At 39.9% G+C, this 144,179-nt stretch overlaps 3 protein-coding genes across 4 annotated transcripts in view; 1 reads left to right on the forward strand and 2 right to left on the reverse strand.

Moving 5' to 3' along the window:
• Positions 1-12,386: 12,386 nt before the first annotated feature.
• PDZD8 (PDZ domain containing 8) lies at positions 12,387-77,898 on the forward strand. The gene is made up of 5 exons (XM_054832169.1): positions 12,387-13,421; positions 31,725-31,847; positions 37,365-37,467; positions 70,768-70,930; positions 73,297-77,898. The coding sequence occupies exons 1-5, from the start codon at positions 12,529-12,531 to the stop codon at positions 75,495-75,497; spliced, it is 3,483 nt and encodes a 1,160-aa protein (XP_054688144.1). The 5' UTR covers positions 12,387-12,528; the 3' UTR covers positions 75,498-77,898.
• A 1,851-nt stretch (positions 77,899-79,749) lies between these two features.
• SLC18A2 (solute carrier family 18 member A2) lies at positions 79,750-110,552 on the reverse strand. Of its 2 annotated transcripts, none has more exons than XM_054832739.1 (16): positions 110,500-110,552; positions 110,077-110,226; positions 107,949-108,300; positions 100,251-100,309; positions 98,230-98,313; positions 95,335-95,427; positions 94,832-94,921; positions 94,680-94,723; positions 94,544-94,604; positions 89,432-89,527; positions 85,948-86,026; positions 85,650-85,701; positions 85,138-85,201; positions 83,925-84,044; positions 83,230-83,363; positions 79,750-81,330 (listed from the first exon to the last, which is right to left on the reverse strand). In XM_054832739.1, exons 2-16 carry the CDS (start codon positions 110,195-110,197, stop codon positions 81,223-81,225), a joined length of 1,557 nt encoding a protein of 518 aa, XP_054688714.1. In that variant the 5' UTR covers positions 110,198-110,226; positions 110,500-110,552; the 3' UTR covers positions 79,750-81,222. The 2 variants fall into 2 exon arrangements, with proteins under 2 accessions (XP_054688714.1, XP_054688713.1); XM_054832738.1 differs by lacking the exon at positions 110,500-110,552 and adding an exon at positions 110,369-110,453.
• Positions 110,553-142,307: 31,755 nt separating this feature from the next.
• KCNK18 (potassium two pore domain channel subfamily K member 18) overlaps positions 142,308-144,179 on the reverse strand; it is a 5,416-nt gene continuing 3,544 nt past the window's right edge. Inside the window, exon 3 of the mRNA XM_054831877.1 lies at positions 142,308-143,119. Within this exon, the coding sequence (XP_054687852.1) occupies positions 142,308-143,119 (812 nt within the window). The remainder of the gene's footprint in view (positions 143,120-144,179) is intronic.

A 144,179-nucleotide genomic window follows, 5' to 3' on the forward strand; every position in this document is an offset into this window, starting at 1 on the left:
CAAGCCACAGGGAAAGAAAACGTAGTGTGAACAACCGCAGCACCCTCACTTGCCCTGTGGTCCTTCGATAGAGCGTAATGCAGTTTCCTGCAGCCGTGGCCTCCAGCGAGAGCTATGTGTGGGTGAAGGTTAAGGACACTTACTTCAGCTGCCCCAGATGTGTCTTCAAGACCAAGTTATCTAAACAGCTTGTAATTTAGGAAGTACATTTATCCTGATCTAACAGGTGCGACTTTAAGGTTGAAGAGCTAAGCTCCATCTTCTCATAGGATTCAGGTGACAACACACCTTCCGGGGATGTGAAGGTCTGTGGTGAGAGCTAGGGCAGGAGTCCTGGCACAGCTGTCCAACAGGGCTGTCCTTCCCTCCATGTTTGGTATCCACGTTGTTACAATACTCTCCTCGAATGTTGAAATGGGGCAGATTCAAAGCAAAAACATCCTGGAAGCTGGGTAAGTTGAGCCCAGACGCAGAGGAACACAGGAGCAAAACGCTGAGCCAGAACTATGAGTAGGGAGGGAAAACATGGCTCTGCTGCTAAATTCTGACCGAAACCTATTTCTGTAGATAGCACTTGTGTAAGAAAAAACAAAACAAAACACAAAATGCAAACCAACCACAGACCGTGATATTACTGCTAACACTACTAAAAGTTAAAAGTGGGGGAAGTAGAAGGGAAAAGTTAATGGTGTGTGGTAGAGCAGCAATAACTTGTTTTTAAATCTTCATTGCATCTGTGACCTCCTCCTTCACCTAAATTTGAACCTGTGCTTGCTCTCAATGGCACCTATCTTTTGTCAAGTGAACAGTCTCCCTGGTAAATGCATCTTTCCAAGAAAAGATGCTAAAAAGAAAGTTCTGTGGGAAGAGTCACGCTGATGAGAGTAACTGTAGGAAGCAAAGAACTTGGCCTTGTGGAAAAGCAGTATCTTCACTGTTCTGAAAGGGTTTCATAAATAACTTGGCATATACTTTGAAAATGTCCTTGATGGTGCCCTTTTAACCAACAAGAAAGCAGGCGAGCTCATGTTACAGCATCAGATATGCTGAGCAACTGGTACGGAGGAAGTATTAATGCCCACAAATCTCCTGTGTAAAATCAAACAGAGACAATTACCTTGGTTATGAACCATGATGGTGTAACAGGCTTCAGCTAGCAGCCTGTCCAGCTGCTCTTTGGCACCGATCCTGAACAGACCTTGCAGGTGGTCCTAAATCTTCAGATACTTTCCTCCTCCCTCAGCCGCTTGGCTAGTAGCCCTGCTGATTGCATCACGCATTCACAGAGCTGCTGGCAGCTGCCCTTTTCCTAGAGACATGGCCAGCTCCGCCAAATTGCCGCTGACGGGCACTCTCCCAGGCTTTCCCAGCAAAACAGCGGAGGGTGTAAGTTAAGGGGGGATATAGTCCTGAAGAAGGAGAACTTCCTAGACCATCGCCATTCAGAACAGAGCTGTAACTAGCTGAAGAAATCTGTGCTCCCTTCCCAACAGAAAGGACAGAGAGGAACCCCCAAATATACGAGCTCCCCTCACCCCAGGCAATTCTGTTGCCCGCGTGTCTCTCTTAAAGACCTCAGGCCTCCCTTGAAGAGCTTTAGCACTGGGTAGAGCTCGCTCCTTTTACTGATCCATGGACACCCTGTCCTTGACAAGGCCTGTTGTCAAACCCCCGCTCATTTCTTTCCTGCCATCCTTCTTACCATGTAATTCGTACATGTTTACCTGCGATTCTCTTCCCCTGCCTTTGACATCCTTAGTGCCTAAGCTGCTCCAGAGATCGAGCAGAGGCGTGTGTATATTAATAGAGCAGATAACAGATGAGTACACTCTCATGCTCCCCGGCTCGTGCTCCCTCCAAAGCAGATCATTTCGGCACAGTACAAACAGTATTGCCAGACTATGTTTTAAGCATTTAAGCTAATGAAAAAAAAAATATTAGCATCTCAGAAGTCTATTAACAAACTTACGAGGACTGTTTTTCTGTTACCCAGTATGTGTATTTATATATTATTAATGAAATCCAACAGTTTTGCTGTATATGCCTCTATTACTCCTATATCACTCCTGCGTATGGTGGTGTTTAAATTATTCCTATTATTGGCCCTTGCTAGTCGTCTCTTAAGAAGTTAACAACGAAAAAGAGCTCTCTGCTCCTTCCAGAAATGAAGCCCCACTACCATGCCACGCACAGGGCTGAGCTTAGCTCGCTCCCTGCCTGTTTTACCTGCCTGAAGTCTGCATTCCCCCCTGCAAACTGCTTTGCCTTCTATAGGGGTGAGAAACCAGGGGAAAGCTGCAGGATTACCCCGAGATAACAAAGAAAAATGCTGGGTATGAGGTGGTCTGGGAACCCACGCCAGCCTGAGTTGGGTCTTTACACTGGAATCAGCAGGGGATGAAGCTCTGGGGAAACAGGTCTGAAGGAGGGTATGCAAGAAAAACCCACATGCTGCTTCATTTCTCAGAAAAATATTATTGTCCTTCCTGCTCCTCCTCCAGAAGCAGCCATTTCTGATCCCTGAGATAAACCCAACTGTTTTCTGTCATTCTTCCTCTCTTAACCAAGTGCTGCTCCCGCAGCGGCTCCTCCGGTGCAGCACCCGTGGCAGCGTTCACGGGGGCTCGGGGAGCTGCCTTCCAGCTTCCTCTTCCTCCTCCTCCTCACCACCTTACCTGCTAACTCTGCCTCCCCCAGCCCCGCTCCCGGGCGTGATGGGACTCCCCAGCCTCTCACTTTCTACCCTTTTTCCATTGCTTGTGTGCTGCCAGTGTGGGGGATCTTTGGCCACAATCTGCTCAGGTTTTCCTTGTTAGATCCTTTCTACTCCTGTCCCCCTTCCTCCTCCTCCCAAGAGGAGAGGGAGCTCTTACAGGTTCATTTTCCAGACCAGCTGCATGTTGATAAATAATTATGCAATATTTAGTGGATATTTACTGACTGCAAAGGAAAGCAAGCCTGCTGTGATCTGTGGAAAAACAAGGCAGGGATCACCTTTTCAAGCCTCGACAAAGGAGTTTTGTTGGATGACTAGCTCACGGCAGCATCTGCAGTGGAAACAGTTAATAGTTGTATTTAAAAAAACATGAACGTGAGACTAAGGTAGAACATTTAAAAATAACTGTTCTTAATGTTGCTACGGAGACCTTTATTATAGCCATTGTACGTGATGTGCATTGATTATTTTCCACGTAGGTAACATTTCTCTCTCGGACTCGTAGAAGCTGACAGTACTCCCACTTGTACGAGATGGTACATAGGAACATACAGGTTGTGAAACTGAACAACAGTTGAGAGGAGGTTTACTCGGTTTTTCAACCTAAAAATTTGTGGATGTGCAGTTTTAGCACTCCATTAACAGTTTTTCACCCTTGCAGATACCCCTTGTTTAATACATTCTGCTTTTTCTATACCAGAAGCGCTTAGGATCATTGTAATTGGGGTGATAAACACAGCAATCCTATTATAAAAATAAGGGCTATCATTCATATGGCTGGCAGAGCATGCATCTGGAGCTCCCCCAGTTAAATCTGAGTAGGTTCAGCAGATGGCATTCAAACAAAAACTGTATTGACTGCATTAAAGATTTTTATTTGTCTTTAAGCCTAGTTGATTAAGCCACAGTACCGAAGGCAGAAAATGTATTGCTGGTGCTCATGTAGTTACATGAGCTGCTTTTTTTAAATGCTTTTGAGAAAACATTGCTGATCAAAAGCAGTTAAGTCAAACTCTTGGCAAAAAACCTCCAAGTTTTCATTACCATATTCTAAGCTTTACTCATTCCAATAAAAATAACAGTATTTGGAAACGCAGCCCTCTCAGAACTTCAGTTTCACTTTTTATATGACAGTTTTCATCTTCCTGGCTTTTTTTTTTTTTTTTCCTAATATTGACTCGGATTAAATAACCTTGTACAGATGACAAATTTTAGCAGAAATTATTCAGGAAGTCAAGCTTCTTTAGAGCTTATTTCAGAGAAGTTTTAAATTTCATATTGAAAATATTTACTTCAGTTTTTCCATTTGTTAGATGGAGAGCTCAATAAGTAAATTCAAATAGAAGTGTAAAGGCTGCATTTCAGGCAGCTGTGGTTTTAGAGACACGCTTCTAAAATTATTGGAATAACTGAAAAGTTGTAGGCTGGTAGTGGGAGGAATTCCTAATTTGCTGCGATACTGAGGACAACAGACAAATTTCTCACCTCTTTTAGCCTGCAGACTAGAATTTCACCTTCTCAGTCAATCCAGTATCCTCAGCATTGCCGAGTGCCCGCGAAAAAAGAATGGAAATTGAACAGAACTAAACTGTATGAATATCCATGAGTTTTGCCTTCTGGCTTAATGAAGCTACAAGAGTACAGTTTGTCCGAAAATGGGGAAATTATTCTTCAGGGAATTTGATTTTTTTTTCCTTGTCATTAGTTTGGAAGTGAACATGAAGAACACTGATTTAAATCACATTTCTGCCAGAGGTTTTTATCTATTTTTACTGATAAACCAAATATTAGAACAACCTCCCACCCCTAATATTTTTTGTAATTATTTTGCTTAATTATTTTTGATACTTTCCTTGTGTAGGCAGTTCACTTAGCCCATTCCCCTGCAGTGCCTTATGCTCAAACTAGGTGGAAAGCGTGAAAAAGTTATGGCCCAGACTCAGTGTCGAAGGATAAGGCCAGATCTTTTTGTTACTACAGAGATTTTTCTAACTTGCATAATGTTTGCGAAACTACGAGTTGCTTCTGTCCTTTCAAATGTCACGTTTTGAGTGTGAAACATGAGGTCGTGTTTCTGGGTAAATTTAAATTTGGCTGGTGTCTGCCTGGCTCTGAACAGACTCCGAACAGAAGCAGCGCAGACAGCGTAGTGTGAAACCAGACTATTAAATAAACTCTAACGGGAGAAAGACAGGAATTGTAACATTATGCTTTCTCAGCTGAAATGCGTCACTAATGGTATTTACAGAGATTTCAGTAATATAGCTATTTGTCTTACAGAGGTGAACAGAGTAACTTATGCTATTACAAATATGTAGCCCAGATCGGTATGTATATGTATTACGTATGCATGTATATGTGTATGTATTACAATATGTAGTCCAGATATGCGTGCAATGATTATTATTTGTCATTAAACATAGTCTTTGGGCCATCTTCTGTCAAAAAGCTACTTGAGTTTGTGCAAAAATATGTTGCGAAGCACATAAAACTACATGGGTAAAGATTAGCCATGGGAGTCCGCATGCGTCTTTTAATTCTCTGAATATAGAAGCATCAATACAGGCATGGGAAGACTGTTGTGAAAACCTGTTAGTAGGAAGGTACAGAAATGGAAATATGTAAATAAGCGTTTCTGTTTACCTTTCCTGAGCTTGTGCCAACACAAAAAGATCATGCAACAAAAAGCCAATCCACTTTTCCATGCTCAGATGGCCTTGAGTTCATACAAGGAAGGGAGCTGAAATGGCCGTCTTCCAGCTTTGCGGTGGGAACGAAGGAAACTGTTTCTTTACTTAGTGTTTGTCAGACTCACCTCTAAAATAGGAACCTTTTTCCCCCCCCCAGATTTATTTACATCAAAATGCCCGGTCCAACTTTGACTGCCTGGAACAAGTTATTTTCATTTCAGTTTAAACCGCTAGGTCGGGACGAGGGAGGGCTGACCAAACGAGGGAAAACGAAAGGATCTCTTCAGGCATTTGTGAAAGGTTCAGCTCTGCAAACACGTTTACACATGTTTAGATGGACAGCTTTTATGTACAGCCCTATGTGGATGCCTGTAAGCACTGAGAAGCCCGAGGAGTCCCGGAGTGGCAGCACACAGGCACGCCTGCCCGCTGCGCTTCCACAGAGCACATCTTCTCCTTAGGGTAAGTAGATGAGCCGACCAGTAAAGTCCTTTTTTCCCTTTTTAGTGGCTTGATACCATATATGAAACTTAGAGACAGAGAGGCAAAAGTGAATAACAGAGAAATCCCAGAATCTCCCAAGAAACCTCATAGATCTGGGCTAAAATTTCTGAGATGCTCCCTCGGGCTTGGAGAACTGCAGCAGCTCCCCTCAAATGCCCTCCTGTCCCCTTATTTAGTTTTTCTTCCCAGCTGAGCCAGCGTCAGGATACACAGGAGCTGCGAGCAGCTACAGAAACCCAAGACGTGCCACGGCATGTCACTGATCCCAGGACTATAGCTGGTGAAATTGGATTACCGAGTATTTGCACAAGTAAGCACTCTCCCGAGAGCAGGAGACGGATCCCGGGCTCGGATTGTTGACTCCCACTCCCCCAGCACAGCCCTTTCAGCCCCCGCTTCATGGCCATCAAGGCTAATAGTCTCAGCTCCGCACCGAAACGGCTGCAGCACGGACACGTGTTCAGCTCTGACCTTACCGCAGGGGTGGTAACTCCAGCAGAAGGGAGGAAGCTTCTCGCCGTGGCCTGATTTGGCCGAGCTTATCTGGAGGCTAACGAGACAGAGCAGACGCTCTGTGACCGGCTGCCGCCGGGACCCCAGGCACAAACCCCAGCCCGGTAACCAACCACCCGCGGAGCGATGCAGGGAATTACACTTTTAATGAAGGGCAAGTGAGGCACAAAGCCTCACAGGGACCCTCATCTCAAAAATTATGTTCATCCCTGAAGTGTGTATTAACTCTTTAGCCATTGAATCCTCCTACAAACTCAAAATTGCTTTTTAATGCAGTTCCTTGAAGCCTCTCCATCAGCCAGAGGCTGCTTCGGATTAATCCAGGAAGTGAGCCAAGTATTAAAAAAAAAAAAAAAAAAAAGTGAGGTTGTGGAACACCTAGAACATATTGATCATAGTGTAATTATACTTGAAATGTATTAGGGGAAGTAGCTAAAAGAATCTCCACTCTGAAAAAGATGATTTGGGAGTGTGCAAGAGGGCCTGGGGGAGGCTGCCTGCAATTCTTACGAGGGGTGGTGCATCTGCTTGAGGGTATGTAAGGAAAAGGTTCTTGAGCGAACACTAAATGACAAATGTGACAATAACTATCTCAAACATACCACTTTCTAAAGCTGAAGCAAGCTAGCATTTACATGAATACCAGAAGTCAGTGAAGCAGATGCAGTAAGAAGCAAAATACATGTGACAAACCCCAGTTGCGTCTTGCGATTTAAAGAACAGTTCCTGGACTTAAGAAGTAACTGCAGGCAGGGAATAAAGGAAATCTTCAGCTTGCCTTGGATACCAGCAATGTAAAAAGCCTGAATTTGTTATATTTACATTTAAAATGGCGCTTTTTTTTTTTTTAATCTTGGAAAAGTTATCTCAGTGCTACAGTTCCTACGCAGAGGATCTTATTTCACGATATAATAAAAGCCAGGGTCTGGGTGAGATAGTACCAGAATCCCTAATTAAAAGACAGGATACTTTAAGCCTGAACATGAGCCTCTGGAAGTAAGTCTCCAAAGCACCTTTACATCCAAAATGTTAAGCTCTTGATTAAACAAGCAGAACATACTTTTGAAGATAATTAAAGATGAGCTTCAGTCGAAATAGTGGATTTGTATTTGGGCCAAACTAAACCTTGGATTCAAACCCTCACTCTCTTTTTGTTTTGACATGTTCTGATCCAAACCGTTTGGGCTCTAAGCAACTATTATTAACCAACTCAAGTGCTTTACTCGTTGCATGTAAGATTGCAAAACTGTTTCATAACCAACCAGAACATCCCTCGTGTGAGACAGTTCATAGTAGATCGGTAAATTGAGACACAAAAGTTTAAAGCCTCTTTTTTGCAGAAGTGAATGTCAATTTGGGGCATCCGTATCTTTGGGTAGCCAACAGGGATTTTTTTTTTTTCCTCCTGCTGCACACAGTATTCACAATTCCAAAGTAAACTCTGTAGTTTCTCATTAGCTCTGAAAATTGAGGTTTAGGCATCTCAGGTAGGATCCAACCAAAAAGCAACATTTAATATGCATCCCAGTTTTGAAAATGTGGGTCTAGCTTCCTTTTCTGAATTCATACAGCGAGTCATTTCTAGGATAGGAATAAAACCTCCTAAAATTCTCAGTTGCCATCATTAAAAATAACTAAAAATTGCAGGGGGGCGGATTTTTCAATGGGATAAATGGATACATTCAACTCAATGGATCCAACAATTGATTCTTGCTGACAGTTCTCTATAGCACTAATACAGTCTAAATATGATTGAGTCACCCAAACTGTTTTTTCCTCTACTTCTGAGTGGAGGAACTTAACTCATGACAGTGAAATGTACTTGAGGGATTTGAAAATGAGTACTGAGCCACAAGAGATGGAAGGAATGGGCTCAGAGGGGTCACGACAGAGGAGTTCCTCCAGGGAAGTTGAACAGAAGTCTTCCAGGGACCAGCTGGAGGTGGGGTGAGCCCCTTCCGCCAGCACTGGGAGCAGACTCATACTGCAACCTGCCCCTTCAAAGGCAGAATTAAAAATAAATTTAAAAAAAAAAAAAAAGGAATTTAGATGGCAACAAAGGAAATCTCACATGATTAAAGGCTCAGAGGTTCACTCCAATAAAATGTAGGATCACCTGATAAGTAGACGACATTGCGCTTGGCAGAGTTCAGAACTAGAACTGGAAGCAGTCCTGATCACTGCATTTCCTTTTTTTTTTTTTTTAACATATCTTCAGAATTGAACTGGACCAGCTGTTGTCTGTGCAGTGTATCTATCCTGTCTGAAATTGTAGATGCCCAAGGACAGTCAAAAGAAAAAGACACCCCCCCAGCAGTCGGTCACCAGTGTAACTTCCAGCAATCTTTGTATTCAATAGCCTTCAATGGATGGGGTTTTTTCCTCATGAATTTACCTAATCACTTTCTAAATCCTGTTTCATGCAGCACCATGAGAATGATAATCTAATTTTGGTCTCTAAGAGATGTAACACAAAAACAATAGGAGGCCCAGGAAAGAATGAAATCATTTTGCCAAAAGATATTACAAAAGCAGGCAACGATTCCTGTCCAGTGATGAGGAAAATTACTAAAACCACTCATTACAAAACAACCCAGCACTTCCTGCTTTGAAAAATAATCTATTTAGACTACTTTGCAGTTTTGAAAAAAAAAAACCAAAAACCAACCCACCTGTATTTGCTTTTCTAAGCTTGTGATATGGATGTTTCTGTCCTCCATGCCGTGTGAACTCTAAAGTGTGCCACTTTGACTAGTCCTAGTGTCTGGGGTTACCTAAAAATGCTCCTAAACCCCAAAAGATCCTTGGACCAGTCATGAACAAGATGAATCAAGACAAATATTCCCAGGGTGTCACTACTCTTTGCTTACAACAGGAGAATTGGCTCAAACACATGTCCCTTCTGTGAATTTATGCTACTTGCTCTCTATTAAATTACCAGGCTCTACATATTTTGCAATCTTCGTACACTCTCAGTGTTGCAATCTCCCGCAAAATGCTGAAAGTTGGTTTTGAGGTTCTACACTTACAGGTTTGTTGCAATCATGTCCTAAATTGATTTGCAGAAGAAAAGAATATTTTCTTTGTTTAAATATAGGTGAAATATCCGTTCTAATAAGCTCTTCCCTAGTCCTTTAAAAAAAAAATCAAATATACATATAGGGTATTTTTTTTTGCATGTCTTGCATCCTATTTCATAATTTCCAGCTGCTCAAAGTGCAAATAGTTGAGTATATTCTACAGAGTTTGACAAAGCTCTGTGTAACCAGGGTGGAAACTGGTGAGACTGCATACACCTTTCTACTTACCCAGACTTCCAGAAAACGCAAACAGCAACTTCCAAACTGAAGCCAAAGTAAAATATGCTCTTAAGGGTCCTTTTTAGATGGTATTAAGATGAATCTTTTTTTTCTCCACTACCTGATAGATTTAAATTTTCTTTTCTTATTTCAAACCTGTTTCATGTTATATAACATTTTTGCACATTCTTTTTGTGTTCATGTTAATGTATTTGCTGCTATTTCCCTTCATTCTTTCATTCTCATTGAAAATGCTAAAACATGCCCAATTCATGCCTCGTAATGTGTCTTTAAGATAACACAGCCCCTGCTGAAAATGTTCCTCAGAGAAAAGCGATTACTGAGCTGAACATTTCAGAGGCTCTTAAGCAGCCATCAGGTGCACAAAATGTACCAAATTTCCTATTTTGCTTGTTTAACAGAAGAAAATACTCAAGACATCTGCAACATTGCTTTTTTTTCCCTTTTTCTCCTGCTGTTCCTCCTGACCCAAAACCAAGGCTGCTATTACCTTTCTGAACATATTACTCCTTATCTGAAAAGCCATTTAGTTGCAAATCCAAACCTTTCCATTCTTGCCGCACATGCCTGTATTAGCCATGGTAAAGGCTTGTAACAGAGCAGCTCAAATGTTGGACTAATGACCTCTCTGGTATTTCTATGGAAATGCTCTGTTAAACACCCAGGCATTTCAACTTTCAGTCACAAGACCTATAAAAAATTCATACTCTGAATCTCTAGTTTCAAACCACAGCACTGCATCATTAAGAGCTTTTCAATCCTCCCACCCCACACACTTTATGAAGGGGGAGGGGGAAGAGGGCTTTTATTTTCCTGGCATGGAAATTTCATATTTTCTTCTCTTGTTTGCATTTCTGTAGTTCCAGAGGTTGAAAAAAAAAACCAAAAACCAACCAACAACGAGAGCCTGAGTTTTCTTTTATTCTATTAAAATATAATATTATCTAAGAACCTTTTAGCTAGTTAAGTAAAAATGAAAACAGGTGTAAAAAAGAATCTTTATCATTTAAGTAATTTTTGTCTGAATTGTGGCTGTCTTTCAGAAATTATAAAACTGCTACTTCAAGATTGAAAGAAAAGACTACCCTTGACACAGGGAAGCACCTGGAAAACCAACATGCAGCTGTCATAGTACATTCTCCAGCAGTACGTACAGCTTTGATCTGGCCTTTAAATCAGTGTGCTGGATTGGAGTAACAGTTTTTTTGGAAGTACGTTCACATTTTCCAGTAAAAATATGGTTATTTTATATGATGCTTTTGTAAACCAAATTTGAATATAATGGGTCTTCTGAGTTAGTCTCTCAAAATATTCAAAGCAACTTTCTGAAGAGTCTCCACACATGTTCTTCCCACTCCCTGTAGCCCTGCCTCATGTCATGTTTCTTCTTTCTATCCTTGTTCATTGCTTTTAAAGCAATTTTTATAAGTGTCCATTCTTCCCGGTCCTGTTTGATCGGCTGCCACTCGCCCTGCCTCCTGCACAGATTACAGCAGTTGTCTCCCCTGAAAGGGTTGTGCCTGCTCTGGGAGGCGAGATGCCCTCCTCTCCTTACCTCTCTGACTTCAACGAAGCCGCTGTCTGTCCTACAAAGAAACCGCTGACCTTGACTGTCGCACAATACAACAGCGATTTCATGTACATCACAGGCTGAAATATCATGATGTTGTGCAAAGTTCTCAGCTTTCTTTTCTTCATATTCCTTTCCTTTGTAGGTTTGGTTGTCTTTTTTACTTCATTTATTCAATGACAGCTTTAAGCAGTAGTAAATAGCTGAAGAGGATGGAAACTGATTTACACGTTATCACCAGTAACAGCAGAGCTTGATAAAATGTCACCTATGTAATATTTTTAGTATTTGCTGAAAGCACCTCTCATGAGCAGAAAACAGAGAAGTCACCGAAACACTCCCACAAAAACAGATTTCGTCTCTTTGCCCCCCTCCAGAGCAATTTTACTAAATCAGCATCCACCCACCGGTTCTGGAAGAGCCTAAATGTCCTTCCTCTCTCATCACTCCCCGTACGCTCCTTGGGCAACGCACTGCCCAACCAAACCGGTCACCTTCCCCCAGGCGGGACGTTTTCCCTCTCCGTCCCCCCGCTCAGCCGTGATGCCCTAACCACCGCTGCGGGTGACGGCGTCCCGGACACCCCGCGACTGTCACGTAACGGCACTCAGGTTCTAGCTCCCCACCCCAGCCTTCTTCTGGCCAAGTACCGAAACGAACCCGGCCGCAGTCACGGCCCTCTCGCTCACAGGCGGCGGCGGGGCAGGGTCGGCCGCCACAGAGCCCCCTCCCCGAGCGGCCGTGCCGGGGGACGGGCTTTGGAGGCCGCACCCGCTCCGGAGGTTCGCACGCGTGTCTGTGCGCTCCCGTGTGCCCCGGGAGCGGGCCGCTGAGGAAAGCCGCGGGTGTCCCCGCCGGCCCGCCCTCACTTCCCTCATCCCGCCGGACTGTCCGCAGCGCGGGTGGCGAAGCTCCCCACGCGCATGCACCCGCCGCGCTGTGACGCCACACGGCGCGGCGCCATGACGTACCCGGCGAAACCTTCCCGGTTCCACCAATGGCGCCGCGCGGAAGGGAGGGCCGCGCCGCCGTTGGCCGGCCACGCCCTCGCCCCGCCCCCTGCCCGCCGCCGCGGAGCGGGCGGTGGGGGGACCCGGATGAGGCAGCCTCGGGCGGCCGCGGCCGTTAAACGCCGGCCTGCGGGCGCAGCCCCCGCCATGGCGGCGGAGCGGTGAGGGCAGCGCGCTCGGGGCGCGGCAGCGGGGCGCGGCGAGGATGCTGCTGGTGTATGTGATCCTGCTCTCGGCGCTGGCCGGCTGCTTCCTCACGCTCCTGCTCCAGCTCCTGCTCCTCTACAGGAAGAATCCGGAGCCCCCCGGGGCGGCCGGAGCTTCCGACGGCCTCGTCTACGCCCGCGTCGCGGCCGACCACAGCCTCAGGGACTACCTCCAGGGCTCGGAGCCAGCCGGCAGCCAGGCGTCTCCGGAGCCTGCCCCCGGTCCGGTCCCGGCCTCAGCGCCGGCCGCCACCGCCCCGGGCCCGGAGCCCAGCGCCAAGCAGCCGCCGCCGCAGCAGCAGCCAGAGCCCCCTCCGGCCCCCTCCTCCCCTGAGGAGACGTGCCACTTCCTCAATGCTATCTTCCTCTTCCTCTTCAGGGAGCTCAGGGACACGGCCCTGGTCAGGAACTGGGTCACCAAGAAGATCAAGGTGGAGTTTGAGGAGCTGCTCCAGGCCAAGATGACGGGGAAGGTGCTGGAGGGGCTGAGCCTCAGGGACGTCTCTCTCGGCAACGTCCTGCCCGTCTTCAAAGCTGTCAAGCTCATTCGGCCGGTGGTCTGCGGTGAAGAGGGCTGCCCTGAGGAGCTGGGCTTTGAGGTAGACCTGGAGTACAATGGTGGCTTCCACTTAGCCATTGATGCTGACCTGGTCTTTGGCAAGTCGGCCTACCTCTTTGTCAAAATCTCCCGGGTGATGGGGAAGCTGAAGCTGGTCTTCACGCGCCTGCCCTTCACGCACTGGTCCTTCTCTTTTATGGATGACCCTGTGATACTCTTTGAAGTGAAGTCTCAGTTTGAGGGGAGGCCCATGCCTCAGCTCACTTCCATCATTGTCAACCAATTCAAGAAAGTCATTAAACGCAAGCACACATTACCCAATTATAAAATCAGGTAAGATGTCCTGCATCCTCGATGTTACTTTGGGTGGCGTGTGTTAGAGTTGCTGTTTTGCCCTTAATAGGTAAAAATAACTTTCTGTTGGTACTTCTGCAGTAGAGGTACTTGTATGTTGCTTGTCTGATATCAATAGTTTTCCATGAAGATAAGCGTTCTTTTCCATTTATAAGAGGTGAAGAAGCCATTGCACAGTGAGATTGTGACATGCTCCGAACCAGGTGTAACTAAATGGCAGAATTAGTTGGTATCAAAAATTTTGGGATCTGATCAGGTGTCCAATGACAGGACCATGATATCCCCTTTCAGAAAAGGTAGAAGGATGGCTCTGTGGACAGTGTGGTGGTTTGGGCTGTCCTTCTCCCAAGCTTCTGCCACTGGTGAGCCACCTGGGCAAGACTTGTGGCTTATGCTTACCTATACAGACAAGGTGGTTGTTACTTAATGTGAGAAAGGATAAAGTTCACTCTCTAGGGAATATTTTTGAGATCCCATGATAGATCGTGTCCTCTTCCTTTCTGGTTTGCTGAATTTCTTCAATAACTTTAGGAAGAATCTAAAAGTTGATAAGAGAAGTATTGCCACTATTGTGGTAAGCAAAACTTTGGAGAACTTCTTGGGGGTTTTTGTCTTGTTTTGTAAGATAATGTTTTCTTTTATAAATGCATGCACTGCAGTACAGACTGCATTATATAGTGAATATAATGAAATGTTCAGTGATATTTCTGTAGCAGAAGTCGCAAGTGGCATCTTTACTTTGATTCCACCCACATTTCTGATTAAAAGATATTGAATGTCTTACCACTGTTCGGGTTCCATGTTCCCTTTTTGTCATGTGTCTTACCACTCTTAGGATACCATGTTTCCTTTTTCTTTTGTTTATTATTTGTAGCTTGTATTATGTGTTAAGTAAGGATTTTTGTTTTGTTTACCACATTCTTCTGCAATAAGCCTTTTCTCTGAAATTCGTCAGAGATGAGTAAGTGGAAATGCCTATTTGAATTTTGAAGTGTAATTAGCTTTGCAGTGATGTAGTTTTTAAAGCCTTTTCAGCTGTTTCTTCTGCAGTTGAATTTATAAGAGTTCTTATGAAAGTGGATGTGTAAAATATCCAAGATTTGGAAAGTTGTGACAGGGCAATAAGTAGTTTCTCTGGGCAAGGTGGTGGTCCTTTCAGATTCTGAGGTACTGAATTGCTCTCCAGAAGAGAGCAATCGCTGGGCAGCAGGGAGGCTGTCAAGAACAAGTTTGCTTTCATTCTGTTACTGTGTTGGAAAGAGACTGAAGCTGTTAACTGTGGAGAAGAGCCTGAAGCAAAGGCTGGGATAACACACTCATGGTGCAGAGTGAGCGCTCTTGACATACCTAGAAAGAGGAAGGAGAGCAAATGGTCTTTACACTCTCTAAATAAGTTTTTAGAGTGCCTGTGAAACCAGTGATGATGTGCTCCTCCCCTTCAGCAGAGGCAGACATCTTCATTTTTCCTCTGGGAGATGCACCTGGGCAGTAGTGTGCACTCATCATTTAGTTCCCTTTAAGTTATAAGGAGTTGGGAATTTGTGAATGCTCGAGAGGGAAATACAGTATCATAGCTGGTTTTCACACTAGATAGTAGCATGGTAGCACATGGTGGCAAATGTTCAGTTAAACAGTGTCCAACCCTGTATATGGTGCTTTTGACCTTTAAATTTTATGCCATGTTCTGAACAGGTCATTCTGACCCACTGTGTTGTGAAGGAGGAAGGGAGGACACTAGCCTTAATGCGCATTAATGAAATTGTCTTAAGGAAGGAAGATTGGGTCATTGGTGTCCTAACTGTCTAGAACTTTGACTTTAAAGCTTCAAGTGGGAGCACAGACCCCTGCATGGCAACGTTTAGCTGTCCACAGTTGCCCAAGGTTTTGGAGAACGCAGACTGAAAACATGTATTCTTTGCCAGCATGTCTCAGATGAGTTTTGCTCTCTAGGTATCTACCTGCATACACTTGGTAACGGCCAAGTAGTAACAATACACTCTTATGTGGTGGCATAGTTGAAATTTGAGACATTATGGTTTAGATGGTATGGATAACTGATTTGGAAAATCAAGCCCCCTGCTGATAAGATGCAAGATTTGGTATTTTTAATTGAATTTGTAAGAATACATTGGTTTGGAATTATGGTATGTTAATGCATTCCTTAGCAAAGAATGTATAGGAAGAAGTCAGGAAAGTTTCACAACTGCTTAATAATCTGTTTCTTCACTTTAAATTTCTCATCTACAGGGAATGTGCTTATCCTCTCCCCATTTTTTTCCTATGGCCTATATGCCTTTTGTTTAATACGAGTCACTATTTACTTCCATGTGTAGTTCAAAACCTTTTTGATGTCTTCCTACTCTTGCTCAAGTAACTTTGTAAATAAATTTTGAATAGCAGTAATTACAACCTTGTAAACAAAAGCACTTGAAGTGCCAGGAGTTCTCCCTTCTGCTGTTTAAAGGGGCACTTTGTTACCCTGCTAGCTTCCATATTGAAGTCCACAAAGTTGTTTTATCTTTTTTTGAGATGTAAGTAGTATTAAAAATTAAAATATGCCATTTTCTTTGTCTTTTGTATTATGCAACTTCTAGAGATTGTTCCTTGGTAGTGAATGGCATAAGAGAACTTGCCAATAGTTGATTTTCAACATCCTGTAACTAAGCTTGTGCTAAGGAAATCCCCCCTCCTCTGTTATTTCTGCATTAAAAGCATTGTGTCTTCATGCATGTACTGCCTGTTGCTACAGCCAAATGACTACACACATACTTTTGTATTCTTTCCAGTTATGTACAAAATTTTATGCAGCAAAGCAGTGATTAGTAAGATTAGCTTCTTTTGTATCATCCATTGCTAGGAGTGGTTTTGTGCGATGTGCATAACTCTAGCTTGAAAGTGGAAGAAGGCATCTTGCATTCCTGATGCACTCTTAAGTGTCTATGGGGGGAGGCAATGTAGACTAGTAAGTGCATTTTAAAGTTTGCCTAGCATTTTATGGACAATTTTCTCCATAAAAGCAATTGTCTACTAATTGAAAAAAGGGGAATGCACTTTATGTCTAAACAAATAAGTAGTAATTTATGTTTTATTCTAATAGTGTGTAATCACTTTTCTTCGGCTCTTTAAGAAATGTGGTTGTGTCTGGCAAAACACCCTATTTTGAAGCTGCCCTGCCATTGAATGCAATTGTTATAGAGCAGAATTTGGTTAAATCTCTGGAAGCAAGGCTGCTGGTAAAATTCAGTGAATGGTATCTTTTCTTTTTTTTTGTCATTGTTGATAAAGGATTTGTGCAATTCAAGTGGTAGTAGCAAGAGTCACTACTATTTTATAGTTAATCTTAATGTATTTGTTGTTGCTTTGTAATAGAACTACAAACAGATTTTCTGAAAACATTGTGGTCTGTCAGAGAAGTTTCTTGTTCAGATGTGGGAAAGATCTAAAAATGACAATTTTTTTTTTTTTTTTCTTCTCCCATATACGAGTTCCGGTGTGCTCTTGAAAGTAGGTAACTGTGAGTCGAGATTTTCTTTCTTTTTTTATAACTAGTCCTAATCTCAGTAAGTTAATGAAGAATTGTAGATATCATTTATTTGGCTCTACATACTCCATAACTCTATTTTGACTTAACTGTTTAAATTATACTTTTTTTTTAGTTCTAAGTCAAGTTGGCCAGTGGGTAGAGTTTGAGCATGGAAAGCTTTGACTTCCTCGTTGGTTGTGATGTCAAGTATTGGTGTTCTGCAGGGCAGCTGCTGACCCACCAGCTGTGTCTTGCTGTCCCGAAATCTCTAATGCTAACACTTGGGAACGGCAGTCAGTCAGTCTTGCCCATCAGCATAGCTTGACTTGACACTATTTTTCATGTAGCTTTCTTTTACTAGAGCAGGGTGGTAGATACTAATTATCAGCACTAAAGCGGAGTTTATCTAGAAGCCTCAATCGACCTTTGGTTTTTCATTGTATACACTCAAACAGTTCTTTAGAAGTAGTACTATAGATATTGCTCATGTTGGTTTTAACTTTCTGTATCATGTCTTTCTAATAGTAGGATAAAGTTGTTAACACTAAGCTGTAGTTACTAGTATTGCCATGGTGTGTTTAGTATGAGACATGTAGTAAGGATTATTCCAGGTGTCTGTCTTCTTGCTTGTGCTGTTGCAGTGGTCACGGATTCATCTATGTTAGTTCTCTAATGAGCTGTACCTTGCTTATTAACCTATTATTAAGCTGCTTATTGGTGGCAACCTTGATATTCCCCCCCATCATGTCAGGTACATAGGTACGCTAATTGTGCTGTATATTCTAGCCTATTCTTAACGGTCAGCTGTAGTTTGTTGTTTTGAACAGGTCCTGATCTCACTTTGTGTAGGTTTTGGAGACCTTTGGTTTTTGGGCTCTTTCTAGATGATAAAAATACACTTTGCCATAATGAAGATACAAAGTTCTTTGTGTGTATGTAAAGGGTGAGGAGGAAGTACTTGCTGTCTAGTCTCCCTACAGAATTTAATTTCCTGGTATTTCTTAATCAATGATGTAAAAAAATCTGACAGCTGCTGGTTTTTTTCTAAATTTAAGGTCATGCAAAAGTTCATCCATTTAGATTCTAAGCAGATTAGGTATTGCCTAAGTAGTGAGTCAGTTCTGTATATTTTAAGAACACTTGGTTTCTCTGTTACATTAAAAAAGATAATACTTTGTATTGATACTAGCCTGTTTGAGAAACTATACTTTGCTTTATTTTAATGCATGCTACCGCAGAGTGGAATAATTTTCTTTTCTTTAGAAGTAGTCTCACAAAGGATTACTTCTAACACTTCTATATCAGGGATTTACATGACCTCCTGAGGTACCTTCCAACATGAATTATCCTTGGAACTAATCATTTGAAATACAGTTAGTAATGTTAAATAGTTTTATGCTTTATTTAGAAGCTGGGGCTATATTGAATTTCACTGGGAAGAACCATTAGACAAGCCTATTTTAATTTACCATTATAGAATGCAATTTGAGAGTTACATAGCAGTTTCTTATTTTTGGCAAAACTTAAGCTAAGAAGTAATGTACCTACCTATTGATTTGAAGTGTGTTTTATAATAGAAATGACTTCATAATGTGGTAGTAAAGGTATTGGGAAAAGTGTAACATTAAAAAAAGCATATATTATTCATATGATGAGCTTATACTCAGAAATACCAAAAATAATCATAGAGATTGGGATTGTGAGCATGTCTTCAGAAATCAGCAGCCAGTAGAGATACCTACTTTCTCTGCAGCTTCTGCAAAGGGAGAGGATATGAAGATTCTTTTCCTGAGTGGATTTCTACTGTTGTGATAAGAATCTCTCTCAGTGGTTACATCTGTAAGGCACTCCTGTTTAAAGTTCTCATTCCTGCTGCTGCTGAAAGGAAAGAGGGGGCTTTTTTCTTTTTCTTAATGCCATGCTTATTCTAGGTGCAAAAATCTTCTAGTATACAGAAGTATTAAAAAACCCAAACAAGATCTGAGTCCTTTCTGCTCTGCAAAAATTGGTGGTAGAGCAGCACTGTGATACTTGAGGGTTTTCAGACTGTTACAGAGATATAATGCTCTGAATGATACCAGTACAAAGACTTGTTCTGTTAATGGCAAAGTGTGATGATTGGAATCAGTAGATGTGTCTGTAGACAGTAGTTTCATGCTTGGAAGACTATCTTTGTAGTGCACGGACAAGTAGTTTTTCTTATTCATACAGTTAGATAAAGAGATCTGTAGGCAACCTGACACACAGTAAACAAAACCAAACCTTGGAACATTAAATATTTTAATTTCTTCAAGTTTGCAACATGTGTACAAGGAAGCATTTTGTAGTGCAGAGCTTTTTATTGTCTTTATTTTGGGAGTGGTCTATCTCAGATATATGTTGTCAGGTGGGTCACTAAATAAATGTTTCTTCAGATTAAAAGTATGTGGTACAAAATATGTGTGTAAATCTCCTTATGTAGATATTCACAACCTATTGGTTCTAGGAGTTTTGAAACCTTTTAGTCATCTTCCCCAGCTCCAGCACTTCACGGGCTTTCTCACTAGAAAGATCTAATTCTGAAAGAATGCCAGTTTGACACTTGTTCATTATAAAGTCAGATTTAATGAGTGACCAGCTACATATTGGACATTTCCCGGTATACAGGTGGCATTCTTTTCAGGTTAGACTGAGCCTTTTCCTATGATTAGTCAACAAATGTTACGTCTTCTTTTCTTACCTGCAAGGGTGAGGAACTAGTACGGCACTGACTTGAGATGGATTAGTGAAGAAACTGGGAGACCAGAGGGATAGTTGGGGACCAAAACAAAAAAGAAAAAAATCTCAGTTGGAGGGAGAGATGGATGAAGACATAATCACCAAAACTTGTTCTTTTACTGTTTGTGTTTGCTGCAGATAGCAGTCCAGTAAGCATTAAGGTTAATTGGTCTGACAGGAAAATAAAACCTCCTTCAACTTCTCTTACTTAAAACAGTGCAATAATAATGAAAAGAAACACCGTGGTGTTCCAGTGATGGTGAAGCTTAGTCTCAGGCTGCTAATTTCACCATTGGAGCTAGTCCTTTTATGTTACTGGGTTTCTATGGGAAACTGCTTACTCTGCGTTCCTGCAGAGATTGCCTCAAGTCACCCGATATGCTCCTGTGTTTACAGTTCATGTTCACACTTGTTTGATTACAAAACTGTTTCAACATTTGGTTATTCTTGATATTATTGTTCTTTAGAGAATAGTAAAAGACTTTAAATTTTAAACTTCTAGGATTAATAAGCTTTATTGTCTAAAATGAGTATGGAGAGAATGTTACATACGCATGTGGTTTGTTCATTCAGTAGATAATTTGTGCCACCCCAGTCTTCTAAAATCCATTAATTGTGGAACTGCAAAAACCTTTGCATGATGATCTCAAACTGTGCTTTTGTCCAGAAGAAAGCAATGATCCAATATTATAAATGTTAGCTGGAAACAATTAGCTTTTCAAGCACGTTCCATTCTGCATGATACATGAATATCAATATTTTATATAATTAAGAAAAAACACTCTACTGAAAGTGTTTATTTTTGATGTTTGAGTGTTGAAGAGGGCTTGTTCATAACGGTGGATAAATTCTCATTTTGTAAATGAGTGTGGAAGGGGATTTTGGAGTCATTATTTCATAAACATTTCCCAGGTTAACTGTGACTTAATAAGCTGAACACAGAATTTATAAATTATTTGAGTAGTTTCTGCTGCAGTCACTGAGTTTCTGGTTAAACTAAAGAATTGACTGCTGGAATGGTGTTCATCTTGACTGAGACATGAGTAAGATCCACACAAGTTTTGGAAGCTTTTCCTGTTATTTACCTTCATTGTTTAATAAATTGCAGTTGTTTCACAAGCCAGTCAAATCAAGGCTAGAATTCAGACCTTCAAGATGTTCAGTGATCCTAACCAGTGCATTTGGTAAATTAGTGTATGCAGTGCAATGGATATGGTTGCTCCTAAATTGCTCTACCCAGCAAGCTGGGTATATACTGTGTTTGGTTTGGTGGCTCAGATTTCTTCATCACACCTGCCCAAAGCCATTTGGGTGCTTCTGCCTCCCTAAGCACCTTTCCTTCTGAAAAGACTCTTATTCTTGTGGAGCCCTGCTGGGGTTAATAAGCCCTCTCAGGACTTGGGACTGCACCTGTGTTTACTGCAGGACCCAGCTGGAGCCCGGCAGCATTTTAGACCCGTCTGTGGCCATATATAGCTATGAAAATTGCCAAGGAGATGCTAGGTGTAGCAGGGAAGAAAAGAAAAAGAGGAGAAAGCCTTATTTTTTGTGAGATGAGAGAAAGGCAGAAATTGTTTTCGGCTCTGGGTTAGGCTGTGGAGAGCTACTGCCCCCCGCACCTATTAGCAGTTGTAATTAATTTTAGCCTTAACTACATGGGAACACCTTAATTTTATGATTTCTTAATTCCCCTGTTCAGCTTGCAGCTACGCTATAGTTTAGCAGAACAATCTGTGAGGAGCAGTGCACCCAGCCCTCTCCATTAAAGCTGTTTTGTGTAATGGAAAATACAGGGATTCTACAGTCTTTGCATTTTTGAAAAAAAAAAAATCTGTCTGCAATAAAGAGTGAATTACAGAGATCAGCTGATGATAGAGTTAATCAGACTGGTTACACATACTCAAAGACAGTAATTAATTGCCAGATATGACCAGCATAAAATTAAATTAGCATAATCATTTGGGAGTACTTTTTTTAGCAATTTTGTGTTGCTTTAATTGTAAAACTTACAGGGACAATTTGAGATGTAAATTTACAAAATTATTTCTTAATTTCTGTCCAATATTTTGAAATTATCTGTGGATATCTAATGGAAATCATTACTTTTATACTTTGTTCCTGACTTTCTTAACTTAGTTTTAATGCTAAGCTTCAGTATATTTTCCTGTATCAGTTTTAATGGTGACATAGTTATGAAAAATGCCCATTCAGAAGGAAATATGTACAAATATTACAATCTGCTTTTGTAATGGTATTAAGTGCAAGTGGTGTTTGCCAGTGTCACTGAAATGAAGATACTAATACTTACAAAAACTAATACCACATATCTAAAATGCTTTAAATGATGCTAAAACCTTTGAAAAATATCCTGTCAAATGTACTTTTTTATATAGTATTTTAAATGTAAGCCATTGTGTAGTAAGAACTAAAATGGACTTTTACATGAATGTCACTTGTGTAGTAAATGACTTTAGCTCAGGCAAACAGGAATAATAGTTTAAATAGGAAGAATAGTCTTGCAGTGACATGGCAGAAGGCTTCATGGTGGAGTTTGAATCACTGCTGTGTATGATCTGGCTTGGTGAATAATTCCTAAGTAATTAAATAGTGGAAATGATGCAGTGTAACTCTGAAAATGTCAACATTTTTTTTCTTTAAGAATAACTCTGCATACTCACTAACGAAACTTAATGCAATATTGTAGAACAAACAAATTCTAATGTTGCCAAACAAAGAGCCCAGTGGATTACAAGGGGACGTGAGGTGGGAATAGCAATGTTAGTCAGTGGTATTGTTTTAAAACAATACTACAAAAACTCAGAATTTTTTTCTTTTATTTTCTTTTTCCTGTTCCTCTGAAAGAAGGACAAATTAGAAAAAATATTTAAATTCATTATGGGGATGGTGGGAGAAGACTGTGGTAACTTGAGCAGCTGCTTCTTTCAAATGTAATCCTAAATCCCAACTGTAACTTGCCATCAGTGATGCAGGATGTGCAAAGTGCAGGAATCCTTCCTGTTAATCTCACAAGCCCCTCCTGTATTTGATTTGCAATAGTGGTGTCACAGGTCACATCCAGACTGAGCTTCTGTGTTATTTGATCCTGTTTGTTTACAGTACAGTCCCATTAATAAAATGCTGTGACTCACAAATGGTGACACCTTTGCTTAGGGGACAGTTGGCAACTATGTGCCGTGGTGTGTCCCCCAGTCCCACTGTTGCAGTCTGAAGAGCTGAATGTCTATAAAACAAGTCCTTAATTACTGCTGTAATTACAACTTTAAGGTGAACTGTCAGTCATCTCAGGTTTGAAAGTGGTACTACTAGTATCAGCTAGACTGTCTCCAGCACTTCGGAAGACTTTAAGGGTATGCATTGGACCATCTTCTGTCTTGTCAGAAGTGACCAGATAAATGTAGATTGAGTAGAAGCTTCTGTAGTTCAAGCATTTTTAAAACAAACTGGAGGAGTGGGGATAAACCTTGAAAAGCTATCATGTCTAGAATTCAGAACAAAGTTTTTTTTACTCTTGCTTTACAGCTGTCAGAGACTGTTCTCAGCAGTGAGACAGTAATTTTCTGTCCAAGTGGTCTAAGAGGATGTCATTAGTTTTCCTATGGACATAGGCTAGTGTTTAGTGCAGAGGATTAAAGCTCTTGAGCTTAATGAATGAGTCATGTACAGAGCTTAGACTTCTATTAGAACCTCAACATTGTTTTCCTCTGACCAGTATTGCAGAGAGATGATGTTTGTAGAAAGACTTGAGACCTCCTTATGGGAAAATATATTGCTGAAGTGAGAAAAAGCTAGCATTTCGCTAGCATCAGTTACTGGAACCAGTCTCTAATCCAGCTGGCTAAAGAGGTAGAGTTTTGGAGTGGCTTGGGTTTATTTGTTTGGGTTATTTGGTGGTGTGGGGTTTTTTCCTCCTGCTGCTGTTCTCCTTGAATACCTAAAAGCTGAACCACACCTGCCTCTCTTCCAGCTCTATGTGAACATATTCTGCATCTCTTGTCCCATTTCGAGCAGAGCCACAACAATTCAGGCTTTCTGGTTAGACAGAGAAATTTAGTCTTTGTCCTGTCTGAGACTAAGAGATCAAAATCCTGCTATATTTCACTCTTAATTTGAACCAACAGTTGGCTTCAGCTAGGTCACATACAATGTTAAAAAAAAAAACCCACATGAAAACTCCGAGATGAAACAGGCATTGACTGCATTGAGTTAACTAAGCAATTTCAGTATTTATGGAATTAGAATTTGGGAAACTAGTATTCTTGAAATGCAAAAAAACCCCCCAAACCTCTGCATGGTCAAATTGATCTTTTTTGTGCTGATAAGAAAGTAGTTTTGATAAGCCTGAATCAAGACTTCTTTTATACCTGTGGCTATTTCTATACAGACAGGAATGTCAAATCTTTAAGACTCTTCTTGCCGTATTTGCAATGACTTCTGTGATATAATCAGGAAAAAAAATAATCTACTATCTTTTTGGAAGGAGCTACTTGCCTGTTTACATATGTTCTTTTATTTTTTCTTGTAGAATGGATCTTAAAGTTTTAAAAGTGTCTTGAGTGTCTGATTGAAGAGATATCTCAGAGGTACTGATCTCACTGTAGGAAAGATGACTGTAGCTTATGAATCTGGAAATGTGTGAAACACCTTTGAAGGGGAAAAATTAAATCCTTGCTGCTTTTTTTTTTTTCTTTGAGATCTTGATTTTAAAAAGTGACTGTTCATATATTGAGAACTTATGTGTATGAGCCTCCCACATGCCTGTGGCAGAATATCCTGTAACACAGTGGGTGGAGTGCTAGAACTGATTTGCAGTTTTCCATAAAATTTGCTAGAAAATAAACCTACTCTCTTATTGCAATATTTTTTCAGGTTGTTTGTAAGCCAAATTTTTCATGGGTGTGGATAAAGCTGAAATTAGTAGATTTCTGTACTGAATAAGAGCATAGTTTGAATTAGTAAAGTCCTGCGAATATGAATCCTGACACAGTTCTGCAGCTTGGTTCCTTCTGAAATCAGTGGAAGCTGGAGAATTGCTTTTGCAAAATCTACAGTGGTTGTACTTTTAATGTACTTTTAAAACAACCCAAAAAACTTACTAATTCTTTTTAAAATAAGGCTGAGTCCCATTTTTGTATCTTCCATGTAAAGAATAATATAAGCTGTTTGTATTATAATATCTAACCTGAACAAGTTTAAATTTTTAGCTTGTTAAGTACTTTTAAAATCTTATTAATGTGATCATGCCTTTTTAGGAGTGGGTAGTAATATTTCAGAATTTTTGTAGTGCTGAACTTCATCTTAAATTACACACAATGTAAGAATACAGGACTTTTTTATGACTTAAAATATCTGGTGTCAATCACTCTTTTTGAAATTTATACACTTTATAAGTGCATGACTTGTATTTCTGTGAATCAGATAAAAAAGGAAATCTAAAAATGACTGAGTTCTGTTCTGTAGCTAGTTGAACTTTTGAGTACTCTCAAAATGGAAAAAAAATTAAGCAGTTATTCAAAAATATTTTAGATACTAGAATCTTCAAATACAGGAGCATTTACAAAAGTAAATTGGTGCTTTACTAAACAGAGTCTGACTTTTAGATTTTGATTTTTTACTTAGAGTGGTAAACAAAACTCTAAGACTTGCAATGTATACAAAATAGCCTTATGCTAAAGAAACTTGCATTTTTAGCTGGTGGGTTCTTCTGAGATTTAAAGTTTTTTTTGCCTTGTTTATTAAGATTTAAATGTTCAGTTAATGTAATTCAATTAAAAAGTTCACAAACCTGACAATGTTTAATCTTTATGGCAATAGAGTGGTGCTGGAATTCATATAATACAGGTGATCATTGTGGTCTTAAACAGATGTCCAGTAATTTTTAGGCATCAAACTTCCTTTATAAAACCAGAGAATAATTTAAAAATTTTCCCAGAACTTATTTGAGAAAAGTGTTCTCACTTCTTAGCAAAAGCTCTACAAAATCCTAGCCTCATCTTGCATTTACAACTGAAGCTGTAACTCTTTCTGCTTCTCCAAGTAGGAAATGAAGTACTGAAAGCTTTTGAAGTTTGTTCCTGTCTGTGTTTAGCTCTTAACAATTATTTTTTTTTTAACTGTGATTCTGGATATTCTTAACAGATGCAATGAACAGAAACACATAAGTGCATGGCTATCTTTGGCCAGATAAACTTGAGATATATATATATATATATTTTTTTTTTTTTCCCCCCAGTTCTTAATAGATTTCCTCATGTGACTAAAAATATTATAGTCAAGTAGGTACTGGTAAGGAACAGTTAGTTTAGATAATAGGTTAATTAAACTAAAGTATAAAAGCCATCTTTAACAGAGTTAAAATTCCAAAGGACCACAAAGCAGTCATCACAAAATAGTGAATATAAATTAATGGGAATATAGGTCAGACATTTCTAAAACTAAACCACTGAATTAGTTTTGTTCCAAGTAGATGAGGTTTTTTTTTTCCCCCACAGAACTGACAACTGGAAGGAAGAATAACGTTATTCAGGGGCAGAAACACCCAAAATGGAGGGAACAAACTTAATTTGTTTGGGTTTTGGTTATGTTTTGTTGTTTTTCTTTTTTGTTTTGTTTTTTATTTTGTTTTGTTTTGTTTCAGATGCAATTTTGATCTAGACTGTGTGAGTGGGGTGGTGGTAAGATCAGAGCAAATGAGCCACTGAAGTGACTGTGAAATATGGCATGAATGGAGTATCGAGTCCTTCGTGTGAAGGAGATATACTGACTGCCTGCAGTGTCTGGAAGTATTTTTGCTGTGCTTTGTATTTGGAAGAGCTCAGTATCATGCTATTTTAGAGTATAAGTCTAATCCTGTATATTAATTGAGTAACTTTATCTTAATTATCTTTCAGCATAACTATCTGACGTAATTCCTTATGTGAAATGACTTTTTGCTGTTTGTGTCTTGCAGTATTTGTTGAGAAACGCTTTTGCTGTTCGATGGCTTCTTTTAAATATTATTTTAATAGAATTTGTTTTCACTTGCTAAAACTTCACATGAAGTTTCATGGATATTCCTATTCATATTATTAAGTTAAACTGCTGGGGTTTTAACACTTTCTTAATAGTGTGCTATTTGGATTTTAGACTTCTGGACAAATAAGATGATAGATTTGTGGAGGGAGACTGATAATTTAAAAACAAATTGAAAACACATAAGCATCTAATATAAGGCCCTTCTAAAGCAGGGGTGTAAGGTGTCTTGTTTTTCTTGTATAGCTATGATGTGCGTATTTTACTCTGGAGAAGGTGAAAAGTTTACAAAAGCTTAACAAATGCAGGTTAAAGACAGTAAAATCTCTCCCCCACAAAATCTACCTTAATTCTGATAGTTGTTCAATTCCAAACCTGTGATATGATACTGAAAAGGAGGCTTTTGGATAGGTCGATTGAGTTGGTGTAATGTCATAAATCCTCGACCTGCAAAGAATGAGCATGAATTTTGCCTTTTGACCTTACTGAATAAGGAGATGGCAGCATTGTACCCCACTTGAAAGGAATGTGATATAGATGCAATGAAAATCTGCCTCAGAGAATGTGGTAACAGCTCAGCAGTGTTTAGAAAGTTACTATATTTTTTGTAAATACCTTTTGGTAACACTTTCTCAACTGTTGTACTGTCAGGAACATCTCCTGGATTTCCTCACGTCACTGTCATGGCTTAAATCCTTTTTCTCAGGCTGCAGCAGTGAATGGACCGATTGCAAACCATTTGTTAGGGCTTGTTCTCCACTGATGAGGTCCACTAGCTCTTTCTGGTTACTGGTTACAGTTAAGAAAAGGAGCTGAGAATACTGGATGAGTGTTTGAAGATCTAGACAGCAAAATAGAAACCACATTTTTTTTCTTGTTCAGAGTTTGCAGAGTGAGAGCCTTGAATTCACAAGAGCAACCTACCAGAACGAATCAGATCCTGGGATGGCTGCTGTGATGAGGGCAGAGACCAGCTGAGATTAACTGAGGCATTTAGTTTGCTGTCAAGGTTTCTTTATAGACTTTTTGAATTGAGGCTTACTGGTAGGCTACATAATCTTTTTTTTTTTTTCTTCATCAGTGTGGTTTAACTTCCCAAAGGCATTTATTGGTGGGCTTTTGATCTTTAAAGATGGACTAAACATTAGAGGGTAGCAAAATACACCCTTAAAACTATTACAGAAGTTACAGCAAGGTTATTTACACAATGTATTTAGTAAAGTAAGTTCTACATTATAATAACGAACACAGAATGATAGGAAACTTCTCTCCTTTTACATAGGGAAGTTTGGGACAGGAAGATGCTGAATCACCAAAGGTACCGTAGTCCGCAGGGCTTGGGAATAGAGGTCGTATCTCTTGTCTCGTTCACGGAATTGTGTTATTGGCACTGTTAGCTAAAAGCCTGCTCTTGGTGCTTCAATACGATGAAGTACAGCTCTGCTTTCATATTAGAAGTGTGTTTGTTGTCCTTACTGTAAATGCTTTATGAAACAAACTTCACGATTACATTTTGTCTAGCAACATGATTGTTTTCAAGCAGAAAAATTAGACATTGCAGAGGTGGGAATCTGGCTTCTCTGCAGAGAGGAGAGCATCCGTTGCTGTGCTGTGCTCCTGCTAGACTGAACAAGCCTGCAGCAGTGATGGCTCTGTAAGAACGCACTCCTCAGAGTGGCCTTCGTTATTGGTGACTGTGGTTTTGAAAGGTGGAGTAGCTTGTAGGCTTTCCCTGCCATGGGGAAAAAGATGGGAGAACCTGTGATGCCTGACAGTTATGTGAGTAGATTGCAGGTTGCCTACATGTTGCTTTACAACGCAAAGGAATGGCGTCTCGCCGTGTTACCGACTGTTGCCGTCTGGGTCTGTATTAATTCACCAGTTCCCAGTAGGAAAGTCCTTCCAGATAAATTTGGGTTATCTTGTACTTAAATAGTCTGTCAACAGTTCACTTACCTAATGTGTAATTGAAATCTACTTGAAATAGTAATTTGTCTGATGTTTAATTTTGGAAATGTACAAACTGTTAGTAAATTACCTTAAATAGATAACTGCTATGTTATAAAATTGGAAGGCTTCAGAGCAGCACTTAAACATTAAAAATGCATTTAATGTGGGATATTTAGCTCTTTGTATGTTGCTAATGCCAATGGAAATAGGTAATGTGTTAGGATTTTTGCCAAGGATTTTGCAAATTAGTTGCAGAGGTAAGAATGCGAACATAAGTGCTTGTTGTAAATTAAAAATGATGTTGAGACTGCTTTTAATCCCGTGTTTGTAGAAAATTTAACCAGTGCAGCACAAAGTTCAGCATACACTTTTTTGCATATTATTGTAGATAACTGCATTGGTATTTTAGAATTTTTTCCTCTTTAATTCATTGTTGTATTAATAAAAAAAAGTCTATTTTGAAAATTGAAATTAAAAAAATAGTAAACATTATGTCTGAATCTACCAAGAAAAATGGCTTGTTCCAAGGATTATTTCATCATTCTATGCAGCAGCAAAAGATTGCAGTGTGTGCTGTACTTAATTTTATTCTGAAGTTACTTGAGAGATGACATTTTTGGTTTGAATATGTGGGTAGGTATGTCTGCATCCTTGCTGGAATATTTTAGTCTGTTGGTTTGCTTTTTTGTTTTGTTCTTATTTTTAGTATTGAAAATAGATTTGTTCAGGTTTGTCTTTTTGTTAAATAGCCTGCACGCTGTTTTATGGTATATGTAAGAGAAAGATGTTAGCAGTACCAACACTTTTAAGCCTGGCATTTGCAGAAATTCAGAGAGGTGAGGGTAACCTATTGGATCCTCTTTCTTCGTCTGTTCCTCCCTCCCAGAAATCTTGTTTGGGTAGCTCACTCATGCTCCTGACGGTGGTTGTTGGTTTAAGGTTCTCATGGAAAACCTAATTTTTTTAAATAGATTTTGGGAGAAGGTATATGGGCAGTTGCTGGTACTGACTGAAAAATTGTTTATTTGTGCTGGAAAACCCCCAAATCTACAAGTATTTATTCACTCCAAACTTGGTGTTCTTTTCCAGTATGCTTGCCCAACTCTTCCTTTTTTGCCTAACAAAATCTGAGCTAAATCTGTATTTTTGAGGGGGTAAAAATCATTCCTAAAAGGAACAGGGTACCTTTACTTGTGCTTAGTGAGAAACGTGCGGGTCTGTGCGTGCTGTGATGGCCTGGGGTGGGTCTGAGCAGAGAGGTGGCCAGGCCCTGAAGTGGCAGAAAGTCTTGTAGAGTGAAAATAGTGGGGTCGTCCTGGTGGTATTTTCCCTACCCTTGTGATCCTTACTGTTTCTCTAATTCAAGATGATGATGAATAAAATATCAGACCAGATAGTAAATGCACAAGGCATGTTTTGAGTTGGTTGTGTAAAAACCTAAACCATGGCCAGTGGGATTTAATAGCTTCATATTTTTCATACACAGACATAAAAAAAAAAAAAATAAAATCAAGTATTTAAAATTGAAATTTTTTACTTGACCAATTCCAAAACATTTTTGTTCCTGAAAGAGTTAAGGAGGAAGAAACTTGGAACAAAATTAAAGTTAGAAGCTGAATTGGATTTCAGGAAAATAGCTGGAGTGTTGAGTTGTATTTATTCACAAGGAGAACAAAAGAAATGTCTTTCTCATGGCTCTGTATGAGGCTGATGCTCGTACAGAAACGAAGTGTCTCGAATCAGAGCATCGGGCTTCCTCCCAAAGAGTGTGCCGACAGTTAAAGGAAGCTTAATTATTTATTTGAATTTCTGAAACTCTTCAGTTCAGATCCATGTGACTGTTTCCTGAACATATTGTGATCTCTGAATGTGACAAGCAGATGCCTCTGATGGTTGAGCAAACAGTACTTATGAAAGACTTCTTTCTCATGAAATGGCAGATACATCCTGCAGGCAGTGGTGCTCTTGTCCTGCTATTTGTAAGTCTTTTCCACAGAAATAATCTCTGTTGGTGACAGAGGATGGAAACCAAGGCATAGGGCAGTGCTAGGAAGTGGGAGCAATAAAGAAAAACTGAAAGAAGGAATACCCTGCAAGTACTTTTTCAAATACTTTTATATAAAATGCTAGTGTAGATTCCATGATATCTTCCGATTTGCGGGGTTGTGGTCCTTGCCGTTGGGATTGCATGTGCATGTCTGCCATGTGATGGGGCTGCAGCTGCGCAGCCTCTCCTCCTCCTTCCTTCCCTCAGATCGTGGCTGTGTCCGACACTGAAGCACTGTCACTTAAAAATGAAATCTGTATTTATAACTCGGCATATTCTAATCAAAGAGAGAGAATTATGTGGTGAGATAGTGTTTTAGTGTTTTACACACGTTATCTTGAACATGAACTGTTTTTCCTTTGAATCACGTGCTGGGATGAGGGAAACAAAGCTCAAGGGCAAGTATTTAGAATACCTGTATCTTTATTTTAATTCAAAAAGACCGGCTGAAAAGAGCAGCCGAATGTTTTCCGCAAAATAAGAGAAGTATTAATCTGTGTAACTAAAGTGTACGGTTTACTAGGATGTGCCAGTCCTCTAACTACAGCAGTGTCATAAAACTTGAGGCTTTAGGGTCTTAGTGTATTTTCACCTTTCAGTGCTGTGATGTTTAAGCTCATCTACATAAAACAGGAAGCTGATAACAGAAAATGTTTATGATTGCAAACATGATTTAACACGAGTCTTTTTGCAGTAAATATCTTACCAGGTCTTTATTTTATCAAAATTAGCTACACTGGTAACTATAACTCAAATAATCTATTCCAGTGAGGTAATCTGTGTTTATATTGTCTCCGCTCTTCTGCATTCAGAAAGTTTTAGTAGCTTCTACTTGTTCCTTTCGATCAATAAATATGTAGGAATGGCAGTGTTTCTCTTTAGGAATGTTAAAGAGTCATTGTAATCCTGTTACTCTTTTTGTGTTTTAGTCTTGTTTATGTAACTTGAATTAGAATAAGTCTCTTATATTTTTCAGGTTCAAGCCATTTTTTCCATTTCAAGCGTTGCCACCTGACGAATATGAAGATCGAGACCTCTGTATACAGGATTTTCTTTTGACAGAAGGTCGACTAAAAGTCACGTTAATTGAATGTACAAGGTATGTCTTGTGGTCTTTTGCTCATTCTTGACTAAGCAAGTACCCGTGTTTCTTGAGTTTGTAGTAAATGTAGCGGTAGGCCTGTTCTGATTCACAAAGTACTACCTTTGATGTTATGATTGAGCTCTAATCAAGAAATGTATTTTTTTTAAGTAAAAATGAACAAATGAAAGTTGCAGTAAGTTTCTGAGGCACTTCTGTGTTGCGTGTGGGCGTGTGCATTTGCTTTTCTTCTGAATTTTGCCTGGTTACAAGCTAATCTGTGCCTCCTGTTTACTTCTTGGTTTTGTTGGGTATTTTTTTCTTTGGCACACCAAATTATGAATCTCTTTCCAGGACAGTATAAATGTTGTAATTATCCTATTGTATTATGTTGTAAGCAAAGGGAAATAATTGTTTCACTCAGTCTTAGATTAATTCAAATAACTTTTATAAGGCATTATTTAACATCTGTGTTTTGAGCAAAATAATGGAAAGAAATAAAATTACTGCCTTTGCTCCTTGAAGAGAAAACTATTCTCTTTAAAGCTGGAGAAAAGGTGTGTGGGCTCTTGGTTTGTTTGTGTTTTTTTGTCAGGCCTCTTAGTTCTTGGTTTATGTTAGATCTTATCCAAGTAGTGCTTAGGCTTTGATCTAGTCATGTGCTGTTCTGCTCTTTATGAACTAAACTCTGGTTTGCAGCAAGACTTTTTATTTTTAACCTGTTCCTTTCATTGCTTGTATTACCATATGAACTTTTTTTCTGTAGCCTTGTACAACTGTTTGAACAGTATTTGCTGTTTTAATGTGGTTTGGGTGCTGTGGATTTCCAGAAGGTATTTTTCTGTTTCTAAGGATTGTGTGGGCCACGCAATCCTTTATTTTTTTGTAATAAAACTGCTGCTTACCTGTCTCCATAGCTTTGTGATGTGTTTTCTGTGAATAATCCAAGAATACTTAATGACTCTGTGTACTCCTTGGCCGCTAGGAGCGTTCCCTCTTTACCCAGATTGAGTAAGGGAACTCATGATCTCCCTTTATAGGCAGTTTGCAATTTCAGTCCAGTAGTGCATTCATTTTTATTACAAGAGGGCCCAAAATAACTACCTTAAGCTGTGTACAGTTGTTCTTGGTTTGGAAAGTAATCTTTTATAATATTATGTCTTTCCTGAATCTGAAACACTGTAACATCACCAATATATCACTAGTGTGTTTCTTTACATTTAGAAGCCAGATTGCTCAGTTTGACGTTGTCATCTGACCTCTCAGTATTTTCGGCTATCACAGATGCTTATCAGATGGCTGGGAGAGGATGCAGTTGCTGGCTTGTCAGGTCTTTTAAGCTTCAGGTCTGACTTAATCTGTTTTACGCAGCTTGGAATTTCTCGACACGCACTTGAAAATTATGTCTCAACAGGCACCTCTCAATCTAGATGTCTGACTCTTGGTCCCATAGTAATTCCTCAGATCTTCCACGCGTCCTGTCCTTATTTGAACTAAGCTACAACTGCTGTTCATAGTCCCCCTGTGAGTAAATATTCTTGCTTACTTTGCACCTGAAGATCTTAATGAGATAAGAAGCTGAAAGACACATAGAGGATTTTGGTAGTAAAAGAAGAAATATACAATATGTACAAAAGTCACAATGACAAAATTTTGCTTTTTCAGCATCACTTCATGTGAGCTGGTGTGAAGGTTGCCTGGGACCATTCTCAATGCTGCTTCTGCAGTGCAGCACTGCATGCTGAAATACAGAGCTTTTTCACTCATGTCTGCCATAGGGGCTTGAAAATTTTTCTTGGCAATCATTCTTGTTGCAGAAATGAAAGATCATTTTAATTTTGAAGTGTTGCTCAGTGCCCCAGAAAGTCTTTATCTTCTCTCTCAGTAGCTATTCTTTGACTTCTGTACAGAATTTAGAGTAGAATTCTTGACCGCTGATGTTGTATTCAATCTAGTCTGGTAACAGAGTTCTGTTGCTTCTCCTGCTTAAGTCTGAAATACAGTGGTGAAACTATAATGCTAAAACATTTAGAAAATGTTTTGTTTGTGATAAATGCATGTTTTAATTCCATTATATTCTTCACATGATCAAATACCTGTACTTTTTGCACCTGTTTCTTTTCCTGTTGCTGGCTTGACCACATTAATTTCCTCACTGTCATGCTATTGAAAGAAAAAAAAATTTGCACATTTTAAAAATTAAGTTAATGAAAGGAGGGGAACTTTGGTGAAAATAATAAGGAATATGTTTTGCAAATTTTTGTTTGACTTGTTGAAAAAAGTAAGTTTTCCTGTACAAGTGCAATGCCTTCACAGAACTAAATCGTTGCAAAAATGCTGTTATCTTTCATTACCTTAAATTTTTAAGGAAAAGGGAAAAACAAAGCAACATGCTGTTAAATTTTGCTATATGGTGAAAGCCTTAAAACCTATAAACTCTGATTTATATTAGGCGAGAATACTCCTCCAAAACTATGCCATCAAGTGGGCTTGCTAAATTAGCATTTGTTTCAATAGTTAACCTTTGTGGACAAGGAAATTTTCCTAAGATAGTTATTCAGTAAAATACCACAGAGTGTACCTGAGACTGGCCTGTCAAATTTGGAGTTTTATGGGTTCTTTTCCTTTTGTCTTCAAGTGGACTTCAGTGTGCAGCAGTGGCACCTTTAAGTGTGCGAATATTGAATCTGCTTTTGACATTCTTAAAAATTTGGGAAATATTCTGCTTATTTCAGCTCCTAAACCGCTTGCAAATAGAAAGGCCACAGCTGAAAGTAAAAAATTAGAAAAGAATTGTAAAGGAAATGAATTCAGCTTGTTCTTATGTAACTGGCAATAAAAAGCATGTTACTAAAGGTTGGTGTGTACTTTGCCGGCCCATACCAGATTCCTGTTAAATTTGCAGATCAGTACTTTAGCATTATCCTCCAAAAAGCAGGAAGCTCGATAGCCTTGTTATAGTCTTCTGGAAGGAGGATGAATAAAGCCTTGCTGAAGTTCTTGGCTTGGCTCAAGAGTTGAGGTGTCCACAGCCTCTGTGTGCTTCTGCTGCTCTGTATCAGAGGACAAACCCTTCACGTCTTGGAGTCCCAGTAGCTCTCAGACTGGAAAGCAGGAGAGCTACAAACTGTTTTCATATCCATAGCTACTCTGCTGAATCATTCTCTTCTACCTCATGCTCACCTGCTGCAGGGATCCATACAAGTTGCAGTTGGAGAAGGAGTAGAAAGTCACTTTCTGTATGTGTATTTTAATTATTCAGGTGGTAATTTAATCACATTTCTTTATTGTTTTAATTGTAGCTGGGGTTATAAACTTTGTCTTTCATACATCCTTTCATACTGATTTACAAACTTTCAATCTGTAGTATATAGACATCTTCTTAATATCCAGTTGTTTTGGGTGTGTTGCAATGCACCCAAATGTCAGTCTTTATCTGCAGCTGTGTTACAGAATACAGTACCTCTGTTGGCATGCGAATGGCTGTATTATTCAAACAAAAATTTCTTTAGTGTAATAGCAGTTAAAATTTCCCCTTTGTCTTTCTGAAATTGGAAATGGAATTCCAAACTCCAGCATGAAGAGCTCTTTAAAATTTAAATGTGTACTTTTGCTGTCTTGTGATACTTTTCTTCAAGTTTGGTGTTGGTAACCTAATGTAAGATGAAATCTCATTATGGCTCATTGTTTTTCTTGTGAGTTTTATCTTATGGTTCTGGCTGAAATTATGTTTTATTCCTGTTTTGAGCTACCTCCTGTCCTTGTTCTTCTATCTTAGTTGCCACCAGTACAAGACAGCTAAATAGCTGCTGTGCTGATATTTTAGAGGGACAATAAGTACCCCTGGAAAATTCCCTGAGAGTGTGTCTTAAGTGACCAGAAGATGAAATGTATGCAGCCAATGATCAGCTGTGGAAAAGGTTTAATGAACTGTCTGATATCAGTGAGACACTGAGGAAAACATGTTACTCAAAAGCAACTACTAAAAGCAGAACAGAAAAGCCACAAAGGGTTACTGGGGATGGCTTAAAAATAAGCAAAGAAGGCATGAGTTCATCACTTCAAGTAACCTCGAACAAACTAGGTCAAGCTGGAAATGAGGTTGACAGCTGCTGTTTGCGGTGTTTCACTAGAGCGTGCAAACTTTCCTTCTGAGGATGGGCTCACAGGATGCAGCCCCTACCTCTGAATCAAAACCAGTTGACACTTCGGAAAGCAAGTGTGCTGAGTACCATCTTCCCCCATGCATTCGTGTACTCGGCTGAAAACCAGTTAAACAAATTTTTCATAGAAAAGAAATAGTTATTTACATCTCCTTGCTGCAATGCAGGCTAGAGAGCTGTCATAGCCAGAGAGGTGTTTTCCTTTGGGATTGGCTTAATTTTACCAGTTCTAATTGTTGGTGAAAGTTGTTTTCAATAGCTGTGCTTAATTTTCTAAGTATGTTTACTATGTATCTCCACATCTGGAAGTCTAGGCACTTTTTGTTCATAAATATTTAACCTAGAAACATTATTTAACAACATCAAGATAAACAGAGAAAATTGATTGTTTAGATGATATAGACAAAAGCTGTCAGAAAGGAGTTGCGTAACACATCACAATCACAAATAAGATACTCTGGATGAAAGCTTAGAAACTGTCCTTGTCAAATACAAATATATATAGAAAGTTGAGGAGGAGGGAATTAAACTGTAATAGCTGTTTTGAAAGAATAAGATTTGTTTGAAGTTTTTATTCCAAAATATTTGCTTCCAGCGACTGTGAGAAGCTGTGTACAGCTTTATTGCTGTTCTGTAGCCTAAAGGTTATTGTTTGGTTGGTTTTTGTTGGTTTTTTTTTTTTTTGTGGTGTGGTTGGGTTTTTTTGGTTTGTGTGTTTTTGGTTGTTGCGTTTTGGTTTTGGTTTTTTTTTTTTTTCTTTCCCATGATATCTACCTGAAAACCTTTATAGCCTTCTGGAATAGGATATCATGCATGAAGAACCACTCTTTTGTTTGTTATGAATGTTACAAAAAATTATAGATATGAGAGGATCACAGTTTATTGAAATATAAACATAAGCAGTAGTAAACTGTGACTTTAATCTTCAGTAATGCTCTCTTGAACCAAGAGCAGCTGTGGTATATGGTAAAGTTTAGGAGCAGAATGGAAGACTCTCGTGGCTATTGTTACTTTTTTAAAAAAAACAAAAAAGTAACTCTTTTATGGAAGAATACTAGTCTGCCAATTGAACACATAATTGAAAAAAAAAAAAAGGAAAAGGGAAACACAGTAACAAAAAAAAACCAAACAAAAAAACCCTAGCTAAAAATTTTAAGTTATATTTGATATTTATGGAGTTCTTCCACTAGAGGGTGGCAGTGTTTTTCCTTTGGTGTAAGGCTGTGCCTGTGGAATCTTTTCTGTGTGGACTTCTGTGTGTACACATTGATGATAATAATAGAGTTTATAAATGAAGAATGGTGAGTTTGATATAATATCTGGGATAAATGTAATAGTATTACAATTCTTACTATGAGCTTTTCTATTTCAGGTTACTTATGTTTGGATCCTATGAAAGAGAAACAAATGTTCACTGCACAATGGAGCTGAGCAGTAATGTTTGGGAAGAAAAATCAAGAAGTTCTATTAAAACGGTAAAAAAGGGTGTAATCTTTGCATGTTGCAGTATGACTTACGTTCTTAATACATTGTCAGGAAAGAGTGTGTTTTTGGACAATCAAATGGGTGATACAGCAGGGGGAAAAAACCCCAAACAACCCAAAACAAAACACAGCAGACTAGTTATTTACTTTTTAATCCAAAGTACTTTACTGTCAGATTGATGTGTATACATAACATCACATTCAATTATCACAACTGTGCTTGAAAATGTACCTGGTTTGAATATATTGCCACCTGTCCATCTGCATCAAAACAAATAGTGTAAAATATGCATTTTTATAGTCCTGCTATATTTGGATGGGCCAGTGTTTAGAAAACAGGAAGATTCACCTGTCTTTCACTGAATGGTAGTGTATTCCCTTCTAATGTGAGTGGTAGAGACACACATGATCAGAGGGTAGCTCATGTGACTGATTTCCTTCTTTCCCCTTGCATTTTGTGAAAATTTAGGCAATTACCATAGATCTCTACCTATTTTAAAGCATATGACTCCTACCCTGTCTGCTAAAGAAAAATACTTCTACCAATGTCTGCAAATATAGAAAGTAGTAGTATTGGTGGTATTGTAAGTTAGTCTTTTACTAATTATCATACTTGATAACATGAGTTTAGCAGCATACAGCCTACAAATTGCCTTTTTTGTGTGTGTGTGTAAGGATGACAGTGACCTTTCTTTTTCTTCTTCAAACAAGAGGTGCAATATGAAAGAGCCTTTCAGTTTCACATTAGAGTGATATTGTAGTAGTCATCAAATTGAATTGGGCTTATGCTGAGCAGTAAGTAATGGGCGTATTGGAAAAAAAACCCAGAAGCTTTAAAAAGACTTTATGTTAACAATTGGTTTCATACAAAGAAATCACTGGAGCAAAAATCAATGTCCTGCATTTTACCCTCTACTGTCTGAGTGCAAATAGTTTAAGCCCTGTGCTTTTGTTACATCTCACTGGAGTTGTGTTTGGAGACCAGCATCGTTTTTCCACTGGAGCAACAAGAATCCAGAATTTCAGCATCTCATTCATTTTCTGCAATTAGTTCCACTTTGCATTGTTTTTAAAACTCCTTGTGACAAATGCTGGGATACTTGTTTTCAGGTTACTGTACATGATGTTTTGCCAAAAAGGGCATATGGCTGCGCAACCAACAGAAAGCCTCTTTTTATTTTCTTAGCTGCTGTACTCTTAGTCAAATGAAAAACTTGAAGGGAGGGTAGAGGTTCACCTATGCTCTCCTAGGAACCTGTAACACTGGGTGGCAATTTGCTTTCTGAGTGCAACAGGGAAATGACAAGTGGGGAGCCCGCAGCTGCAGCGCAGACTGAGCCACTTCAGAGAACTTTCCCAGAGCTGTGGTTCAGCAGCCAGACATCATAGAAACCGATGGCAGCTCAGGACTACGTTCTCCAAAGCTGTCTCTGTCTTGACCCCCTCTCTCCTGTTCCTAACACAGTCAGTGGTGTTTACGTGGTTGCAAATTAGCCACGTCAACTCCCTGAGCTGGCTTGCTGCGTGGTAGCTCCAGTGCCAGTAGAAAGGAGAAAGAAAGGTGGGGTGGCACCAGCTTCAGCTAGTTTGAGGTGCTGAAGCATGGCACCACCAGAGGTGATGGCATAAAGTGTTCAGTGGTCCTGAGAGGAATTACTGAGTTTGCTTAACTCTAGAGGTTGCTGGACTTCATTGAAGCACTAGGCAGAAGGTAAAGTAATTTATTTTCAGACCTTTTTGTTTAATCTGTTTTATGCAGCAGTTTTTGTTTAACTTTTTCTAGTTTGTTTTAATCTAAAGGTTTAAGCCTCTTTGCTCCTACCTTATCCTTATGTGGTCATGCAATTTGGCCTTAAGTAGTCTGGCCAGTTCATAGTCTTAACCCTTTCCTAATAAAAATAACTATTTCAAAATCTTCAAGAAACAAGCAATACTACCAGCTTCAACCCTTCTCCCCCCCCCCAACCCAACAAAAAAACCCCCAAACAAAACCAACAACCCAAACAAAAAAACCAAAAAACACCCCAAAACAGCCTGAACAATTTCAGGATCAGGACCCAATCCTGCTAATACTTACTCATGTGAATGACCCTTGTATTAGGTAGGATAAGCTGCGTACGAAACCATGCCCGGATCTGCAGGGTTGATGCTCTAGCAATGAAGGTGGCAGGACACTGATTTGACTATTACACTCCTCTGGACAAATTAATTTGTGTTTATTTTTAGATAATTTTGAGTAGCAATATTGGAATATATTCTTTTACACTCTAACAACAGAAGAGGAAAGAGAAACCACTCTGCAGACAGTGTGGCAGCGGTGTGTTTGTGACAGCAGATGGCAGTAGGACTGAGCCGATGGAGCGCAGAAGGGCTCCTTTTGAAAACTACACACAAGTACTCGGGGTGAGACTCAAGAACTAATCTTCTGTTTCAGCATCTAAAATGAAATGGCAGGCATAAATTTTTCAAGCTTTTTGAAATCTGGCCTGCAAAGTACAGAAGAGTTTTCTATACATTTATGCTGCAATCCTTCATTAAGCATCATTCTAACACTGCCTGCCAGAGCGCAGAGACCCCTTGATCTGAGTTGATGCATCTCTGGCTCTGCTGTCGGTAGGAAGAATTCACTGTGCTCAACCACCTTGAACTTTAGGCCAGGCAGTCTAATTTTAATATCTTGCTTTTGAAAAATCTTGATATGGTAGAATATGGAAACTGAAAATTAACAACTTGTAGACTACTTTTTGCTTTTCAACTTACATTCAACAGATGTAGTAAAATCATGGAAGTATCTCTTCCTTAGGAAATCAGGTTAAATATGCAAGTTGTTACAAAATGTTAGGACATCTCACTGGGTGGCAAGAGTATTGCCAAACATTCTCAACAAAATAAGAAGTGTTGCTAACACACTTAACACTGGAACTTATTTATTTTTCTCAGAAATTGTAACTGTGTGAATAGTTAAATAGGAAATTATAAAGAAAAAACATTGTGATATTTTCCAAACAAAAAGTTTACTTGTATCTATCCCTGGAAGTGTTTAAGACCAGGTTGGATGAGGCTTTGGGCAATGAGGTTTAGTGGAGGGTGTCCCTGCCGGCAGCAGGGTGGTTGGAACTAGATGGGCTTTGAGGTCCCTTCCAACCCAAACCATTCAATGGTTCTATGATCTTCAGCTGTGATTTTTAGCTCTAATGCAATGTTAATCATGAGGCAGCTGATTGCAATACTTAATAACTTTCCAATATTAAATCCTTCTTTTAATGTTCACATGTGCAATAATTATTTGAGATGAAGTTGTTAGAATGAATAGCAACTTCAGAAACTATAGAGGAGAAATGGTAGACTAAGTTGAAATTAAAAGCAGAAAGATATGTTCTGGTTTAAAAGCGTCTAATTTATAAGAGTCTCACATAGACATAACAATACATCCTCTGATTCACACTATGTTCTGCAATGCTCCTGAGGAAAATTCTCATAACTTTCTATACTTCCTGGCATTTTCATTCTTTTTATTATGTTAGTAGTAGTGATAAAAGATTAGACAGGCTTAATACTTCATAATGAATTTTGGTGAGACTTTAATCTGATCCCATTATTTATGGAATATTAGTAGGTGTCAAAATTGGTTTTGAAAAAAGATGCTGTGTTATTGAACGTATCTAGAGCATTATTGAAGTGTCTGTTACAATACAGAGGTGTCTCAGGCTTCTGTTTATCAAATCAATCTGAAACACCACTAAGACTTCAGAGAGGTGATTTGGCACATTCCTGTGTGACAAATGTAAACATTCTTAACTATCTTAATTAGTAGCACATGCTGCTGGAATTAACATTAATCACTGCACTGCTATGTAAAACTTAACTATGTATGGATAGGATGTGGTAATTAGCATAGCAGTATTGGATTACTGAGCAGGTGTTCTATGGCTAAATAATTAGATATGTTTGTAGATATTAAATGGAGGCTGTGTCATAAATGTGAATGGTTATGTCCACTGAACTGCCAGTTAGCAATACCAGATTGATTTTTACAAACAAAAAGAATTGTTCTATTTTTCCTTGGAGCACATCTGTTTAGAGTGGGCCCCTGCCCTCGTTACGCTTGGTGAGAATCTTGCTGCTAACTTTACCTGTGCCAGTATTTCATGTATAGTGTTGTGAAAGAATAACATAATTTTTCAGCAGAAACTGAGGTTGCTCAATGAATAAAAGGAAAACATAGTCTGCCTGCCTTAAAAATGGCAGAAGAATGAGCATAGAAATCATCTTGAAGAGGCTTGAGGTAGCTTTGCAGCTGTAGGTACCCCTTACATTGACTATGCAATGCCTTGACTGCTCTGTGGATGCTCGGCTGTCCTGAGCGTGGCAAGCACTGGCACTTGCCTCTGGTTCCAGCACTGCAGAGAAGAATTAATCTAGAGTATAGTTGTATCGAAACGAGAATCTTGTTTCTTATGAACTGCTCTGCATATCTTGGTAGTCATGGTGCCTTTGTTTAGGTGCTGATTTTTCTGACAGATAAATCAGTTTTCTACAAATTGTAGAAACTATTGCACAGAGATTGGTATCTTTGGATACTTATACCCAGGAAGTATGTGCAAACTCTAAATGGTTTGTGCTTTTTAGTGGTTGTATGAATGTAAAGTAATGGGGGAGATGTGCTCAGCTGCAAAAGAAAATGTACGTGTTCCAAGTTTTCTCTTAAGTCTTTCTTTCTTATTGAAATTCAGGAGCACAAGAGAATCGTTATAGATTTTGAAATAATCAAGTTAGATAATCTAAGAAAAATATGAAGAAACACCTTTAAATTCTGGTTTCAACTAATACGCTGTCTGAGGTTGTCCTGTAGGAATAGCCATAGTTTTGTATTCCTGAAGATAGTAAATGTTGGGCCTTTTTTGTTGTTGCTGGGGTTTTTGTTTTAACTTTTTTGAATCCCTTTAACTTTTTTGAACTTTAGCAATGCAGAAACTGCATTTCATATTCTGCAAAGTAAAAATTTCCATCTAAAATGCCACGTCTAGTAGCCTAAAGGATTTACTTTTGCAGCAGTTGTCTCAGGAGCACACAAATATCCTCCGAAGTAACCTAATAATAGAAAGAATTAAGATAAGCATCCCACTGTTTTTTTTTAGGAATTCTGCTTGACGTTTTTTCAAGTTCATCCTGAACATTTTGGTCAGCACTGGAGTAACTGCTGAAGGGAAAGGCCAGTGACAGTCTTTCACCATTGCACTCTGAATTTGTGCATGTGTATACATACACATACATAGGTTGTGATTTCCACTTCTTTTGGTGAGATTTTTCTCGATGGATATGGCCTTTTATAGGTAAATTTAATGGTAACTTTGAAATGGCTGTAGGCAGGCTGATTGGTACCTGTTTTTATAAACAAAGCAATATTTCTCAGCCTTTCATAAAACTAAATTTCCGTTATCAGGGATTAAGGGAAAGTTAAAGGCATTCCAGTACTGTAACATATGAATGTAAAATGAGAAATAATGTAAATCAAATCCAGCACCTTCTGAAATGAGTTGCCTGAAGGTACTAAACTATAATGTCAAAATTTGAAGCAACTGTGAAACGTTAATTTGTAAATACACAGAGTTAAATGCCTCACAGTTGGCATTTCAGTGTGCTTATTTAACAGCCTGCCATTTCAGCATTTAATCCTATCAAAAGAAAGGAGGAGGATTAAAGCAAGAGAAGCTTTTTGAAAATGTCACTTTTTATGAAAATTCATGATCTTGTAAAATTTGATAATATTTGTAAATACAATGGGGAATAGTTCTGAGATTTGTGCCTTACATAATATTCTGTAATCCGTTTTTCAAATAAACTTGAAGGCCATCAGGATTTTTTGGTCTCATTCTAAACATTTAAGCTTTTTGACTTGGGGCTCCAGAAAGCTTTTCTGTGATTTAATGAGACACCTTCTGTGAAAATGCACTGTAGTTCTTTACAGCTCAGACACTATTGAATATGAGTATTAAAAAACCCCACTAATAGCTTTTTTTTTTAGTGCATGTGTATTCAGATAGTTGTTTAGAACCAGATGCCATCGCTCTAGTCACAGCCTGACCTGATACTTTTACCTGCTTATATATCACTTAGAAGGTATCATGTACAGCATCCTTGGGCATGCATACCCTCACCTGGGACAGGTAGAAAGCAGAACTTGCTCCATTTCTGCATTTAGCAGCAGACAGTACTAAATGCATTATGTGCAACCAAGTCTGTAGCTTCCCTTAAATGCACCTTCTTTCTCCTTACGTCCAAGCTTGAAGTTCTGATCCTCCCCGACTTCCCCTAGAGTGCTGCAGAGATTGCTGCAATGAATCTGACTTGCTGACTTTCAAATTTAAAATACCAGATGAAAAGTTAAAGATAAAATAAAAAGATAAAGTTAAAATACCTTGCGTGAGAAGAATCTGTAATGAGCAGAGCTTAATGCTCTGTGTGTGCTTGCACTTCCCCATCCCCAACTCTTACTTTCAGAGCTGCCAATAGAACTCATCCGTGGTACTCAGAAGTTCTTCTGCAGCCAGGTACTTGTTTTGTATAGTAAAATAAGTCTGTTTTGAAGCCACTGAATTCCACTTCATACTCCATTCCATACATCTCCGTTAGATTTTGTAACCCAGTTGTATTGCAGGTGCCATTGGTGATACTGTCTATTCAGTTGGAGTCTTCCAAGTTGCTATTTTGCAGGGTGTTGTACTCTCTGAAAGCACGGTAGTGACCTCCTCCTGATCCATCAGAAAGTCATGAAAGAGGCATAAGCTTTTTAGATGGCTGTGTTGGATGAATTCACCTTTGTGAGACCTCTCTAAATGCCTGTTCTAGGACAAAAATTACATAAAACTTCAGGTTTGGTCAGGGTTTAGTTCTGTTCTTTTAACGCTTTTTACAGAGCTGATAAACAACATTCACTTTCACTGTGTCTTTTCCTTAAAGGTTACTCATATAATAACCAACCTGTAGTACAGATTCTTTGAGTTACCTTTTAGTTGCCTATCTTCCATATCCTTCTGATAGTACCCAGTTTGAATAGCAATTGTAAGCTTTTCTTGTTGTACTTTTTGAGTTACAACTTTATATTTAAAAAATAAAACTATTAAGGAAAAGATATCATTTAACGTTTACTTTAAAATGCTCATAAAAGCTAAGACAGGCACACTGTTTTAGCGTGTCACCAGATGTGGTGCTGATGACACTTTTTTTTGTATTCTTGTCACCTGTTCTGCTGCATGTCCAAATACAGGATGCAGGAAAGAGTTTTAGGTGGGTTTTACAGCAGCTGCTTTCTTATTTGCAAAGAAATTGATTTACAGTGATAGCTGATCTTGCTAAATAAATAGATGGTTGATGCATGAAAGCTAACTTTGTATAAACAGTATGGCCTATTGTAAGAGAGATAACAGTGTTTTATTGACCAGAGTAAACAAAGTGGTTTCTGGGTAATTTAGTATTTTTCTGGAATGACTTTCTAAACTATTTTGTTACATCCTATTGCAAAGTTGTACAGCCAGGTGAGCCAGCAGCTCAGGTTGGAGGCTGCTGCACGTGGCTGGAGTGGAAGGGGAGGGACTTACTTAAACACAGATATCCACATATGGTTGGGTATTTTTTTTTTATTTGGAAAAATAAACTGGTTTCATTCTCAGTGGTTTGTAGTTTTTCTTCTTAGGTCTTCTAGTTTACTTTTTAAATACATTTTTCTCAGAGCACCTTTATAAAAGTTAACCTCTTAACATACTAGGTTTTTTCTTTTCAGATTGAGAGATTGGGATCTGTTCCTACTAAGGAGGTAGTAACTAGACTGAAACTAATTTACCCATTTGTGTGGATTTTAGTGATGTTGTAATGTTTTGCTACCAAATCAGAACCTTGCCAAGTAAACTGTTGGGCATGTTGAAAACTGTTTCCTTCCATTGGAGAACAGTTACGTCTCCCAAAATAAAAAAAGGGAGCTTGTGTTCCAATGTTTAATTACTGAACAAAAATATGTTTTCCAGGTTGTAACAACACAAAGAGAAAGCCTGGGCATGGGTAGAAAGTCTGGGAAAAGGGGCCTGTGGCTTAATATAATTGTAAATTATATAAGTAAGAATAATTGTTAAGAAATAGTGAGGTACTGGTGCTTGGTGTTCATATGCTCTCCTAAAACCAGTTAACTTCTAAAACCTCGTGAGACATGTAGGAGTTTGACACATGACAAAGTTGTAGGGGTGTCCGTTTCTGACTGCAAATTGCTCAGTGGTAACTTGTCTATGAGTTACTCCCATAAGTAGTTCATCATCTGCAAGTTCATTTTGCAATTAAGGAAGAGAAAATTACATTATAGTTTCTGCAGCTTGTCAAAGGGTAGGCAAGTGCTTGTAGTTATTGCAGAATACCTGATGTTTAACTTATGACCTATTAGTGCCTTTGGTAATCTGGTATTATCCTTGCTTCTAAGTAGAAACAATTTACCTGTTTATCGACTTTGAAGTGCAGTAATAACTACTGAGAAGGCTCCTCTTCTGAATACTATTGTATTTAGTTGCTTCGTTCGCAGTTTTCAAAGTTTGAGCAATTAAAGCTACCGAGTAACTTTTTACTAGAAGTTTATCAAGAGCCTGCATCTAGATCTTGCATTTAATTTTGGATTTGCTCTTTATGGGTTGTCTGACACCTTCCCATGCTTGCCTGCAGTGTGTCAAATGCTGCTACTGAGATTTCTCTACCCTTCTTCCCTACAGTGTTTATTGCTGCTATGGGCTGTACTAGAGAAGGAGCAGGGAGAGTCTGTGTGCAAATGACTGTCCAGGAGGAGTTAACTTATTTTTAGTAGGATTTTGCCCAAATTGGTCATGTCATTCATTTGTTGTTGTCTTGTAATGTGGGGGTTTTTGTTTGGTTGGTTTGGGGTTTGGTTTTTTCTTCCTTTTTTTTTTTTTTTTTTTTTTAAAACCCAAGATTGAGTTTGGAGACTTGACAGAGTCTTTAACTCCTGCTAAATTACTAAAAATGATGGATAAATTTAGCAGAGTTTTTCTTGAAATAAAGTAAACCTGTTACAGGTTGGCCTCCTGGAAAGTTTCTACTTTTCATTTTATAGTCTTAAAAAGGTATAACTAGACTAGGAGTAATATCAACTCTTTAGCAACTCATTTTGGCAAAATGAGAGGGTGAAATGTAATGGCATACGTTTGGCTGCTGAACCGTGCCGTCTGAAACGGAGATGCTTTTAGGTGACACAAACTAATACAAGGAGTAGATGGAGACAGCAGAGAGGTAAATGGATTGGTACTCACGTGTTCATCACCAGGTGAGCAGGTTCTAAGAATAGGCTTGAGGGATGTATGAAATGAAGGGGTCCCCAACAGGTTGGTTATTACAGGCTGCTGTGTAAGTGAAAATGTCCTTTTGTTGGTAGGTCATCTGTCACTTCTGTAACTGAAATTTGCTTGGGGGTGGCGTTGCTCACTTCTAATGCCTGTAGGTGCATCAAAGTATCAAAAACAACAGCTTGGTTTTAGTTAAGGGACGCAGTGAGAGCTGGTTGGAGCTTGTGGCATTCATGTTCCCAGCTTCCTCACAGTTCCTCACTCAAAACGCACCCTGTGTGGCAATAGGACAAGGTATCCAGTTACCTGCAAGGGTTTAGGGATGCTAAAGGGGATGGTGAATAGCACGGGCAGCCAGCAGGAATACCTTGTGAAATATGTGGCCATATCGTAGTTTGGACAAGAATGTATTCTGCTTATCTGCTGATATCTGTAGGGCCTCTGTTACTATATGTGCAGAGCTCCTGGTCAGCAAGGGCTGCTCTCACTTGTGGGCACCTGGCATAAGATTGTATTGTTTTTACACATCTGCTTTGGCCTGCAACATACTATACACTTAGAAGAGTGACTTAGGCTTATAGTTGTATAAGTGCAGCTGTTTGCATTGATTATTTTTTTTTTAATCAGAAGTGTGAGTCTCTCTTCTGGTTCTCTGTATAATTCAGGCTTCTTACAGATGCGTGGGGCCATCACTAGATGCTCCTGTCTGGATTTCATCAGTTACCCTCCTGTTCTGATGAGTTTTAGAGGAGATGGTATTCAACCCTTCTTGAACATTAAGTATGTTAATTAAATAGGCCTACTGGTCTATTGCAATTTAGTGAGAAGTTAGCGGAAGTAATATATTTCCTCTCGGGAACACTTGATTTATATGGTTGCTCTGCCTGTCTATATGTTTGAAAGTGCCTTTTGTTAACTATTACTGTATATTATTAGGTACAAATTCAGCTACACTTGAAAAAGGGGGATAAGTCTCAAAAAAATAAAGATTTTCCTGAAAACAAAGAGCTAAAGATAGATATGAAAATAGCATCTCCAGGGTAAGTAGTGGCGGAGTGCTGGTGCTGAGGTAGCGTGGGAAGCTGGTTGCTCAAATGCTCTGCACAAACATAGTTCAGTGTGAGCCACAGCATGTCTTTGCTCACAGTGTGTGAAGAGAAGAGGATGCAAATGGCATTGGGTTCCTTAGTTTTGCTTTTTACAAAATGGCTTGTGCATAAATTCATTAGTAGAGATGTCAAGTACTTGAATCTGATTCTCATTGCTAATTTAGCTGGTGTAAATATAAAAATTACATTAGCTTAAACAAAAAGCATCATCAGGCTAAATATCAGGAAGAAATTTGGAATGAAGATTTTTTTAAAAGATCCTTCATTAATATTTAATTAATAACATATAGTATGATAATAGTTAATATTGATGATTTAACTAATGAACCCACTGTTCTTTAATGTAGGTATTTGATGTTCTTCAATGGGAAGGAAATTAATTTTCATATACCGCAAATACTTGATATCTAGTGGTCTTAAATTTTGTGGTTCAAGTGTCAAAATACAGGCATAAAAACTGAGTGACTACAAAGAAAGCCTTTAATTTTGTGGGAGGAATTCTTTATTCTGAGGGCACTCTTATGTAATGTAGCTATTTTTATAAAGTCAAATGAGTTAAGTAGTTCAGATTCTTGGAATCAAGACAGTGTTGTTACATGTGTCGTGTCTTACCTTCCTAGAACGTAACTATTTAACTGAACATCTTCTCAAAACGACTATTCATTTTTGTTCCTTTCTCCCTCTTCAATCACAAGCTGAAGCAGGAATTAATGTTTGTCTCTTAGCATTACAAGTCTCTTCTAGGTCTAGCAGGGTGGAGCTCAACACCTGGAAGCAACGCACGGTGAATGAGAATGGTCTTTGGAATATTTAGGTGTTGCTATTACAATTTTCACTAGTTACAGTACTGTGGCTATTCTATGTCTGTAGAACAGCAGGAGCGAAATCTTGCTTTGTGGGAAAAGTGCACATTAAGATAATTATTAGTGCAGGATAAGCGATTCTTCTTGCTTTTTCTTAAGGGTGACCAAGCATTTTTAAAAATACTTTCAGTAATTAAAAAAAATGTATAAACAGCATGTTGTAATGCAAGTGCAGTGTGTGTTCTCCAAATGCTCTATAATGATGGCAGATAGAAATGAGAAAGTAATATGGGTGGGCAGCGCAGCAATTGCCCTGGAAAAGCCTTGGGGATCAAAAATGGAATTGCTGATTCCCGTCATACAATTGAAATGACTAAAAGGTCATTTCAGTCCTATTAAGGTTAGATATAGCAGACTGATGCTCTGCAAAGGACACCTGCAGATCGGAAGTAATCAGTAGTGAATTATCGTTAGAAAATGGAGCATTTCCCTTAATGCAATCTCTTAAAAGGCTGTCTCCATTAAAGTTTTGGTAAGATAAATAGAATCTTTGAACTGTGAATGTCTTTACAAATATTTTAACCAAAAGTCTGTAGTTTCAGATCCATATTTTGTCACCTGTTTCCATTTTTAGGTGCTTCGTTTGGAACAAGTATCATGTCTGCGCACCCTTATATCATTTGATATTAAATGAAGCTATGTATTTTCCCTAGCTGACGGAAGAAAACAAAACCAAAAAAAGCCCTTAGAAATCTGAGGCCAGATCTGCAGAAAGGTTTTGGCTGGGGTTTTTTTGTTTGGTTTTGTTTTTTTCCTTAAGTTATAAAAACAGCCATAAAGTTTTTTGTATCTAAACAAATATATAAATATACACACTCTTTATGTACGTATGTGTAAGTTGTGCATATATATATGCACTTAATATATATAAATTTTTGTGTGTGTGTATATATATATAAAATGGAAAACATCAGTTCTTCAGTCAAATTTAAACGGAAGTTTCATGGCTAACAAATTGACCATACACTTAAAAAAAAAAAATGTAGATACTTGTAAATACAGTAAATGACCCCTGAGAAATTGGGCTTGGCTTATCTGAAGCTGACCAGTGCTTACAGCTCCGATGATATACAAGAGTCAAGAAACACAAAGATGATATTTATCAGAGCAATTGCAGAAATCTCTTTCTAGGTTCCTTGGTAGTTAAATCACACATGTGTGGGAATACAGTAAGAATAGGCTGTACAGCAGCTTGTAAACTAAAAATACAATCACTTTACATAACAATGTGAACTACATGTGAAGTGAGTGTAGGATTATGGTGTTCATAACTTCATAGCACAAACATGCGGTCTATCTCCACTGTAATCTCTCCCCCTTTCAAACCAGCAATTTCCACTGGTCTCAAATCAGATGCACATTTGTAATGAGTAGAGATGAAAATATGCATAGTCTATATGATTTCAGTGAACTAGTTAAGTCTGTAACAAGTTTGTTTCTGTGAAATGAGGAGTCAAAATCTGTTTGAGCTGTGTAGCCTGTTCTTAGAGGATATGAAAACCACTGTGTGACAACGGTGTTAATAGATGTTGTACATATTCGTGTATAACATGTTTTTACTCATAATTTTTGGATCTGAGACCAATGTATAGTCTGTTGATGAAGTTGTCCTCTCTATGGACATGTATATGTAAATGAAAGACAGTTTGGAAAATGGATTCGCATGGCACAAACTCTGACAGTACGATGCTTAGGCTGCCCCTACATGAGTAAGCAGTACAGCCTGGGGGCTGAGGATATGACTTCCACGCCATATGCATCGTGATGGTTTTACTGGGGTCTGCTTCTGGTCTGTCCTGGACTGACCACGGGTTAGTGGTAGGAGCACACTGTCTGGTGTAGCTTCTTCTGGAGGGAATGCACGTTGTGTTCCAGGAGCACGTGGTAATGCAAATCAAAGCTCAGTAGGTGCAGACCATGGGAAGTTCTGCCTCAAGAGCATGCACCTGAGCTGAACTAAAAAGCGAATGTAGGCATATGCTTTGAGCAACTGTTAAATTGCCAGTTCCATCCTTGGTGTTGTTGGCTTGCTGCTCCTACCTCTTTTTGTCTCTCAAATGAGCTAAAAAACTATAACATTTATTTTGTCACTGTCTTGCATGTGGCACAGAGGTCTGTCTGTAAAAGGTCATCAAGCTTTTTATTTTTTCCTTTTCATGGGGGCCATAGTAAAAAAGTAACTGAGGGGCTGTTGAAGCCTGGATAAAACTTGACCTCCTGTGGAACAGCAGGGAGGTGGGTTGCTCGTCGATGGATTTGGATTTTGCAGTGATGCAGACATCCCTTTGTGTAAAGGGATACAGATGTGGAGTGAAAGCATTTCATATATCAGCATAGGAGAAAAAAAACTTGGTGGGCTCGAGCTGCCTGTATGTTAAGTATTTGGGAGGGTGGAAACTGAGCAAGACAGGATAGATCCAATCTATATGACTCAAATCCCATAAAATAGCTCAAAACTGAAAAATAAACAAGTAGTGATGATGTGCAGGGGAATATATTCTTCTAAGTAACTTGATTTCTTGTGATACCTAAAATGAAGCAGCTACACTTGCTTTGGTAATCATTTGTTATGTCTTTGAACTGTTGTTTTATTTGGGAGGAGTGAAGTCTAGTGCTGAATATTGATGAGATGAGAATTTTGAGGATGCTCTTGAGTTTTCTTAGTTGTGATGTCCTGTTAAAATATAGGGAAGCGAGGGAGAGGTAGGAGTGAGTGTGCTGAATGGTGGGGTTGGCTTTCTTTCAAGGCTGATATGAATGTGCCTGAATTGCAGGCACATAGTTTTGACCTGAAGAAGGCTCCCCACTTAGGTGAGGTACGATGTGTTAGGAGTGAAATACTGCACTCTGTGTTCAGCATGGGAGCTTAGGAAGGCTGTGGCAAGAGCCTTGCTAGTTAAGCAGCCAGGTTAGCAAGGAAAAATAAGGTGTTCATCAGAAAGAGTTCAGTTAGCTGGAATTTCTTTGGATGCTTCTAGTAAGGAAAATACCCTGGATGCTAGAATTGTATTACTTAACCAAACCAGCTCTCTAAGAAGCATGGAGATGTAACATCTGTTAAATATTAAAGGAGAAATCAGGCACAGTAGTAAGGGAGAGCAGAAAGTGACTATTAGCTTGGTGCAGGAGACCAGGTGTGATGATGAATAACCGCATCAGTTCAGCTGCATGAACAGAGCAGAGGATGTATGACAAGAATAATACTACCAACAAAGTCATAGGAGTAGTAAGGTCATGGGAGTACGGTAGCTGTGAAGATTCCACACTAGCCAAATATTTAAAGTTACTGATTAGTGTATGTTATCTATAGGTTATAGAAACTCCCAGGAAGCATGTGGTTGTATTATCAGAAACATTAAACAGCTGGCTTCAGCTGAAAAACTGGCTCGACTTCAAGCATTTCTTCATATATATATATGTATCTATTTTTTATATATATATATATATATATATATATAAAATTTGAAATGAGATTTAAATGATATCTGGACAAGGTATTGGTTTGGTTATTAGACTAGAATCAGAGTAATTTAGAATGGAAAGGCCCTCTGGATGTAATCTGGTCCCAACTCCACCCACGTCGGGGCTAAGCTGGCTCAGACTGCTCAGGCCCCTGTTCAGAGGGGCCCTGACAGCCAGGCAGTGCTGATCATTAACAAAGTAATACTTTTTTCCCTGATTTTTTTTTTTCACTTAATAGTATGTGGCAGGCTATACTGTTGCACAGGGTAGTAGGGCAGCAGAGCTATCTGAACTCATTTTGACTAGTTAAATAAAAATAATTCATAAAGAGTGATGTAGTCTTGAGACCTGTCTAGGACTATTTCTATAGGGATGGCTTCAGATGGAGTAAAATTTCTTTGTGTTGCAGGCAGTCCAGGCAGGAGGCAGTTTTAGCCTAAAACCTCTGTAACAAAATTGCATCAAGGCTATGCCTGAGCTTACACACCTGCTGGAGAAGAGAAAGTAGTAAATATGTAACACACTTGTTTCATTTATTAAGCTTCTGCAGTCTAGCTACAGTGGGTGTTTAGCCAAAACATGGGTCCATCTGTGAGGGATTTTTATTCCTTGCAAACAATATTTGAGCAAAGAAATCTTTTTTTTTTTTAAACAAAGTTTTTTGCCAGGTTTGATAAATGCTTCTATTTCCACTACAGTTCTTGAAGCTTCAGCTATTGGAAGAGAATCTGAAATAATATATATTCTAAAAATATGTTTGTAATAACTAGGAACAAACTTTTGGCTGCCATTGTGAGCAAAGGCATTCAGTTTCTTGCCAACTGATGTGCAGAAGTGCATTAGGAACCACATATGACTGAGGTAACCAAGAACTGTAATTCTTGAGCTTTAAAAATAGCTGCTAGGAGGAAGTAATTTTGTAAAAGATCATTAAAGCAGTATTCTCTCATATCTAATAGTTGGACTGAAATTAAACGAGATTTACCAGAAAGTAAAGAATCGCATTCTAGCTAAGAACACACAATTTACTTTTACAGAGATTCATTTCTGGATTTGTTTTGACAGCTGGAAGTAGAAACTTATAAAGTCATTGGAAATGTGTCCTGGACAGAATACACTCTTTTCTGCATGCTCAAAAAATAATTTAGTAAGGCAAAGAGATCTTTTTTTTGATATCGTCAAACCCCCAACCCACTGTATAACTCTTCAAATGCTGAAATAAATATTTTAAAGCTGCAGTAGAAGAGAAGCAAGGAATGTTGCTGTGTCTGGAGGAAGAGCAGTTTAGGGAAAGATGCTCTATGGATCTTCATTGACTGTATTCTGGGCCTCCTTTTCAGCAAAGCAGTAGTAGAACAGGAGAGGTGCAAGCAAACTCCTTCTTACTGCTCTTCTGTCTATATCAGAAAATAAACCTTTGGCATTGAAACTGGGTACTCTTTCTTAATTTTTATTTTTACGTTTCATTGGGGAGTAACTTTACCAACTTCTGAAAGGAATTCTTCATCCTTTTGAAAGCTAGATTTTTAAATTTTTTTTCTTGCTATGTGCTTCCTGGTGGTTGGTGTCTAGCAGTCCTACAGATTGCTAGGTAAGATTCAATGTGAAGTGCAGGAGTATAAATTCCATTGTTAATAGAATAGATTGATTTTCTATTTTTTTTAAAGGTGGAATTTCTATTGAGGCACCAGCATAAACCCAAAATAGGAGAGCAAAGGTTAACCTACCATTACTGAAGAGAGATGACTTTGCAAATAGATCATGAACTTGAAATGTATAGTCATCCTTTTATCTATCTATAAGTATCATATACTTCTACATATCATTTATTAAGGAAAGAATAGCAGTTGAGAATGCTTTAAAGTGTTTCTGGCCAACTGATAGTTACTAGCTGCCTGCTTATTCAGCAGTGCCTTCTGTAAGTGAAAGAGTATGGCTGACATGCAAAACTTGAATGAGTTCACGGTACTTGCAGACATGCTATTTTACCCGTCACTTCACCCCTTCCCCCAGCATATCTGTAGTTCCATTCTCTGAGTATTGCTGCCGTTTATCTTGAATACTTGGTGTAATGTGACTGTTGGCTAGGGATCTGATCTAGTGTAAGGATTAATCTTTAATTGCTTATTGTTAGTATGGCAATTTTTTTGTTATTTAACACTTTCAGAAAATCATATTTAGCCACTCTGTGTTGAGGTAGTTACGTCAACTGAGTAAGCATCACTTACGTCTGGAGGCATAACTTGATGTCCATTTCAAAGTGTCTCATTATTCATTCAAAGGGTCTCATCTTCATACTAAATTAAGTATCTGTCTCCCTTTTTATATCTCTCCGAGTATCTGGATACCTGTATAGCACTTTTTTGAAGAAAACAGTGATTTATAAAATCTGTGGGTTTGAACTTCTGTTGGGGAAAAAAAAAAAAATTAACCAGGCAGAGACTTAAACCAAGGAGAGGGTCCAGCTTGGCTCTAGTCCCTCTGTTAGCCCTGTGTCCTTGTTAGAGCTTTGCTATTTGTGTTCCCCCAACAACACAGAACTGCAATAATTCCAGGTAAAAATCTCTGGTTTTCCGTAGGGGTGCGTTGGCTCTCGGGCCCCACATCAGCAGGATACCCGCCCCAGCAGGGCAGCCTGGCTGCTGAGAGGGTCCTGCTGCCACTGGAGTGCTGAGGGTGCTGCTGTGGGACCACCCTGGGGGGGCAGGGGTGGATCTTCCCACTTGTTCCCATCAGGGCTGTGTGTATCCCTGTGAACCACAGCGCTGTCAGCTGCCAGGGAGAAGGGCCCTTACAAACCCCCCCATGTATTCTTCATGGAAGCCAGAACGTTCTTGCTTTGTAATAAAACCATAGCTCTTTCAATAATTATAAGCAACATATTACTCTATTTCATCATTATATACAAGTTATGATCCTTTGATGCTGTTTTCAACCTTGGACTGCTTTGTATACAAAATACTGTTTCCAGTTCAACTCGAATGTGTCCTTGTATGAAAATGGCAAAAAATCGATGACACTTCTGCTGAAAATATCTAAATTACAGCTCATTTTGCTATTTGTATGACTTAGCAGTATAGAATTACCTCAAGTTTAATTATCTTGTGATGCACTTGTTCAAATGGTATTGAAGTATGTAAGTCAAAGACTATTTTTGTGAACTGCAAGAGTTCATCAAGAAGGGCAAGCTGTGCATGATGAACACACATGTTTATTCATTATGATTTTCTTCTGGCGTTGCAGGCTAACAGACTCCTAAGTTTAAAAAACAAAAAAAAGGCACTGCACTGATAGTTTTGCTTTTTTAGCTCCCCAAATTGTTGTCTCTTTCTCTTGCAAAAAAGAAAATTCTTCATACCTTTCTCTGAATACATTGTAATACACACGTGTATTTGTATAACATTGTACACAAATAGGTAGTTGAAAATCTGAGTTCAGGCTATGGGTTTCTTGGTAGTTGATGTACATCAATAAAGTTTTAATAATCAGAAGTCATGGAACAGGAAAATGAGGAGTATTTTTGCTGTGGTACCACACCCATGGCCTTGCAGACTGCAGTTCTCCAATCCAGATCTGATTTTTTTTTATATCTCCATCCTCCTTTCCCTTCCCATCTCTACATATGCAGTGGTCGTGTCCCGTCCCCCCCCCCCTTTTTTTTTCCCCTAAACTCTGACCGAATGTAATTTCTCAGGTATTTTTTTCTTAAGCTTTTTAGTGTGTTGCAGAGATTGTAAAAGCAAACATTTTTTTGAGTTAACACGTCTCTTGTTCTCATGAGCTGTGATGGGAGTGAAGTGACTGTATAACAAATTGGGAGCTAGTTAATCATTAAATTTGTAATTTTGTATCCTGAAGCTTTTCTATTATATACTTCATCTTTTTTACTTTTTTTTACTGTAAGGTATTTCATCATTCATCACACTGCACATTTGGTTTTCCTGTAGAGCTCTAATCTCTTAAACCTGTAGGCTTTCAAATATATTTAAAATATCAATTTAGAAGAGAAACCTCAGACTTTAAGTACTTAGTTTTGAATGTGCCATTTATGAATAGTGACTTTTTTGGGCTGTTCCACCAACAGCCTTACAGTGATGGTTAAAGTATAGTACCGTGGCCTGATATCCAGTATTCCAATTATATCACACAGAATGTTTTGATCAACTTCTTGGATGCAGTTTTGATTATTTTTTTTTGTTCATTCCAATTAAGTAAACCAAATCATTCATACTTAAGAAATCAAAGAAACAAATAACTCATGGTTTCAGAACTAATGCGGATTCTATCCCTGTAATATGTAGAAAGATAAATATTTACTACCTTAACGTAAAGAAGTAAGATCTCCTTAAGGACAGCTTTTGTTATGCATGTGCATCTGTCAGTCTTCTCCCCCCCCCATCCATTGTTCAGTATGATTTTCTTTTTAAAAATATATTTATTTCTCAGACATTCTATGGTATTGAATAATTTTTTTGTTCATTTTTAAATTAAATGAGGGAGTTGTAAATTCTTTGGTTAAGGTAATTGGTTGAGGTCCCAAGCAAGCCCTGTTTCTGGTGGCAGAGAAGGGGGAAAAGGGAATAGAAAGATGTTGCATAATGAAATCTGCTGGGTATTTTTCTTATATATTTCACTAGCTATCAAAAAGATCTGTTGCTAATTTAAAAATAATAGAGCATAAAACCAGAGCATATGAAGTTATAATGAGTGCTGAAGTAAAAGAAGTTTTTAAGCTTGACATAATTTCCTATTCATTCTTTCACTTACCTTATGATAGGGAAATGAAGAATCAGTATATATTAATTCCCTGAGCAAGAAAATACTTCATTAAAAAAAACCCCAAACCAAACCCTGTCAAAATTAATGAACTTTTACTTCTTTTATGGGTAGTGTCCTGCTCCTCTCGTAACTTTCTCTGATTGCTAGTAAGCTGTCTCTGGAAGAGCACTTTTCTTTTAATGCTTTTGCGAGCTTCCATGTTAGTGGTTTATAGGGTCTAAAATGAGTTTCTGGAGAACTCCTATCTTCTGCTACCTTCAGAAATACATGGGGGAAGGTAAATTATGGGAGAGATTTCTGCCAGAATTGTGACTAAGCCTCATAATAACGCACAATCCTAGTCTCAAATGTTTAACAGAAATCTTTGTGGCATAAGTAAGTGGTTTTGATTTGTTTTGGTTTTTGGACATCTATTGTAATAAACCTAGCCTAGAAATGGAGGACATTCAGCTCTTTGTCTAAGTAGCTATACCAATTCTGTGTGCTTGTCACTTGGATATAGGGAGGGAAAATTCTACTTTTTTGTTAGCCAATTATATGATCACATCGATTATGTGGACAAAAAGTGGCAATATGAAGGTCCTTTCCAAGCCAAACCATTCTGATTCTGTGAAAAATTCAGACCTCTGCATCTTCGTGAAGCATTTCTACAACCTAGGTTGCAAACTTGGATAGTGTGTTGATGCCAATTTACAGCTAACATTTTTTTCTAAATAGTTCTTTGGATATATTGGAAAGTGATGTTTATGTGTCTGGGGAAAAAAAAATCTAGAATATTTTTGAAGTGCAAAGCAAATGTAGCTAGATATTGATTTTTTTTTTTTTTTTTTTGCAAAGTGAATTGTCAGTATTTGACTTCGTTGGTATAAAGATCTTTTTCAGCCTAATAGTTGTGGCAATTTTTATAAGTGATGAACGGTAATGGTATGAAAATCTGGCTTCTAGGTGTGCTGTTGTCTTGGTGCTAGTAATTAGATGCGACATTGAGCTGCTGTTTTACTGCCTGGCAGCAACTTGTGCCCTATAACCATGAACAAATTGATGTGATGCGTTCAACAAAATAACCAGAAATAGATGTATGGTTGTGGAAATCTTTACTGGTTATATAGTTATGTGTTTATACTGCAGTGTTTTGTCCAGAACTTAATTGAAAACAAAGTGTGGTTTGGCTGCCTTTCTGTGTAGAGAAAGATTATTATGTACAAAACCTTGGCCTTCTTACAGTAATTATTCGGAGTAAGCTAGATACAAAACCCCATCTTTTCTGGTGTTGGAATTTCAGAAGAAAATTGCTCTTCTAGTTTTACCAGGCAAAGAGTGGGCATGGGGGGGCTGTATGTAACAGAAACTTAATTTTGATACAGGTGGATCTTGTATTTAATCTCTGAAGAGCTGTTACAATGACGAATCATTTTATTACATCTGCTTTAGTTCCTTTTGGGTTTAGCTAGTTCTGTGGGAATGCAGGAGTCGGAAAAATGGTCGGGTCATGCAGGATATTATTCAGGCTTGTGCTTTTCTTTAATAGCTGTCTAGCTATTAATATTGATGAAAAATCTTAACAGTTGTCAAGAGGATAGCATGTTTATGCAGTGCAGAAATAACAAACTGTGTTCACTTAAGTCCTATGATATTTCAGATTGTATAATTACGCTGGTTCTAGGTACACATGAGGTCCCTGTTGCTCAGACAACGTTATTAGTAAGAGTGTAATTTGTGTTACCCGAAATTAGTTTGTTTGTAAGAGTATGGTCTTTTACATATTTTTTGCACACTCTTGTGTAAGTAACTGCTTAAATATAATGCATCTTTAAGTTAAATAACACAGCTTGATTTCCTCAACTCTGGTACAAAGCTTAATCTAAAAATCCTGTTAGAGTTGCGGGTGGTGTCGGGGCGAGCCAGGCTGCAGGGCTGGGGGTGAGCCGGGAAGACCAGTGCCGTGCCTGCTGCTTTGGCCTCTCCTGGTGCTCGCCGGCCCTGCCACTGCTTCCACCAGCACCGAGCTCTTCCTCAGAGCAGCGATTCTGCTCCTGCCTCAAATCCCGGTGTTTTGCTGAGGATTCCCGGGCGAGGAGGATTTATGACGCTCCTGCTCATTTCAGAAGATGCACTGTACTCCAGATGTTAACTCTGCAGTTAGCATTGCTGTTGCTCTAAAGAAAATACTTCTGCTCCAGAATAAAATCAGCCTATACGCTTATGCTTTCCATAAACACTTTTCCTTCAGAAATGTAACTTTTAAGCCCTTTAAAAAGTGACTTTTAAGATTAGTGAGATCCAAGTGTTATGATTTGTATGCATTAGAAAGTAGTATTGTATGTTTTATTTCCATGGAAATGTATCTGTGGTGCATGTTACTGTAACTACAGTGGATAGTAACTTGTCATATTTTTAGTTTTGATGGCAATATCCATGTCAGTAATCAGGTGGTTAAGGCTGCTGGGTGTGATAGTCAGAACTGTCAAGCAGTTTCTCTATGTGGAGAAGAAAACTCTTCACCACGAATTTTATTTCCATTATAAAGAACTTTTACCTGATAGTCTAATATTTTAATTTCTTACACGAAAATTAATAGTAACTGTTTTATCACTATTAATTAGGTACTTCCAAGACAAATGTAAGTAATTACTAGCTGGTTTAGAGGGTTTTCTTTTAATGCATACACTTGAATGTGTGTGGTTGTTTTCGCTTCCATCTCAGAGATGAACAAAACCCTGGGTTGACCTCTCTCATGTGCACGTATTGACAGTGCATAAACTCTTATGTTCTCATTAATCTTCTTTATCTTTAATTTGCACTGCAGTGATTCATAACAAATTTATACAAAGAAGAACATTAACTAGGTAAATTTTTAATTGGTTTTGGTATTATTAATGAACTTTCTCTGTTCTTTTTAATATCCAGTTTCAGTAACTTTATTTCAGTATTTGCTATTAGACTACCTGAGTTTTTTATGAAATATTTATGTGATGACTGAGTCATGCTTAAGCAATATTGGAGGAAGCCTTTTTTCTATGAAAGACATAAATGGTGATAGAAGATTTGGGGAGGGGAAAATCAATTTTTTCAGGGCCAAAGGAAATCATCACAGTTGGGCTTAATAAAGACTAACAGGATGTCTGTGAGTAAGAGCACTTAAAGAAAAGCTATGTTGGTCTTTGTACTAAATTGCTCTCCAAAGAAGAGCTCCACATAAAACGGAAGGTCTACATTTTACCTGTTTCTGTCACTTTGAAGTGAAAAGCAGGTTTTCTGCTGCCTTGTTTGTCTTTAACTCCTCCATTCAACTCCTGTAATTGCTGTTAGTAAGAATGCCTCAGCAATTCATGATAATTGCTAAGCAGTTTACTTTTTGCATGTCACATAACCTGTTCCACTGTACAATTGGAAGGTACACATTTTAGTAGTAGCTTAGAGTACCTCCAATGTGTTAGAAGCACTGGGGAAAATAAGATGTAGCTCCTTATTTTGTTCAATAACTTTGGATTTTGCTGATGTCAAATGTTTTTAGCGTTCTCAGGCAGACATGCAGATGTTTAACTTTACTACCCTGAATTGTCACATTCATTTCAGACAAATAGCATGTGATGGTGAAGTTAGACATGTGCGTAACATTTGCAGTATTGTGGCCTTAATGAATTATTACTTTAAATATGATCTTGGTCCAATATGTAACTCACTTCAGAATAAAATTACCATCATATTTTGTAACTTTTGAGGGGAGGTTTGTAAGATATCACGTAGAACAGAAAATAATGAGGCCCACTAGCTTGCTATATAAGACAACTAGTAAAAAAAACCCTCAAGAAATTTATCCATAAATAAGCTTCTTTCTTAAAAACAAAACAAAAAAAACCCCAAAACAAAACCTCCATAAAAAACCAACCACCCAAACATGAAAACTGCAACCTTTGTCTGAGATAATTGTGTCTCCCCATGCACAGACCTCAGTTCACATAGCTGGAAAAATTAACAGCAAACATCTACAATCCCACTCCTTTTTTTCACTCTTTTGCTGTCATTAAAAATCTCTGTTGTTCCTAATATTCCACAAAAAGCAAAGCTGGTGACTATTCCAGGCCTTGCTAAGAAAGCAGAGGTAGTGAGTCCATGTGCTTATAAGACTGACTTCTCTGTGACACATTTGCTGTACAGATTTTTTCATTAATAATGCCATTTGATTGTTTAAATAGAAAGTGTGTGCCACACAAATAAACCCCCAACCCAACAACACTCATTTAATTGGGATGGCTGAAATGTGACATACCCATTCATGGGAAATTCTGTCCCTTAAAAACTGCTTCCACTGTAGCTTGGAGAAAATTCTGTTGTGCATAAAGATATTTGAAATGGACAAAAGGAGATTAAAACCAGTGGAAAATGGTGAAAATCTGAGATAAACGCTGTCAAAGCAACTGAAGGTAGGTCCAGACTGCGGTACATCACTATAATATTGATATACCTGACATAACTCAGCAGTACCAACTTATCTGTACTAAGATTTAGTGCTGACTCAGCATCAAACTCAGAGTGGGCTAATTCATCATGTGCCAACTCGTTTGACATCAGAATACAGACTAACCGGTTTAAAGTCAGCATATGCATTTCTGTTTTAGTCACAGGAGAGCATAAGAACTCATTACTTACTGCCCCTTTCCAGCTGCTAGTAAATGTAACAAGTCTTTTGAAGGCAAAGGTGTTTCATGTGTGTGGTTGGGGCGGGGGGCCAGTGGGGTTGGTTGGTTTTGGTTTTTATTGCTCGTAGCAAAGGGGAGAAGAAATGGGAAGGTGGTGTCTAGGTCATGTGCATCATCTGCTGAGCTGGGAGAACAGCAACCACAATTGAAAAAAAATCTTTTTCTGGAGCTGAGTTTTTCCCAACTTAAAGTCTTTAAAAGGTTCAGTGCTATTAGGACTCCAAGGTTTCTTAACTTCTCAATGCTTTATTTTCTAGTGTTTGAACTTAAACTGTACCTTCTGAAATGGCTATGTAATTCCTCCGCTCTAATCAGCAGTGAGAGCTCCCTTTGAGAAGTCCGTGGCAGTCACACTAAACCTGCCAAGATACTCGTGGTGGTGGATGAACACCTGAGTCAATCCATCATGTTAGAAGTGGGTAACATTATAAGATTTCTTTCAAGGAAACATGAAGAGTCCACCAGCTAATGGTTTTTGTATTCATTCAGTGGCACCCGAAAAGGCACAACGGTGTAGCCAGTCACATAAAGCTCTGCATGGTATGTGTGATTGCTAGTTCCATCAGTACCTCGTTTGACAGTTAGTGATTGGTGTTTCAGCTGGTTATGTATACTCTAATCTGCAAGCATTTTCAGCTGCTATAATGTAAAATGCAAATATATATTTAAAAAAAAAGCACAGTAATTACAAAACTGCCAATACTGAAGAAAACTAAACAAGCTGAAGAAGGTATTCACCAATAGTTCAAATATTTATATTAGAGAAATTATGTGAATATTCATTCTCAAGGTGATTTTGAGTGTTGGCTGACTCCTTTGTTTTACTGATGGAGATCCTTTTCAGGACAGAATCATTGCTCAAACTTCCTTGGCGTGAAAGGTGATCCATGTAAAACATTGACTTTTTTTAGTGGATGACAGATTAGGCAAGTGAACGGCTGTGGAGGACAGCTACATGAGTACAGAAAAACATCTCTGGAGTCACTGGTTTTCAGAGCAGAGTAAAAGCTGCAGTGGAAGAAAGCAGAATATCAGATGAACCAAAAAGCAAGTAATCAAAATAGTTTAATCTTTGAAGGATCAGCCGGCTCCAGAAACCCACTGCAAACACTACAGTGAATGTTGGGTAGAAGCAAGGGATAGTCTAAGTATCAAACTAAGTGGTGTAGGATGGGATAAGAAAATGTAGTTAAGCACCTAAATAAATTCCATAATATCCCTGTGGAGACAGATTTCTGATAAAAACTTTCATATTTTTATATTCACTGTAACTCATCTGTATATGCCATGAAGTTTTATTGATGCTATCTACTTATAGAGAAGACTTATTCTGCAGTTGTTAGTTTTTCCGAATTTATTTTGGGTTTGCATGTTAAGTTTTTAATGGTTTTATTAAACTTCTTTCAAGCAAACTGGGCAAAAGAACATCTCTTTGGCAGTTCCTCAGTTGTGTACTGTAAAATGAATTGTGTAAGAACAATAATCTGGATCTTCATGATTGCTGTTTGACAAATCTATCTTTGTCATAAAGAACATCTTTTTCCCTTTTAAATTTCTTATTGAAAGTTCATATATATATATATATAAAAAATATATTTATAAATTAAGCTGTTTTGAAAAAGCAACAAAAACCCCCAAACCACCCTACCTCCCATTCTAATATATGTAGTACAAATACATGTTTGTTCAACATATTTGTCTAATATGTTTTGGAAAGATAATAAAAAGGGGGAAAACCAAATCACCATGTTTGAAATTTAACTGAATTTATGTAAACATGGGAATGGGGAAAACCATGAAAATTTTTAACCACATCTGGTATTAAAGGTGTATGTTGGTTTGGTGTGGAGGGAGCATCGCATAGCAAGAAAGAATATGCTAATTATTGTAGTAGAAGTGTTGATACAGATTTTGGAACAGTAACAACTTTAGATTTTAAGATTTAGCTTCAATTTTGGAAACAATAAAAATCAGGTCTTTATTCAAGCCATCCTGGGAAACACACTTTATGAACTATTTGAAAAAATCCATCTACAAATCAGTAAACTAATTTCCAAGTTTGTATATGTGTTTCCTACTATATGTTGGGTTCTTAGAGTACAGTATGGCTTCTAGCTGTGAAGTATACTGATCTTTTGAGTAGCCAGGATGTAGTCTTTTGCATTAGATTACCTTCAACCTTTTTCTTGTTGTTTGTAATTAATGTCTGTTGCTAGAGGGGGAAGAAAATAAATATTAAAGACTCAATTTTCTGTATAGAACTAATTTTATTATAGAGAAGATTTCCCTGAATTTCATTGTTTGTCACATTGTACAGTCTAGTTATTCTGTAAATACTAATGTAACTTTTAATTTTGATTCTTCAAAAAATCTTCTGATTATTTCTGTCAGTATGTTTTCCTACATCTGAGCCTGCTAAAAGAAATAGGAAGATTAAGGAGATAGAGGTACACGCACAGTTTTAGGCAGCCAGTTCGTGGGTTTGTTCTTTTTGGGTCTGTATCTGGTTTTGCAGTATATTTGAATGCATGCTGACCAGGGAGTCTTTTGGGAATCCCTGCCTAGTTAACATGTTTATGAACCAAATTTTTAATGGATTTCTGTGCAACTGTGTGAGTGTACATATGTATCAATACACCTACATATGTGTAAGACATAATAGTGAACACCATTTATAACTGCTAATCGGTACATACTTCATTGACTACTGAACTATTTAAGCAGCCCAAGAGCAAGGCTAGCTCTCAAATGCTCAGAAAACTTTCTCCTCTTTCTGTTGTTGGGAGTTTTCTCTGTGCCTGGGAAATTAAAGGGGTTTTGTCATCACAGATCCCTTGGTCAAGGTCTACATGAGACACTTTCCACGCAAGATTGTTTTCTTGACAGTTTTCCCCAGAACACTTCAGGAGTTATCCTGCCATGTGGACAGGAGGGCTGGAGCATAGATTGGAAAAGGTTTGTGCTACTCTGGCCCCATAGTTTTGAGCTTTGGGGCTGTGTCACGAAGATAAGCATCTACTCCTTCTCTAAAGCATAGATGGAAATCCTCTCATAACACTAAAAGAAAATTTCAGGTTTTTTCCTTTGAGTCTAGTGTTACTAAGGAATGTATCATGAGATTGGTGATACCCATTTCCTTTCTCTGTCTCCTTTAGCCCCTATAAATAATCTAGCAATCACTTCACTGTGCAGGTCATATATAATGACTGCATTCAATAATAGAGCTGAAAAAAAGCAATAATGTTGAAGTCCATATTTTAAAGATATATACCAAAAACCTTTTTAGTAATATAAATATCTGAGTCTTCAGAATAGAAGGAACTGCTTCCTAGTTTTGTACTTTAATGTTGGTTAAAATATTCCTTCCTTTCCTGCAGCATGCAGGGTTGTCTGGGGGAGGACATAATAGTTTACAGGCATATTTATAGACATTATCTCTTCTTTTTCCCCAAAACAATGTTAGACTATACCTTGCAAGAATACACAAGATCCACTGTAGAAACTCTGATGGGTTGGGGGGGGCAGAGGGGGAGAAGTATTTTATCTGCGGTACAGCACTGACATGGTGTCAATTTGTGATACATAGCATGTTACATACCACTAATATGGAATAAGAAATATTTGTAAAAATGTTATTCCTTAGTTGATATCAAGTCAATGAAATAAGATTTCTTATATGCTTGGGTGAGCAAGCTTTTCTAGGATTTAGTCAAAAGAATGTGACGTGCTTACTAAATTCTAATGAAGCTTTATTATGTTAGTGCTTACAGATAGTTAAGCAAATATGGAATATTAGTTACAGAGTAAAATTAAGCTTTCAAAAAACAATTTCCTTTTTAGTTCCTGAAAATAAGTAATTCTGTTTAACAGCAAAAGTCATACGCTCTAATTATCATGCTGTGGCTTAATTTTGTGACTTTTTGTGTGCATCTAATAGTTTTTTAAAGCTTAGCTGAATGATATTGCACTACTAGTAAGAGGTTGTCATACGTACTTTTCCAGATGTTATCATCTCTATATTTATTGATGGACATTATTTATTATGTCTTAGAATTCTGAATGGAAATGCTATATCTAATGTTAACTTACGCTGTGGTTATGAGACTACAGTATTACTGATGATATTCCCACCTCTGTATTGAAAAATAACCTAGCTTTGTAGGTACAGGTTTGGAAGCAAATAGTAAATGAGATGACATCACATTTTTCTCTTGCCTATAAGAGGGATGTTTATTTATCATCCCTTTGCATTTGCAAATTGTTTCAGACTGATAATTTAATGAATCATTTGAAGATTACAACTGCATCCTGTATTGACACTCATGTAAATATTTGGCTATTTAAATGGTATTAGCAAGCTATAAACTTCTGAATGATCACTGTGTAGCTGTGGAGTTCAGTATCAATGTTAAAAAAGGTTGGAAAAATTGATTTTCACTGACATCCAACATCTGCTAGGCTTTCATAATGACAAGGCTGAGGTAAGGGAAGGCTGTGAGACAACAACGTAATTTTCTGCTGCATTGTATTTCCAGAGCATACTTCCAATATTGAACTGAAAATAGTGGTGGGGTTATGCTCTGCAGTGGCTCATATGCTGATGCATATAAATGAACTAAAGCATGCACTGTGAAATCAATGCTTATAGACTTTGTCCTGTAAAAGTCAAGAATTCACAGCCCCACATCAAAATGTTTTATTAATTTTAAAGTGAATGGGTATCTTATGTCCTCTTGTTGTTGTTGTTTTTTTTTTCTTCTTGAATAATGAAATACTAAGGAAATTACTTCTTTTCATTTTTTCCCAAGGTAGTAATTCTTGTTCTGTTGCATCTTAATGTCAACAAGTATTTCATAAATAGTCTGGGGGTTGCTTATCTTTTTAAAAAAAATGTACATTTTCTAGGTTCTATGACACAGTTTAGCTCTAACTCTTTCAATATAAATTACTCTGAATGTATGCCTGTTACTGTCAAGCAAGTAGTATTATCTGCTTTGTCTTCCTCCTTATTTAAGTATCTACTGAGGTCTGCAGGAATTAGTAAAACAGAACTATTAAACAGAAAAAATTAAAATGAACTTACTTTAATATGGTGTAGCTAGTTGGTTAAAATTTCCCTTTTTCCTAGGCACAGCTGTTAATTTTTCTCCCTTGCAGCAAGCTTCCTTGCTAATGTCCTTTCATTATCAGCAATTTTCTTCTAACCTCTGTGTCATTTAGCTGATTTTTGTCCTGTTGATGTTTCATGTTCTGGTAGATCTTTGGCTCTTCACATTTATTACAGAATTTTAATTTCAGGGAGCGGCAGAACGGCATTAAGGAGGTGTGGTGGGTATATGAAGATGCTTGGTTTTGTGAGTGTACTTGTTGGGGCGGGGGGTGTTTGAGAGCTTGAAACAGTGCTTACCTGCACTGCAGCTAGCATAAGAACAGATTTTTCCAGAAAGAAAAATCAAGGAAACTGTTCATCTGGTTTGGGTTGATAAATAAAACCAGTTTACTTTGTAAGAAAGCTTGTGACTGTGCCAAAGTTAATAAAAAATTGAGATGAACTTTGCTTGTTATGTTCAAAGGCGCTCTCCTTCCAAAAACAGCTTTCCGTCAGATACTGCTGGAATATTGGAAGTCTCCTTGCCGTCAGTGAGTCATACGCTCTGTAATCTGCAGTTAGTGTCCCTGCATGGGAACCAAATGTTCTGAGATACCTAAGTCTCTTTGGTCCCAGCTGTTTCTTTTATGTGGTCTCACCCTGGGAAAGGAGGGAAGGGTGAAATGCTGGGAATCACCTCAGAGGTTTCGAGTCTTGTATGGTAGAGAATATTTTCATTAAGTCATCCACTATTGAGATGTGCTCAAAGTAGTCCTTGGATTCAAAGGGAGCTCAAGAGGATGAGGGTCTACACTGACAAACTGTAAGAAAGCGTTTGGTAACTTTTTTTTTTCTTTTTTACTGTCTAATTATGCCCTTTCCCCATATCTACTCATCACGTAGTTTGCCGTGATTGCAAGTACTAACACATTGCTACCTTTCTTCAAAACACTAGATACTGCAGTACCAGCTCTTGTTTTCCTTCTGACATTCTCTTTCAAATGAGGCTTGTTGCTTTCTGAAGAACGGGTCTTTAGAAATCTTATCACTTTGTGCCACTCTTTGAATGGATGAGAAAATATCCAACGGTAAAAGAAAGTAGATTTGCATGAGGTAACTCTTGTAGAAGTGTTACAATGGCCAGCTTCCTTCAGTAGTTTCAGTAGCTGGATGTTTTTCTGATCTGCTCAAAGACTGATTGCACAAGAGTTATCTCATGTTTCAAACAAATTTACAGCAACATTTCTTCTGCACTTCTGCAAAACTAACAGACTATCCATCTTAGATGAGCTATGACTTTAAAACATCATGTTTTACTAATTAACTCCAGTGCAGGGCGTTAAGATCCAGAACTAATGTAAGATTTCAGAAGAAACTACATATCATCAAAATAGATGTATCCCTAAAGGAGTGCAGTTAAGTGGACAGAATAATTTAGTGTTAAGAGGAAAATCATCCTGGTTTGTTGTGTTTTTTTTTTTTTCTCCACTGTTCTGTCTAAGCATCTATTTCTTCCCTGAAATTCTCTCACTAAAGAGCTTTATACTTCAGTGGACTAACAAAAATTAGGGCAAAAAATGATTATAGTTTGCTTTTCAGTCCTTTGTAATATTCGTGTTTGTCGGCATTTCGTAAGTTGGAGTTTATTTTCTGATCTTCATTATGATAATTCCGTTATCTATTCAAACACAAGGATTTGGAAATCTTTTTGCAACCTTAGTCATTTAGAGCAAGACTTTCAAAGAAACCATCATAGGAAAACTGAGATTTGAGTATTTAGACTCTGTGGCAAATCTCAGAAATAATGATCTCCTTGTTGTTTGATAATAATATGTAGAGCTACATAGCATAGGGGAGTGATTTTGGAAGGGATGTTTGTTGCAGGCTTGTATGCTGCCACTGCAAATTCATGTCATTCGTGGTTTTGTCAGTTAAAATATTCAACTAGTGTTGTTTGAAATTGTAGTAATTGTTCATATTGTTTCCATACAGCACATGCAACATTTATGAATTGCTAACTTAAAGCCATATTATAAATAAAGAACTAAAGCAGAAGAGTAATTCTTCTCTTTCAAAAAAAGTTTCTCTTTTCTTCCACAGATATTTCTAATACTTTTTCTTTGTTTCTTAAAACTTAAGAGTCTATTATTTAATTTTTTAAAATTTACTTATGTGTCAGAGTTTCTTTGGTGTAAATGGGAACGGCCTTAATTAAAATCAACCCCCCCAAAAAAACTCCTACCACAGTTGTTTCTGTAGGTAACTATTTACTTGATTGCAGTTTCAAGATTCAAGGTTCTTCTATAATGCAATTAAGCTTATACTTGGTCTTGTTATTCTTACATATGTTACTTGGTACTCACAATAGATGTTAACAAAGTTTGAGAGAATATCTAACTGGGAAATGCAGAAACCTAGTGACAAAGCTTAGAAAGTTAATGCAAGTCTGCTTTTTTCAAACTCAATGCTGTTCTTAAGCAAACTGTTTAGTGTAGCATTTTTATTTCTATAAAGAACTGAACAACAATTAAAAACCAAGATGTGGTGCTATTAAGAGTATAGGGAAGGACTGAAAGCCATGCAGCCAAGGAGAGTGTCATGTACTGGAGTTAAGTAATGCACTTCAGCTGTGGAAAGCTGTTGTACAAAACTAAGCAAACGAACACATCCTCAGAAGAGGAGGATCAACTCCAGACAGTTCAAACATCAACTATTGAATAGCAACAAAGTAAATGCAGAAGGATGGAGAAGACTGTTTACCTAAAATCAGGAAACTGAAACCAAATAGAAAATTTCCTATGGAGGTTTTCTACAAACAGTGTGTGTGTCTCTGTTCTTGGGAATCAAAAAAGCAAATTAAATTTCTGTCCTTGGAGCTGAAACATAGACTATGAGTTCCTCTTTCAAATAGACAGAACATACTTTGGCAGAATGACAGCAGACAGTCATTTGAAACAGTCCAGAAGGAATGTGCTTTAGGGAAGAGAGAATATTTTTAAATTCATTAAGGACAGTCTTCATTAAGAAAAAATTTTCCAGAGATCTCGGACACTAAGGTGTGTAAACAGTTGACCACTACCTAGCTATAGTCTTCAATAGAGACTTCCAAATTATAAGAGATCATGAGTGCATGAACGTGGGATGAAACTCTACTACACAGATTGCACCTCAGTTGTTTGCTTTTTTTGTTAAAGAATAAGATATTTGAGATTGAGTTAAATTTTATCTTGTATTTATTTTGCAAGATGAATATGAGAAAAGGGTTCTGAGTCTTTGAAGAAACTTCTTAAGCTATTGTTAATTTAGATTTGTTCTAAATATGCTTTAGCAATGTGTAAGTACATAATAGTTTTCTCACTACAAACCTTTTTATATAGACAACTGAAGAACTACTCATAGTAACAGGTTTTATAACACAAATGTGGTATATTCAAAGTGATACCTAGATTGATGGTACAGCGCTCATTTTATTGAAACTTCTTCCCAATAAAATGGATGTTGAGGTTGGGTTTAGTTGTAGCTCTGTTAGGACTGGGGCTTTTTGTGAAGATGAGCCATGTATTGCCTTTCCTGCTGATTTGTATTTGCATAGGTCAGCTCAATATTGTTGTTAGTCATATATAAACTATTGTACTGATGCGTACACACGTACACTTATTTTTATATATATATTTATTTTGCTGACAGCTCCTTGCACTGCTCTCTAGTTTTGGCATGCTTGGCTCTTTGGAACTGGTGACATTTGGTTCCGTTTTTCTTCAAAGGTGTAAACTGGATTGGCAGACAGTTAATCTATTATGTGATAATCTTCTTAATGAAGTCAATGGCTGTCCTAATGTCATTTTTTAAAATAATATCAGTTGTATAATTTTATTTAAATGATCATTAGTAACCATGAATCCTTGCAGTCAGCTTAATTGACGTACTCATAACTTTTAACTTCTTTCTCTCTAGGCAGAGCTAGTGAAAGGGAATCTGCAAAGTGTTGGGCTCACGCTCCGCCTTGTGCAGTCCAAGGAAGAAGATGCAGGGCATGTTGTCATTGAAACTGTGACTCCAAACTCACCTGCTGCAGCTGCTGATCTACAGAGGGGAGACAGACTTCTAGCAATTGGCAGTGAGTAATATGTCGACTTTTAAAATAAGTGCCATCTTGCAAACTGGGGGACATGTCTGCATACAGTTCAACTAGACTGCCTTTCTCAAGAATTAGTTGTGTCTGCCACTCATAATAAAAACTAACATTTATCTGTTTATGGCCACTTAAGCTTGTCATTCACTTGATTCATTTTCTTGCATATTTATTCACTCTTTGCTAGGTAAAAGCCAAAATAAAGTTGAATAAACGTTTGAATGTAAATATACCTTTAACTGCTCTGATAGCGATGCTGTGAGGTTCTCTACTCGACGCATTTTATAATGTCACTGAAATAAATTTAGTTTACAAAGAAAACCGTAACATTTTACATCCCTGGTCTGCATACTCGGCTTTGAACCTAAAGGTACTAAACAGAGTATGGAACAAATAGTATAAACATATTTTTTACTAACAGAGTAATTGTCTGAAATGTGAAAATGACCCAAGAAGATCTGCTGAGTATTCTATAGTATTTTTATACTTTTAGTATCAAGTTTTGTCAGCTGTGACAGGTAGGAGCTTAAGTATTATTTAGAAATCCACTGTGAAGTTCTCATATTTGAAGACTTTGGCCAAATTGTAACTGGCGGGTTAGGTGCTGCATTGAGGCAACAATTTACCCTTCTGCAGGAGAGGGCACTGTGTGTGTTTGGCTTTTTAATAAAGATTGTGTTGAAATCCCTGGGCATTATGAAGTGGGTTGATACTAGTTTATATTCTACAATTTTAAAGTAGACCATCTCCAGATATAGCTTGAATACTTCTGTTTTATATGGGCCCTGTCACCAACAGAGAACTAGATCATTATCATAAACCATAATAGAAATGGATACTAGAAATCTTACTGCTTTAAACTTGAGAATTGGAGGGGACCTACAGAATATGGCAGTGGACAGAAGGACAAATAGACCGTTAACAAGAACTGTGGCTAATCAACTTAGTGGAAGGAGCAGATAGGAACCTGTTTATGATCATTAAGAAATAATGCGATGTTTTCTATTCTGCTGGATGTTGTGGGACTCAAAAAAACATTATGGAGTAGGAATCATAAGTAGCTTAGTTTAAAGTTGTTGGGGTTTGTATACTGTCCTGGGATTTATATGAAGACTAAAAAAGGAGTGGGAATATCACTGTATATTAATAACATTTTAGAAATAAGTGTAGGTACACTGATAAAATAGAATGTAAACTGAAATTACTCTAGAGGAAAAACGGTAAAAGAAATCCTGTTAGGGTTATATTGTGAATTTGGAGGTTATCTCCATTGTGTCATTGGTAGAGAAAAATGCAGAAAGAACTGCATAATTATGAGCTATATATAGTATTCCAGATATCCCCGAATGTGACAGGACACACATTTCTTCTCCAAACATTATCCGTATAAATAAAAGGTAAAATAATTTTGTATTTGTTTCTACTAAGTCATTAAGGTACTATAGAAGAGTTAGTGTGGTCAAATACTATGAAGATAGAACTCCATACACTTACAGCATGAACTATTTATACTCCCTGCTAGCACAGTCACATTAATTTTTTTAATTTTTTTTTTAAATTTTTACCTGAGAGGTTTTACAGACCAGAATTTAACCACTCCAATGAGTTATTGTGATTAGGTGCTGCCTAAGTCCCCGTTGCATTGTTCCAGTGATTTAAAAGGGTTTTGAGTTGCTTCGAACAGGCAATTGATGATTGCTCTAGAACAAGGGAAAAGGCATTTTTACATAACCCTCTGCATGACTTTATTTGGACTGTGTGCTTATTAAGATATTTTAGCTTGCGTGGAATTTGTTGAACCTTACTATAGGCTGGAGGTACTGTCAAATGGCTCTGAAACTTCTGATGAGGAAGATGATTCAGTTCACTGTTCAGCCACACTGAGAATGTAGCATCATGCCTGTACTTCATTAACATATTGGAACTATATTCTTTGTTAGCCTGCTTCTGTTTTAATTATAACTGTATTTAAAGATACCCATCTCTTTTGAATCCTTTGTTAAATGCCTGCTGCTGAAAAGCCCAGACTTATTATAAGACCAAGGTTAAAAATGTTAGTGTATAAAATCAACATTACTCTATAAGATTATGGCATTAATAACAAACAGTACACTGGAGTATTTATGTTAGTATCTTTTTCAGCTCCTGAAGGGATATATTTGTATGAATAAAATGGAAAGGATCCATCTGTTAGATTTCAGTTAAGCTCTTCTGTCATAATTTACTTTCTCTGTTAGTGAGCAACAGTATTATTACCACTATGAAAGATCTAAACGTGTTTGTCAACTATTTTTGGCCATTTAGATTGTTATAACAATTAAAATTTAACAATTTTTGTCTTTTTTTAATAGGTGTTAAAATCACATCAACTGTCCAAGTGTTGAAGCTTATTAGACAGGCTGGGGACAGAGTTTTAGTCTTTTATGAAAGGCCTGTTGGGTATAATCAGCATGGTTCAGCACTGCAGGATGGATTTGGACAATTGGAAGACACTGCTTTCTTGACACAGCCAGAAGATGACCAAGGTAGTTTATCAGCTGATGTTGATAACAGAGATTTTGATTCAGAATTTGAGGACTTAGCTTGTGAATCACCTGACCAAAAAGAAGATCTGCCAACAACTCCGAGTCCCAAACGTTCAGTAGTAATACTTGCTGCTAAACCACTTGGAACTATATCTCCGATTCTGAATCGAAAACTACATTTAGGAAGCTATCAGACAACATCAAAAACGCAACAAAAGGATGGAGCTAAAGCGGCAACACCCAAAACTATTGAGGGTTCAGATGCATCACAGCAATCAGGTAAACAATCACAAGGATCCAGTACTAAGCCTCCTGTGCCACCTAGGCCACAAAGTAAGCCTATTTTGCCTGGTAGTGAAACTCAAAATCTGTTAGAAACTGGAGGTGTATCTTCTGAAAAACCAGAGAGGCCACCTCCACCTACAAATAACGGAGATAAATGTACAGAGAAGGTAGTAAAGAATAATGATCAAATAGAAGACCCAACAGTATCAAAAGTAATAGCAGCACCAAAACAAGATACATTAAAAGATGGACTTTCAGAAAATGCACGTAGTTACAAAGATAGTGGAGATGATCACCAAACATGGGAATCGCCAGAAATTCCTTATAAAATCCGGCAAGGCCGATGGCCAAGGACGAGAACGTCCTCCTGTCTCTTTGAAGTAGAAGGATACCATAAGTACCTTAATGTTGCACTGTGGTGCAGAGACCCTTTCAAAGCAGGTGGCTTTATCTGCTTAGGATATGCAAGTATAAAACTTGAAGAAATTGCTTTAGATTGTATAGCTACATCCTCAATGGAGTATATTAGAACATTTAAACTGAATGCTCCTACACCTAAAGCAGCAGTGACTACTAGAACAGCATTGCGGAATTTGACAACCCATAAGGGATTCAATGAAAAATTTTGTTATGGCGATGTAACTTTACACTTCAAATATTTAAAAGAAGGTGAAATAGATGATTCAAACCTTTTCCTGGAGAAAGAAAGGGAATGTCACTTGGAAGAAGAAGCTCGTGCACTTCAGAAAGAGGATCCTTACTTGGGACAAATTGTTCTTACAGAGAACAAGCATAACTTTCAAGATACTCAGTTTCAGAATCCAACTTGGTGTGATTACTGCAAAAAGAAAGTATGGACTAAAGCGGCTTCACAGTGCATGCTCTGTGCTTACGTTTGCCATAAAAAATGTCAAGAAAAATGTCTAACTGAGACACCCTTTTGTGTAGGAGCTGAAAAGCGACTTGATCGAACTGTGGGAAGCTGTAGAGCAGAAGGACAGGAAGCTCCTCAGGCTGCCTCCTCTCGTGTTGATTCGGAATCTAAGTCTGTTAACAGAACTACAGGTTTGACCAGGCATATCATCAATACAAGCACTCGTTTGTTAAACCTTCGTCAAGTCCCCAAAGCTCGCCTTTCTGAGCAAGGAGCAGAGGTGGTAGAACCTTCGCCAAAGCACACACCAAACACTTCAGATAACGAAAGTAGCGATACTGAAATCAGTGGGCCAAGCAGTCCTTCAAAACGTGCAGGAGGCACTGGGATAAAGTTGGTCCGAAAGGAGGGTGGTCTAGATGACAGCGTCTTCATTGCCGTTAAAGAAATTGGACGTGATCTCTATAGAAGTTTACCCACAGAGGAGCGTTTTCAGAAATTAGAATTTATGTTGGATAAGCTGCAGAATGAAATAGATCAGGAGCTGGAAAATAATAATTCACTCGTTAAAGAAGAAAAAGAGACAACCGATGCGAGGAAAAAAGCTTTGATTTCTGCTGCACTGGCTAAGTCAGGTGAAAGACTGCAGGCCCTTACGCTGCTGATGATCCACTACAGAGCAGGCATTGAGGATATAGAGTCTTTGGAGAACCTGTCATTAGAGCGGCAGTCCAAAAAAGTGACTAAAGATTCAGAGGAACCTAATATAGCAGAAGAGATGGATAATGAAGATGTCAGTCTGACGGAGGCTCCAACATTCAACATCATATCGGAAGAACCAGTTGATCCACCTCAATCAGTAGACTGATATTTACATATTTAGCCTTTGAAGGAATGGACTAGAAGAATACTTTGCACTTAAACACACACACAAATTAAATGAAAACACTGGTACAATGTACATGTCCTGCTTCTCCAGTTATTTGCCTGTGCAAGAGTACAGCTCATAATGGTTCTTCTCCAGCTACAGCACCATCATTTTGTTAAACTGGCTGGTTAAAACTACATTTTGGGGTTTATATTGGAAATTTATTTTTAATAACTTATTTTTATTTTTTCTAATTATGTAACCTTACCATTTCACACTAATGTGTGTGGTGTCCTTAATGTATTATTTGTGCTGCCCCCCCCCCTTTTATTTTAGCTACTGTTTTCAAGAGGAAACTGGCAGGATTTTCAAAATGTTTATTTTCCATTGTATGATGAAAAAGTTATAAGCTTGTTGCATGCCTAGGCTGATGACTGACAGAGAAGTCACTGAGGGACCAGGCTTTAAAATGTGGATCACAGTTACTGTATGTCTTATAGGTAGATGTGCATTTTTTGCCAAACATAATGATGAAAGCAAACAAAAGGTCTTTCATTTTGTCTGTTATTAGTATTTACTGAAGTTAACATTGCATATCATTTGTTTTTCATGTTTTTGTTAAATACAAGAACTTCTCATAGTTTGTAATTGACATCAAATATAGTAGTGCTATGCTAAAAGAATCCTCCTTAGAACTTGGGGCTATTGTATCCTGGTTGAATAATACTAGACATGAAAGTACATACCAGTATCTCATAATAATTTAATTGGGAATATCTTTGAGATAAGAGACTGGTTGCCTTCCAGAAGAAAATTATATGTTTAAGTGTTGTTGTATTATCTGATAACCTGATAAAGGAAAATTGTTGGAGGTTTCATTGCATTCTATGAAAAAGCATCTAATGACAGTTTAAGTAACTTAAAAAATTAATATTTTGCTGCAGACTTTATCATTTCAGAAAGCTTAAGGTACAAAATACTTTATGAAACAGCTAAACATGTTCTCTCAGCGCTTTTGAGTAATCACATAGTGGTAAGTTGCATTCAGCTTCTTGCACAGAAGAGATGGTCTGAGCAGAAGGATCACCTTTGTCAGAAAAGTGTCCTATAGTGTACATAACATGTTTTATTTGAGTCTAAACAAGTGAGTGCAGTAGAGATGAGGAAGAACTTCAGCCAGCAGCTTTTGAAAAGAACTATCTGGTCTTGTGCTATGTGTAAACTGTGGATCTTAGCATCACCTGGCTAAGGCCGTTGTTCTTATTTATTTCCTGTAAACATGTCCCTGTTTCATCTTCTGTGTATAGAAATGCCATATAAAATATCATCTTTATTTTAGGTACTGTGTTAGGCACTGGTATCAGTATCACTGGTAGTAGAAAAAAAAATGCCTTTGTGGAAATGGAGTTGAATCTAAGATGGTAAAATAACTCATTTAAATTTTCAGGCGCCTGTAATATACGTCTCCATTAAATCTACTTCTCAGTTTATTTTGTGATGGGCAAAATTAAGAAGCAATGGTTTTCACAGATGGAAAAGCATACTTGTACTTCTAAACAAAACGGTTACTTCCACTCATGCAACTACTTGCACATTTTTGTGAGTTCTGGGCAGTTGATACTTATTTAGTTGATGTATGGAAAACACTATCCATGCTAAAATAGGCATGTGACACACTTCTGAAATTAAGCTTCAGCAAATAATCGCACAAAATTAGCTTCCCTTATTGACTAAAAGTTATTTAACCTATACTTGCTTGAGATGCGTATTAAGACTTCCCCACTCCATTTTCTCAGTGGCTTACCATTGGTGGTGATCTGCATTCAATCTCCATCAGTGTTTGCTCTTATGGACTACTATAGAGGTTTTCAAATATATCCAAGTACTTCATTTAAACCCTGGTACACATGAAGGAGCTGTGAAAACAATGCAACTACTGATATAAAAAATGCATTCAAAGTTTTAAATTGACTTGTGTAATACAGTGGGTAAGAAAAGCTGGATATAGTTTTCCTCGTATAGTGTTGCTAATGATGATTGTAAGAGATAAATTAAACGTAGTGCAATATTTTTAAATATACTGAATGGGAAAAGGGCAAAATAGTTGTATTTTAGTGATAAGAAGGAAAACATAAATTCCTATCTGGCATTAATTACAATAAACGGTGAATCTCAAGGGGAAAATTGTAATACTACATTCCTGATGTAATCTTTGCTTCATGCTTGACTGTAAATAGCTGAAAATAAAGAATACCACAGAAAACAAGAATATCTTGACTTAATGATATCTGAATAGGTGGCAGCTACACACATTTGCAGAAGATCTGCCTAATATGATTTTGTTGGCTATTATTTTATCATGAGAATAAGCTTTAATAAAATAGTTTTGCTAAATTATCAACTTCTTTGCATTGTGTTAATATTTTTTTAAAAAAACTTATTGTAGTAGTTTATCATGTAAAGTCACTACTTAAAAATCTTTGGGAGAAAAGCACACATTTTTGCACTAAAACCTACTGGTGGCTGGATTAATTGGGCTTTTAGGCATTCTTTCTATTTGCATGTGCATTTATTTTTTTATTCTACAGTTTAATAGTAGATGCAGATTTCTTTCAAAATGGTGATTCCTGTTGATTCTTTGTTTAGCTAGAGAATTTTATAAAATGCTAAGGATGTTTGTGGGTTTCCTTAAGACCTCCAAGCACTGCTGAACTAATACTGCTATTCTGTTATTGATAGATAGTTGACTACCACCAGTTACATTAGGGGGAAAAATGGTTCAGGAAAAATTCTTCTGACTTGCCCTGTCCTTCAAAGTGTTAATGGATAACAACTAAACAAATCCTCACTGTTTACTAGCTCATGTTTATCTAATCAGTTTATCCTTGGGGGTTTTTCCCTCAAATTTGAAATAAAACATGGATGGAATTTTAAAACTACACGGGAGGACTAAATAGTGGGAGCCAGTGAATTAAGTGACTTTATCACACTTAAATCGATACAGATCAAAATATAAAAGAACCTAAATTATTCCAGAACAGAATGAGGGGGTTTTTTTGTCTATTTTCTGTGACTGAAGTTACTTCCTGACTGACAGCAAAAAGGGTTTGATTACTTACTTATTCCTCCAAAAATCAAAAATGTAGATCAGCTGCTAAGTATATATTTTTGGGGGGAAAAGGTGGCATAGAGACCCCAAATGTAGGTGTCTGTGTGGCTCTTAGTTCTGTCTTCCTCTAACTTCTGGTGGAGCAGGAGCGGAGCAAACCGTGGTAAGATGCTCGTCTGTAAGGCCCCAGTGGAAACTTGGCTCCATCTGCAGAAAAGGAATGCGATCATTTCATCTGTCCTTGGGCCTCCTTCTCATATGCATTTTGTGTGGCAGGTTCCTTAATTTTGATGTGCTCAAAAGTACAAAACCAAGCCATGAAGTAAGCCATTCTATGCTTTTTTTAAAAAAAAAATATATAATTTGCTATGTTTGCATCACTTTTATACTTGTGAGTTTAAGCAATACAGTGGTTAATCAGCTGGTAAATAAATGACCATGTTGAGTGATAATTTAGAATTCTAACATTGGTATATTAGTTTCAAATTTAATTGGATTAACAATTTGATGTTGACCAAGAGAGTTCAGTAAAGTGAGTAAAATAACTTCTCTTGGGGCAGAGTTTCAAGTATCCATATGATCTAGACCATTAACATCTGAACCTAATGTAAATAATCTGCACAATTGTTACTTATTCAGTGGCAGTGAAGTACTCTGTCTCCAGACACCTCTTGGCTTTGAAGGAAGGGTTTCCATCTGTTATCTATTCAAAAAAATGCAACTGAACATAGACCACTATGACAATCTGTAAGTAGATTTTTTTTTTTTTCAAATCAACCCTAGGCTGTATTGCTTTGCCTTTCACACAATTTAAGTCTCTTACAATGTTTTCTCAGAATCTTCACCCTTATTTAAAGAACATACAGGGGTGTCCCCTGGTGCTGCACAGTTTGGCCTTACCTCTTTCCCAAAAGTTAAATCTCAGAGCAGCAGCCACATGACAGACTGATTTTTGGAAGCTATCACAGTTACTTAACCAATTTGCATGTATTTATGACCTGGAGTGAAAATGTTTCAGTTAAATGGACTAGAAATGAGGAGCTTTTTCCCACAACCTGAAATATTTGTTGGCTTCCCCCCCCGCCCCACCTAGTATACAGTAAAACACAATGCATAAGGCAAAACATGAGGGGGATTTTTTTTTTATTATTTTTACTCTATTACAATAGATCATGAAGTTCTTTCAGATAACTTTATTTTAATGTGGTCTGAATGCATAATTATTGACAAAGCAATACTTAAAGTTTGATCCACTATATTTTTCCTATTTTCTGACCATAGTATATACACTTTACAAAACTATATGTAAACATAGCATCTATACTGTGGTACATAAACATCTGCAATTGCATGAAAGAAGGCACATGAAGATTTTAATTTTACAAATGAAAAGATTCACCACGGTTAATAAGGACATTGGGATTGTTTTAAAACACTTCTTTCAAAGTCTGATTTTTTCACAGTGCAGACAGGGACTCCCAATACCAGCGCTTTACCTGTATTAGACTCTGTCCCCAGATGTTAAGAGATACTGGCAACAAACTGGTCTTTTTTTTTTTCCATTATTTTTAGCAAAGTTGGTATTTACCTCACTTTTTAAAAATAAATATATATTGAATTTCTAGATGTGTATGCAAATGCACATAAAATAGTTTTTTGTTTGAACTGCTTAAGTTAATCAGCTTACTTTCAGTACATGCCAAGACTAAATACTGTGATACTGTAGCTTTTCTTAACCAGTCACTTAAGATGCATCTAAAATAAAGTTGAGATATGTTAAAAATAAAAGATTCAAAAGATGGAAATATAAAAAGTATCTTCATGCTGTTCTTACTCCCTTTAAGGGAAAGGAACAGTGCACATTCATACCTACTTGTTTACCCAGTGTGTGTTTTGGGGGCTTCATAGTGCACAACTGGTTAACTAATTAAAATTCCATTAAATAGTACTGACTAATAGCAGGACACTCATCTGTTTAAAATACTGTTTTCCCCAACATTCCATGAGTGCTTCAGAGAGCTCATTTTTTAAATTGGCAAAGAAGTTGTGCCTTTTATTTCACTAACTTACGACCTAAAGTTGATCAAATCAGTGATGGCGATGTCCTGAATTCCATCCTTCAGCTCCTCTCAGTGCACTTAAGGCTACAATTGAATTGGATAGGTTTTCTTTGAGCTTTGCTTCTTTCTTTTTCTTTCCCCTTCCAATTAGGTAAGAAAGACCCGAGCTCCTGACAGTAACTCATGACTCCAAATAAAATATGAAATATTGTACGTCAATGAGCTGACTTTAAAAAACAAATAGTTAAAATTCACAAGTTTATACAGATTTATGCTACACATTTAATAAAAAATATAGTATAATATTCAATAAAATTAAATACACAAAATAAAGATTAACACTATACAAATCCTCTATAAAAGCTTTCCCCCCCTTCTAAGGCGGTTAGCAGTCTGCTTTATAACCATGGGTGATGAATAATATACCTTTGGTTTTTTTTTTTTTGACCATTTCACTATTAAATGTACAGTACAACTAAAACCTATTTCTGGATGAGACGTTTCACATGAAACACTGCATTTTGTACACCAAAATGTTATATGGCTTTTTGTGTTATTAATCGCTTTCGTATTCTTCTTCTTCATCACCTATGGGGTAGGACTGGATGTTGTTCTGGGTGTACATTTTTGTCTTCACCGGACAGTTGTGATCCATGAGTATTGCCTACAAGAGAACAGAGTGTGAACGTTAGCATTTCTGCTCGGTGCCCAGCTGAGGTCTGTGGTTGCCTCCACCGGGAAGCCATCCGGCTGCATCCACCATTCAGGGATGCGCCTCTCCTCCCTGGAAGCAGAGCCCAGACTGATTTCAGTTAGAGTAAATCAAGTCTATGGGGCTAGGTGAGGTGGGATCTTGGCCCTAAACACATCACCAGCAAATTTCTATTACCAGTATTTCAGCCTGTGTATTAAACTGAAATACAGCTACCTCCTCTCCAGTTAAGTAATTTCTCCTATATTTAATCTCTATCTATTAAAAGCTGGATGAATAAGCAAGAGGACTCCTACTGCCTCGAGCCGAGCATCCCTTACTGGCTTTTCTTTGCCTGTGCCTTTCTGCGGGGCCCCAGGGCAGCGCAGCCCGGCTCTGCCGAGCGGGTGGTCCAAATACTGCGCCTTGACAGCCCTGGCAAGCTACAAGCGATTAGCGCAGTCAGGGCCAGCTACAGCGTTATCTTCTTTGGGATGAATTTTTCCTAGGACAATCGGAGTCTGGACTCGGAGCAGTTGTGTAGCGTATTTCACATTGAATGGGATTAAGTTGTTGTTCTAATTAATTAGGCAAAGAGCACGAGGTAGGGACTCCCCTTTTGACTCTTTTCAACCCCAAAAGACATGGCACATCAGTTCACTGACACAAGCCTCTTTGGGAACAGGAGTCACTTGGCATTTAAAGGTATGTTTGGGGGGGTGGGGACAGACAGTGGAAGGTGTTTAAGCCGTGGGGAGAGGTCCTGTCCCTTCAGTGATTACTTCATGTTACAAGTGAAACCCTGTCAGTGACCAGGGAAGCACATGATAAACTTCCTATCTCTAGCAAACAACAGCAGCTTTTTTTTTTTCTTTTTTCTTTCTGTTCTTCAGCCTTAGTAAATTAAAAAAAAAAAAAAAAGAAAAAAAATCAGTGCAGCCTGCAAAGGTCATGACAAGGGATTAACTGAAATCTCTGGGATTCTGCAGTCCAAATATGTGCAAAAGAAAAGGTCTCTGGCCTCATGTACACCACTATTTCAGCAAGATTCATTTTTCCACCTTCTGTTCTGCTCATGCTAGTACAAAGCATGAGCAGCATACACAGCAGGTTCTGGCCTTACCTCGCAGAGATGTGATGCTGTATAGTAAAACCATGGCCATGCAAAAATTACATTTTCTTTTCACCGGAATAAACAGCTAGACATTACATATTGGGCCCAAGTCAACCTTGTTCAGCACGAACAAGGATGGAGCACTGGGTGGGCTAGACCTAAAGATGGTGACAGATGTTGCAGCAAAGATTGGGACTTATTTTCCACGATTTTCCCAGCCCTGGAATCCCACCAGGGATTGTTCTGCCTACTGACTGCACTGCCTTGTAACTCCAATTCCTTTGGGAGCTTCCCATCAGCTTGCTGAGCAGAGGAAACCTAGTGAGCAACGCAGTGGGTCCCCTCCTGCAGTAAGAGGGCTTTTGAACCTGATCCAGGATAAATCTATAGGAACGGCAAGTCTTGCAACAGCAGAGCAGGGGAGCAGATCAAGGACGTTACATGAAAGGGCACACTGGGCTACAGTAAAGGGAAAGGAAGGGAGAGAGGAGAGTGGTATAGGAGGGGGAATGATGGAAAAGGACTACACGATCAACGCAGGAATTTTTTTTTTTTTTTTTGAGTGACAAGCTAAGCCAACAGTGAGCAATAGGAGTGAAACATTCCTGCAGGCACATTCATGGGTGTCCTAGGGCAGAACTCATGGAATAAGAATTCAGTGGACCTGGTCGCTCCAGGTCTTGTGGAAAGGAGACTTACTTTCATATTTACTCAGAGAGCAAAAACCCCAAAACTGAAAGAAATCTTGTTATGCTTACCATTTTCTCCTCTTTGGCAGGTGGACTTCGAAGGAAAAAGCACAGGGGGGCGAAGAGGATATCCACAATCCCTATAATTGTCATGAGCCATGGAAATCCAATGGCCTTTGCAATGGCACCACCAGCAGAGGGACCTTGCATAAATAAAAACCCTTTTCTGAAGATTCCTCAGACACAAAATTTGCAGCAGTCACTTCAAACAACAGTAATTTTATGTACTAAACTCCTGCTTTACAAATTGATTTGAGGAATGGAAAGACATGTTTGTAATTATAACATAAACCTTTCCTGGCTCCATACTCCACATTCATTGAAGAAATCAGAGGTGCTATAGGGGCATCTGTACCATGCACTCAAGCAGGCAGGGGCTCAGTGGGAGTTACTCCCCTCACAGACCAGTAGGAGCACAGCTGTGGTGTTAATTTTAAATGTTCCAAGGCTTATTTCCTAGGGATATCCTATTGGTGTTCAGTGCCTGACACCTTCAAGCCTCTTACAACTAACAAAGCTGAGCACGGCATCGGGGCACAGAAGAGGAACAGATGCCAAACACAATTTCCTCTGCTTTGATTTCATGTAGAAAATAAAAACCCCTGCTCATAAAGCCTGCAAATGCCACTGGGATTCACACCTGGCATTGTAGCATATTCTCTTTTCTTAACTGTGCATCATAGGCAGGAAAAGGCTGGACTTACCTATGGCAAAGCCCATGCAAAAAGCAACATCAGCTATTGCATACACGCTGCCATAGACTGATACATGACGCAGATCTACGAGGTAACCCATAATTGGCATCATGGAGGAGTCCACCATTCCTGGTCATAAGGGAGGGAAAGATATTTCAGAAAAGTACTGCCTTTCCCCCCCTCTCCTCGCCCCCTTTTAATGTCTTGGTCAACTATGTGCTAAAAAGGGACACAAAAGCAACTACAAGGATGCTTCAATAAGCAACAGTTTTGTGTAAAACTAGACTGTATTATCTGTGCTTTTTATGTTCTTTACTGTGTCTGAGGTCATGGACATGTATAAATGTGTACACGTGACACTTGCCAGAGGACAAAAGAGATGCGAGCTTAGAGCCTGTCAACCGCTTCCCAACAACTGTCCGTGCAAAGGCTCCCAGCTCAGGTTACCTGCCAAGTAGCTCTCACTTAGGGAAAAGTCATTTGGTGTGAACTTACACTTACTGCAGGCCTAAAAGATTGCATTAGTCTCCGGTCAATCAAAATTATTACATTGGTTTTAACACGTCTTTTGAGCCACGCTTTCATTGCTAGCAAGAAACAGCACGAGACAGCTGACAAAACTGCTGAGATACTGGGGTTTGTAGTTGTGTCTGTAACTTCTTTCCTAACTACACATCCCTCATGAATGAGGATGCCCCAGAACACTTGCTGACCAGCCAAGCCCTAAAAATGAAGCCATGGTCCCCACCCCAGCCTGACTGCGTGGTCCAGCATAAGCAAAGTTCACACGTACTACTTGAAGAAGACTACATGCCTATGGGCTTGGGAATTCCTACTAGATAAACAAAAATTTAAGCCTGTCTTTTCTTTTTTTCTATGAAAACATCTATATAAAGTATTTTCTATGGGTTTTGGGCAGTGCATGGCTTTATTTCTGAAAACGATATATAGTGTACATTCATGGACAGCTTGAACGATCTGTTTAGGTCAACGGAGCAATTGTGGACAGACTTCAGAATCCAGCTTGTCTAACAGCAGCCTGGTTCAAACTGCCTGACACCGTCCTTTAATCCTTCTTGCTCTGCGTACCAGTTTGGGCCACAGCTCAGGCTTCACTACTGTCAGATCAGAATGGCAACAACGCTGATTTCTCATGTAACTTCATATAAAGTCATTTTTACATAAACAACAGACTATGAGAAGTCATTGTAATTTTTCTTACCAATGGCAAATCCAACTCCAAAATTTGGTGCTATGAGCCCATAAATGTTTTTAGCAAACGGTACCTATAAAGAAAGTTTCAGGCAGTTAATTACATCATGCTGCACATGCTAATGAGGTTAGTTTTCTTTTTCTGTGATAAATTCTCCAAGTAGTTATGGCACGCTTTGTACACATGTAAGAGTTACGAGTTTGATCCTTGTTCTGGGCTACCGTTTCAGGTAACTGTGCCATTAAACCACTGACTTACTATCATGAGCAAGAATAAACTGTTGAGCAACAGCTCAAAAAAAGGATCATCCTCCTCCTTTCAGAGCCATTCTTCCTTAAAATAATTAGAGCACCGAAATGTGAAAGCACTCAGCACTCTGATCTGGAACCTATTAACTACACATTGTTTAATAACATATCATAAAGCAGAAACTTCAGCAAAATCTCATGGGGAAAGCACATATTTGAAGATGAACACAAGAACATTTAGATGGTTTGAAAGATACATGATCTTCTACTTACACATAAAATACTTATTCCCACGATTAGCATCCCGAGTAACGCACAAAGCCACCTATCAAAGAAGAAACATCACTCAGAGATGGGTGATACCGAGATGTTAAAACTGATCTTAAATGTTTCCAAGTCACGTCTGAAGTGTTGAGTCGCACAACCAAAGTAGCAACATGTTCAAAAAAGCAATTTTGCTACTATAGAACAAACTTTAATAATTTCCACCATCAATACACTGCCCTAGGAAACACTGGAAGCGGTACACAAACAGACTGGAAGATTATTAGCATTTTTAAATTAAGCATACCTTCCCATTTTGTGTGCGAGTATCCCAAAAAGATTAGTCCCAATGAGATAAGAGATACTAGCTGGAAGAAAAGCAACGCCTGAAAAATACAAACGAGATGTTTTATCAGCAGTGATTTTAGTGAAGCGTTAGAAGAAACTAATAAATCCCAGACACTGCAATTTTGATTTGAACGCATCTAATAGACTCTTTGTGCATAGCTCCCCCCCACCCCCCCCAAAAAAAAAATAAAATCAAATATCCGGTTTCTTGCAGCCTTTTCATGAAATCTAAGGACATCATCTATGAAATGCGGGAGTGCGATGTGACGCCTTTGAAAAGAGTTTCTCAGCATCAGCTACAAGAACTGGTATGGGAGAGGGGACGGAACAAAGAGCAAAAAGTTTGTATCTAACTACAATAAGCTTTGGGATAGGTCAAGGAAAGCAACTCTTTTGCGGTTGCATGGCTTATGGAGCATATGCTCAGCACATGCAGCAAGCCCAGAACGGTCAGGGGTGGGTGAATCCTTCCCTGGAGGAGGGGACACCAGGACGGCTGCCGGGGCTTTGCAAGTCACGGCCCCCTCCAAGAACGCCGTGAGGCCTCGCGTTACAGGGTGGTTTGTAACGCCACGATATGGTCCTTGGTCAAGCAGCGACTGAAGTGAAGCATATGTCAATAATGTAAAGGTGAAAAAACTTAAGAAGATGGTTTTGAAGTTATTTAGCCAATATATTTACAGTAAAAGTTAATTTAAAACCAATCAGTTATTGGTTTAAACTAAAAAAACCAACTAATTATCTGTAATGACTTGCAGATGAAGGCACCCGAGTAAATTCCTTCTCCCCTACATCCCCTTGGAAAAACACACTGTTGGGACCAGGAATTTTTTCCAGTCTTTAGGTTTCCACAGCAGCGGCTGCATCTGGAGTAGAAGCTGGCTGCACGGTGGCCAGAAATCTCTCTGGTTTAAAAGCCAATTACAGTCTGTACCTGAGGATCCATCCTCTCCCTACACGTAAATCACAGGGCAGGACCCAGCCGGAGGGGAAATGTCAAAGGAAGAAACGCTAACGGAGAGCACGGCTGCCCGAGGAGCACCGGGGAGGATGATGCAGGTGTGTGTGAGAGCAGGGACTGCCATTGTACGAAAAATACCCGAGAGGCAGAGGAACAGGGTGGCCGTGCCTAACGTTGGAGCCTTGTGCCATGGCGTCGAATGGTTTGTGCATGTGTCTTGGAAGAAATGAGACACAGTATTTTTCTGTTGTTCCTGTGAAATCTTGGATCTTCTTAGGAAAAATAAAACTGGGAAACCTGACAAAACTTGGAAAGTTTGACAAATTAGTGCGTGCCACGACAAGCCTTCCACTTGGTCACTGCTAAGTGACCAGGTAATTCAGATTCAGACAGCAGCCGTGCCATTACGGTACAAAATCAAACCGTTTCCTTTAAGTGCATATGCTCATCTTTCACCAAGGCAACATAGATTTTCTCATTTCCTGCCCATCCATCTTCCTTCCTATCTCTCCGATATTCATAAGAAAAAAATAAAAAAATCAAGAGGTAATTTTTAGCACAGCAATATCCTGTGATTAAAATCCTTGTGGGTTACAATGGTGATGCTGGGGAAATATTTTCACCTGTGTAACCACAGCTACTTCAGCACTGCTCGGAGCTAGCTGTTTGTACCAAGTGGTCACATATAGCAGACCTTGACAGCTGTAAAAAGAAAAAAGTAAAATACTACAAAGGCTTGTTAAATAAGACTTGCAGGTTGCTGCGTAAGCTGTGGTATGCTGAAGCAGAACCGTAATCTTCTAAATAAGCTTTATGCAGGGTAACATTAATTGATCAAATCAAGGTTTTTTTATACCTTCTTCAGATCATGCTTCAAACAGCTGGATCTCCAAATTGCATAAGATAATAATTTGCTTAAAACCCTGCAGTTCAAGATATAATTTAAGAGGCTTAAAAACTTTAATTAATGCTGTCAAATCAGACAAAGCGTAATGGAGTCAATTACTTATATCATTAAGGGGTAAAATTAGTCTTAATTTAAAATGGATATTTTCCTTCTAGGAACCTCTGTTCAACTAAGAGATTTGTAAATCTCATTTCCGTTGCACCGGTAATATGAAACTCTAGTGAGGGAGGCAGATAAGCAAATCTTCCTTTTTCTTTGTGAGGTTTGCGTGTTAATTTTGCTATATCACAGGCTAGCGGTCATTACCATGTTCAACAGTACAGCAGCACGTTAAGGACTGCTAGCTACGGCCACCCTAGATCTGAGTTTGCATTAATTAGAACTAAGGTTTGCGCTTTCTCCATGGTGTAGGGACACCTACATTAACACAGAGTAGGGACATTAGTCGGATGCTAGCTGAACATCATTTTCATGAAGGATTTTTCTTTCAAATGCCATATATTGATATTAAAAAATACCCTCATTAAATGTCGCAGCACAGAATACTTCACTAATTTTATCAAATAGATATATGTTGTGTTTGTAACGGTAACTCTTTCCTACAAACTATTAAAAAGGTAAACATCAGCCAGATCGATACAGGGGATCAGCACGATGCGTTGTGGCACACGAAGGGCGGGCACCCCCCACCCGAGACGATTCACATCGACCTCCCACACACACTGGGACACTCACTGGAAATTAGTCCATTTCCCCCCGCCTCCTGTTCACCTCAAAGAGAAAGTAACTGTCCCAATTTTACTCTCTAGTCTAACTCGATACGTGGGACAAATTCCCAGTTTGCCTGTGGACACTGGTTTCCTGAGACTGTGTCCCTGTTACACGTGATAAGGGGGTCCAACCTGGGGCTCTCCCATTGCTTTCTGTTGAATGGGATGACTAAGTAACCACCGAAAGCGTGTCAAATCTATCAAATTCAAGGCAAAGTGCTCCTCATGTCCCTGGTGACCACATTTTAAGTTAAGTCCTGTTACCGGGAGCAGCCCTGGAAGGCGCGTGTGTTGGCATGAGCAAGGTCTGCACCAAACAAACCACCTGCTGCAGATGTCTGTGGCTGCCTGCTCCTGGCAATTCAAACTAGGAACCGAGGATGGATTCCCTCGGGGAAAAACCCAAAACAAATTGTTTTGTCCCGCTGGCTGGCTCTGCGGCTCACGGGGCATCTTGCAGCTGCCCCAGCCAATGCTCGCTGCCAGAGGCGCTGCTGGAGCTCCCAAAGGAGCCAGGACGGGCACAGCGCCGTGGCTGCCTGCGTCCATTTCTCCTTGCAAAGCGAGTGTTGCCCCTTATTGGAACCTCTATTACAACAACATCAATCCACTACCTATTTTTCTCACAGACTGATGTTTGCAATTGTGCAGGTATAACACTGATGATTTTAAGAAAGTAAAAAAAAAAAAAACCCCCAAAAAAACCCCTACCCTGAAGCATGTAAGGAGACCATCATTAACAGGACCAGAACTGAGACAGTCATTAGACAAAATATAGCGATGCGAATAATATACTGTACTTTACCAAGTTGCCATTTTTTTGAACACATGGTCTCCATCATCCAGATGGGTAATGCTGGTTCAAGCATAGCAATCGCCATGTTTGCAAAGCAGATTGATCCTTAGAGAAAGGAGAAAAGAAAAAAAAGTAGTAATTATTTCTTTTGACTATGAACAAAAATCCATGCAAAGAATGGATGCTTTTACAAAAAAGTTGCATTTTTACAGTCCTGTTTGTCATGCATCAAATGTTGATTAACGTTAAATAGAACAGAATGTAAAATCACTGAAGACTAACTTTCTATATATTTCTATTCTCCTAGAAATTCTACAATAAAGGTTAAGCTATTTTCATAATGTGAAAGTCTGCAGTAAGCTTGGTGACATTTAGAAAGTTCATGAGGTCTGACTGTTGTACAAATGATTAACTAAAACTACAATCTTTTGGTCTTTATCCAGTCTCCTGGGGCAAAAAAAGGGCCCTGTTGTGTAAGAGGCACAGGTTCTGACCCTATGACTCCATCACCTGAGAATGACTATGATGAGATGTGGAGGTCTCGATCCTAAAAATACCACGAGACAACCACAGAGATGTCTACGCTCTACAAAAGGGAATTTTGTGTAGAGATCCTATAGCTAGCAGCCAGTAAATCCATGCAGCAAAGCATGGGTCTGGCTGGGCTTGCCCAGCCCTATGAATTTCAAATGATTCCAAATCTCTCTTGAATTTCTGGACCTTTAGTCACCCAGACGCAAAGGATAACAAGCGGTGGAAGCGCCGATTCAGTCGTGCCCGCCGGCTCGGCTCTGCCCTATGCCACCGCCTGCAGATGTGGACTCCAGCGGGTTTGTGCCAAGTTCATCTATCCTCAGTAGTGCACTTCAGCTTAGCGCAGGGATCATTAAACCCCACGGTATTTCTTTGGGCTCAGGATTCCTCTCCCACTTACTGAAAAGAACGCGAGGCAGTCAGAGCCTAACGCAGGGCAACAGGACACGTGCCCTCTGCTAATCCCTTGCAAAACTGTTTTCAAGGGAATTTGGAAGTCACTAGAAGTGACAACTTCAAACTTGTGTTCCCACTTTTCTTCCTAATACTTACAATCTCTGAAATGTAGGAAAAATATTCTAGGTTCTTACAGTCATTTACCATCCAAATTCTACTTTTTTTTTTTTAAAAAAAAGCTTAATTTGTCTGAGGTCAGAGAAATAATATTTCTCCTGGAACAAGTTCCTCATCATACAGTTCAAAACAAAATGAGCACTGATGTCATTCCTTGCTCAAACCTGTCAGAATATATTAGACTGCGTATCCACAATTCCTAAAATGAACTTCAAGGCTAGCTGGCTCAGTCCGTTCCCGGGGCAAGGAGCAACAGCTCAGCACTGCTTTACCCTCCGGACGACAGGTTGGAGCTGAAGCTAACCTTTCCACTCTGCCGCAAGCTCCCATGAGCGTAGTGGCTGTGAGGAGCCTCAGTTAAACACCTCAGGGCTGCCCTCTTCCGAGCCAACATCAGCCACGCTCGAGCGGCTTGCTTGATGCTGGAAAAACAGTTCAGGCCACAGAAAGTGCAGCGCTGTTCTAACAGCGATGGCTTAAACAGGACAGGTCTTATTCTACTCTTAAACTTCACAAAGAAATGAGAAACAAGTGTGCACACACACGTTGTATCTATTTCTCATTAGTTCAGGAAGCATCACCAGGGCTCACCAAAGTAGTCAGGTACACGGTGACAAAGGTACTTCAGATCTTCAGGATGTGCCCCAAAAGGAAAGCGAGAGCCTGAGCTGCAAACTCAGGGCAAAGTCCAATGAAGACTGCGCTACCTTAGTGAACCTTCCCCAAAAGAAAATTTTTTTTTTTTCCTGTCTTGCGTGCAGCTGACTTCTCTTTAGAGGGCCATTTCTCAAAGGCATAAATCATACATTGTTTCTTCTTTAAATAAGATGGTTGGCCAAAAGGTGTGAAATTGCAGTCTTCCAGCTGGACCCCATCTCTGCAGCTGAGAACCCACTCGGCTTTTGGCAGAGTGCCATAGCCATCACTGGTATTTTTCTGTGAAAAAGCGGGTAGCCAGTGAAAAGCTGTTGTGCACCTTCTCAAGAACCCATGTGCTCGTGATGACGTCTGTCTCAATTCTGATAATTTAAAGTAACTTGTCTGTCAATGCCACATTGTCAACCAACAGCACCTAAAGTTTCTGTAATCCCGGTCAGTGAGGTCTGGCTGTGAGAACGACGTTGCCTTCATTCACTGAGCTCCCACCAGTAGTGCCAAAACGTGTCAGTAACGTTTCTTTCGCCTGGGTACTGATGGCACTGACTGAAGCATCACCTCTGACACAAACCACATAGGACACAGAGCCTGTATTTGCTCACATTTCCTTTCTCCTGCAGAGGTTTTCATGTGAGCAGCTTCATCTGGTCCTGTCCCTCTGATGCCCATGAGGGCACGTTCAACAGGAACGGCCACAGCGCATCCTGCAACAGCTACTGCTGGCACCAGAGGCGACCAGGCAGCAGGACTGGCTGTAGGGATTGTGATACAGAGTGAGTGAATGAGAGCACTGGCCTCCAGTCTGCTGTGACGGTCACTGTTATTATCTCATGGGCAACATGAGTTATCAAGGGAAAAAGTCACACTTTCAGAAAGAAGAGAGAGCAGCACCATGCTTGAGTTCAAGACACCTTGTGTTAGAGTAATACTCTGCTATGGATAAGACAAATTGGTCAGAAAGTGCTTGTACTTTGAGAATACAAACAATTATGACTCAAGCGTATGACGCACACTCAGGAGATTGAATCTGAATTTATACCATTAAACTAGTGTACCTAAATTGAGAGTGCAAAAAACACTTAAACTGCTAATCCATTTGCAGCATGCCTAAGATGTCCCTGATTTTTACTTCTGGTTAACAAGTCAGCCCACTAGAGATGCAGACATTTTCTTAATGAGGTAGTTAACTGCCTTAAAAGCCATTCAAAACCTTTAATCTCCCTGAGCAGTGCAAACCCAACGGGATTTTTAACCTTCCCCTCTCTAATTATTGTATCTGAACATTATACACAGTGAGGGACGTTAGCATTTACAGGACCCTTGTGAAGCAGAAGACCTCTTATCCCAGCTTAGATGTGGAGAAATGTGGCATGATGCCTTGACCGGTTGCCCCAAGGTGTCAGAGCACAGAGCTAACTCTGCCATCCCAACCAACCACCTACCCACCTTTCCCTGTTAGCATCAGGATCACAAGTTCCCATCTTAGCAAATAAAGCAAGGAAAATACCAAATTCCTTGGGGTAAGGGAGAGCGAATCAAAATTCCAGATCCTTTTCACTAAAAAAGCAACAGCTTCAGAACTGAAGCAATTAACATTTAAGCAGTGTATTCCTAGTGCATCAGGAAAGCTGCTTTTGGACTGATGTGGACTCATAGGCCAGATAAAAGGCTGAATTTAGAGTTGGTATTTGGGAGTCAGCTCTGAGAAAGCCAAATTTGGTCTGCAAGGGAAATAAAGCAGGAGGAGAAGAGGCTGAGGTTAGAGAACATCAGCATCATCTGTACTGTCAAAGCACTGGGCGGTCTCTGTCCCAGGAGGCAGAGACCCTGGGTGCTGTACCCAACCCCGCCAGTAACCCACCACAGGGACCTTCTCAGATCCTGGGTGTCGATGCCTGGTGGGAGCAGGACAAGTCACCCAGAGCAGCTGGTGAGAGCAGGAGGGATTGGAACAAAGAGGGTCTTTATGTTTCTACCCCTCCATACATCCTTCCTTTCCCTGCCTCCTGCTGTGTCCAGCTGCACTGGACTGAAGATGGGAAGGGGAAACAGGAGGCACTGGCAGTGCCTGCAGGCACGTGCAGGGAAGCAAGAGGCAAAAAAAGCCAGGGCAGTAAAGGTAAGGGCTCCCTGACACACACTGTCCTGATTCCAGGCTATCCATTCCTGACTTCTTCACCCCTTTAGGGCTCTGAGACTGCGCAGCCCTGCTTTACAGAGCCCCAAAACATCAGCTGAAACAGCTTCAGAGAAGAGAAAAGCTGCAGAAGTTGAATACCGTGTGAATGAGTTAGAAAATGGGAACAAAGTCCATCCCTGCTCTTAGCAGACATGGGAGATGGTCAAAACAGTGGGATCCATGGTCTTTGGTACCTTTTATCTTCTGTGGCTACAACCAGCTTGGCATGGGCAGCTAAGTCCTAGCGAAGCGCAGTCCTTGAAATCTGTCCCCTGGTCATATTTTGTGGTTTAAACCAAGTTCTGTCATAGATTAGGCCTTGGCAGGAATTACATTATTCTCCAAAAAACTACTTTATATGCTAGATGAACCTCACCTTGCAGTACCCGCTTTAAGCACTGTAAGGGACAAGGTGCTGAATGAGGTGAATGATAGATCCGATCTCTTACAACAGACAGGGTAATGGTCATTCCCTAAGACCACCAAGAAACAGCGAACCCAAAAAATGCCTGGAATAATTGATTTCTTGGACAACCAGGTTAGGATTAAGGAACAAAACTGTAAAATTTATAATCACTTTTCAGATATTTTATGAACATTAAAAAGGGCCAGGCTTAATTACAGACTTCAGAATAAACATTCAACAAAATGCAACGCAAAGAGGCAAACTTCCCTTGAGACGGAAAGACTCATTAGACAAATGACACGCGTAATACCAAATGCCATTCACCGTTCAACCCAGACCTTTTCTGAAATATAACCCACACTCTAGAGACCAAACTCACTCCTTCTTCAAACACAAAGAAAGTTCAGTGTTATGCCCTACACCTGCCTGCGACGTGCTGGCAATCCCTCCCTCTGAAAGCCTTGGCACTATTCACTTGCCTCATAGAAAGTTTCACGGCCACATCCCACTGCCTTAGCAAGCAGCCACAAGCCATTAGTGTCCTCTCAGCTGGAAGGACACCTTCATTTCTAAGTTTCTGCCTGTTATGTTTCTACTGGTATATTCATCCTGTAAAACCAACAGTTTATTTTTTTCTTTGAGCTTTACGTAAACGAAACCAGAAAATGACAATATTGTTAAACCAGCTCAGCCTGAGGCATTCCAGGATGCCAGGTGTAACACTAGCAGTTGGTTTAAAGGAAAAAAAAAAAAAAAAAAAAGGATCTGATACCTGCTGCAATAATGATATACGGGTCCTTCAAAAGTGTCAGTAACGGTGTCCCCTTCTGACTCTGTGAAACAAAAGCTCGGGATTAGGAAAGGCAGAGTGTCATCCATTGCCTAGAGTGTTTTACCTTAATACTTACTTCTGCTTGTGCTCTGGATGGCTGCAGAACAAATAATTGAACAGCTGCAAAAAGAAATCAATACTGTAACATTTCTTCAAGCAGGGGGTTAGATGGCAGTAATATGAAAGGGATGTGCTGCACGGTGATATCGACTCTTCATATTTACTGACCTCCGTCTAACAGAGCTAGTGCTGCCAGCACCAGGAAAGGAGAACTCTTCCCCACAAACTCATACATGACGCTCCCAAAAGGTGGGCCCACTGCCAGGGAGAAAGAAAGGACACAGCTGAGAAGCCACATCTCTGACTCTGAACATCCTCTGCAAGCGTTTGGGCATCCTGCTACTGGCACTCAGTGACCAAAGAGCTCAAAATCCCCACAAAGCTCATTGATCATGACAATAACCATACTCTTCACTCCCCAAAATACTCTTCCATGTGAACAAAAGACAAACATCTCAGAGATTATTGCCCGACATAGATTTCCGTGTAAGAAATGTGCTGCTGTGGGAAAAACTATTCTTAACATGCACCATGAATCTAACCTGGAGACGGCACAGTAACATTAAGCTCGATGGGACTCTTCTGCTGCTTTTGTAGACCACAAGTACATGCTTTGGGAAGGCAGAGGGGGGGTGGGGTTCTCTTGCCAGCAGAGCCTCTAATTCACTGACCTAATACTCCCATAGCAAGGCCTCCTAGTGCAATTCCCATTGCGTTGCCTCTCTCTTCATCATCTGTATACACACTGGCGAGCATACCCATCCCTAAAATGTAAAAACAAACAAAAAAAACAACAACAAAAACCAAACCAAAAAAAAAAGCACAACACAAAATTAGGCATCTGTGTACTACAGTTTATGGTCATCATTTGCCAGCCCTACTAAACCTTACACAGAGATGACAGCAGGTATCTGTATGTGTGTATATATACATATACATATATGTATATTCCCTCCCCAGAGAACTCACTTTAAAGCAAAAGGGGGTTTGGCAATGTAAAGGGTCTCCAAGACCACGTTCTATTGTACAGTATTACTCAGGTAATTTAATGATGCCTTGATTTGCTGGATTCTTTGTCCCTGTCCTTGTCACAGAGCTTTTAGATTATGCTTTTCAACTAGCAGAAACAAAGCTTTTGACAAGTATTCACTATCTGTTATTTATAGTCTGGTGCTTGACACAAAGGTCTGGTGACCACTCACAGCTCTACCTGTGGTCAGCGCTAGCTGTGCTCTGGGCATGAGGTATTACGCACAGCTGCTCACTTGGAAAATGAGTATTTCAAGTTCAGCATTCAAAATTAAAGGATTCTTTTGACCTTTATCTTCATGTGCCTCACTTCTGCATTTGATGATGAACCTTCATTTTACAAAACATGAAGCCTTATTCATCTGTTTTTGTGAAGTACTCAGACACTGTAGATGTAAATGCTGCAGAGGAGTCCTCACAGAAATTAATAATTCTGTTTTCAAGTCAAGGTTTAAGTAGGACTCAGTAAATACGGTCCACAGCTACACAGAAAAAGAAAACAAAATATTGCATGATTGATCATTAAATGAATACCATCCATCACGTGCATCAAAAGAGCAGAGGTCCTGCGTGGATTAGCATGCTTACTGAAAATTGTGGATGACATCAAATTGTTTGCACAAACAGCTGAAGAGCAAGTTAGAGAACGACATCAGAATTCACAATGAATTTGTGAGAGTAGGGGAAATATTCTGGAAAAAAATAGGAGGCAATACAAAGAAGATAAGCAAAGCTTTACACTTTGGTAGGAATGATTATGTGCACAAATCCAGAAGGGGTAAACGACTCGTTGGCAGCAATACTACAGAAAACTCCCTTTGCCTGTGAGAGACGTGAATTGACTCTCGCTGCTGTTGGCCCTTGCAAGGAGTCAGAGCTTCTTCCGAGCGCTGGGTCTGGTTCTGGTGCAACACAGGAAGAAAGGTGGGGGTGCCTGGGCACTACCCAGAGAAGGGCAATCAGGGTGAGCAAAGGCTTAGCAAAATGTCTGTGAGGAACAACTGCAGGACTTCCGACTTAAAACCAGAGAGGAGAAAACCCATGTGAGATGTGATTAATAGTCTTGCAATAAGAAAAAGAGCCACAAAGATAAAGAAACTGTTTTTCATGTTGTTTCGAGTACCGGAAGCAGAAAGGGGTTTACATGACACTAAGGAGGCTTTAGATGAGACATCAGAAAAAAACTTCCTGACAGTAAAGGTACTTAAGCACAAAGCTAGATGCTGAGGATATTTCTGGAGGCTTCTGAGAACATGCCTGTCAAATATGCATGAGGAATGACAAACAGCTGATCCTGCCTTCAGGATAGGGGTGGACTAGATGGTCTCTCGGCCTTTTCTGCTCTATTTTGTAGGTTGTCTGTGAAAAAGGTCATGTACTCCTCCAAGAGCTGTATCTCAAGGTGCTCACTGCACAGGGACTGAGTTAAAGCTGAACAATAGTTTTGATTCTGGCACGTCTTCCCTTTGGAAAGCGTGACTGGTAACCTCAACCAGTACAAGGAAAAAAGATAGATTTTCTTGGCTCTACCCCTCCTGCTTGTCTTTGCCTTCCCCATCGCTGGCTCCTCATACCAGCCCCTGCCTGCTCCCTTAGCCACATCCCCACTCTTCCCACTACTCATCCAGGCTTAAATTTCTCGGCTTAACTAGTCCTTGTTGTGCAGCTTCAACCCCATCCTGAGCATCAGGTGCTTCTTGCTCCAAGTTCAAATGCTCGGTCTGGGGTGTTGCATCTGCCCCAAGCAGCACTGCCCAGATGTGGGCTGGTGCAAAATCCCTCAAAAAGGAACCCAGGAGGAATCCAGCTGCCAAATTCTTGTTAAGTTTCTATAGAGTGTATGTGAACCCTGTCAGTCCAACTTGGAAGGGGGAATTTTCTTGAGGAAGCCAAAAGACACGTTCTTGACAAAACACTATTCACCTCCCTTCCCAAGCCAAATTTATATTTCTGCTGCCACTGATATCCACAGGATATTTGTCCAAGAAAAGACTGCAAAATGTTCTAACATGAACAAAACATATTTTCTCCAGTCTCCGAAATTGTTGAATAATTTGGGCTGAAAACCCATACTCCATTTCATCTGGTCATTTAAAAATTAGAACCTTGTATTAGAAACCTGGTACAGGCAAACCAAGTCTAAACTGGCAGACAGCATGGTAAATCCTTGAAAACAACGTTTTATAACAGAAATTTCAGTAACAGACAGAGCTGCTATCCCTACTATAATAAGTACCAACATAAGTTCCCAATGACCTTTAAAATGGCTAAAAATGAATTTAAAACGTTGAAGACGCAGATGCAGAAATCCCAAGGAGAGCGCAGTTCATTTACTGCTCTACCTTACTGCAACCCAAATACCAAGGCATTTGCTTTTGAGCTACTTTATATGACAGGGACAGACAAAACATGAAATTGATTTAATTGCATATTTTTGTATTAATTATCAAAACTACAGACAAAATACAGTTCAGAGAATGACTAAAAAAATGATAGAATTGGTGATCTGCATTTTAGTCTATCATCTTTTCTCTTACCTGCTACCGAAGAACAAGAGGAACCCACTCCTTGAAGGGACCTGGCAATAAACAGTAATGTGTAGCTTCCAGAGAAGGCAAACACTACAGAAAAACACAGAGGTAATTTTTTTAAATTAGGTTAACTCTAACTAGGTTTAAAAGTTAGGTTTCTTGAAACTATCACAAAAACTTCATACAATTTAGTCCAGTGTTTACAGTGACTTGTGCCACTTTCAATGCTAACTGCATTATTTTCTCTTATTGCATTTAGATGTGTCAGTGTTGAATTGCTCTCAGGTGTCTAAGCCTCCTGGTAACACAGAATGCAAGCGCACAAGCAGTTTTAACTAATTACTTAGGATTTGATTACATCCTGCTCTGCTTCAGCTGAGCACAGAAGGAGTAATAAGACTTTTCTTCCCAGCCTCGCCTCCCCACACTGCTTCATCTAGGGCTGCCCAGCCTGAAGCTCCAGGCATTCAAGAAAAGCAGGATTTAACTAACACACATGCACCTGCATGTATGCATGCACGCACCAATGTTTCCTCCAATAAATAAATGGGTGGAGGGAGATTTTACCCTGATGTTGCGCGCTCCGCAGCAGATGCTGGGCAGCACCGCTGGCTGAAGGTGCATTAAGGCAGCTTCACCTCTCCAAGGGCTGTAGCAGGTTCCTGATCCTCCCAACAGCAGACCACCAGAGAAAGTGCACCTGAGGAGATGCCTCTAGCTCTCCCCAAGAGATTTTACCCCACTCTGCTTTTTGGGACAGAGCTCCTGGATGCTGCACTCATCAGTCCAGCCAAATTCCACATCCACAACACTGGAAAGTAGGAGTGTCCCAGAAACCCAAGTACATCTCTGCTTGTAGAACCTGTGTCATGGTCAGGGTCATGAAATCCACAGTGAGTTTTTAAAAACTTTTTTCAGCTCCTATCTCAGCCACCTCGGGAATTTTGCCAGACAGGTTATAGCTGGAGGAAGCTGTTACGCACCAACTAAACACAAGATCCACATGCGCTTCTCCCACATGCCCTGTGGCACCGTGCCTCTTGGGCTTTTCATCAGGTCTTACAAAAATCCCTACCCATGTGGACTGAGAAAAATCAAGAAAAATAAAGGAAGTAAGGATGTCAGCAGATCAACAGTACTTCCCTCTGCCATGAATCAGGCTCACTATTCTTATCTCCATCCCAACCAAAATTTGTCTAACATGTTCCTAAAATGCAGAGCTGTCAGTAACTCTAAGACCAGGTAATCTCCAGCACTTTAGTCTCCTTGATGATACAGTTTTAAGATTGTTATTCCTTCTCTTATGTACAGGGGACATGGAAAAGTGTTTGTTCCCTTCCTTTTTGTGATAGACTCTGACACATCTCACATCTGCCTTCTGGAGCTAACCTGGTTCTTTCACCATTCCTCACAGGCCTCCAATGATCCTTGATGTTCTCCTTTCTACTCTTTCCATCTGGGCCACAATTTTAAGTGCCATGCCAAAAACAAACATAAAACAGCAGCTGAAGCCTTATCAATGCCATTAGAGCAGACAAATTATCTCAGCTGACTTGCAGGCTATGCTCCTGTTTGCACATCCCACAGTGATGTTTAACAACGCCGTGATACTGTTGACTCATATTCTACTCATGAGCCACTGCAGCCTCATGATCTTTCTGATAAGCCCCTACGATAGCTAGTTGTTAAGGATCCTGCAAGACAGCCCTCTCATGGCTGATAGCCCTCCCACGGCTATCTGTTTAAAGCTGTTCGAGCATCACTTCAGATTACAAGAACCTGAGAGAAAGATTCAGCTAAGGAAGAGATTTGCCAAGGTGGGATGGAAGGTGAATTCCTTAGAGCACGTTCGTAAGAGCGTACTTGTCAAATCTCATCAGCACCACCACCCACATGGAGCAGGCACTCTTAAATTTTCCTTGGAAATCAGTCCCTCTACATCGAGAAGAATTTCTAGAGATGATTATTATAGATCATTTATTTAAAAGTTGCATCTGGGCCAGACCAAATAACACGTGGACACTTACTGATTGTTGACACAAACATGATGCAGAAGCCAGCAAACAGTGGAATCTGGTAGCCTATTCTGGAAAACAAAATGAACATTCACATTTCTGTGATTGTCTCACTGACATTTTGAGTTAGACTTAACTCACACGAGCACACACACTGCAAAAACCCAACCTGTAGTTCCTTGGTAGGCTTTGAACCATTTATTGCAGACCGCATGATCAAATTTGTCCATGTTACAATTGGCTTTTCATCTGGCACAGCAGACTTTGTATCTGAAATCCCGGGAAGAAATCATTTCCTCATTAGAATCGGATTGCCCTGTTCTCGTTCCACCATAACTGTTCCCAATAAAGCCCCTCTGGGCCTCCATGGGGTTGCCACGAATAAGAGAAGGGAAGATTTGTCTGAGCATGCTGAGCTTTGAAATATCCCAGTAGTGTTCCAATGCTCATCTGCTTCCATCCTCATGAGACAAGGACTATAATGAGACACGGTCAAACCAATGGCTTTTTTAATAGGAAAATTTGTCATCAGCTTTCTTGGGAGTTCTGCCTCAGTCAGGAGCACTGGAAGCATCCCAAAGAGCCTGAGAATAATATTTTTGCTCTCCATGGGTTTAGGAGTAAAAATGGAGCTGACAAAGCTTTCTTCATCAGCCCACTTCTTCACTAGGACTCTAAACAGCCTGCAGAAATGCCTGGTTGCTATAAGTATTTGCAGGTTTCCAGGAAATAAAGGATTTTTCTGTCTGGAAAGCAAACACATATTTTCAGCAGCTAAATACGAATTTTCAACAAAAAAATTCACAATATACTATTTTTCATGCCATTAAAAATCTACCTTAGAATCAAAACCACTACCCAGGTAGCTCTAAAGAATCTGTATATTCTATTCAGCACACTTTATTCACAACTCTTTTTTGGTAAGATTCTGCATCTTAAATGTATTTGTATTATTTAATGGCCAAATTCTTCAACAATGGATGATGCTTTTCAAAGGAGTACTGATCGACTTCAACTTCCAGTGCCCATTTTGACACTGTTGGGCATTTATATTGGCAATATTGGCTTAAGTAGGTCAATCAAATAATGGAAGAGTGTATAATTCCTTTTTATTTTTAATAATTGCAGTCCTGACATAGGTAAACCAACCTAATTATTCTAAGCTTTGTTTTTTCATTAATATAATTTTTATACAGGTAAGGACCATGGATAATGGAAAACTCTCTGAAGTGCACGGCTCGATGTTCATTATGTGTCTTGTTGTAGCATTTGAGTTTTGTGAATGAAAGAAATCTAGCATGCACATTTCCACACGCCACAGAAATCTCTAATGAAGAACAATTTTGCCTTAAATATCATCACTACATTAAAACATGACAAAAACATAGTGCACAGATTCTTCTGGTTGAATTTGTAAGTGGGTGTTACAAACATCCAGCACAGACTAGTCACTCGTGTGGAACTTAACTGGACAGGTATCTCCAAAGCAAATTAAATCCCTGGCACTATCACAGACTTCCTCTGTGGCCTTATGATAAACATTTTTAATGTTTCAGAACTTTGATATCTGGTCTGTAAGAGAACAATACTACTTTTCGTCTGCTTTATTTAAAGTGGATGATTTTTCTAAGCCTATCTCTTCTCTTACTGTGTGTATAGTAACTATTGTACAATGGGATGCCAATCTCCACTGACGTTTCTATGTACACAAGGAAATAAAAAATTATCCTCCCCTGTTCCTAACTTCTTGCCTGCCTCAGAGCTGAGATAGGCACTTCCCCTCCCAGTCAGTTCAGGTAGAACAGGTCACAGACAGTTTGACCATAACTGCTTTTATTTTTAATTTTTCATTTAAAGCAAGCACTGATATTAGTACAGATCAAAAAAACCCACCATCTTCAACTGCTGTTGGTGAGTGATATCATCTTTCTCTGTGGGACTAGGCAAGCAGAAGTTGAATGTCCTTATGCCTTCTTCCATTGCTAAGTAAAGCAGCGTCCATCAAGGCCATCCCAGAGGTATCTAGGATGGACGCTGTGGGAGGAGAAGTCTAATTTTTAGTAGAGAAATCAAGCAACTCTTAGACTTGACACAGGGGCCATGAGACAGCAATTTGCTTCTGCTACAAGCACACTGAAATAAAATTCAGTTATTTGCATGAAGACAAATGCCATCCAAAGTGGCTCCCACGTTCATGTTTCCATCACTAGATCAGAGACATGAGCTGTGAGATCTTCCTCCTCTAAATGTTAATGAGTTAAAGAGAAGGGCTGGCATACTACTTCTGTAACCTTAACCAAAGGAGAAACCTCTATCAAGGTTTCTCTTCTTCCAATTGGCTTCCTACACTTGGAAAGCTTCTGGTGGTTGAAAGCTGTAAGAAAACAAGTATTTTGGAAGTCTCTTTTAATGCTCAATGAAATACTGTTCAAGCACTGTTCTTAATTTTTGCATCTGCAGATATTACTCCTCCTTTATCTTGGACAGAGTCATAGCAAGGAGTGAAGCAATACATAGCAGAGGGTGATGAAGGCAGAACTAGAGCAGAACTCGGTTCTACTCTTGCTACCCAGCAGACCATGAGGCTTTATGGCACATACCGAGGTCTAACATATACCTTTTCCTCCACATAGAAATTACTAATTTCAGAACTAGACTTTATGGGGGTACAGCTAGTCCTTTCGGTCAAAGTCCACGTTGCCAGTGATCCATACAAGATGATGCAAAGGTATACAGGTCAGCACAGGACATGCATTTAAAAAAATCATTATAATTCTCTGAAAAGCTAAAAAATTGCCTGGAGCTTCACCCACAATTTGGAGATGCACGATTGTGGTATGCTGCCCCTGCATGAGACCACTGAACCTCTAGAAGTCGTGGTTGCTCTTGCTCGGGGGACAGTCTTACCCACATCCAGCTGACATTTAGTTACATATGCAGATTGTCTTTTCCTGCACAAACTTAGCAAACCCTGCCTCCTCCTGAAATAGCAGCGCTAATTAGTTGGAGGTTGTGCTATCACAAACGTCTAATCTGCAGCTGCATCCCCTGATCTATCCAATAGATATTAGAGAGCACAGACTGGGAGTTGTCTGCTGAACAGTTACACTATGTACTATAAATACTTACGAAAAGGAGAGGCACTAACTGTAACAGCCAACTACTCAGTGATTCTGTCCCTTGGTCCTGGGCCATTCATGTTCTTCCCGTGTGAAACCTGTGAATATGCAGTTTCTACTTCTTGGCCATGACACGACATGTTCCGTGCCGGTTATCTCTACATTTTGTTCCTCTGCATGTGTGTAACACAAAAGAATATTACAGCCTGTCTTGTCTCTTCTTTTTTCTCATTACCACGCTCAAGCATGTCATTTTCTCTGGCACTCCTTTCAAAAACCTCCAAGAGAATCCGAAACAAGGTCCAGCAGGTTTCACCAAGGCTACCAGCAGCTAAAAGTGCTTCTTACAGGTATTTCTGACCTCTGAAAAAGCCGAAGTCATTAGTTGAAGGAGGGAGAGGAAAGGCTGCCACTGATGGAGAACGCCTAAATTACTCTGTTTCAGTGCCATGCTGACCCCAGATTGCAGGACTGTTTGGAAGTGGATTACACCCATTAATAAGGTTACCCTACAATAAAACAACTGATCGATGGGTCCTGTGCAGCAGTAAAATAAAGGTTACACTGACCAGGATAGCAGCTGTGGATGATTAAAGCCTATTAATCCATCCATTACAGTGCTGCAAATCCACTGATCTCAACCTTGTTATACAGCCACGCTGGCACCACTGCGAGCACCCCTTGTTAAGGCTGTCCCAGTTGGCAGTCTGGCTATCTTCTTCACTCCCAGCAAAGACTGGGAGGACATACGGGAAGAAGAATATTTTCCTCAAGGTTACGAACCAGCTAACTGCTGAATGTGTGTGAAGGTAAGGAAGAAGGTACAGGGACGTGGTCCCCGTGCTCTCCACCCACAGGCTCTGTGCAGGGCAGGCAGAGGGGCTTTGTCCAACCCGCAGAACCGGTCATTTGAATCACCTGCCAAAACCTGAACCTGAAAGCTTATATATGGACTGACCTGTAATTCAGCACTTACAAATGCTACGTATCTCTCTGCCTCACTCTCTGCATGTACATTGCCATGCTCCTAGCCACTCACTCTCCTCCAAAGAAGTTCAAAGCTGTAGCCATACTGGTGTAAAAATAATGATGAAAATAGCTGTTAATTTTTTAATGTTTTTTGAGGCCAATATGGATAAGCACAAGGATACAACTATGTATTTTTTCATACTGGTAAATAAAGGGAGGGAGCGATAGGGCAGGCGAGACATTCAGTGGCTCTAGTGGCCCGTGGGGCTGGCACAGCTGGGTTCACAGCCTCCTCCACAGAGCTCCTAAGAGCTTGAAAAAGTAATGGAGCAAATCAGTAACTTACAGAGGGCACAGCAGCCTTTTGCCCGCTTTCCTCACTGCAAAGGATTAGGCAGAGCCTTCATTCTCCCTTTGCCAATACATCCTCCTCACAAAGTGCCCTGTATCGCGTGCTGTGCTATTTGTACAGTTTCTTACCAATTTCACTACAAGGAGAAACATAATGTGCATCTGAGTCACAGAATCTTATCAGCTCTGCCCTGAAGCAGTGCCACGGTGGGAAGTGTGTTGTTGACATCCTACGGCAAAGCCATCACCTAGCGCTTCCTTTGCTTGGACTTTGTTAGACCGAAGGTAAATTGTGTTGTTTCGTGAATTGCAAACCAGTTCACTAAGTCAAGTGTGTGTTTTGTCTGGTACTCCACAGAAAAAGCTGGGCTTTAAATAAGGAGTATTTTTTAGCAGAACTTACTTCTTGAATTAAAACAATTTTGAAATTTATTTTTAAAAATCCACAGCTCCAGTAGTTATAGAAAAAGGGGGAAAACAGCCTACAAAACTTCCAGAAAACCTAAAATAAAGTAACAACTGGCACAGACTCACATGAATAGAACATCCTGTTGCATCCTGTACAAACTCAAGCACTCAAAGCCAGTGCGTACCGAAAGCCAGGAACTCCATACTCGATTAAAACTCTAAACCACTCTGATTATATTTGACTGAAAAATAAAAACCATGAACACAGTGTGCTACCTATTTGCAGAAGGGTACCTTACCAAACTGTGCACACTAATCTTGAACTAAGCAACCCATTCTCCTTCAACTGTGATATTTTGCTGAAATTTTGCAAAAGTATTAACGGCAAAAATAATTTTCACTAAGCACTTTATCAGTAGTAAGGAAGAGTCTTTATAATGATAACTCAGATATCTTCTGTTTCGTTTATAATAATCTCAATTTTCACACTGCTTTTAACTGATCATATACACATTGCTATTAGGAAATGTCAACTTTAGGGGCTTTTTTTGCCAGTGACTTCTACAGTTAAATGATAAATGTGTCAACTGATAGTTCCCGCTCAACATTTCTCAGGAGAAAGGCAGATCCTGGTAACCAAGATACAAATAACGCATGAAACAAAACCAGTTACTCTTAAATCTCATTTAGAGCCACTTTGCCACTAAGGTGCTCATTTCTGCTGTATGAGAGGAGTCTGTTGCACAGGACGCTGGGGCGATGTGCTCCTTGATTTTCCTTTTCCAACTTGTTGGGCGCCTGAGCTTGCAAAGCTGCCCCTGTGATTGCAGACACACACTAAGCCCCGTGAAAAAAAAACCCAAAAAACAACCAAAACCACACCTGTAGGATGTTTCCAGGAGGAAATCTCAGCTCACCCCACTGATGTTCACACTAGTGTGTTGCCAACCCTGCTCCTAACAGCAGCGAAGGGAGATGCTGCAAGAACACCTACTGCCAAACCTGCCGCTGGCTCCAGGGCAGAGGTGTTTCCCCTGGAGCTGGCAGAGGCAGCACCAGGCTCCCACCCTGAGATGCGCAGGCACACGGAGAGGCATCGGCAGGGACACGCACCCCCTTACTTGGGCAGACGTCTATCAAAGAAAGAGCGGAGATCATATCTACAGTATGACGTAACTGCGCTACTGAAAAAGCCGTCGACGACATGGAACGTATTGTTGCTTTTCTCCTGGTTTGGCAGGTTGTGGAAATTATGTTACTAACAGAGAAAAGTAAATATCAACAGGGCAATAATTTAGACATTTAGGAAAATATAGAATACCTAAAGAACTCTTGTGAAAATATTATTTGATGTTATGTTACTGTGCCTGTGGATGACCTATCATATCCTCACAAAACGATACAGAAAATCCAGGTAACAAAAATCTGTTTTCCTCCTCAACTTGCAGCAATATTTGTGGGAAAGTAACTTTGCCACGGCATACTTATATCTATGTAGGTGGTATGCAGTAGGAGATAAGGTGAAATGAGAGAGGAATGGAACTGTCTATCTCATTTAAAGCTTTTGTGTGTAGATCAGTTCCACAGATTGAATACACATTTTGAATTCGTAGCACTGTGCGTCAAACCACCGCTTAGCCCTCCATTGGATACTCATCTATCAGATTGAAATTAAACACTCAGACAACATATATAAGCTGAAAGGTAGTTTTGGCTTCAAAACCTGAAATATATAGCATTAAAAGGTGTTGGTTGTTTTGGTTATTGCCACATATGATAAGCACTGACTGCTTAAACAAACGTGTTTGACAAGGACAAATTCCTGGAGCACATCATTTTCTGAAAGAAAAATTCTTCTTCGTAAAAATAGCTTAAATAAGAAATACGAAACTTAGTGGCCTGACTAAATACAATTTGGAGTTTATTTCCTGCGCAGATTGATCTCTTGTTTGGTTTGGGAGGACTGCGGCTGCTTCTGTGGGGAACAGTGACACAAAATGCTAACAATAAAATCAAATTCATTATTAACATCAGAAATTTAAATGATATTATAACTACTTTTTAGTCTCCATGTAAACATCATTAGTGATCAGATTTTGGGGGGGCAGTGGTTATAAGTCATTGATATTGGTGCTTATACCCTTGATCCTGGCTCAAATAGATTTTCCATAATGTACCATTTAAACATGTTTTGTTCAAGATATCATATATATGCGAGAATTTGGACAGAACAATTTGATGGCTGGGCTAGAGCATGTACTGATAGAAATCTGTGATCCACTGGACTCAGTGATGATCAGCAAAATTTGACACCTGATCATTTTTCACTGAAGTCCATGCGAATTTCCCACTGATTCTTACCTCAAATGACTCAGAATCAATGAATACCAAATGGCACCAAGAGGTGCGAGTCTCTATGAGAGCAAGGGAGGGATCCGAACCCTGCCTACAGCTTCAATATCACATTTGCCTAATGTAGATGTAACAGATAGATCATCAGTTCACAGTGCTTCGTAAATACTGAGCTGTAGCATGTTTTGGCTCCATATAGCTGTATTGAAGAAATTTCAACACCATTTCAGAAAAAGTTTCTGTAAGAACGAAAGATCTCAGGAGCTGAAGGAAAAGTGTACAATACCGGATATATCAAATGGTGCAGCTTACCAATTTATTCTGCAAAGGGAGTAGGCATTTAGAAGACACGTTCATCAAATGTACTTCACTAAAATGTTCCTCCAGATACAGTGAGAAGGCCAGTAAGTCAGGGCCACAATAGAATTAAAAACACGTGGTTTGAAATACTAGTCCGGACTAAAACTTCAGTATAAAATCCTAGCCGAGTAACGTAGCAGAAATAACATACCTGTTTGTCAGCGGCCCTATGAAGGGGTTAGTGATTAGCTGCACTGTTGCTTTGGAAGCAAACAAGAGCCCGACTTGAACATTTTCATTCAGCAGGTCCTTATCTTCCTTAGGGCAGTCAGACGGGGAAGGAGTCACATTTACTATCATTTGTTCTGTCTGAGTATGATGCAACTCTCTGGGCTGTGTCTTATCAGATTCATTTCCAGTAACCATTGTTGAGTTGTCATAGTAGGAGAAGATGCTCTGAAAATTGTCCATCGTTGGTGAGACTGCATTAGGCTTAGTAGTCTGGATTTCTGTGGCATTTTTCTCATGTTTGATGCTGTAAAGGTAACTGGGAATTATTGGCACTGGAAAAACAAATAGAATATATTGGCATCTTACTATCAGGTTATTTTTAAATGGAATCACCAAATTTTCTTGTTCGCTTTGCCATTGATTAGAAAATACAAGGCTTTCCTACAGAGCACATTAGTAAGGATTTTGAACAGTGGAAACACAGAACTAAAATAGGAGTTTACTCATGGGAAAAAATACAACCATAACTCAGAAGTGCAGTTTAAAATAAAAAGTTCTCTTACATTAGTCTTTATTTTTTGCCAGTTTTCATAAAGGTAAGATTTTCTATACAGACATCATTCAGAAAGCAAAATATAAGAAGTATCAAAACACATGTCTGAAGAGTCTCTTTGCTGCACGACTGTGAAGCATGATTTAGATTGTGAAAACATGAAAGATGAGAAAAGCATTGAAACTATTGTTAAACCAAAATATTGAAAATGTAATAAAACACATCTCTAAAATAAACCACAAAATCATTGATAAGTAACAGCCCTAAGAAGGAAAAAACCATAACACTCCTATATTAAGTAATCAGAACTCATATATTGATGTTGGCATATCTCACTACTTTTTTTAAAATTTACATTGAAAAGATCATCCAGAAGGGACCTGCTTTGTATGCTTTAGGATCTTAGCTGCAATTTAATTGCATCAATATGTATCTCATAAATTTGCATTTCAGAATTTGTAAAAAAAGATGTCAGGTTCATTCAATTTAACACTAGTGACAGAACCACCCCTCTTTGTCTTGCATCTCTTCCTAAAAAAAGCCCACTCTTTCAGTAAGTCTGCAAACTATAATAATTTCTAGGGCTTCTTGCATACATATTACTGAACAACTCATGAAATGTTAACTTTATAAGAAAGTATATGCATGTAAAAAAAAAAAATCCAAACATCAACTTGCTAAAAATATGTATGTTTTTAGCTAATGTCTACATTGTGGTATCAGCTTTTAAGCTGAAGTCCCTCAAGACATTCAGGAGTCTGATTCAGAAGCTGACACTGCAGCATCGTCCGAGAGCCGGCTCTGCACAGCCCGATTCCCTTCCGACAGAGGCATGGGCATTCGTGTGTGTGCGTGTGTGTCCATGAACCACTAGTTTCTCTGAACCTTCTTCTTTAAATTCATATAAACATTTGAATATGAGGAACTTCTAAAACCACCAGTGGAAAATGTTCAAGCGTTTGGAGTAGATTCCTAAATCTTGATACTATGCAACTGAAGCCAGTAAAAGTTGCGTCTTCAACTTTGATCAAAACTTGGATTATTTTATTAAACCAACTCACGGAAGTGCTTTTCTAAAAACCCAGTTAGATAGTTTTCTTATTAACCTATCATTTTAAGACCAACGTGGGGGAAAGAGGAACTATCACAAGGAAACAGGCATCTCCAGTGTTATCTAGCCTGTTGTTTCAGTTGCATGACCACAGGAGAAAAATGATGATGAGCTAAAAATACTGTTATATGTTGTTCTGTGAAGTATTAGTGGCGTTTAGTAGAAAAAAAGAATCATGAAGAACTTTTTATACCATTCTTTATCCTGCAATTAACATAGAAATAAAGCCAGACTTTGGTGTGTATGGCAGTGTGTTTGCAATACCTAGAATATAATTCGTGTTTAAAAAAAAAAAAATCAGTGCTTGAAAATGTTTGGTTTGAAAGCATTAATCACGCATTCAGGGAGTACATCTGTCACTGGAGATTACTTCTGGCGTAAATCGGAACGGGAAAAAAAAAACCCCAACATCAAAACCCAACAAAACCCAACCATTCTACCTACCGACTACCGTAAGCAGCATGTTGTCCAGGAGCAGGGCGATGAACACAATCAGCAGGATTAGTTTCCTGGACTGCCGGCTCTCCCGGAGCCAGCGGAGGAGGCTGAACTCGCCCCAAGCCATGCTCCCCGTCCCTGCGCCGCTGGCTCTCGCTGCAGAGAGACAAAGGCCATTAGGCACCGCCGGGACAAGGCGGGGAGCCCGGCCGGCAGCTCCGCGGTGTGCCGGCCCTCGGTGGGCGCAGCAGCCCCGCAGCCCCGCTCCGCGCCCTCCGCGCTCCCCGCCGCACCGCACCGCACCCGGCCGCCGACAGCCCGGCCTGGCTCCCAGCTCCCGGCGCAGGTCCCCGGCCAGCCGCACGCTGCCAGCCGGCAGGGCAGGAGCGGGCAGGAGGAGGAGGGAGGGGGAAGAGGAGGAGGCGGCACCTCTGGTCCCCGTGCGAAGCCAGGGAGCGCTGGAAGCGGCGCAGGGGGGGAGATCCTCTCCTCTCCCCTCCCCTCCCCTCCCCTCCGGTCCGCGGGCGGCGATGCTGCGGGGCGGGCTGCGGGTAGGGCGGCCGCGCCAGAACCTCTGTGTGCCCGGCAAGAGCTGCCGGAACAGATACAGGCGGGGAAATGTCGCTGCTCGTACGCTTAAACACGCCGGCAGTGTGCCCCATCGGCGAGCCCAATCGAAATAGTGCCACTGATTGATTCTTTTCCTAAAACTAGGAATTTGCACCATTTGGCATTTAAATTGCTCACTTTTCTTGTCTGCACAGAATGCCAAGTGTTGCACCCAGCCTGTGGCATTTGGTCGTCATCATTATCAGTTTCTTTTCTTCTCAGTTTATGTTAGGAAAGAGATTAACTGCGCTGAAATGATCAAGAAGCACGTTTTAACAAAGATTTACATTTTTAAAAAACATTGTCTTTCATATCACATAATACACTGCTTTCTTTTAGTGACTCAGTACTGAACTTTGTGAACTGCTCTTTGCTTCACTGGCTTCACTGAGCTTCACCTTTGGTAGAGCCCACCGAATGTGAGAAAAGTCTCTTCACGAGTTTAATGGTTCCAGAACCAAACGTCAGACTTAAGCTGATGACATCATCACTATGCAAATCATTTATTTCTTTAACTGTATCGCCTGCCAGTTTAGTGGTGCCCATTTTCAGTGCGATGCTATTTCATTACTAATGCAGGTTTCTTAGGAAGTGGTGCTCAAACTTATGGCGGTGTTTCTGTGGCAGCAGTCATCTCATGCTGTGAACACCCAGTTTCAGAAATAACAAAAGACATTTACACTGTGGAATTTTGCCAATGTGAGTAATGGTAGAAGATAAAAGTTTATGATCTAAAGTGCTCTCTCAGGTCCTAATCCATCTCCGGATGAAGTTTAACTGGCCTTGGGAATGGAAGTAAATTTTCAGTAAACTGTGTTACTGGCTATACACAAATTTTTCTAAAAATAATGAAAAGTGGGAGAGGATATGCTGATAGCACATCTCTCTTTTGTTTGCATGCAGGTAGCTTTGATTTTATTTGACATGTCCACCATGTATTATTTTTATATGGCATCTATTATGCTAGTACATGACATACCACCCAAGGCTATTAATGAGCTATTGATTCTTGAATGATGGCTTATAAATGGTTTGTCTTTTCCAAACTTTTTTAACCAGCAGCTTCAGGAGTTTGGCACCTTCATGTTTGAATTTCCAAAACAGAGCTTCTGCTTCTGTATTCAGAGGAAATAGAAAAGTATGATCTGCTGGATGGGACTGGGGAAAAATGTTTCATCTTCCAAGTGTCGGACCCTGAGGGCACTTAGACAGTGAATTATATTGTTTAGTTGAGAACTTGTGTGGGGTGCAGTAGAAGAAGGGGAACACTGACTCTGGTTAGCAGCAGAAGCAGCATTAATACAGGATTCACATCAGCGAAATGTCAATAGCAATATGCTACCAGGAAAACATGGGGCTGGGTATTTTGTATTCCCAGCAGTTCACAGGACAGTTAACTGACAGCAGTGGTGCTCTTTCTGCCACCTGTCAGAAAGCAGATGTGGAGAGAAATGAGATGCTGTTCCAGCCATTTCCGATGAGGGATGTGATTGTAGAAGCAACTTGCTTCTCTCTCTGTATCATCTACATGGCAAGGTGAACCTCCCCTTCGCCCTGCCTCCCCTCTCGGTCCTTTCTTCTAGAATATTTCTCCTCTTCATCCATCTATCGCTGACACTCATCCTGACAGCATCTGGCCACTTTGCTTTGCTGGACTTTACATCACTCCTCTTTTCTACTGTCCTAGTTTCTCTTGCCTTCAGCCAATTAATTGTTTGATAAATAATGCTAAAATATATATGCAAAATCGTGCCTGCACTATTAGCGTGGGCAAGCATGAGAGCATCTGAATACATTTATTTGCATGTAAAGATGCCCACTAGTGCACAGATACTATTGCTTTACTAATCTAGCTGATGAAATTGTGGTTACCTCTAGGAAGTGAGCAGGTCAGGAACCTGCTAAGTCTGCGGCTCTGCAGGCATAAACTATATTCAGGCAAATAATGATTCCTTCACTAATATTTTTTTTATTTTTAATCAGTCATCTTTGTGTCTACTGAAGAACAAGCAGAAAAGGAATAGGACCACAGCCAAATCAGCAATTACTTTTGGGAAGCTGTTGATGATTTGGTTTTCCTATTGAACTTTTTACTATTATGTAATTGTTAATTAAGATTGGTCCAAAAGGAGGGAAGAGAAGCCATGGGATTTTTTTCCAGTTGCTATTTGAGCTTTCAACAGAACATTTGAGCAAAATTTCATGCTTTGAAAAATGCTGGTCGGCTCCACCTCTTTTGTTAAGTCTCTACCTTTTGTTTGCTTTAGCTATCCTTTAAAGTCTACACATTTAATAATAGTATCACTTTATTAATTTTAATAAGAAATAATTATAAACTCTGAAATGAGTTCCAAAACCACATATTTATTTAGGAATCAAAATTTTGAGGACTTGTCAATAGTCATCTCTGAGTGAAACACCCCTAAGCCATTAGGGCATGGGCTTAAAAGCATGGAGCATCATAAAGCTGGTGATGAAGAAAAAAATGGTTTAAGGTGGTATCTGAGTCTCAGGCTTTGGCAGACTGAATGGTGGACTCTCCCGAATCACCTCTGCAGTGCCATAGAGCCTGCGTGGCCAAGTGAGCGAGGCAGTCAAATAAAATAGCCGTAAACACACAGGCAATGACACTGCACATGATCACCAGTCTGGAAACGATGTTGGGGAATAGTACGTGTTAGCAGTCAAAATTTTGACCTCAACTGAAAATTCCTCTGTGGCAAGATGTCCTGGGCGCTGTCATGGGAAGCGGCACGATGTCATTACAAGCACTGGGGAGAAGTGACATTTTGCTCGTTTGCCTACAGGTTTCTTAAGTGCTGAAATTTAGAGAAAAACGTTTCTGGTTCTCACCATCCAGGCTGAGAAATGCACTACCTTGCTGCCTTCTTTGGAAAAAGTAATCCCTTTTAAAGCTGTCTCTTTTTAAGATTTACATTTGTTTTTAGTGCTTGCAGTTTAATTTGCAATAATTCATAATTATGTTAGCTTTCTGTATGAATTAATCATTTGCAGTTATTGCTATTGGGGAAAATTCCTGCTATAAATAATTCTTACAATTTTGTTGGAAGACATACCTGGCAGTTTATGTTTTACTAATAACAAGTAATATACTTAGTCAGCTTTTTCAACCTTTGTAGTTCTTTCAAGACTTTTTTCTTTGTGCCCGACAGTCATGCTACTAATTACCGTGTAGTAAGACTGTGTGGTAGTTAGTTCCACTGAATAATGCATCTCCTCTTCTCCAGGCATTGAGGATATGCATTATATTTTATACTTCTGCCATATAGCCTACAGGAAGTGTATGTGTGAATGTGTATATTTATATATGTGATTGTTCGCCGTGGCATGTGGTGTTTGGAGGAGAGAGAAGAAAAAAGCAGAAATTTTGCTTTTAAGAGGATCACTTAACAATTAATCTATAATACTAAACATTTATTTAGCAGAACAACTGTGCATGTGATAACCAGATCTGAGACTATGAGGGGTTCATCTTTAAAGCCAGAAAGGCTCAGGGTGGAGAGAGGGTGTGCGGGGGAAGAAACGATATTACACAGCTCGTGTGTCTCCACTAAAAAGAAGCAAAACATCATTTGCCCCCCTTTGCACAGAAGCAACGATGGTAATTGTACTGTGGGAACGTCAGGCAGCCGTTTCCCCATGCACCCAGAAACTGCGGCAGGAGGTGCAGACATTTTTTAGAGATGTAGAAGTGGAAGTGGAAGAGAAGTAGAAGGAGAGATGAAGCTAAATAGGTGATGCTTGGTTGTGATGTTTGTGGGAAGTGATAGACTTTAGGAGACATATAGATGTGTCAGGGAGAAAATCCTGTACCACCACAATACGTAACGGCATAGGCTGTCTCTATGCAGTAGAGAAAGACCAAAATTATTAAGCTGGTTTCCATAATCACTACAGTTCAAGACTGAGTGGACATTCTTATTTCAGAATGAGGTTCCTTTCCCAAAATAACTTCTAAAAAAGTAAAGATTTTCAAGTTAGGGCATTTATTCTAAAATATTGTTCACACATAGTCTTGACCCAAAGTAGCAGCAGCAGTCCAAGGTGCAATCCCTCCAGGTTTTCTCCGTACCGCTCACACTTAAAAAAATAAAACCAAAAAGTTGATACGGTTGGGAACACAGTATTGTAAGGGTTTCAATGAGTGTTTGAAGTTTTAAGAGCATTTCGGGAGTTCTGCAGCACAACATCCCTCCTCTAAAATTCACTTTTTAAACTATTTTGCTATTCAAATTAAAAAAAACCATTCAGCTATTCTGAAGTTGGGGAAGTGGCTGAGTAGAAAATCACCACTTACCCTGCTCCCTATATAAACCTGTAACACTTAACATGTTATAGCATGAAAACAATATTTAGCTATATGTGGGGAAATATTTAGCTACATATGGGTACAGTAGCTAAAGTAATAGCAGAATAAATGCCAGTAATGCTTGATTAGTGGTTTCCTGGTATGCCTCAGGTATATATCCTCACCTTTTAGACTTGCTTGAAAATTTAACCTAAAGAAACCTCAAAACTGATGAAGGAGGCATCAGATATCAGCACTGGCCCTGATTTCTCCTCCTTCCTTCCAGTGCTATGTTACTATTGTCTGTCTGCGACACGAGAGGAGGGAAGGGCAGTCCCCTGCCATCCCACACCCCATACCATCATCATTTCTCTGCCGGCTTTTTGCACCCAGAATATTTTTCCTTCCTGGGAGCAAGAGCTAGCAAGAGCTGCATGATGCTGAAGATTTAACGCGACTCTCCTTGGGATCTGTCAGGAGAGCCACCATGCTGCGAGATGGCCAGGGAAGATATTTTTATTGTTTTCCGTGGCAGGCTTTGTCTAACCACTCTGGTATTACTGACCACAGGTTAGTGATGGTGAGGTATAGCTCTGACATGTCTCATTGCTCTGACAAGAAAAGAGGGTCTGCCAAGCACATTAAAAGCTGGAAAATAACTAGGCTAAATAATACCTTGTTTTATCTGTTCTTTCCAAGCTGGTATTCTGCTTGCAGTGAACACAACCCTCAGCACAACCCACTGTTAGCTCCATGATCAATGGGAAGACATGCTGGCCTCGGTTTTACAAACCTAATTATTTTCTTCAGAAATCTGTCTGAAACTAAAAGGCATCTGACAAAAAATCTTTCCTCTCCCTGGAGCTTAGAGGAATCCAGTCATTGCATGTAAATTGTGTTTATATTGACCGCTTACATGTCTTTTGAAACTGGTGCCTTTCAGGTGGCTTTGCAAGAAACACAGTCCCCTCCAGGCACAACTGTGAACTCCAGATATTAAGAAATATGGTTAGTAATAAGAACGTAGTATGCATTTGTATTTATACATGCAAAGACATATGCAAATAACTTTGTCGTGTGCGTATGCGTGTGCCTGCGTATATACGTGTACGTGCGTGTAAGATGCCACAGTGCATCAGTTAGGTCATGGTGCACGATCCACAAGCCCTGGGAAGTCTGAAGGTTGTGTGGAGAGGGAGCAATAGCTTTTCCTTCAGTGGCTGGGCTTGAGAGGCAAATCCCTTCCTGCTCTTTTAGCTCAGGCATCAGCCTGTGCACTAACTCAGAATGTACAGGAAGCTTTAAGGTCAATTTGGTTTAAGTAGTTGTTCACCTTTAACATTTGTCGACTGGTTAAAAGATTAGCCAGCTTTCACGCACATCGTAAGCCCTTTGCCACAACATAGCTCTACATCAGAAAGTGGATTCAACCTCTTCTTTCTGCTGGCAGATAACACATTGCCTGCATTAGCACCGATTAGTTTTGCAGAACTGGCCAAGGATGAGTGCACGAATGCAGGGGTCTCCTGAGCAAAAAGCTCTCCTCTTTCTGCATACCTGTGAAACTGCCAGGAGTGAAGAGATGGCTCCAGGCCTCCCATAGATCTCTAAACCTTCATTTAGCACAAAGAAAGATGTGCAAACAAAGGGAGAAAGATGGGTAAAACATATGAAGAAGCACTTCCACCTCTTGGTTGCATTTCAGTTCAGTTGCTGGGCCGTCATGATAAAGCACAGTGTGTTGCAAGACCCTGAAAGCCATAGCAGGGGTCCTGGCTTAGTAAAGCTCTTGGTCAGGTGATTGTTGGGGTTCTTCTGTCCAGGATTTTCATGCTTGCTTTTTCCCTGACAGACTGTTCACTGCAAGGTCCTCCAGCATGACCAAGATGAACTTTTTCAGGACCTGCTGGCTGGCTCAGCCATATCTGTGCACTGCTGTAAAGGGACCTCCAGTTCCCATGGGGTGGGTGAGTGTTGTTGGCACCTGATAGCACACCACGTCACAAGGGCACGGCAGTCACGTCAGGGCAGCCACGCCAAGCAGTGGGATGCCTGGGACTTCTTGTAGAGTCATTCCTTGTTCTTTAACACAGTTTTAGCACACCTGGCTTTTGCTTGTGTAAAAAGGTTAAACCAAGCTATAACTTTGTCTTTCTAAAGGATGAATTGAGTGCTAATAAAATAAAGCAAGGCTTCATTTGCCATGTTTAAGAATTATGATATTACAGTAGAGTCCCCCAAATACACAATCATCATCATCGTCAATGGAAGGGGCTCCAAAAAGTTGGCCTACTTCATTAGCGTTTAAGAGCAAATCCCATCCATTGTAGAAAGTGAATCCACTCTAAAATCCTTGAACTGTCTGCCAGACTTACATCTAAATATATTATCCTGGATTAAACCCTGTGGAAAATTAATAATGAAAAACAAGCCAACCACACAGAGCAGGCGTGACCTGCAGGCTGCTGAATACTGTGATTGCTTCCCATAGATTATAATTTTAGCAACACCTGGGCTGATGCAACAGCCTTATGGATCCTAATGAAATAATTACGGGGTAAGAGCACAAAGAAACATTCAGAGCTTGCGAGAAAACAAACAACCGTAATGCAGGAACAAAGATACTAGATTAGCTGGGAGATGAAAAGCTTTTGTGTGGCCTTACTTATATCGCTGGCATAAATAAAATCTCTTCAGACCTGTATGTAATATGTAAATGCAGTCAATGAGAAATGTTAGCTGCCTGGTCTGGAGGGAATCGCTATAGTTTTGCAGAAGGACCAGGCCTTAAATAAAATATCCTGGTCATTTGGGAAAGGTGAGAAGGCAGAAGGAGAGGAGAGGTTTGTGCCACCTACCTCTTTCCCTTCTGGGTTCCCTGAGAGCTCAGGGAAGGGTTACGGGCACTTTCAGAGGGCAGCTGCCTTGCTGCAGTCTGAACTGCCCTCTGCGGCTGCCTCTCTCTGCACCAACCCATATGACTTGGGACAAGTCACAAAACCATGACATAATCACTTGCTGCCTCAGTAAAATGTGTGAAACGCTCTTTCCCCAATCTCTGGTAGCCTCACACATCCGTTTTAGTTAACATGTATAAGTTATGTTTGAAAGTCTCCATGAAGGATATCATCAAATAACCAGCTTGTTTTCTTTTATTTAAAACTATCTGGCCACAAACACAACAAAAGATTTCTAATGAACATCAGAAAAAAACAAGGGAGGTACAACTCTGCAAGTAGGAGCAATGTGGCTCTCCCAGACAAACCTGTGTGGTCAATGGGTTTCCCTTTTGAAGGGTGATGGAGGTCAGGTTGAAGGATAGATTGGTCAAAAGTACCAAGAAATAAATACATTAAAAATAAATACACACAACTGTGTCTGAAAGATCTGAAGGTGAAAAATTGATATTGGACAGCTCCAAATTCTTGCAAAATTTCGTTCTGAGTTTGTTCTGAATATTGCAGTAAAATAACAGGGACATGTGGGGTGCATGAGCTCTACCTCTCAGCTACACGTGTGAGACACTCAGGATCTCCTTAGACACCTGGAGCAAAACCTTGGCTGCTGTAGGGCATCTAAAGTAGCTTAAAACCATCCATGGACTTATTCCCTCACCCATTGCTAAACGAAATTAAAGGAAGATTGCTACTCTAATACTTTGACAGCCCTAACGATTGCTCACACATGTAATCCCTGATTTCAAGATATGACTTTGCAGGACTGGATCCTAAAATGTGCTAGCAATAATAAGTGTTTAAGTATTTAAAAAAAAGAAAATAATTGCTCTCTAAATAATTGCTTCTTTTGTGTAACCTTTTAATAGAAATTGTATTTCTCTAGAATATCAGTTCTAGAGTCAAGTAAATAGACACAAACTAAGTTTATATCTTACATAAGCTTGTTAAATTATAATTCTTAACAGCGAAACATGATTTATGATGTAGAATGACTGAAATCCTTTGCTTCATCAAATCTGTCATAATCTCTTAGATACCTGCATGCACTACTGGAAATGCTGTAGGAATTTTTTTCAGCCAAATTCCTTTTTAAAAATCTTCAATTTTCTTCCACCAAGAGTGCTTGAGGTTTTGCATTTGTTTTCAACATGAATTTTTTTTTTTTTTTTTGTCCCTTGGATTATACAATCTTCATATGAATCTAAACACACTTGGAAAAATAGGAAGCCCTTCCTGGGAGTATAAATTGCACTGCTGTGCTTAGTCACAAATGGCTGAATGCAATGAGATTTTACAATAAACCAGAAATGTCTGTGTTTTGTTGTGTCAATAAATGTTCCAGTGATGCTCTTAAAGACAATAAATTACTGGTAATGGAACACTATCCTCAGCGTGTAGAAGTCATTTTCCACTTCCAGACATTCTCAGATTAGGTTTAAATTGCTATTAGAAAATCCTAAATGTGTTTGTTTGAAGAAAACCTTTTTAATGCCAAGAAATAATCCAACAGTGGCCGATTAGAGCAGAGTTAGTTGGAGTATTCCTGGGGAGCACAGTTTGCATATTTGGAAGGGAACTCAGCTCCAGCAGATCCTTACCACTAGCAGAGGGAACAATACAGAGAGATTTCACAGCCTGTAATTTTTTGCAGCTGCTTGATGGCACTGTTCAGCCAAAGAGAAAACATGTTGTCAGTCTGCTAAGAAAATTATTGTGAGAGTCCGAGTGTATAACGTGGATATAAGACTTGATCCTGAGACAGCGCGTCTGGGCTGCGGTTGGCAGAGGGTGCCTCCGTAACGGTTGTTCACAGAAAGCCCTTGAGGCAGCAGAAGTAAACAGTGAACATTGCGAGCAGGGCAGGATGGGAGGTGAACGGGGGAAAGGAAGAAGCGATAAAGAAGGAAACAGCAGAAAACAGGACTCCGCTGTACAACGATTAGCTCTTTTGTAAGTAGAGGTGTTGGTTTCTCTGAAGATCCAGTGAAATCCACGGTGTTTTCATTGCTAGGACCTGAAGGTACAAATGCTGGGCTTCTCACACATTCTCTTTTCTTCAGCATTGACTTTAGCAACAGGAAATCAAAGCAGGACAAACCCTTTACTATTTTCTTAGCAATGGCAGCAGTACTGAAGATCAGAATAGCTTATGTGTTTACAAATGTAATGAGCTGTGAATAATCTTCAAGACTGTGATACTCTTCCTGGTCCTACACTAAAAAATGAAGAGTGAACTGGAGATGCAAAGCATTAAGAGGAATTTTTATATTGACTTTCTGAGGATTTTCAGAAAGAAATCCACAAGGGATTGAGCAGAAATTTCAGAGGGGCTAATTATCTCCATACTCTACGAGAACCATCCCTGGCAATCTCAGGCCGTGCTGGATCGCACTGCGCTGTCGTACAGACTAACGACCCCCAAACCACTGAGCAAATGATTCTTTCCTGATCAGTGCCCAAAACTGATTCCATGCATTCAAATTCAAACTTGCATTTCCCTTAGCATAAAGCCTGCTTTGCTTCTTATTTTATTTTGCTTTATAGTACCAAAAAATGAAAAGAGAATACATCGATGCTGCTAATGGATGTGTTTTCATTAGCTGTAGCAGGGTTTGCCCATACGCGTGATGTCTGGCCTGTGCTGACATAAGTGAAAAACAAAGATTACCGTTTCATGTTGGGAGCCATCAAAATTGGCTGTGCTACTTTCTGTTCTCTGTCAGCGTTTTGAGCTTTTTTAAGTCTTGTGCAGTCTTAGTATGATAGGTAATTTTACACAGGACATGCAGCTGTCCATGAGCATGGACATGTAATGTTACACTTGTATATCAACATACGTACATGTATGTGTGGGTACATTATATATATAAAGTGTGCTCTGTAATTTTATTTTCAACCCTACTTAACAAAGAGATGTGAAACCTTGTATAATGTATGCATTCCAACCGCACATTTATGTTGCAGCATATTTGGCTGAGTTTTCCCTGACATCTTTATTGATATTCTCCATGGGGACACAAAGAACAAAAGTATTAATGAACTCCGATTCTGACTGAGCAGAAGCTATGTTAAATGCATTCCATAAAAAGAGGAAGCAAATGTGAGCCAAAGGCGGTGGAGAAAGTTCTGGCTGTTGTTGAGCTTGCTGCACATTTTCGTGTGAGATTCCTCTTTTAAGGACCAAATCTTTCCCAGGGTGCTAGATCTGCTGTCAGTGATAGCTTCTCAGGGCCACAGGCATCCTAAGACACGGGCTAGAGGATTTCCATGGATCTTCCAGGGGAAAGCAGTTCAATAAAATGTTTTCTTACACTTGTACTTTCTTATGTGCCTTTCTTTTTGCCATTGTATTCAAATATTGATACCAGCGTAACAGACGAGTGAAGCTGGCGTGGTGTCAGATGGTTAACAAACCAGTAATTAACAGATATAATGGCAAGAAATCTTGACTAGTTGTGTCTGGCACTAGGAAAGGGGGGTGCGTAGGTGTGAAGCAGGTGGTATCAGCGAGCAAAATGCCATCAGCCTTAACGCAGGTGGGAAAAGAGTTGAGCAAGAGATGGGGAAGGGAGTTTGCAGCATCTCTCAGACGAGACTCCACTCGGTCATTGGGAGCTAACGAGCGGTACCAAGCTTCTTCACCGAGTCAGGGAAGGGAGTGATTCAGCCCTTTTATGTTGAAAAGTTAACTATAAATAACGAAGGTACTGGTGAGTCAAAAGATGCATTTGTTTGAACTGAGAAGCCATGAACTGTAAAAAATAAGCTGAGCCCAGAGCTTTCTCCAAAAGCCTTAAAGAGGCTTAGTTTGACAACCAGAGATTTTTTTTTCTTTAATATAGCAGAATACAAGATGATGAATAAGACCATAGAAGCCACAAAATGGAAAAATGTGATTTGCTGAACATTGCATTTAAAAACCTGCAGTATATCCATCTTCATCCAGGGACAAGCCCGTGAGTAGGAGAGAGAGTGTTTCTACAAAGGGAGTGAAGGGATTCCTCTGTGCATGACATCAAAGGTATTAAACTTTTACTATATAGCATTTCTACCTTTCTGAAAGGAAAATAGAAAAGTTATGTAAAATCAGGATTCTGTGACATGGAATATCTTCTATGTCATGCAATCCTGGCTTTATGTAACTTTATATAACCTATATAGTCTTATATAATTTCCCCTTCAGTTTTTCTGTGTGAGCAAAGCCAGTCGCATATGGAATATTTGGGGTCAGCTCTTCCATGGTCATAAATCACTCTAGTTCCTCTGCTTTCCATGGCAGCTCACCATAACTGAAGTTTTGATCCAATGCAAGTTAGTTAATCACTGAAAAGTTTAAATGTTTTGGGGGAGGGAAGTTCCACACAGTTAGATATTCTGATCTGACAAATGTTTAGCATCCTGACACGAGACACGAGTGGAGATGACATGCCTTCCCACCTCTGACCATCATTGGAGGTCCCACCTGCTTAGTTGCCTGCCAGCAGCACGTTACTAGAGGCACAGGACAGCATCGCTGTCCCTCTTTTGCTCCAAGGTCTCAGGTACCAGGTCAACCTGCAAACTATCTATAGCTGACGTGGGGGCTGCTGGAGCAAGAGCCAGGCAGCAGCAGCTTTCTGCAGACATGTGGGACGCAGGCACCGTGGCTGAGCGAGGCGGCGTGGGGCCAAGACGCTCGATCTCGCAGCCGGTGTGTGACGCTGGCTGGGCTGTGTATTAGATTAAGCATCCACATTTTCCAGTCACCAGATTTTCCCTGCAGGAAGAGTCAGTCATTGTCAATATTTATAAAGCCTGATGAGACCTTCTCACTGAAGGGCAGAAGGAGTGAAAAGTGTTTCATCATTATGAGTTTCCAGCTCTTCAGTGACATTTGATGAAATCATATTAAGCATAATTATATTTGAGGGGAGCACGTCTAAGTTCTAATGAGCCTTTATAGTTATTCATTATCTGATTTCCTCATTTTCATTTTGCAAAGGTTTGTTTGCTTCATCTGGTTAAATTAAGGGAGAGCCATTTTCATAACCTCTTCCCTTCAACTTTCAGGTCCTTTACTGAGCTTTATGGCTCTACGCCGGTGAATATTTGCACACACTTGCTTGATTTTTAGCTTCTAGGGGGTCCCATCATATGCGTGAAGTGGTGGACAAGAATAGCTTTATGAATAAGCACTTGCAGGTTTATAGGCTACACTTGTTTGCTTTTTATCAAAGGAAATTGTTACCTAAAGAAAGGGGGCTTTGCATTTTCAGAAATGACTACAGTTAGTGGGATGAAATCCAGGCACTACCGATGCTTCACACAAGAATTATACACAGATTTAAAGCATAAATCCCATTTTGTCCATTTTGAGGGCATACTCTGGATTTAAATGGAAATGGACAGAGCACCACACCAACTTCTCCTAAAGATGAATATCTTCTCTGCCAGTCTGGTCTAGTTCACTATTTAAGTCCCTGGCATGGGGACAAAACGGTTTGGATTTTAACAGGAGTAAATATCTCCATTCATTTTATCCTTCTCTTTCTGTGCCTTTTTCAATCTGAGGAATCCAGGTTAGATATAGTCACTGAAAGCTGCAAATTATATCTGTAACTGTAATTGTAATTAACTATCTAGATCACCTATGGTAAAAAAGGTGAAGCACTGATGAAGGTGCTAATTGGCTTCTCTTTAATGATGTTTTTTTGCAATAACTTTTCCTGGTAGTCTCATTAAAAATCCTTTTTTGGGAAATGAAGGATGTTTGAAATACTACATTGTGAACAATCACCATAAGAAAAAGCTTCTGGTAAAAAAATACGAAGCACCAAAATCTTAACAGAACATAATTGTTCAACTTTGTATATCTGTAACTGATAATTTTCCAAAATTAAATATTGATTTTGAAAATTTAGGTTTCAGTGATCAGCCTGCATTTTACTCCCATCTTTGTTTATATCTCCAAACTTCCCCTAGCCACTTTTCTATCTACTGGGCACCACTACTAGACATCTACAGTCGAAGAAACCTGAAGTAACATCATTTCTGAAGAGGCTTTCCTCTTTTTCTAGAGGACCACAGATCAGGCCCAGGGTGACCAGTGGAATTTCCTTCCTTCTTTGTAACTGCAAGAGCCCTCACATCCTTCTGCCGTATTTTGTGTTAAATATTCAACAACACGCTGTCAGCCATCTGGCTATAGTGAAATAATATTTTGTTTGGAGTGCAGTCATTCAAATACAGGCCTGGTAGTTCAATGCAGTATTTGGATGCAAAATTATCTCACGGAGCACTGTATCTTCTCTTCCATTAACCTAACCAGTACACCTCTGTTATTCTAGAAACTTTATTTTCTTTCTGTATCTTCTTAGATTGTCATGTAAGTATAGTGTACCAGATCCTACATACTTTCAAAGAGATGACACCCAAGCCAAGGATTTAAGAATCAAGCTCCTGTAAACTTCAGGAGTTCTGGAAATTCAAAGCTCACATCTAGGTATTTGTAAATAGCCCTTGTTTTTGTTGTGAGCTGGACATCTTCTGAATTCTGGACTGTTCCTAGTCTCACTTTGAATCCAAACGTAGCTTGAACATCACTCCAATTTCACCTGTCTTTAAAGACTGGATGCTTTGCTTCCTGTGTGCTTTCTCTTTATCAAAAATAATCAGGTACTCCAACTTCCACTTTTTTGCAAAAAAATGACCTCCAATTTAGCTCTGCTAGAACCTGCATCTACATTAAAGGAACTTTCAATATTCTGCCTCCATCACCTATATTTTCAAATCACAATATGTGCATAGACTCTCTCTTCACAAGAATAAATAAAAGAGAGAAAGCAAAGTAATAAAGGGAAAATCAAGGATAAAAGAAATAATTTGCAATCCTAGTTAAGGCAAACCCTCACGCTACATCTTTGTTTTTCAGATAACCCAAAGCAACTTCAAAGTTAGACTCTAAAGGCAAGATCAATATCCATAGCAACTAATTGCATCTGCTGCACCTGCTGGAAAGTGCAGTGGCTGTGTCCATGAATACCAAAGTAAATCACGCTGCTACAAATAAACACAGAGCCTGGCTGAAGGCGTGTCCTTGGGCGATTCGATGCTACCAGGATGCTTCCACTCTGCTGCTGATGCTCAGACTTTGTTGGTTTTAAGAAATATCTTGTGCTTTCTCTCATGTTATTCTTGACATCAAAAGCATTCTCCAAAGAAGAAACTTTGTTGTCCTCCTTCAGCCCATGCTGAGTACAAAAATCTTGGAGCACATAGGAATTGCTGCCTGCTTGATCGTTAGATGATGCCATTTTCCCCCTTGTGCTCCCTAATGCAGCTCTCCCTGCCTCTCTTCTGTTTGATGTAGATCGTGTGCTACTCAGGGCAGGCATTACCTTTACATTATTTAGTTATTCAGTGCATACCATAAAGGGCTTCTAGTCCTGGACTGGGACTACAAGATACCTCCATACGGATACTAATACATCAATAGTGATTTATCATTACTATTAGCAACGCCCCTCTCTTAGGCAGCACCAAGCTGAGGAGCAGCTTGTTCCATTGCAGACTGAGCATGACTACTAAGTCCAAGCAGCACTTCTATTAACTAATTAGCAGTGCTGTATTTAAAATGTTTACAAAAAGCAGAAGCAATATTCTGTAGCTGGAACTTCTTGTAGATATTGCACAAGCAGAGCACACCTTCTTGGTATTTATCAAATACTGTAATTAATTAGAATTTTTTTATGAGGCAACAAGCCATTCAGTGTAAATGGCTGATAAAATTAGAAACACTTTTCTACGTGATTTAATTCTATTTGATTACACAGATAATATGCTTCTGTTTCTGTTTGTCAGTTCTATATACAGAACTTTTAGAACCAGAAAGAGAACCAGGTCTGAAGAGTGTAGAGGAGATCGATAAACAGAAACAGAGACATCTTTTAAATGTTAAACATTTCCTTTCTGGGTCACGCAAGCCTTGCCAGGAATTGTCCATGGATATATGATACAATTTAAAGCACAATGCTCTGATGATAGGTGTTAAAACGGTACCTTTAGCGAACAGATCTTGTTCTTTTTAAAATCTGTGTTTGTCCAAAACAAATTAATTGACAAATGTTAACGAATACTCACCAAAATAATTTGCTTGCTCCAGTATAACTCCTGAGCATTTTGTTAGTGATTTCCAGTTATTCCTTTCTGATAAAAGAAGCAACATTCATTGGGCAGATAGCAAAATTAATACTTGGACTTATTTTCTGTACACGTACAGCCACCATCTCCCTCTGTGTATGAACTGCACTTATGTTTTCTCTTACTCTTATCTGACAATAACCACCGCCTGGGAAATCATGGCCTGTTGCAGCTCCAAGTCACGGAGTGACAGATACGGCTTGTGCAAATGTAAATGAGGATGTTGACAAAGCCCAGAGTGGTAAATCTGTGTTGGGGAGGTGAATTTGGGTCAGTTTTTGCCCTTCTGTGCAGCCCTGTGCAGGCTTGGATCTGCACAGCAGCCCGATCGGCACAGCGCTCTCGCTGCCCTGGTCTCCATCGCTCTCTTTCTCTCTTTGAAGCCTTCGTTGGCAAGTTCACGCTGCTCAAAGCAACATTAATTTCTGCCTGGATTTCTGTCTGAACCGATGGGAGATGTGCTCGGGGGGAGGCGGGGGGGAGAGGGGAGAAGGCAGGCGGGGAGAACAGGCGCAAGGGGAGGGCACGGTGGCCGCTGTGTTTGCTCTGCCCGCTCAGCACCTGCCCTGTTCCCCCCTTCAAAAGCAAATACAGAGAAACCCCTGCGAACGTGCAGCGCTGGCAGGCTGCGGGGAAGGCGAAAGGGGCAGCATGGGGCCATCAGCAGGGATCTGTGCCCCTTTCTTCTCTCCTCCTTGCAGAAAGGTACCCCAAGGTCGCACGCTGTACTCCATGGCCCGGTAATGACACTTAGGAGCACGTCACAGCTGGTTAACATCTCCTTTTCCTTCCCAATTTCAACAGAGTCACCCACAATGTATTTATTGCTATTGCTGGCAGCCGTTATATTTCCCCGTGCATTATATTTCCTCCTGTATTTAGGGCAGGGAAAGTTCAGCAGCCGGAGCAGCATTTAAAGGGGTGGTAAGGTCGGTGTTATTCCAGGATGGGGCTGCGGTGCAGGAGCTGACATTTCGTGTATTTACATCAGATCTGCCTCGTGCAGTTATAATCAGCCATGCTACCAAGACTATAAGCTGGAATGATTCAGGCCCCATGGCCTCTACCATTGCAACTTAAATTCCACTAAAAATAGTAATAATAAGAGAAAACGGCGACATTTAAGTAGAAGTCTGGGCCGAGTATGAGCAAGGTTGGAAGAGAACAAACAAAAGATTATCTGTCCTTTGAAACACCCACCTTCTTGCCAATTCAAATATTGACCAGCTACAGGATAGGAAAATCACTGCTTGCAGTGGGATGGAAATGGCTGAGTTTGCTTCAGAGATAACCCATAAAGCAAAAATGATGTTTGGAGGCTTCCAACAAAGGCCAGCACACCAAAGCAGAAAAAAAGGCATTGTGTGGATTGAGGGGGCTATCTCAGGGATGCTACTGCAGTGAGAAATCTGAGTGGAGGCATAGATTTCATCCCTAGGATTCTATATGACATTTAGAAGTGCTCAGGGGTGACACCAGTTTAAGGGGTCGTTGTGAGAACATCCTCCCCCCAGCTGTTTTCATGGGCATGGCGTGAAACGGACAGGGGAACTGATCTGCCTGAAAAGAAAACCTGTGCATTTCGGGTATCGTTCAACTGGATCTCCATTCCCTACTCTGGCTCCCAGCTCGACTGCACAAGCAGAAGTGCCGTGACAAGTGATGTGGGGTAGCGTTGGGCACGGATGGGCTGGAAGGGCAATGGAAGGGAAGAGAAAGGGAGGAAAAGGCAAGGGAGGGGCAAGACTTTAAGTGCCATGGTACCAATGCTCACCACGTTACAACATCAAATCATGGTCTTAGCATAGCTGGGTGCTAGAATATGTGCACAGAAATGCCTCAAGTGGTTTCATCCATTACAAAGATGTCTGGGCTCCTTCCCTCATCACTGCTGAGAGGTGGGTTGGAAATGCCTGTTTCTCCCCTCTGACCACGGAGGAGGTCTTGACATGACTCAGACTGCATGCCTCTGTCTGTCTCCAGTCACTCCAGTTAGGTAGGATGAATATCACCATTTGTCATCACCTTCAGAAGACAGTTTCCTGGACCTTGCCTCCAAGAGGATTTAGCATCAGTTACTACATGCCTACGTTAGCAAGTAAAGCAGCACAGTAGGAGCAGGTCTGCAGGGTGGCACAGCTGGCAACGGGGACTCCTGTTCACACTGTCTGTGTTTCAGGGGTTTTGCTTTGGATTAGGTCTGGTTTGCTCCTGTTGACTCAGCAGCCATCAGCAATGGAAGTGCTTCAGGCACATTCCTGGCATGCACCCTGCAGTTTATCAGGGATCCACGTGCCCACTCCAGGGTGCAAATCCAAGTGCAGCAAATGAGGACAAGCAAGAGGTTCACTTCCAAGTGCACTCCCGGTCCAAACAAAACTCCTGGAGTAACCATTTTCCTACCCACCTCACAGTACTCTTGCTCCTCAGTTATTTGCAGAAAGCAGAAAGGGTGAACTCCTGCAGCTGCTTTATTTAAGAAAGATATTGCTCAAAGAAAATCAAGTACTGAAGGAGTTATTTCTTCTTTCTTGCTCTGTTCCTAATACTGAAATGATAACAAACACCTTTCCGTTGAACTCCTGAAGTGATTACCCGTCTTACCAGCTGTACATGGGGTATGCTTGGTGACATGACTTCCAAGAGCTCCCCTGTCTTCCAACAGACTCTGAACTCAACATTGTTCTGACTGTGTTTTGACCATTATTTTAATTTTATTGTGATGGGTGGTGGTTTGTTTTGCCTTTTTTTATATCCTTTGGGTTTTGTTCAGTGATTTTTTTTGGCACTTTAAGACAGAAAAACTTCAGAATAAGTCTTTCTGTCTGAGATGTTCTGTATGTTCATTTTCCAATGCTAGAAAGGTCTGTAGAGATCAGTTCTGAGAACAAAGAATTAGAATCTAGTCCCTCCTCTGGTATTAATTAAATCTTTTATCCTATGCTGAACAAACAGCATATCAGGCTTTGCCGCAGTCCTCAAAGGTATTATTACCACACTTCAATGGATGAAGGCAAATGAAGCCAAGGAAGGTTGTAAATTGCTGTAGGTCATTCAGCCAAAGTGATGAAAAATGAAAAATAGAACCAAAAGTGCCCAGTTCTATATCATATTTTCTTTCCATCGGCCAGTGGTTCTCCCTAGCGACACGCACAGCTACGTGGGCCGTGGTTGTACCCTTCTTGGCCTTCCTCATACATGAACAAGGGTTGCAAATGCCTCAGTTTTCCTTGGCTGCCTCCCATATGGGATTGGGTGGGTCTGGCTGAGGAGCAGGCACTTCTTCACTTCCTCTGGAGGAAATTCTTTTTCCGCCTTCTGAGGAATAGAAGAGGAACTGGGGAGAGTCAGCGGGGGACAGCACTGCTGCGGAGTCAGCAGCCCCAGCTTCTGGCACTGGCCCTGAACTGCTGTATTGCTTTAAGATTTCTGTGCCTCAATTTACCCATTCATATGGCCATGGTTAAGAAATTTAAGATGTTTCAATATATCCTATATATTTTTGTCTAAAAGAAAGGTTAAAATAAGAATTCTTTGAGGAGTATCCTAAAATCTATGCTCTATGTAGGGAAATGTAGGGCATGACACTAAATGAACTTGGTGGTCTTGCTTTAACACTAGTAACAGATGGACTTTACTATGTAAAGTTTAAGTATTTTGCTATTGTTTCCTTCCTAAACTTTATTCACTTGCTTCTCCTTCTAAAGCCTCCACCTACAAATGCCACTATTCCTACGTACAGAAACTTGTTCCTAACGTCGCATAAAATTTTCTAAGTCATTCTCTGGTTACCAAAGCAGATGAGCCCTGGCAGTGCAGGACCAGATCCCGAGGCTGTCAGTGTCAGATGAGATGGGAAGAGGGACTCAAGCCACCCCCCGCAGCTCTCCCGGCTCTCAGCCGTGCCATCTGGTGGTGGTTGGTCTCCAGAAGGAACGAGGTCTAGTTGCACCATCTAGTGGCCTAAGGTAAGCGAGCTCAAGGAATTTATTCGCAGCCCAAATGACCAACAAGCCTGAATAATAAAGAAAAGAGACAAGGCATTTGCAATAGATAACTCTAAGCGAACATAGGAAATTAAAAAAAACCCAAAACCCCTCATTAAAAATGAGAATTTTTAATCGTATATTCTTCCCCCTCCCAATTTTTATTTCATATTATCGCCATTAAAAGCAGAATCCATAAGAAAGAAACTGGGAGGGAAGGTTCTTCCACAATATCAGAAAAGGCATCAGGCCAACATCACTTCCAAGGGCCAAGATTATGGAGGTCAGACTGTAATCGTTATCACACATTCCTCACTTTGCAGTTGCTTGAGAACAGTTTCACTTTCCTCCACAGAGAAGTAGAGCTGTGAAAGTGAGAGTACAGAGTATCCCAGCACTCTTACTGAGTGAAGAATGGAAAGAAAGGGAGGTTTCTAGGATGAAATGTTAAAGAAAACGAAAAGATCATTTTCCATAAATACATTTATACTATTTTTCAGTGGTAACCATGATACTAAAAAACATAATCCAAAACCAGAATGGCTTGTGCTGGGATTGAATAACTTAGGGTTTTTTTTCTAAGTACTCCCAGGAGTAAATACCTCTGAGCCTTTCACTCTTATTTCCACAAGTTGCATAGGCCAAGGTCTAAATCTTCAATTGCATTCAGATAGGGAGAGCGTGACCTGGCAGAGGCACGTGGCCAAGCAGAGCAATACAGCAGTACTCGCAGGTCCTGGCACCAGTAGCACCACTGGTGCAGTCTGGACCAGCCCTGTGCCAATGGGATGAGTTTTTGTCTGGTAGGAGGAAGCACCCCATGCATCCCTTTGGTGTTTAACCCTCACCATGAAGTCATCTGAAAATCTGACCATTAGAAGAGATGTTCTGGCTGGCTAAGCTCTTTCCCATGGAGTCCTCAAGGCATTTTAGAAATTCCCAGCTTGGCTTCTTCAAAGTCTGCTGCGGCACTGGGAGTGGTACACTAATCAGTGCTGCTGGTCTTGTGTCAGCAGAGCTTGCCTTGTAACACCACAAAGGAAGTGCCTAGCACAAATTTGGGTTAATTTGTCCATCCAAAATGTGCTGTCATAGTGTGAAAATTTCTGTATTCATCAACGTCGGTCCTTGCTTCACACCTTGCTCTTGCCAGTGCTACCAAAGAGAAGCAGTGAAGATGTAGATTTGATAGGGGCGCAAGGCCTGAGAGGTGCAGATAGCCAAAGCCAAAATATTAAAAACAGTCTCCAGCAGCAGGAGACAACTTGGTCTCTGACCCAAAGCATGAGAGCAAACTTTAGTACAGAGAACTCTGCCCTGTTTCTCCTCTCATTTAACAAGCATCAGAGCTCAGCAGCTTCCCTTGGATTCATACCTCTTGCCCAGAGAAGACAAGGCAGAGAGCAAGCTGCCTGCACTGGAGCAGAGCTGTTCTGCTCATGGTGGGAGGCTCTGCGACACCCAGACTCAGGCACAAGGGTGCTTGGTTCCTCTCTTTTGAAGATGGGGACAAAGGCTTGGAGCAGTGCCCCCATTGTTACTCTCAGGTCAACTCAATGAGAGATGACCTCTCATTCGTCTCCTTTCTTTCCTCCAGCCTTGCCTAGGGTAGGGAGCAGAAATGTTCACTAAGAGCCCCTGAGTGCAGCACTAAGTAGGACTAAAACACAAATTTCACAAAATGAAGTATCTCTGGTCAAGGACTGGGAGACCAGAGCAGGAATCTTGCTGGAGCCCTGCCAGTGGGTGACCTCAGGCATGCCTCTTCCCTCTTCCACGTCCCTCCTCACCCCACTTCATAAAATAATTATAACTGCTTAGCTTCAAGGGAGGTTTAGAAATATACTCATGAAATATAGAACATTATTTCTATACTCTATATGAGATATTATTGTTGTGCATTGTTTTCCAGTGAATGATTTTCCATATTAACATTGCAATGGACACTGAGGCAGATGTAGGGAATGCCCATAGCTGGGAATCATGAGGAATCTTCTGTGCACACAATTACAGAGAAGAGGGCAATTAAAGGCCTTGATTCCACTGGCTCGAATGATGGTGTCGTCTCTGAAATGCACTGAAGCATCTCCCAGGACTTTAGCAGTAGAACTAAAATGGCAGGAGCTGCATTGTTCAGGGATAGGGTCACATTTAAGGTCTTTGGTTTTCCCTTGAAGAAAATAAGAGTTTTGCAATTGGTGTCAGTTTGGGGGTTTACCTGAGCTATGGAGTGCCTTGCCCTCCTACCACAGAGATCCATCTGAAGCATGTCAGAGGGTGTAAAGCATTGAGAGAGGCACTTGTCTGTGAAGTTCCACCCTATATTTAATGGATGCCTGTAGACTTCCTCAAATACAAATTATTCATTTGTCAAGACAGTGTGGTATATATAGAAAGTAGAGCTTCACCTATTAGGAAACAATTTACATCCCTCAGGACAATTAGAAATGTAAAACTTCTTTTTTCGGGGGGGGGAGGGGAAATGTAATAGCTGAGATTTGCATCTTGATGGTGACCATGTGTAGATGAGTTTCAAAGAGCCAGCCATCAAACTCAGAAGTGCTGTCTGTAAACACAAGCATACTGTCAGCATGTCAGGGTCCCTGGTACCCAAAAGAGCCTACCTCCCCTACCTAGCTGATTGCCTCCACCAAAAGTCTCTGGCTTCAGAACAAAAAGGAAAGCTGAAGTAAAAAAAAAATAGTTCCTAGCACAGAGTTGTTAGGTAAGGACTCGGAATACTTTTTTAATATTTCAGATTCCATTTATTTTACAAGCTAAGCACATGACCCACTAAACCACCTGGACTGAGACCTCTGCAAATGATAGCTTTCACTCATCCTGTGCCATCGCTGGGGCAGGGACTGATGTCCCTGGGCTGGTCCTGGGCAGGGTGGGGGGAGGGACGTTATGGCCTGTTAGTGCTCTCGGGACCCAGACAGACAGAGGCTGTGACCAGCTTCTCTGCTTTGCTCTTCTGTTGGCATTTGGACTTCTCTTTACCTTGCACAAGTAGGAGGTGGTAAGGAGCCTGTTTGATTTAAAAGGCTCTGGGACTTGCTATGAAGGTTTCCCAGTTCAGCATATTCCTGCCCAATTTTGACGTATTTACCAGAGAGACAGCCAGGCAGGCTCTGAATTGAAACCTGTCTTCTCCCCTGAGGATCTGTCAGTCTCTCTCAGTCTCTTCTCACCAAATAACAACCATTCAAGTGTGGTTGCTCTCTTGACTGATCTCTTCCCTGCACCTGTTCCAGCTTGGTTCAAAGGCAATGCTCATCTGTGAACAAGTGATGCTCATGGGCTCATGAACACAGATTCTCTTAGAGAAATCGCATAATCTTGACAATATAATAATATGACTATAAACACTTCTATATAAGCACTTCTCTTACATACATGCCTTCTAGTCCAGTTTCATAAGATGTGCTCAATGATTTGCAATTTTGCAAGTTTATCACATTTCTCTTTCCCCACTCTGGAGAGGGGAAAAGTGTCTTACTCTCTCCATGCTTGTCAAATTTGTGCTCCGCTGGATCACTCCACTCTTCCAGCTTTCCAGGCAGCTGCAAGCACCTTGCACAAGAGCTATCCAGATCGTCACCAAATGCTAAATTAACATTTGAAGAGTGATAAACTGATGCTTTTCCCAATAGTCAGAGGAGTGATCCAAGAGGTTTATTCAGAGATCGCAATAGGTATTTATAAATACTAATATCCAAGACTGATTGATCAGGTCAAGTGCCTATGAGCTGGACTGCAGCTGGTAGGGTGAAGCGACACAGCTGGAATGGGACAACGGGGCAATGCACACACTTTCCTTGTCATGAAATGTCATTGTATTGCATGAGGCTTCTGCATTCACAGCTCCTATTTCATTAGGTTTCTTCCTTTTTGAAATACACCGCAGCTGCTTCACAGATCTACTCAATCACCCAGTGACACATATTTGTACACTCGCCATAAAGATTTTTTCTTTCTTGCTTAGCCAGCACAGGCAGGAAGTGAGAAGGTCTGCTTTAGCTACAGTGAGAGATGCATGCTGCGGCAGGCGTGCAGCTAGAGACTCTCAGATAAAGGATGGTAACCTAAGGTCCCTATCTGAGATGCTCCAAGGAACTGCCATAATAAAAATAATAAACACCAGCATTAATAATTATTAACAGAATTCAAGGAGTCTGACCCTAATCCCATGCTGCGTTTAGAATTTAATGATTCTGCTGACTTTGACAGAGCTGCTTCCCTCTGAAACAGCTGAAAGTTAAATCAGAATCAGGGCCCAAATCTTTTGTCCTTATTTATAATTGAGCTACTCTGAAAGGTTCTATGGTTCCTCAGTGATGCTATTCAGACTAAAAAGCAGGTAAGATTTTTAGATCAAAGAAGCTTTTACCAAACTCAGTCACTTCAAATCCCTCTGTATGAAGTGCTAAGCTGGAGAATTTTACAGGAACAGACTCCTTAATGTTTTTTTATTACACATTTTTCCAAACAGTAAAAATACTGCGAAAAGTTTCTAACATGGTTTCCTGTTCCCATCAGTAAAAGCTTATAAATAATAAAACCCCCCCCAACAACCTGACTTTAAAAACACTGGGCTTCAATAAGCTTAAGGGTTGGTCAAAGCGTTTATTTGAACATCATCCCTAAAATCTACTTTAAAATTGCCTGGAGTTTGAGTTAAATGACTTCATTAGTTGCTGTGTTTATAGCATTGTCAATATTGGTGTTTCTGTTTCCCTATTCTCTTTTAATGGAAAATAAGGCTAACAGAGGGAATCTCCATGCTTCTCCAAGGAAGAAGTGAAGCTCTGGCCCATCACGGCGTGAGCCTCGGTGTCCCTGGGAGCAGGTCACACATCTCGGGTTCTGCCTGGGACCCAAGGGCGTGCTGGGCCATCGGCAGGGACTGAGATGGGGAGCTCTGCCCTAAACCAATGAAAAATGTGGCCACAAGAACAATAATTAATAACCACAAGAGTGCTTGATGTAGGCGTAAGACACATCTTAATTTTTTCTGTTCTTGAAAAACTTGGGTTTATTTCACTGAGAAATTTCCATCTCCATGGTCTGCGATCATGTCCTGATCACGGGTCACTGCTGACAGTGAAGGAAAATAGCCACCCCTTTAATGAGAAAACGAGAAGATGAGAAACAACCATCAGGAACTTAGCCAGTTTGTGTGTAGAAAAAACCCTTCCATGAGATGGCAGTTTAGGCATGAAACAACCCTTCTAAAACCAGGATCAAAGGGGTTAATGGCAACACAAGGGCTACTCGTCACTTGTTTCCAAACCCGATTTCGCTAAAGGCGCTGGGAGCTTTGCCATGGATTTCACAAAGATCAGAATTCAGCCCTCTGCTTCTTAGGTAGCATTTAGAAGTGGGTTTTCTATAAAGTAAAAACATGTATACATGCCAGTCCTTAACCTCTTTGAGCACAAAATGTATTTGTTTCATCAGCATAGCAAATTGCTGTGAAAACCATTTGGCAGTGTAACTTTTCTCACAGAGCAGATAGAAAAGAAGTGCTGTTAGCTGTCAAATGTTAGCCCAAGCACGCACTTGGTATTTACAGACCCAGACAGTAAATCAAACTTCTTAGTACAGCAAATCATGTCCTGCTCTTAAACTCCAAGGAAAGTTCATACACCTTCTTTTTTTTTTTTTTCTTTTTTTTTCCTTCTTTTTTTCCTTCCTTTTTTCCTTCTTCTTTTTTCCTTCTTTTTTTCTCTTCCCTGTAACTACAAAGCTGTCTTAACATAAAACGATTTAAACTGTTTGAGAAACATCTTTTAAAAAGAACGCCACGTATCACTTTGTCTGAAGTAGATCATACCAGGGTTTGGTCCTCTCCTGGGAGATATGGAAAAACTTGGAATCACCCCTGGAGAAATGCAGTCCTCTTTCATCAGCATCTCTGTGAGAGAAGCTGGAGTTATAGCGACAGTACGGGGAGATCACAAGAGCTTTATCTTTCAGGTCCTTCCCTTCTTAATCACAAAAATGGCTCATCTCAGGGAGTCGTTCAAAGATGAAATTGCTAACACCATTTCAAAACCTCTCATTTGACAATCAATATCCTGCAGTTGAACCAAAAATCCTCCTACAAATTCAGATTTGCTTTGAAAACATTTTATGAAAATGCTGCTATGAGATATTCAAAACTTCTGTTTTCTTCAAACTTCTTTTAAGTGTCATCAGAAGTTTTCCTCCAGGCATCAGCCAGTTCTATTGCCCAGGAAGCACTGTGACATCCAGGCAGCCGATGCTCTCCTGAGACTTTGGAAGGCTGTGTGAGAGAAAAACAGCCTAAACGCAAGCGTAACATCAAGCCATTGGGTAGAAGCCTTCATACACACACTGAATTCCCCAAACCCCCAAATTCCTTTAGCAGCAACAACTTCTATTACTTGCCACAAGAAAAGTGTAAAATAGGGTAATTCTAGAATCTGTGTGTCTTATACCCAGTCAGAGCCCCAGCCTCCAACTCTGGCACGGCTTCTCAAATCTTTTTGTCACATGTGACAGAAGACAGCAAACGGGTGGCTTTCCCCTACGGGGCACTGATCAGACAGCATGATGACAGTCTGCATCGCACGGCAGATCAAATAACTCTCTTCCAGCAGCGCATCAAGTACGTTGGCAATTTTATATGCTGATTTTGTGGTGTCTTCTCTCTCCGTTTTGCTGTTCACACAGGACTTTGTGGAAGCAGATAATGTAATGAGTCAATGTTGTTAGACAGCATCATTACCCCAATTTATCATCAGATGCTTAACACAGCAATTAATTTTTCACTGTCAAATCTTCACTCTTTTCTTCTTGCTATGCTTTCCCTTCCCTTCTTGCCCATTTCTTTACATTTCTGCTGGACTTTGGTACATCCTGAAAATGCACAGACATGAAGTTTTATGCACAAATTCAGTGTCAGGAGGATTCTGTCTGTGCACAGACATTGAGAGCTTCATCAGCTTGAAAAAGGCTGAAGTAACCTCAAAAGGACTAGATTTTATCTACTGAGAGACTGAATTTTTAACTCAAAGCAAAAAAAAAAAAAAAAAAACAAGCTCAGATTCACATGCAAAACCGTGAGCACAGGCCAACTAACATTTGTCCAAGCACTTCCTAAAACTCTCTAATGAGTACCACGTGCAGACAACCGGCTATTGGCACGCACGAGCAATGCAGTCACCAACTTCCTTGTCCATGAAGCTTTGCACTTAGACCTTTGGCCACCATCCTAAAAATACTGGCCTCATATATGAGAGATCTGGTGTCTTCATGCAGCTATTACTTGCTATGAGTGATGGAGCAAATTCCTAGTATTTCTGTCATCATCTATGCCTATGTACTTTAACAAAGATAATTGAAATTTATCCTAAGCAACTTGATCTCCCTTGCTCTGTCTGTAATGTAGGCTATCATTTTGGATAGCTTGAGAAATATTTTTTCTACCATACATGTGGGGCATGGATAAGGAAGAAAGGGAAAGGTAGCCTAACTAAATAAGTTGTTCTTAGAATATAATATATCCTGGTAGAACAGCTGAGTGCAGCCTGTGAAGGTGCTTTTTAATAATAATAATAACAACAACAACAACAACAAGAATAAGAATAAGAATGAATAAGAATAAAAATAAAAATAAAAATAAAAATAAGAATAAGAATAAGAATAAGAATAAGAATAAGAATAAGAATAAGTTTGTGAAAGCCAGGGAAAATAAGACGACCCATCATTCTGGGTTCACAAAACATCATATTGCATGCAACAGCCACACGTGCTACATGTGATGCACCCTGTGGTCTGGCAATTAGGATCACAAGGTACGCTGGGATCCTGGAAGCAAAGGGGACTGCAGGGACTCCTCTCAGCTGGAGTCTCAGCCTTTGCCTCTGCTAAGCCTGACACCACGCGTGCTATTAGCATTCATTATATGAGAGTGTTTTTGTGATGTGGGTGCATCTCCACCTGGAACGAGTTGAAAAAGCATAAAGACCATCAAAGTGTTATCAAATGTTATTAACGTTGAGCCCACTAAAATCTGGACTACATCTGAACTACTGGCACACAGATGACAAGTCCTACATCCCATTAAGAATTTCCTGAGTCCTCAGACATATTGTTCATGTAAAGGATGCTTCTGAATGGGTTGCCGTTCTTTAAATGTCAAAGCAGAGAGTATGAGGAATATTTCTAATGGTTTCATTAATGGCTTTTCAGTCCAGTCCCTGTATCTTATGTCTGCCACTGTTTTATCTCTCAGAAGCCTCCCTTGCACAGACTCTCCTGCCCTCCCTATGGCTGCTGCTGGAGAGACCTGTGCTGGAGCCCAACAACCGTGACCACCGTGCCAATCTCCAAAGGGCTCTCCAAACATAGACTGGCTGCACAATCCTTCACCAGACCAGAAGCACCAACTCGCACCGTGTTTTCAGTACCTCTCATGCATCTCTTCGTCATATTTATGTCTATACAGAAAATGGCTCCATCCTCTACCATTGCTGTCATTTCTCTCCCTAACCCTTCTGCCCAAAGGTTATTTTCTACCCTCTCCATTCATTTCTCCATCCCTCCCTCTGTAATTCCCGCACCAGGAATACCCTCCTCTCCACTCCTAAGTGCTCGTGACAGCTGCCATCTTGGCCCAATCAGGAGTGATTGATCCAGCATCCTTCAGCGCCAAGTGCATTTGATCTGTAAAGCTCTCCAGCTGGGTTTGTAATAACTCATATCCTTTGTGGGTTACACATCAAGCAACTCTTTCCCCATCAGTCACGTCTTTCCTGATAGAAAAGTTCTTCCATGAAGCCCTTCACAGCTAATCCACCATCTCATGCAGCACGTGATGGAAAAAGTTATGAAAAGCAGTATTTTGTACTGCTTTGATGCAAACAAAGCTGATTTCCATGTCAATTTTGTTGAATGAAAACTACTGGGGGCAGAGACAGTGAATTCTTCTAGGATTTAGACCATCATAAGAGCAGTCAACTCATAAATATTTATGCCTGAGGCTAACTAAATGAGCACTACTCACTACTTTCGTTTCATTTTCATTAACTCTGTTGCTGTATTCGCTGAGCTACATTCAGGTCCTGCTCTACAGACCAAACTGCTGCTCTCGCCGTCAGTGCAAGGCTGCTGCGTACTTCTCTGGCATCTGGCAAATTGTCTTCCAACTTTGATAGTAAGAAAATTAGGACCAGATATTCCTGGTTGTGTGGGAGCAGTGTTTCAGTGCACCTGAGAAAACATAAATACCTTTTTATCCCTGACATTTGGGTGTGTGTCCAGCTCCCCACCCTCCTTTAGGTCCACGACACAAGACAAATGACCATGTTATATTTGCCGCAGGCTGGTTGGGTTGTGTTGCCTAAAGCACAAATTTTTTTTTTTTTGTGATATGTTTTGCAGAATCAAGGTGTGCTAGTTTGTCTACCTGGGACACAAATGTGAAACTAAATATGTCTTCAGAAATCAGATTTACGGAATATTTTGTTAGCTACATAACAATCTGCTGCGATGCATTACAGGCACTGAAATCAGGTCAGAACAAGACCATCAGACCAGTATTCTGTCTCTGAGAGATATCGGGTTGCAAAGGAAGAACACAAGGACAGGAAAGCCTGTAGAGATGCTTCCTCCTCATCTGCCAATTTGGTACTCAGTGATTATTGAGCCAGAAGTGCTATTTTTATATGTAATTGTTTTTCAAGTTTTTCTTTCATGATTTTGTCCCATTTCCCATTGATCTAATGTGAACGTTTAATCGCCACATCCTCCCATGCCAAGGAGTATCTACAACTTAATTATATGTTGTGTGAAGTACCATTTTCTCTTCTTTTTGTTTCTTTTCTTAAACCTGCCACATGCTAGTTTCATTTGGCAGCCCTAGCTCTCATAATGAAAGTTGTTTAACAATCATTCCATCATTCCCTATTTCCCTCCTCTGTGCTCTCATAATGTTACACATCTCTCCTTTAGTCTCTGACCTCTTTCCAGACTAGAGACCTGCTCTACGTGTCTCATCTGGAAATTGTTCCTTACGTTTGTTCATCCTTTTCTCTGGCCTATAAACTTTTTCCAATTTGACATATCCTTTGGGAGGGGAAGGACCAGAGCTGTGCATTGTATTCAAGAGACAGGTGCGCTGTCATTTTATAGAGGGCCATGGTGATGTCATCTGTTCTCTCACCTTCTATAAAATACGTTTTTTATTCCCAATAACTGACGGGTTCTATATGAATGAAAGCTGTTTACTGCCATCCTTTGGCCATAACTTGAATGATTTGGTACAGAATCCTTACTGCAAGTCCAGCCAAAATTCCCTAAGTCAGTAAAGTAAATGTAAAGTATCAAGGTACCAAGTCAAGGAGAAATCTATAGGGGATGAATTCAGGATTAATGTCTCTCCATAACTGAGATCTCACTGATATGAGAAACTAATCAAATGATATAAAGACCAGTTCTACTAATGCTGGCAGTGTTAGGCATATCACAAGGAAGAACCCTGAGGAGGAGGAAGTGCAGGTCTCTGATCCAAAGCCCATTAAATCATCTGAGTCTTTTCATCGATTTCTGAGAACTTTGGCATGGGTCCAAGGTTCTACACTGATTTTAATCCAAAGACATAAAATAAAGTAATATGAGAATAGTCTGAACAGAAGGACTTTGTATGTGAAACCAAAGTCACGGCAAACATGAAAAAGTTAACCAGAGTTCCTTCCAGCTGCTGTATTCTTTATTGTTATTCTTATAAAGCACTTTTCTATATACCATCATTCATTATATATTTTGCATATCATCAGTGCATCTAATTATTAATAAAGACTGGATACACATTACCATGTACATGGAGTGTAACAGAGATAGGATGCCATGTAAATATTCTGAAAATCACAGCTTCAAATAGCAAATTTACTGTGGAGAATATTGTACATTCTGTACGTAATCAAACATGCTTTGATACCTACAGATATCACCCCTCACATTCAGTGGGCATGCACATAGTTTACAAGTTAAGAGGCGGTTAATTAAAGTCAGTGGTTTCTTTTATAGAGTGTGTTGGGGTCTTTTTGACAGAAAAAAAATTATCTATCATTGATAGCTCACTTCAGATTATGAATAATACAAGCAAAATCTTGAAGAAATGGCATAATTCACATATTAATGTGCTCCGCAAGTATATAACTACAGGATCCTCACCACATCCCAGTGAAACAGGAAGGCTTTTCTTTCGACGAGTGGATCAAGGAACTCCCAGAAGTCAAGTAGTCTGTGCAGAGTAAAACCTGGATTAGGAGTGGGGACTTCTGGGATCAATGTCCCCAGACCATCATGCTTCTTTAACAGCAAAGAGATGGAGCTTTGTTCTGTGACTGTAGTCACCTTCAGGTTTGCTGCGTGCCTTCCCCCAGGTGACCCTCTCGAGAGCAGAACTTGTCATAAGCACTTCTGTAGCTGGACATCATGAGACACACACCAACTCTGGGCTGAGTACAGATATGATAAATCATGATGGAAAAGGAGTGGTTTCAGCCCTGAACAGATGAACAATTCTCTGATTGATTTCTGGACACGAGACAGTGAAAGAGGTGAAAACTTGGTGTCCTTCCTCCTATTTTAAAATTCCTCTGGCCTGCACAAATGTGCAATGTATGCAATACGTGCAGTCATGATGAAAGAGCAGCTGGGTTCATACTTCTTCTCCCCAACTCTCTCTGATGATGAATCATTTTGCAGTAGCATGCTGTCACAGTTCAGGTCTGACAGACACAACCAAACTGTTCCTGGCTGCAGACAAGGTGGCAGGATGAGACATTGATCTGAGCCTTGCTTGGACAACTGCTGAAAAAAAAAATCCTAAATTGGCTTGCTGTGGGAGAGAGGACAGAAAGGCTGCTGAAAGTCAGAGCTTTGCAAAAGATGCAAGGGAGCACTGGCAGGGAGAGCCTTCTTTTTCATCACACATCATCTTCTTTTATTATTTAGCAGATGGGACCTTGTTGGAAAGTACTCCCTGGAGATGCCTTCACCAAGTATCTCCTGAGGTATTCAGCCATTTTACAGCAGATTCTCAGGGGAAATCAGAATAAAATATGCCTCCTGCCAGCCCAAGGCAGGGAGAAGAAATGCACAGGAACAGTTTCATCTCATTGCAGTCGCCAATGCTTACAAGCGAAGGAGAAATAACCGTTCTTATTTTGGATATACCTTCTTTGATGGTATCTTTTTCTCCCCACAAAATGAAATAACCTTTTTATACAAACCAATTAAGCGGTCTTGGCCCAGCTTAAATGCAATGAAGACAATTTCCATGCCAATAATAATATAGAGGGAAAAAAACAAGAAAAACTTGGGATGTTCCAGTTGTGTATCTCCAAATCCAATAGTTGTCAAGGTGATAAAGCAGAAATAAAAGGCTTCCTGAAAATCCAGCCTGGTTTCCCAGTTTGGAAGAATAGCAGCTGCACAGGAGATGTACACAAAGATAACTAGCACCATTAATACAATGGGCACATCTAATTTTTCTAACTGTTTCCCAATTTTGTCAAAATTCTCAATTACTCTGGACATTGTCTTTCCCCTGGCTAGTTCAGGACATGAACTCCATCTCTCAATGCTTTTATTTCTTGCTTGTTTCGTATGTTCCTTTTCTCTGTCAATTAACATTTCAAAAATTTCGGCATTGCGGTATTTGATTGGCTTCCTTTTAAGACCTGGCTGACTTTTCAGAACTTCCATAATAGTCAAGGGCTCATTGATGGCAACTTTAGACTGTGCTCTGGATTTCAGTTCATCCCCTTTGTTACATGTGGATCCAGAACAGAGTTTAGAGGCTAGAATTTTTGACTGTAGTTTTCTGAATTCATTGTAAGACTTGGATAAGAGAGTCGCAAGGATGTCTCCCATGTCTGTCAGGACCAAGAACATCAGAGGGATGCCAAATAAAGCATAGAGCATACAGAGATATTTTCCAACCCGTGTCACAGGATAGGTATTACCATAACCTTGAACAAAAACAAAAAGAGGAAGAGAAGGGAAAGGGAGAGAGAACATCATGATTTACTAGGTATTCACATCCTCTGAGGTTTTTATTGCTGTCAATTTTAAAAGTGAATTTTTAGTCCAGAACATGCTGTTCTTTTTTGCTTTGCTTTGAAGATATTAAAATTTCTGAGTATCAAATGCTGGTTACTAATGCAGGCATCCTACCTCTTCAAGCACTTGAAGGTCTGGAGTTTGCCAATCCTATTGAATTAACTCTTCCTACCTTATCTGCACCTAATCAGCTATTTGACTTAACTGCCTGACAACAAGAGGTCAATTAGGGAGCAGAAACAAAAGGTTTGGGCCAGCCCAAGATTGGTGTGCAGCCTCTGTCCTGCTGGAGACTGTTATCAGGAAGATTTCCTGACCTGGGAGTCTGGGTTAAGAAGGATCCAAAAGGCAAGAGAGCAAGAGAGGTCTTGGGCCCATGGGTCCCTCCGCAGGGAAGCTGAGCTGAGGGCTGAGCTCACAGAGACAACAGCTGATGCTGGGGGAAGCTAATGGCCTGTGCACGAGGAGCTGGGGGATCATCTCCTGGCCAACCTCCAGGATCTGGCAGTACGACCCAGTGATTTCTGGGGCTGAAACTCCCTGAGCTCTGGCAAGATTCAGATCTGGATGGCTGTCTGAATTGTGAAACTGGGACAGCACTATGGATCAAACTGGAACAATGAGACCCATATCTCAAACTTCATTTCTTTGCCAAAACTACTTGTGATGAACGGCAAGCTACTAACAGAATTTGAAACTGTCCCTAGTTCATCAGCTCTAGCTCTAATGGCACATGTTGTATTGACATTGTGTTTGTACTGACTTCACAGTTTTCAGAGTCACTTAAATGTACTCAGAAGAACAAAGGATCAAGTGAGGAAGCATATGTTTATCACACAAGGAAATGCATGTTTATTCTAGAGTACTAAAGCTTACAATTATCTATTACAACAAATAGAGAAGTACTATCAGATGCATGGCCTTTATGACACATAAAATGGTAGCAGAAGATACGCCCTTTCCCTAAAT

The sequence above is a fragment of the Grus americana genome, chromosome 7, assembly GCF_028858705.1.
Source record: "Grus americana isolate bGruAme1 chromosome 7, bGruAme1.mat, whole genome shotgun sequence".
Taxonomy (NCBI): domain Eukaryota; kingdom Metazoa; phylum Chordata; class Aves; order Gruiformes; family Gruidae; genus Grus; species Grus americana.

Coding starts and splice junctions, on each gene's coding strand:
- SLC18A2 (XM_054832739.1), bottom strand. CDS start 110,197: ATGGCTTGGGGCGAGTTCAGCCTCCTCCGCTGGCTCCGGGAGAGCCGG. Junction 94,605..94,679: donor CATCCAGAGCACAAGCAGAA/GTAAGTATTAAG, acceptor TTTGTTTCACAG/AGTCAGAAGGGGACACCGTT. Junction 86,027..89,431: donor TTCAAAAAAATGGCAACTTG/GTAAAGTACAGT, acceptor TGTATTTTTCAG/GCGTTGCTTTTCTTCCAGCT.
- PDZD8 (XM_054832169.1), top strand. CDS start 12,529: ATGCTGCTGGTGTATGTGATCCTGCTCTCGGCGCTGGCCGGCTGCTTC. Junction 13,422..31,724: donor TTACCCAATTATAAAATCAG/GTAAGATGTCCT, acceptor TATATTTTTCAG/GTTCAAGCCATTTTTTCCAT. Junction 31,848..37,364: donor ACGTTAATTGAATGTACAAG/GTATGTCTTGTG, acceptor TTTCTATTTCAG/GTTACTTATGTTTGGATCCT.